The sequence below is a fragment of the Taudactylus pleione genome, unplaced genomic scaffold (genome assembly GCF_031769625.1).
Source record: "Taudactylus pleione unplaced genomic scaffold, aTauple2 ptg000391l, whole genome shotgun sequence".
Taxonomy (NCBI): domain Eukaryota; kingdom Metazoa; phylum Chordata; class Amphibia; order Anura; family Myobatrachidae; genus Taudactylus; species Taudactylus pleione.
Genome location: NW_028284792.1, coordinates 16111167 through 16254344, shown reverse-complemented (window position 1 = coordinate 16254344; position 143178 = coordinate 16111167). Strand labels below are relative to the sequence as shown.

Genomic DNA, 143178 nt, shown 5'->3' with positions numbered 1-143178 from the left:
TCCCACAACTTTGGACCTCTGCTTTCAGTACTCCAGTGGCAAGCATGACACTAAGTTTTCCATTGATGGCTTTTTCTTTACCAATGTAAAAGATTGCTTCTTTGATTTTAGATGCCCTGACTTAAGCCCTGTATGCTCTTGGGCCTCGGCTTTAGTAGATGACATAGACGGACAAGTATTGTCATGACTGGTGGCACTGGAAGTAGCTCCAGCACTAGTATGTGGGTCCTGCTCTCCTCTTAACTGATCATTCTCCATATCAACAAACATGACCATAGTGGTGTACAGCACACATGTCAATTTGTACAAATTTAAAATATGACACTACGGTATCAATGACCTACAGTGTCACAATATTTTTTATGAATACACTGCACTACCACTAACAGTGTGACAATATTTTTTTATGAATACACTGCGCTACCACTTACAGTGTCACAATATGTGTTGAAACACTGCACTTCCACTTACAGTGTCCCAATATGTGTCTGAATACACTGCGCTACCACTTACAGTGTCACATACGTGTTGAATATTACACTGCGTTTCCACTTACAGTGTCACAATATTTTTTATGAATACACTGCTACAACTTACAGTGTCACAATACATGTTGAATATTACACTGTGTTTCCACTTACAGTGTCATAATATTTTTTTATGAATACACTGCGCTACAACTTACAGTGTCACAATATTTTCATGAATACACAGCACTACCACTTACAGTATCACAATACATGTTGAATATTACACTGCGTTTCCACTTACAGTGTCACAATATTTTTATGAATACACTGTGCTACCAATTACAGTGTCACAATATGTGTTGAATATTACACTGCATTTCCACTTACAGTGTCACAATATTTTTTATGAATACACTGCGCTACCACTTACAGTGTCACAATATGTGTTGAACATAACATTTACATTTACATTGTCACAATATTTTTTATGAATACACTGCGCTACCACTTACAGTGTAACAATATTTTTCCACTTACAGTGTCACAATATTTTTTATGAATACACTGCGCTACCACTTATAGTGTCACAATATGTGTTGAATATTACACTGCGGTTCCACTTACAGTGTCACAATATTTTTTATGAATACACTGTGCTACCACTTATAGTGTCACAATATTTTTATGAATACACTGTGCTACCAATTACAGTGTCACAATATGTGAATATTACATGTGAATATTTTTTATGAATACACTGTGCTACCACTTATAGTGTCACAATATTTTTATGAATACACTGTGCTACCAATTACAGTGTCACAATATTTGAATATTACACTGCATTTCCACTTACATTGTCACAATATTTTTTATGAATACACTGCGCTACCACTGACAGTGTAACAATATTTTTCCACTTACAGTGTCACAATATTTTTTATGAATACACCGCACTACAACTTACAGTGTCACAATATTGTTTATGAATACACTGTGCTACCACTTACAGTGTCACAATATGTGTTGAACATAACACTGCATTTCCATTTACATTGTCACAATATTTTTTATGAATACACTGCGCTATCACTTACAGTGTAACAATATTTTTTATGAATACACTGTGCTACCACTTACAGTGTCACAATACGTGTGGATTATTACACTGCGTTTCCACTTACAGTGTCACAATCATTTTTATAAATATATTACACTGCGGTATTACTGACCAACAGTGTCACAATACTTGTATGAATAATACTACATTGCAGTATTACTGACCGACAGCGTCACTCACAATACTTTACGAATTATACACTGCAGTATGATAAACCTACAGCGCCACTCACACTATGGCCAGCAGCGTCACAGTGTTTTGGATACACTGTGGGCATACAGCGTTGCAGTGTGGGGTACAGCACAAAAAAGTATTTGTAACTTTTTTTTTAACTTATTTTATTTAGTTACATTTTCTTTTTTTACAGCCCATGGACGTACAGCACACTGGATGGACAGCACACTGGATGGACAGCACAATCCTGGTAAGCACACCCCTTGATGAACAGCACAGCACACTCCTGGAGTAACAAAGCAATTATAAATAACACCGCCCCCTAGACAGAGCACAGCACACCCTGCCTGGATTGGACAACACTGTCCAGCACAGCACACCCCTGTATTGGACAACACAGCCCAGCACAGCACACCCCTGTATTGGACAACACAGCCCAGCACAGCAACCCGTGTGTTGGACAACACAGTCCAGCACTGCACACCCCTGTATTGGATAACACAGCCCCCCTTGGACGAAGCACAGCCCTAACAGCTCAGGTATCAGCAAGCAAATGGCGCCGATCACCACGGGGAGGGACTTATATACAATCCAAAACCTGTGAGAACCCGAGGTTTTGCCTCGTTTTGGGAACCGGGTTAGGGGGGAAAACCCGAGCCGGCCCTGGATCCTGGCCTGGATCGCGATGTTCGAGTGGGTCCGGTTCTCAGAGAACCGGACCCCGTCACCTCTAAATAAAGCCCCTTACACTGTGTGTGTGTGTGTGTGTATACAAGCTGGGGTTGGACAATCCCGAGGATCACCCATCTCCACTGCTGCTATGCTTCTTTGCTGCCTGGCAGAGGGGGGAGGTGCGGCTATGCTGCAGAGTCTGGTGCTGTGGACTGTCACTGTCAGCGCTGATCAGTCTAGGTAGCTGTGGAGGGAGAGAGCTCAGGCTGCAGGAAAATTGCCTTCCTTTAGCCGCGGGTAGCCAGGCCGACTGAGGAGAGGTTGCCACGGCAACTGAGTGGCTTCACAGGTGGGCTAAGCCCAGGGCCGGCAACAGAAATCTTGAGGCCCGGCACACTGATATCTCTGGGGCCCCCTACCCCTCCTCCCCTCCCAACGCCCCCTCCTTCAGACACACTTGCCGGGTCCACATACACACAAATATATTATTAACTAGTAAGGGCCCTGTAAACGTATGCCCGGTGTTTGACTTGGGGGGGTGGGAAGGGCATCAGTCGGCGGGGCTTCTGCTGGATGGCTGCTGTAACAGGAAAAAAAAATACCTGTCAGCAGCATAGCAGTTTACTGTCGCTGATCCTCGGGGCTCCTCTGTCGCCGGGCCTGGCTATAATGATCACCTATGACCATGTCAGGGAAGCCCAGCCTGGCAAATTACCTATGTCCTGGGAGATCCACTAATGGGTATTCAATTATAGAGGTGAACCTCTGAATAGCATATAATGATCAATACCACAGGGAATTTAGCCATGGATGGTCAAACATAAGAGACTTCTCAATGCCACGGCAAAAAGAGACTCCAGATCAGCAGGAATCCTGAAGGAGGCATGTGGAGTAAAAAAGGAATAAAGAAAGGAACTGTGACAAAACAACAGGGGATGGGAAAAAACACATACAGGAAGATGGGAGCATGAGGGGAATGGGAGATGACAAAAAGGGATAGACACAAAAACTCAATGCTACTTTGGTTTGATGGTAGAATCAGGATTGGTTGAAATGCAGTAAATCGAGAACTTAATTGTTTTGTGCGCCTGTAGCTCCAGTCTAAAGTGTGGTTCTCCAGAAATCCGAATCCACCCGAATTTTGTCAATCACAATTCTGATCTTCCGAGGAGATCTGGATAAATCCGATTTGCGCTTCTGATCTTTATGTGGTTCGGAATTCGGATTTTAAATCTTGATTTCGGGTTGCATAAATTACATGATTTTAGCTGTTTTTAAAAACTTTTTAGCAATTTGTTTAAAAAACAAAACAAAAAACAGATCCAAAACCAAAATACTTGATAGTGGTGTAGCAAAACCAAAACACAAAGCTGAATCCTGAGCCAAAACCAAAACACTAGCTTCAGCACACATCTCTAGTCTAAAGTGACCGGGAACTATCCAATTGTTTATGGGCACCCATCACTTATCGTGAATTTCTGCTTGCACCCTCATGAAGTTCAAGCAGAAAATCCATCTAAAGAAGGGCTTTTGTGCACCTTAACGACCTTTTGGGCCCTAACTGCAGCATGCCTAGTAGTTTAAACGGTAAAAGACGCTTTATGCGACTAACCCGATGCATTTGCATGTGAGAATGCCGCACTTGCGACCAGTGCAAGCTGGGCGCCCAAACAATTGAATAGCTCCTGTCACTTTAGATGGAAGCCACGTGTGCGAGAAAACAATTGAATTCCCCCCTATAAGTCCACGTGCAGACCAGCATTTTCACGAAGGAATAATAGTAGATGGCTACCAGCAAACTATAATGGTGCACAGAAGGCTTGTAGGTAAGCTCAGACATTTTCTTGGGGTCTTGCAGTAGGATGAAAGATTAAATCCAAATTACTTTGGGTGTATATTGAAAAAGCTGGATCTCTATTAAGGTTATTTAAATAGCAGGATCCATTGTAAATCTATTGAATAAGACTGCCCTTGGTGGAGGAAGGGACCGGTACACAGGCTGTTCAGTGAGTCTAGCAATGCTGTCAAGAGCTGTCTGACTTATTTACCTAAAGCATCATAAATGTCATGACGCTGTCCATGGAGAGGAGCCCACAGGAAAGCAAGAGCACTTGAGAAGAAGAGAAGCACATTAGGAGCCTAAGGTTAGTACTGCAGGGGAAACATTGGGGCTGGCTGGAGAGAACTGGGCTACAGAGGTGTGTGGGCTTCTCTGTGCAAGGTTTCCATTCCAGCATAAAAACTGCAATATCTGGTGCTATTTGGGAAGTACTTAATAACTGGAAGCAGGAAAGTACAGTACTCTGTCAGGGGAACTCAAGGTGATCTATGAATACCCAAAAGTTAACTTTTAATAGGTATGCATTCAAACATAGAGATCAAACTTGCTGGTTCTAATCTGGCTACTATTTCATTAATGTGGTAGCCACAGCTATCGGGAAGTGATCGCAGTGAGCACGCAGAGTCTTTACACAGTGATTGACCATTTGAGGGGGGTGACGGGGGGGTGGTCAGAGAAACGCAGGCGTGCCTGGGCTTTTAAACGCTGTAACAGGGGAATACATAATTAAGCCCCTGCGATAGCATACACTGGCAGAAGTCTAGATGGCGACAGGAAGTTTAGCAGTTTCTGCGGTAGGGTCAGGACAACCACAACTGTGCGAATGGTTCAGATCTTACTCGATGGTACAGATGTTTTCGCTGACTTGCGGATGCATGTTATGGGAAGTGGTCAGTCTTTATACAGTGATGGGCGTCTTGGTATAGTGCTACGGTTGCTGTGCGATAACATCCATTAGCATATTTTTGCAGCGAGCGGGGTGCATGCGAACACAGCCATGTGAACCAACCTGAATCAGGCCCTAAGTGTAACTCGTGGGGACAGCGATAGCGAAAGCTACTGTGACTGTGACTTCCCGGCATATTAGAGGTATCTTTCACGTTAATGAACGAGTGCTCGGGGAAACCTGACACTTTGCATGCATACAGTTTCCAGAGCTGGCCGTAGGCTGCTGTAGAGGAATTGTAAGATCTCTTCCCTGCAAATAAGCCTCCATAGGCAAAGAGCGGTTTAAACAAGGGGTGGTCAGACTTTTGGAATCAGTGATCAACTTTTAAAGCTAAAAACCTTTTGTGTTCTACCGAGCCCGAAAAAGGGGCGTTTGTATGCAAAAAGGGGGGGGTGACCTCAGGGCCATCTCTACTTATAGGCTAAAAGGGCAGCTGCCCAAGGACCCCAGGATTCCAAGGGCCCGTGGCCGAAAGCACCCCTACCCCCCATTGCATAGTTGCCACCAGAGCCGGCCCTAGGCATTCAAGGCAAATGCCTAGGGCATTTGAAATGCCTTAGGGGCATTTCCGTGGCTCGGCGGCAGGGGTCGCGGAACTATCACCCATGACAATTAAGGGTAGTACTAATAATGAGTCAAACTGACTCATTATTACAAAGTCTGCGCTGTGGCTGGCTGGGGGCTGAAGAAGGAGGTGCCGAGTTTGTATGGCCGGAGGAGGAAGGGGGCCCTCCCTTTCTTATCTTCTCTCCGGCTCTACCTGAACAGGCTGTCACTCACCAGACTGCCTGAGGCCCAGTCCCTCCCCCCGAATCCCCGCCCCTTTCTCTGTCTATTTTACATACACACTTCTTTCCCTGCCCACGATTCACCCACCCCCTACCACCGGGTCTCTGTCCCTTTCTTTCCAGTCTCTTCTCTTGCCCTCTGTCATAGTCTCTCTTGAGTCCTGAGTCTCCTCTCCTTTCCTGTGCCATGGAGCCCAGCCCCAGCAGAGACCACACATCCTCTTCCAGGTAAGTGCTAGTGTCATCTAGGGGGTGGTATTTGTATGCAATGGGGAGGGGTGTATTTGTTTTTTTCTCTGGGAGGGGGGGAGGTGGGTTGGAGTGTGTTTTACTGCCTGTGGTGGGGTGGTGTATTAATGTAGTGTGTATATTGGGGAGGGGTGTATTCATTTTATGCATGGGTGTGAGGGGTGTGTTATAAGTTATGTATGGTCACTGATGTTCTCTGCGATATTTTTGGCGCTCACTGTGGTGCTCTCTGCATTAAATGGCACTCGGTGCTCTCTGCATTAAATGGCACTCATTGCAACACTCTCTATGATATGTGGCCCTCACTGCGACGCTATCTGCATTATATGGCGCCTCTGCATTATATGGCTCTCACTGCGATGCACTCTGCATTTTATGGCCTTTAGATGTGTATGTTTTATGGTATATTCTCATTATTCATTCACAGCAAGTGCTATGTTATCTGTGTTCTCAGTACATTTTTTTTAAAAATAGCTTTTTTTCCTGTCTTCCACTGGAAATTTATAATATAATGTATGCTCACAATTTGTTCGAAATTTGTTGTACTGTACATGTTCAGACAGTGACTTGTGTTTTTCCTGTAAATTACTTTTTTTCTGCCGACAGCCAGCACCCCCCCCCTCCCCCCTGCACAGCCTCCACCGACAGCATCCCATCCCTGGCAGAGGATTGTTTAATAGGGGCCCCAGTGCATTGCTTTGCCCAGGGGTGTCACGGCTTGGCGTGCACTTGGACCCGGAGTGGAGTCGGATGAGGAATGAGGACTTGTTTGCTGGTACTTGAAGGCAGCCGGCCTTAGGGGAGTATGACTCATGAAGCAGTGGCACGCGACGGGATCAGTACCAGGGTGCGAGACACTGGCGGAACTTAGAGACCCGGGGTAGGCTGGGTATAGCAGGTAGACGGGATCAGGAGACAGGTAGTAACAGGAGCAAACTGCACCAAGGCTGAGAGGGGAGTCTGCAGAAACACACTGGTACTGACACTTTAAATGAGCAAAGGAGCACAGAGAACTAGCTCACAGCATACGCTGTGATAGACGTTGCACTGGCAACTAAAGAGCCTCTGGACAGCCCTTTAGTACCCTCAGGTAGTGCAGGATTGGTTGCTAGCCTCCCCAGCCCAGACTGAACCTGATTGGCCAGAAACGACATGTGACCCAAATCCAAGATGGCCGTGCCCAGTGGTCACAGCATGGAAGCTCTGCCAGTCTCAGCCCCTCTCACCTGCCTCCAGATGGAAGCCCTTGGTCTGCGGAGACTCACAGCACCCAGCGCTATTCTCCAGGAACCTGCACCTCTGCTGGAAACACCATGCCACAGCGCCCGGAGCGGTAAGCGCCACGATCTCAGCAGCCTGTCACCCCTGGTCGTGACAGTACCCCCTCCTTTAGGAGTGGCCTCTGGACACTTCTTCGGTTTACCAGGATTCTCAGAGTGAAACTTAAGCACTAGGCGAGGAGCGTAGACATCCTCAGCTTTCACCCAGCAACGTTCTTCGGGACCGTAACCTTTCCAATCCAGTAGATATTGGAGTTGCCCATAACGAAAACGAGAGTCCAGGACCTGTTTGATCTCGAACTCTACACCCCTCTCAGTCAAGACTTTGGGGGAGCGTGGCAGAGTCTTGCGAAAGCGATTCAGGATGAGAGGTTTCAGCAGGGAAATATGAAAGGAATTTGGTATTTTGAGGTAGGACGGAAGTTTTAATTTATAGGCTACTGGATTGATCACTTGAACGATGGGAAAAGGACCGATGAAACGAGGAGCAAATTACATAGACGGCACTTTAAGGCAAAGATTACGAGTGGATAGCCATACTAAGTCACCTGTTTTTAGGTTGGGCACCGCTCTCCTTTTTTTGTCCGCTGTTAATTTATATCGAAGAGAGGCTTTTTGTAAGGAGGAATGGACCTGAGTCCAAATCTGAGAGAATTTCTGTAGGGTGGAGGTCACATCGAAGACTGGCAATTCTTGAAACTCTGGTACTCTGGGATACAGTCCAAAAACTATAAAGAATGGGGTTTGCCCGTAGATGAATGATAGGAGCTGTTATGGGCAAATTCGGCCCAGGGTAAGGTGTCCTCCCAGTTGTCTTGTGATGAAGACATGTGAATTCTTAAGAAAGTCTCAAGGTCTTGATTGACCCTCTCTGTAGACCCGTTAGACTGAGGATGGTAAGCTGTTGAAAAATTCAGTTTGATTTGAAAGATAGAACATATAGCTCTCCAAAATCTGGCTACAAACTGTACCCCTCTATCAGAAACAATCTCAGTTGGAGGTCCATGGAGACAGAAGATGTTGTCGACGAATAACTGAGCCAACTCTGGAGCAGACTGCAACTTCTTGAGGGGAACGAAATGAACCATTTTGGAGAAACGATCCACTACTACCCAGATGGTGGTAAACCCATTAGAAACAGGTAGATCCGTTACAAAGTCCATGGAAAGGTGTGTCCAAGGATGGGTTGGTACTGACAGAGGTAGGAGTGTGCTGGCAGGAACCTGTCTGGATGTTTTATGTTGAGCACACTGTGGACAGGAGGTGATAAAAGCTTCAATTTCCGACTTCATAGCAAGCCACCAGTATGATCGTTGCAGGAATTCCAAGGTCTTGCGTATGCCCGGGTGTCCGGCAAAACGAGAGGTATGAGCCCACTTCAAAAGCTGCTTGCGCATATCTGAGGCCACAAATGTCTTCCCGGGAGGAGGTTGAATGCAAGTGGTAGCGAATACTCTGGAGTCTAGAACTGGAGTTTCCTTATGACTTTCGGAAGATGTGTCGGAGGAGAGTGATCGAGAGAGGGCATCTGCTTTTTGATTTAGTGAGCCTGGGTGAAAAGTTGAAGTAAAATTGAAACGAGAAAAGAATATTGACCATCGATCCAGGCGGGAACTCAGACACTGAATATTTTTTAGGTATAGGAGATTCCGATGATCTGTATAAACGGTGATGGGATACATCGCGCCCTCAAGAAGATAACGCCACTCTTCAAAAGCTAGTTTCACAGCCAATAATTCCTGCTCTCCAATGGGATAATTCTTTTCTGCTTGGGAAAATTTCTTTGAGAAGAAGCCACAGGGATGAAACTTGCTATCCTCGAGTTTCTGGGATAGTACTGCCCCTACCGCTTCAGAAGAGGCGTCTACCTCAAGAAAGAATGGGTAGTTAATGTTGGGTTGTCTCAGCACGGGGGCGGAAATGAAGGCTTGCTTTAAGAGTTGAAAGGCAGTTTCAGCCTCTGGAGGCCATCGGGATTGATTTGCCCCCTTGCAAGTTAGGGCGGAAATGGGTGCCATGAGAGTGGAAAATCCTTTGATAAACCTTCGATAATAATTTGCGAAGCCCAAAAATCTTTGTACTGCCTTCAAAGAATTCGGACGAGACCAGTCCAATATTGCCTGAATTTTCTGGGGATCCATTTCAAGGCCGGCACCTGAAACGATGTAACCTAAAAAGGGAACTGAGGGAACTTCAAATACGCATTTTTCAGCTTTGCAGTACAGGTGGTTCTTTCGTAGGCGAGTTAACACCTCCTTGACTTGGGATCGATGTCTGACAATGTTGGAGGAGAATATCAGAATATCGTCAAGGTATACTACCACAGAGATATATAGTAAGTCCTGAAAGATCTCATTCACAAAGTTTTGGAACACAGCAGGAGCGTTACAGAGACCAAAAGGCATTACCAGGTATTCAAAATGCCCGTCTCGAGTATTGAATGCTGTTTTCCATTCATCCCCGGCTCGTATCCTAATGAGATTGTAGGCCCCTCTTAAATCCAGCTTGGTAAAAATAGTAGCACCTTTTACTCGATCGAAAAGTTCGGTAATGAGGGGTATCGGGTAGCGATTTTTGATGGTTATATCGTTTAAGCCCCTGTAATCGATGCAAGGACGCAGGCCTCCATCCTTCTTAGACACAAAAAAGAATCCTGCCCCTGCCGGTGAGGAGGATGGTCGAATGAACCCCTTTTGCAGGTTCTCCTGGATGTATGCTGACATGGCTTCAGTCTCGGGTAGGGAGAGTGGGTAAGTACGACCTCGCGGAGGAATTTTGCCAGGAATCAACTCAATAGGACAGTCCCACTCCCGATGAGGAGGCAGAATATCAGCTCCGGTCTTACAGAAGACATCGGAGAAGGAGCGACACTGGTAGGGAGTTGGAGTAGTGGTTGCAATGTAACTACCTTTGACGGGTTTGATTTGAGGAAGGCAGGATACTTGACAAGTTTCTCCCCAGGACAAGATCTGCATGGTGCCCCAATCAATATTGGGGGAGTGCTTGCGTAACCAGGGGTATCCAAGGATGACCTCATGGGAGGCTTTGGGAATTACTAGGAATCGGATAGTTTCAGTGTGGAGAGCTCCGATACGAACTGGCACAGGAAGGGTACGTTGAGAGACGATTCCGTTGGTAATCTGAGTGCCATCTACAGCAGATAGAGTGATGGTGTGGTCGAGAGAGAAGACAGGAAGCTGGAGCCTCTGGACAAGTTCAGCGGTGATAAAATTTTCAGCGGCCCCTGAATCGAGGAGAGAAAGAACAGTTTTAGAACCAGTGGAGATCTCAAAAGTAATGGAGAGGGTAGATTCATTTTTTGATGGAGACGGAGACATCACTCCTAACCTGGTGTCTCCGGCACAGATTAGGACCGGGAGTTTCCCGGACCACGTGGGCAGGCTGCAACCATATGACTGGTCTCCCCGCAGTACATGCATAGATTTTCTCGTCGGCGTCTTTGCCGTTCTTCTACCGTGAGGCGGGCCCGGTTAATCTGCATGGGTTCGTCACCCGCAGGTTCAGATGGAGGGAGGGTTGGAGTAGTGGTCGGCCGGAACCTAAAGCGATCTCCCCTAGTTTTTTCACTCTGGCGTTCTCTGTACCGCAAATCCACTTTATTGCAAAGGGAGATAAGATCATTGAGGGTAGCCGGCGGATCACGAGTGGCGAGGTCATCTTTTATGCGATCTGTCAATCCATTCCAAAAGGTGGAAGTCAGGGCTTCTTCATTCCATTTTAGTTCCGAAGCCAGCGTTTGAAATTGAATGATATACTGACTGACTGGTCGGTTCCCTTGGCGAAGTCGCAGGATTTCCGTCGCCGCGGAGGTTGTTCTGCTGGGCTCATCGAAAATCCTCCGGAAGGACGTGAGGAATCCAGAGTAGTTGTCTAGTAATGGGTCGGACCTCTCCCAGAGAGGCGAAACCCAGTCCAGGGCAGAACCGGTCTGTAGAGACACTATATATGCCACTTTGGATTTTGGAGATGGAAAGTTCACAGGCTGTAGTGTGAAGTGGACGTCACACTGGTTGAGAAACCCTCGGCACAACTTGGGGTTCCCGTCAAACTTATTGGGAGTCGGAAGGTGCAAATGAGATGGTGCAGGTGGAACAGGGACAGCTGGAGCTGCTGGCTGGTTGGTGGCGGCAGGCAAATTAACAGTAACCAGGGAAGCTTGCAGCGTATCCTGATGAAGAGACATTTCCTGCAGGAATTGAGCCATTTGGCGCTGAGACGCCTCTAGTCCCTCTAGGCGACTGGCGATACCCTGGAGCAAGTCGGCCCTCAGATCCTGTCCACTGGCCGAATCCATCTGGCTAGTGCAAACTGTCACGGCTTGGCGTGCGCTTGGACCCGGAGTGGAGTCGGATGAGGAATGAGGACTTGTTTGCTGGTACTTGAAGGCAGCCGGCCTTAGGGGAGTATGACTCATGAAGCAGTGGCACGTGACGGGATCAGAACCAGGCTGCGAGACACTGGCGGAACTTAGAGACCCGGGGTAGGCTGGGTATAGCAGGTAGACGGGATCAGGAGACAGGTAGTAACAGGAGCAAACTGCACCAAGGCTGAGAGGGGAGTCTGCAGAAACACACTGGTACTGACACTTTAAATGAGCAAAGGAGCACAGAGAACTAGCTCACAGCATACACTGTGATAGACGTTGCACTGGCAACTAAAGAGCCTCTGGACAGCCCTTTAGTACCCTCAGGTAGTGCAGGATTGGTTGCTAGCCTCCCCAGCCCAGACTGAACCTGATTGGCCAGAAACGACATGTGACCCAAATCCAAGATGGCCGTGCCCAGTGGTCACAGCATGGAAGCTCTGCCAGTCTCAGCCCCTCTCACCTGCCTCCAGATGGAAGCCCTTGGTCTGCGGAGACTCACAGCACCCAGCGCTATTCTCCAGGAACCTGCACCTCTGCTGGAAACACCATGCCACAGCGCCCGGAGCGGTAAGCGCCGCGATCTCAGCAGCCTGTCACCCCTGGTCATGACAAGGGGCCTGCACTGCTGTTAAGACTGCCTTGTGATATCACACATCGGGGCATATTCAATTAGCCGCGGGGTTTCCCCCTCGACTAATTGCTGGCCAAAATCCCCACGGTGCGGGGAAAAGCTATTGAATTAAATAGCTTTTTCCCATGCCGTAAAATCGGGACTCACTCGCGGAAACACACTGATTCCACGTAAACTGCGGAATGAATGGTTGTTTTCCCCACTCGCGAGGCCAATTTGGTTGTTTTTATCAGGATTGTACGCTAATTGAATATGCCCCATAGTGTCCCCAAATCAAATTACACCACAAAGCAGCACACTCTTATTCACATTACACCACATAATAGTGTCCCTTATTCACTATATATGACACACAGTAGTGCCCTTTATACATAATGCACACAGTAGTGCCCCTTATACAATGTCCACTGTAGTAGTGCTCCTTATACAATGTCACCAGTAGTAGTGCCCCTTATGCAATGCCCCTGTAGTAATGCCTGTTATGCAATGCCCCTTGTAGTAGTTCCCTATTATGCAATGCCCCCTGTAGTAGTGCCCCTTATGCAATATTCCCAGTAGCCATGCCCCTTATGCAATGCCCTCTGTAGTCGTGCTCATTATGCAGTTACCCCTGTAGTAGAGCCCCTTATGCAATGCCCCCTGTAGTTGTACCCATTATGCAGGTCCCACTGTATTAGTGCCCCTTATGCAATGCCCCCTGTAGTTGTACCCATTATGCAGTTCCCCCTGTAGTAGAGCCCCTTATGAAATGCCCCCTGTAGTAGTGCCCCTTATGCAATGCCCCCTGTAGTTGTGCCCATTAGGCAGTTCCCCCTCTAGTAGTGCCCCTTATGCAATACCCCCTGTAGTTGTGCCAATTATGCAGTGCCCCCTGTAGTAGAGCACTTATGCAATGCCCCCTGTAGTAGTTACCCTTATGCAATGTCCCCTGTAGTTATGCCCATTATGCAATGCCCCAGTAGTTGTGCCCCTTATACAATGTTTACAGTAGGAGTGCCCCTTATACAACACCCCCTGTAGTTGTGTCCATTATGCAGTTCCCCTGTAGTAGAGCCCCTTATGCAATGCCCCCTGTAGTTGTGCCCATTATGCAGTTCTCCCTGTAGTAGTATGACTTATGCAATGTCCCCTGTAGTTGTGCCCATTATGCGATGTCCCCAGTAGTTGTGCCCTTATGCAATGCCCCCTGTAGTTATGCCCCATATGCAGTGCCCACTGTAGTAGTGCCCCCTAAAGTAGTGCCCCTTTTGCAGTGTCCCCAGTACTAGCTCCCCCTCCCAGTGTAGAACAGCCCTCCCACCCCCCTGTGCAGTACTTACCTGTCTTCACGCAGGCACCTTCCACACCGTTAGGGCTCCTGCTGCCGCTGACTGGATCTAACTGGATCCAGCAGATGCGCAGGCTCCTCACATCATGGGTGACATCATGACTTCACCCGTGCACTGCATCACTGGGAACGCTGGACTCTGAAGCGATCATAGGCTTCTTTAGCCTCTGATCGCTTCAGAGGCCAGAGTTCCCAGTTGCTGTGATTAAGTTGGTCGCGATCTACCGGCTTGAGCTCCGTGAGTTACCGGTAGATCGCAATCAATGTTTTGGCCGGGCCTGGTGTAAACCAAAGTCCGAAATGGTACACAGGGGTCAGAACGTACTCCCCATTGATAATAATGTGGACTGTGATCTGCAGTGCTAATAAGCCTTCTACAGGAGATTTCTGTGAAATTTCCTGCATTAAGCTATTAGTACATACAGTAGCAACAATTTACAGGTAGGTGCAAGTGGATGCAATGGTGGACTGCCTGGAACTGCCGCCAATGCTACTGTGCACAGTCGTCCAGAAAGTGGGTTTCTCAGGCTTGCACATTCTGGCTCAGGTATCTGCAGTGGGGGAAGGCTGAAACTAACATTTGCATATTATTGCTGGCATGACTCCACATTCAAACGCAAGTGTGACACAGCAGCATCCACCCTGAATTAGGCTCAATATATTTTTTGCCCTTTTTTCCCCCCTTTTCTGAATTATACTACCACATCTGAAGGAAGAATCATTGAAACTGATACTTATTTAATATTCCCAGAAGTAAACAGTGGACTCTTACACCACAAGTGAACTATATATGTTGTAGAGATGTGTAGGTTCGGTTTTAGTCGGTTCTTTTCACCAAATGATCACAAGTTCAAATTAGTTTGGATTTCTCTTATTGGCTATCCAAAACATGTGACAGTCGGATAGCCAATATGATGCCGTTATTGAGATCAGAACATATCTGAGTAAATCTGAGTAAAACCGAACCACACATCTCTAATATGTTGTTTCTGGTGTTTTCAATGATCAAATCTAATATATTTACTGTGGAACCTATGCTTATGATGCTTATGATGTGAAATGACAATGTTTATCTATTTAAAAACACACAGTATATATATTGTAACAAGGCTAAAGAAAGCAGGACACATGACAGGCAGGTTCCCGGTGAAACAGTGTCTTTTAATGGCAGCAGACACTAGTTTAACATATACACACAAAGACCTGGATAAACAGGCACAGTGATTAGACATGTAGGTGGAAACAAATGATCCTGCGCCCAAAGTGCTAGTGTTCACTCTGCTGCATTAGCCTGCCAGCCACAGTCTGCTATGCTTCCTAGTACTGCCAAATCCGAAAGTCCCTGGCACTACGGAAACTCAGGCCTACTCGCTGTACGCTATTCGGCGTCAGTGCTCGGAGCACAGGTGAATGAGAGTTTTAAACTCTTCCTGTCTTCCAGTGATGACTTGCAGCTGGACCTGTGCAATCCTGAAAACCCAGAGTTCCAAACCTCAACTACTGCTGCAGACTGCACAGGTTTTACTTTAGTCTCCCTTGGAGGGAGCTGACCCTACAGGAATGTGGGTAATTCAGGTGAGTGGCAACCCCTCTTAGCACAATATCTATTATCTATCTATCTATCTATCTATCTATCTATCTATCTAGTACACACGCACGTAATAAAGTCTTTTTGGGTTAAGAACCACTAGGCCTCATTTTTTTTAAAATGATAAATATTTATTGTACTGAAGAACCCCATATAAGGATGGACTGTTACATATGGGCCAGTGCTATGGACTTATCTACCAGACTAAATGTTGCCAGCCAGCTCCCGCCGAGAGGTGTAGTCAATTTGTATGGTTTGCTCACGGCAGCAGGTTGGTAAGTTGCTTATTTCTTTGCCTGATACAAATAATATGTTTATTATAGATTGCTAGGACTGGGTGTGATGTCATTTCCCTCACTGAAATCTGTGCTAGTCCCTGGGTGTATAATACAGATTGCATGTGTTCATTGTTATGAGCAGGTAGTGCATAGTGCCTGACAGCACTGCTCATGGCCATAACTAAGGTGGTGTGACATGTGCCATGGCCCCCGTACGAAGGGGGTGCTGTTCGGGCCTGTCAATTTCTGTTTATAATCATTCTCACTTGTAGCTTCCGCTTCTTTTATCCCCGACATCTCCAGGCTGCCCCTATCTCCACCTGGCTGACTCCCACTCCATCTGGCCACCTCCCCAAGCACCTTCAGTCGCATCCTCTTTTACTTACACACATATTTCAAAATACTGTCATGCCCGGGACTCAAACCCATCACTTCTAACATGGCAGTCAGACACCTTACACATGGAGCTATCTGCCCCACAGTTTTCGATGGCGGCCCATGAGGTTGCCATCAGAAATTGTGGGATTTTGGGGGTTTTGCACCTTATGTCCCTATTTGAAAAACAGGGTTGAGGGGGGCACCAATGCTCATTTTTGCCCAGGGCACAAAAAAGTCTAGATATGGGTCTGGCCCTGCAGGACATACAGAAATCGGGACAGCTGTTGGTGTGAGCAGCTTACATACTGTCTGCCTCCCCGCTGATTGCACATCACATTTACTGCTCACTGTGTATTTTTTTGGGAGGAAAAGAATGAAAACGTATTTATTTTTTTTGTATAAGGCTGGAGAGTCACATGTTGATTACCCCTGGTTTAAGGAGTCATGTAGGAAACTGATTGCACCATGTGTATATTTAATATTGTGCTTCTATCTAGTACAGTATTTGTGTGTTTTGTGTATTTTAATGTATGAAGCATTACTATATGCATGCCTACCTCCAAACTGTCCCAAATGTGGCAGGTTCATGCATCCTGCTTGACTATCCTTTGCAACTGACCCCCCAAAATAAGTGTGCAGTACTCTTTCCATGGAGCTTGGAGAGATGTTGGTGCGCGGTTTATTATATACACGACCTCCGTGACGTGACCAGGCACCTTCTGGCAGATCACATTGGGACCCTTGGATGCACTTTCCCCCGGGGTAAAAGTACAGATTTATGCTACACTATTTATGCAACACAAAATCCACCAGTTACCTACTTCCTTTAGTCATCGTATAATCTAATTATTACTTCAGCATTATCAAGCAAAACATATGGTTACTTCGGACATTGTTTGATTCTTAGAATATGACTCACTTCACTTTTCAGAGAACTTCTAAAACTACTGTTGCCATAGTGCAGATTTCAAAGAAAAACATTTCCTCTTTATTATGATTTTCACTGTACATTTTAAGACTAATCACACTTTCAGTCAAACAGTTTGTAAAATCACGTTATTGTTGCTATAGTCCAGTGGTCTCCAACCGGTAGCTCGCGGTCTTGATTTTGGTAGCTCACCTAGCTGCAGTACTGCCAAGTAAACTAAGAGGAAGTGACCTCAGACGTGTGCTCCCCCGTGGCATTGACGCCATGGGTAGAGCCACAGGGAAGCACATCAGGTGATTGCTGCAGCCTTTACACGTAGTTCCGCCCACGGCGTCTACACTACGGCGTAGTGAGTGACTCCCGCCCTGCCCTGCCGGAAAATCACAAAGCAACCCTGCCTATAACTTTTGCTCCTCTATTGCACGTACCCCCTTGGAGCCGGTAATTAAAGTGAAATGCGTCTGTGCTTAAAAACTACAACAATATCACTGTAATAATTAAATCAATTTTTATTTTCTTTGACACATTTTTTACCCAGGCCCGAGTTTCCAGAGGAGCCCGGCGGGGGCCCGAGTCCCGCGCCCTGCGCCGCCCCCCCTCCCTTCCTCCCTCTTCCCTCCCTCTTCCCTCTCAGCAGCCCAGCACACGCCTCCTGCAATTAGGCCATGCCCCCTCTTAACCGGGGCCCGGCGGTGCTCTCTACGCCCCTGTTTGTAAGTGGATTTGTCTAGGGCTGACAGATCAGTTCGAATTACAAATACTTCTACTGGGCCAATTTCTACCATTGACAATGATATTGCTGGTTGTATAACTGTAGTTTCTGCTGTTCTTAAACAAAAGTATAAACAGGAGCAGGTCAATTAGACACCATGCATGTGCTATCCCATCTGGACTTTGATTCAGCCTTCTTAAACAGTGAACTAATAGAATAAATTTACATGGAGCCATCAGAATATTACAATGTTGATGCATTTCCAGAGGGAAAAGTATGTCTGTTAAATATATTATTGTATTGGACTAAAACAAAGTAGCAGCTGTTGGTACATCAAGCTTGATAGTGCATTGCTAGAAATTGACTCTGTACTAGGGGTGTGCACCGGCCACTTTTCGTGTTTTGTGTTTTGGTTTTGGATCTTGATCTTTCTTTGTGTTTTGGATCTGGATTGGTTTTGCCAAAACCACCCTTCCGTGTTTTGGGATTCTGGGTTTTGTGTTTTCGATCTGTATTTTTTTTAAAAAAAGCATAAAAACAGCTAAAATCACAGAATTTGTGGATTTTAATTTCCACTCATTTTCAGTCTATTCTGAACACCTCAAACCTCACAATATTGTTTTTAGTCCAAAGCTTGCATCGAGGTAGCTGGATGACTATGCTAAGTGACACGTGTGGGCGGCACAAACACGTGGCCCATCTAGGAGTGACACTGCAGTGGCAGACAGGATGGCAGTTTGAAAAAGTAGGCCCCAAACAGTACATAATGCAAAGAAAAAAAAGAGGTGCAAGATGGAATTGACCTTGGGCCCTCCCACCGACCCTTATGTAGTATAAACAGGACATGCACACTTTAACAAACCAATCATTTCAGCGCCAGGGTCTGCCACACGACTGTGGCTGAAATGATTGGCTCGTTTGGGCCCCCACAAAACAAGCTGGCAATTAATCTGTCCCTGCACAAACTGGCTCTACGGAGGCAAGATGTCGTCTTCATCCTCCTCATCCACCGATTCCTCACCCTCTTCAGTGTTGTGTACATCCTCATCCTCACAGAGTATTAATTCATCCCCGCTGGAATCCACCACCACAGGTCCCTCTGTACGTTCTGGAGGCTGGTCTCCCTGGAAGAGTTGATAATTAATTTTTATGAACATCATCTTCTCCACATTTTGTGGAAACAACCTCCTATGCCTTTCGATGACAAGGTTCCTGGCTGTACTAAACACTCTTTTGGAGTACACACTGGAGGGGGGGCAACTCAGGTAAAATAGAGCCAGTTTGTAAAGGGGCCTCCAAATTGCCTCTTTTTCCTGCCAGTACAGGTACGGACTGTCTGACATGCCTACTTGGATGCTGTCACCGATGTAATCCTCCACCATTCTGTCAATGGTGACAGTATCATATGCAGTGACAGTAGTCATGTCAGAAATTGTTGCCAGGTCCTTCAGTCTGGACCAGATGTCCAAACTTGGTCCTGCCTGCCCTGCATCACCGCCAGCGGGTTGCTTACGATACCTAAGTTGTTTCCTAGCAGCCCTAGTTGCGGGAGAAAACGAAGAAGGAGCTGTTGACGTGTCACGTTCCGCTTCAGCTGACAGTGTTTTCACCAGCAGGTCTTTGCACCTCTGCAGGCTTGTGTCGGCCGGAAAGAGAGACACCACATAGGCTTTAAACCTAGGATTGAGCACGGTGGCCAAAATGTAGTGGTCTGATTTCAACAGATTGACCACCCTGGAATCCTGGCAAAGCGAATGAAGGGCTTCATCCACAAGTCCCACATGCTGAGCGGAATCGCTCCATTTTAGCTCCTCCTTCACTTTCTCCAGCTGCTTCTGCAAAAGCCTGATGAGGGGAATGACAAGACTCAAGCTGGCAGTGTCTGAACTGACTTCACGTGTGGCAAGTTCGAAGGGCTGGAGAACCTTGCACAACACGGAAATCATTCTCCACTGTGCTTGAGTCAGGTGCATACCCCCTCCTTTGCCTATGTCATAGGTGGATGTATAGGCTTGAATGGCCTTTTGCTTCTCCTCCATCCTCTGAAGCATATAAAGGGTTGAGTTCCACCACGTCACAACCTCTTGCTTCAGGTGATGGCGGGGCAGGTTCAAGAGTGTTTGCTGGCGCTCCAGTCTTCGGCACGCAGTCGCTGAATGGCGAAAGTGGCCAGAAATTTTTCGGGCCACCCAAAGCGTCTCCTGCACACCCCTGTCGCTTTTCAGAAAATTCTGCACCACCAAATTTATTGGGTGAACAAAACATGGGACGTGCTGGAATTTGCCCAGATGTAATGCCCGCACAATATGGGTGGCGGTGTGCCTCTTACTGAAACCGGTGAGACATAACGTAGCCTGCCTTGGAACGAGCTGGCATTTCTGAGTTGCTGCTACAGGTGACGCTGCTGTTGTTGCTGCGTAAGGTGATACATCTACCCAATGGGCTGTCACAGTCATATTGTCCTTAGTCTGCCCTGTTCCACTTGTCCACATGTCCGTGGTTAAGTGGACATTGGGTACAATCGCATTTTTCAGGACACTGAGGACGTTTCTGTACAGTCTCGGCATCGCCTGCCTAGTGAAGTGGAAACTAGACGGATTTGGAACCGGAGACACACTACCTCCATCAATTGTCTAAATCCCACTGCACTAATGGCGGATACCGGACGCACGTCTAACACCAACATAGCAGTCAAGGCCTCAGTTATCCGTTTTGCTTCTGGATGACTGCTGTCGTACTTCATCCTCCTCGCTAAGGACTGTTGGAGGGTCAATTGTTTAGTAAAAGTAGTGGTGTTCCTACTTCCTCTCTGGGATGATGAATGACTCCCAGTAGCAACAGCAGCAGTGGCAGCAGTAGGTGTAGCAATGCAGGATCCCCTGGAGGAATCCCGGATAGGAGAGTCAGTCATGCCAGTGACATGGCCTGCAGGACTACTTCCGATCCTAAGGAGGAAATTGACGAGGTGGAAGTTGACGGTGTGGTTTGCAGGCGCTTGGATACAACAGGACAAAGGGATTTAGGTGTCCCTGGACTGTTTTAGCCAAAGTTTCTGAACTTGACAGTAACTTTTTATGAACGCGCTGCAGGTGACGTATAAGGGAGGACGTTCCTAGGTGGTTAACGTCCCTACCCCTACTTATTTCACCTTTACATATGGTACATATGGCTAGACAGTTGTTGTCCAGATTTGGATAGAAATATTGCCAGACCAAAGAGGTGGAATATAAATAAATGTAAGGTTTTGCGCTAATGAGTAGTAGCTGCTGAACACCTGGGAGGTATCCCCACCTTCCTAAATAGTAGGATTAAATCTATATAGTTGGTGTCCGTGCTCTGAAGTCTGATGTTGTCCTATAATATATAGTCCTCGTGTATAAGTTTAGGTGTAGGGACCTAAGTGAATAAAGGTATAATAGGTTCTAATGTATATATTATATTATATTAGTGGACCAAACGTCCGTGTTTTGCTTATGCAGTCCTGGTGTAATCCACCTATGTAGTACTGTAGGATGGATGTTCTTAGAATATTAGTCCCAGTAACATAAACTGCTTGGCTATAACTTTAGGCAGTGTGTTCATCTGTATATGCATCAAAAATCAAAATTATGGTATTTTACAGTTAACGGTACACTGTTCGTATTGCAGATGTATTGTAGATGTATTCTCCCCTCTCCAATGATCTCTGTACCAGGGAACTGCCACTCCACCTCAAGGGATCACAAAACAAACAAACCACAGTATCAGATGCTGATAGATACTTCAGTGCGGAAGATAGGTGGCATATAGGACTTACCAGCTCTAGGCTTGATCCCGCGGGTCCACCAATGGCACTTCCTTGTGTGGCTGTTGAGTGTGGGTGTAAGGGGCAGGGGACACAAGGTCCAATTAGGCTGGACAGAATACTATAGATATGGAGGGGTTAAACACATTTATTACTCTGTGCCCATGCCTGGTAATGGCCACTCGGGTTTCAGAGTGAAAATTAAAGGTACAGAAGCAGATCAATATGACATGCAATCTGAAGGTTAAAATAAAGTCAAGTTACTATGAAAATGTAGTCCCAACGTGTTTCATCCCATGTGGGGACTTTTTCAAGGGTAGGTGAATTGTTGTTCCCAAATCGGGGTTTAAATACCTTATGAATAGCGTTTATTCCATCATTTGTCCATTACTTCCGGGTTTCCGGTGTAGCTCCACCCCCCCGCGTCACACGCAGGAGCACGATCTGTCCTGCGATGCTGCATAACCACATGGTGTTCATAGGGACTGCGCATGCTCCTTCATCTATGCGCAGACATACTGTGACCTGATATTCTGTTGCTATCTTCTCCTACAGCTCCTCTGTTGTTCTGTAATCCACTGTTATAACGGTGGAGATAATGTCTCCAACACGCGGGCGGCCATCTTTGGTGTGATTCTTGTCCATATCCTTAAACACTGTCTTCTGCTATACTAGTGGTGCCTTTGTCACTCGTTTTTTGCAGTTAGATTTTTACACAGTTGTTAATAAAGACCTTGGGATAATAGGAACTAGTACATCTTCCAAAATTGTATTTGCTGTATTTGGACAGTGTGTTTAAAATGATGTATACATAATCTTGATTATAAATGCAATTATGATGTGACTGAGATTAGGTATCTATTGGCTATAACGATAATTACCAGGTACTTCTTATTTTTAACTGTTTAAGTTATAATTGTATGTTCTCTCATTAGTTATCTATTTTATCGTATTTTTAATCTTTTAATATTTTTTAATATAAGCACCTGCAATATGATCATCTTGTTATACCAACATATATATTAGATGGTATAAATTGCCTTTTCTAGGTAATGTCCATAATCTTGACATTAATCATGACATTACGGTCCCATCGCCCGCAGACCCTGGCGATGGCAACACTTGTATTTGTCTTATGGGAAACAGAAACCACAACCCATTCTTACGGGTCTATGTTAAGGCCTTCCGGTTGGAGGGTCTTCATCTCAAAGATCCAACGACTTTCTATTCTATCGATCCTACTTGCGTGATCCCCCCCTCTCCAGTTGGGTTCTACTGATTCTACCCCTATAAATTTAAGGCCGTCTGGTTTTTCATTATGTATGTTTCTGAAATGGTCCGATACACTATGCCCAACAAATGCTTTCTTAATGTTGTTGATATGCTCGTTTATCCTTACTTTTAGGGGTCTAGTTGTTCTCCCTACATATTGTAGTTTACAAGGGCATTGTAGGACATAGATGATATTACGACTTTCACATGTAATCATGCTCCTAATTTTATATACTTTCCCAGTGTTTAGAGCGATCAGTTGTTCTGTTGGTGTGGTGCTTCTGTATCGCAATTGTTTGCAGGCCTTGCATCGCCCGCAGTGGTAAAAACCTGCTTTCACTACTTGTCTATCTAAGGTGGATTGTTTGTGCAGTTGTTTACTGTTTATATGGTTCACCACTAATTTTCTTCCCAGGTCTGGAGCCTTCTTAAATACCAAATCTGGTCGTGTCGTTAGGATAGTGTGCAGCCTCTCATCCATGTGAAGTAAATGCCAGTGTTTATTTAAAATCTTCCTAACTTGACAGGCCGATTTTGTGTAGTTAGTTACAAAAAATATTTTGTCTGTCTTCTTTTGTGATTTTTTATCCTTATATTCTAAGAGGAGAGCTCGGGGATTTTCGAGTGATTGACCAAATGCTTTCTCTACCCTGTCCATATCATAGTTTTTTCCTTTGAAGAGTTTTTTTAGGTCATTCCCTTGCTCAGCAAAGTCCTCTACATTTGAGCAATTTCTCCTAACTCGTGTAAACTGGCTGAGGGGTACACTATTCAGCCAGCTTGGGTGGTGGTTGCTGTCAGCTCTAATGTAACTATTTATGTCTACTTTTTTGTGGTGTGTTTTCGTGTGTATCTGTTTGTTCTGAATAAAAATGTCAAGATCTAAGAATTGCACTCGTTCTTTACTATACTGTGTAGTGAACACCAAGTTACAGTCATTGGCATTTATGTGTTCCAGAAAAGTTTGTAATGATGCTTCGTTGCCTTGCCATATAAAAAGCACGTCATCTATGTAACGTCTCCAAAGGACCAAGTTTGCCCCAAGCTCTTGAGAGGACCAGATGTTATTGTCCTCCCATTGACTCATAAAGAGATTAGCGTAGCTTGGGGAAACTTGGTCCCCATGGCTGTGCCGCACTGTTGTAAATAATAATCACCTTGAAACCACATATAATTGTGGGTAAGGATGAACTGTATTCCTTGAGGTATGAATCTCGACTGTGTCTCTCCTATTTCTGGATCTTGATCCAAAAAATACTTGATACTAGAAAGACCTTTGTTGTGATCTATTATGGTATAAAGCGATGTTACATTGCTTGTTGCCAGCCAGCAATCACAGTTCCAGTTTGTGTTCTGTAGTATGTTCAGTACTTGGGTAGTGTCCCTCAGATATGATCTCTGTTTTTTTACATGAATTTGCAAGTAGTGATCTATATATTGAGAAAGTGCTGATGTTAATGAATTTATCCCAGATGTAATGGGCCTACCTAGTGGTTGTATTGGATTTTTATGTAATTTCGGGAGATAGTAAAATACCAGGATTACAGGATGTGCTGTGTTAAGGAAATCAAATTCGTGTTTCTTGAGAATCCCTTTGCTAAGACCTTCTTGTAATAATTTTTGCAATTCTGCATGATATTGTTTAGTTGGGTCTCCCCTCAATTTGATGTATGTACTGGTATCCCCCAGGATTCTGGCTGCCTCCTTTATGTAGTCATCCTTGTCGAGCACCACAATCCCTCCCCCCTTATCCGTGGGTTTGGTGACTAGACTGGTGTCTTCTTTTGAACTGTTCAATGCTGTTCTTTCTGCTTTAGTCAGATTGGTCTTAAAGTTTGTCTGATCTGTTTTAATTTTGTCTATGTCATTCATCACAGCCTTTTCAAAGGTGTGTATGTAATGCCCTTTTAAATATGTGGGATTAAATTGGGATGGTGGTTTCAGTGTTGTGTTTATATTCATCCATATTATTATGGGATAGTGTCTCTGGTTTCTTGTCCATAAAATACTTCTTAAGGCTGAGCTTTCTCGTGAAGTTCTTGAGATCTTTGTATACCGAAAATGTATCCAATTTGTTATCTGGCGCAAATTTAAGGCCCTTGTTAAGTACTGAGATTTGGGGTTGCGACAATGTCTTACTACTTAAATTGAATATTCCTATCGGTTGTTGTTTTTCTGGACTGACTCCTGATCTTTCTTGTTTTTGTTGTTGTTTCCTTTGTCCTCCTCTACATCCTCTTCTACCGTAATTAGTTTTCTTTTTTGTGCTGTTTGTATTCTGTTTTTTGATATTGGTATCTGGGTACCCAATTCTAAAAATTTGCCCCCCCAGTTTTTTGCTGATGTTAAGTCCTCTTGTACTGCGGTGATTCGGGATTCTGTAATGTCAATACTGCTTGGAGAGGGCACTTTGTGGCTGGGGTCTTCCGTGGGTATGTTTCTACTATCTAGGGAGTCCCTCCAACCTCTCTCGAATGATTGTCTCACAATATTAGTGTAGTGGTCTGTAGGGGGGCTCAGATCCTGGATAGAATAGATTGAAAATTCGTCTACTTCCTCATCATTATATGTACTAAGATCCAACAAGCCTGTTGTTCCCTCATTACATGTTGGTTTAGTATGCACACGGGTCATAAATTGTTGATAGGTGAGGTTTAGTTTTTGGAATATCGGTATCTGTTTGGAAGTGGTCGATACTCTTAACTGTACTAGCTGTGTTTGTACCTTCTCATTATTTTGTTTATCTTTCTTTATATTGATTTTACGGGTTTTGTTTATTTTATTTCCCACTCTATCCTTATTAGGGCATTTAATGCCAAACTTGTCCCTTAGAATTTTGGATTTCTTAGTTTTAATGATGGACTCTTCCTCTCTATCCAATTTTTGTTTTATCAATTGTTCCAAGGTCTTGTATTCTATATCAGCCTTGTGGGCTTCTAGGATGGCGTCAAGAGTGCAAATTTCACTAGCTAACCCTTCTAACTCAGACTCTCTTTCTTTAACAATAAGTTTCATCAGTTGTATGGAACAGTCGTGTAGTGTATTGTCCCATTGTTTGATGAAATTGATGTTATGTTTATTATGTGTGGGTTTCTTTTTAATCTTCAAACCCAAAGAGGTGGAATGTTTGGTCTTCTGCCTAGGCATGACCGTGATGGGCTTTTTCATCCCACGGACAACAACAACTGTGTCCCCCGGAGCCTGATTTAACCAAACCACATCACCATCAGAATCCTCCTCGCCAACTGCCTCCTCAGCGCCAGCTACACCAGTATCCTCATCCTGTTGTACTTCAACAGTGACATCTTCAATTGCATATCAGCAAGTGGACTGTGGGTGCTCCTTTCAGCACTTGCAGAGGGCGTGCAAATGGTGGAAAGAGCCACCTCTTCCCGTCCAGTTCTGGGAAGGTCAGGCATCGCAACCGCCACCACACTTGGACTCTCCTTGGGGATTTGTGATATCTTCTTAGAACGCACAGTTCTTCGCTGTGCTTTTGCCAGCTTAACGCGTTTGATTTTTTTAACGGGAGGAGGGCTTCCATCATCATGTGAAGCTGAACCACTAGTCATGAACATAGGGAAAGACCTTAGCCGTTCCTTGCCACTCCGTGTCGTAAATGGCATATTGGCAAGTTTACGTTTCTCCTCAGATGATTTAAATGTTTTTTTTAAGGTCATTTTCCTGAACTTTGTCATTTGGGATTTAATATGTCCTCTACTATGACATTGGGCATCGACCTTGGCAGACGACGTTGATGGCATTTTATAATCTATGTCATGACTAGTGGCAGCAGCTTCAGCACTAGGAGGCAGTGGTTCTTGATCTTTCCCTATTTTATTTTTAGGGGACAAAGTTTGGTCCTCCATTTATGTTATATTGATATATACGTGCGTCTAAGGCGCACACAAACACAGAAAAGAAGATTTTTTTTTTTTTGGAGTGCACTTTGGGGGTTACACCACCCTTTAAGAGATGAGCCAGCCGGCCCTTTACGTATGGGACACAGGCGCATGCTTGGCGCTGCTCCTTTGTTGATGCACGTGCAACCACATGCACACAGGGCCTGATTCAGAGCCGCTCGTAAGCGGCCGCTCGTTCGTTCCTACCGATGTTCGCACAACTGCGCATGCGTACGGATTTTAATGCGCATGCGTGAACCAGTCAGTGCGGCCAAAAATCGTGTGCTCGCTAAATAGCGAATGCCTGCTATTTTGAGTGACAGCATGAGGCGTTTGTGGGTGGTAACAGGGGAAGGTGCTTGAAAACGGGGAGTGGAGATCCGAACGCAGGCGTGCTTAAAGGTCAAAATGGGCATTTTAAGGGTGTGTATAATTAACAAAGCAGCGTCATTGACCATGTCACTTGGTTGTTTTATAGTCAGAACTGCTCGCATGATTGTGGTAGGAAAAACCAACCACAAGAATAGCGAGCAGTTCAGACGCCTTTCGATGTACTCGATTAATCTAGCTAATTATAGCGGACATGACGTATGATGCGAGCGGCCAGGGGGCGTTTTTTTCAAAATTACGTTCGCATGTTTGGTTCGCTCGTTCAGATATAGAGGCGTCAACAGACCGCAAAGAGCGAACGGTTCATTTAAATAGCCAGCCCCTTTTTCTGAACGAGCGAGCGCAAATAGCATCCGGCTCTGAATCAGGCCCACAATTCACAAACACAGAAAATAATTTAACATTTTTGTTGGAGTGCACTTTGGGGGATACACCACCCTTTAAGAGATGAGCCAGCCGGCCCTTTACTTATGGGACAGAGGCACATTCTTGGCGCTGCTCCTTTGTTGATGCACGTGCAACTACAGTGCATACAATACAGAAACACAGAAAATAATTTTTTATTTTGTTTGGAGTGCACTTTGGGGGTTACAGCACCCTTTAACGGTCAAGCCAGCCGGCCCTTTATTTATGACACAGGCGCATGCACTTTGGGGGTTACACCACCCTTTAACAGACTTATGACACAGGCGCACGCTTGACGCTGCTCCTTTGTTGATGGGCGTGCGGCTACAGCACACACAATTTACAACACAGAAAAGAAGATTTTTTTTATTTTTGTTGCAGTGCACTTTGAGGGTTACACCACCCTTTAAGAGATGACCCAGCCGGCCCTTTACTTATAGGACACAGGTGCAGGCTTGGCGCTGCTCCTTTGTTGATGCACGTACAACCACAGTGCACACAATTCACAAACACAGAAAATATTTTTTTATTTTTGTTGGAGTGCACTTTGGGGGTTACACCACCCTTTAAGAGATGAGCCAGCTGGCCCTTTACTTATGGGACACAGGCGCACGCTTGGCGCTGCTCCTTTGTTGATGCACGTGCAACCACAGGGCACACAATTTACAAACACAGAAAATAATTTTTTATTTTTGTTGGAGTGGCAGACGACGTTGATGGCATTTTATAATCTATGTCATGACTAGTGGCAGCAGCTTCAGCACTAGGAGGCAGTGGTTCTTGATCTTTCCCTATTTTATTTTTAGGGGACAAAGTTTGGTCCTCCATTTATATTATATTGATATATACATGCGGCTAAGGTGCACACAAACACAGAAAAGAATAATTTTTTTTTTGGAGTGCACTTTGGGGGTTACACCACCCTTTAAGAGATGAGCCAGCCGGCCCTTTACTTATGGGACACAGGCGCACGCTTGGCGCTGCTCCTTTGTTGATGCACGTGCAACCACAGTGCACACAATTCACAAACACAGAAAATAATTTAAAATTTTTGTTGGAGTGCAGTTTGGGGGTTACACCACCCTTTAAGAGATGAGCCAGCCAGCCCTTTTCTTATGGGACAGAGGCACATTCTTGGCGCTGCTCCTTTGTTGATGCACGTGCAACTACAGTGCATACAATACAGAAACACAGAAAATATTTTTTTATTTTGTTTGGAGTGCACTTTGGGGTTTACACCACCCTTTAACGGACAAGCCAGCCGGCCCTTCATTTATGACACAGGCGCACGTTTGGCGCTACTTTATTGATGCACGTTCGGCTACAGCGCACACAATTCACAAACACAGAAAAAAAATTTTTATTATTTGTTTGGAGTGCCCTTTGGGGGTTACAGCACCCTTTAACAAATGAGCCAGCTGGCCCTTTACTTATGACACAGGCGCACGCTTGGCGCTACTTTGTTGATGCACGTGCGGCTACTGCGCACACAATTCACAAACACAGAAAAAAAAATGTTATTATTTTTTTATGAGTGCACTTTGGGGGTTACAGCACCCTTTAACGGACAAGCCAGCTGGCCCTTGATTTATGACACAGGTGCACGCTTGGCGCTACTTTGTTGATGCATGTGCGGCTACTGCGCACACAATTCACAAACACAGAAAAAAATTTTTGGAGTACACTTTGGGGGAGCACCCCTGATGGACAGATCACCCCCTGGACAACACTACAGCACCCCTTTAGGACTACAGCCTTCATGGTACACTGCACAACGCTGTCCAGCCAGCCCCTATAGACTTTGGAGTGGACACAGCCCCTATGGACAACTGACTGCACAACACAGCCAGCCAGCCCCTATGACAGCAGCACAACACAGCCCTGCCAGCCCCTATGGACAACAGCAGCACAACACAGCCCAGTCAGCCCCTATGGACTGAGTGGACACAGCCCCTATGGACAACAGCAGCACAACACAGCCCAGCCAGCCCTAGCTCACACCCTCCCTTTTCACTGACCACAGCAGGAGTGAAAAACGTCGCCGACGCGGGGACCTTTTATAGAATCCAAAACCCGCCAGATCGGAAGGTGTGATGATGACGTTTTGCCTCGATTTCAGTTCCGAGTCAGGCGGGAAAACCCGAGCCGGACTCTGTTCCCGGCTCGGATCGGGGGGACTCGGCTTTCAGAAATCCGAACCCTCTCATCCCTACTCTGTACATTTTAAAAGTGATTCCTGCTTGTACTACAAGTGGAAAAATAAAAGCTTGTTTATTGTAAAGGTGTATGTTTAAAGCTTGCAGGCCAAGAAAGCCAAATAGCCCAAATTAAATTGTTGCTACATGACAGGACCTTGGCCGGCACATCAACTGCTGCGTCTGAGGAATACGTAAAATTTGAATGCCGGGACTGTTACTATAGACCAATAAGGATACATTGAGTCAATGCTCATCAAATTTGAAAAGTCGGTTGCCAAAACAATCAGCACACAAATTGACAAGAATACAAAAATCCAATACAAAAAAGGTTCCACATATTGCACAAAGTTACTTCCCCTTTTTAGAAGATCGTCAACGTAGATCAGTCTTTGGATCATCCGAACCTTCCAATAAACAAAAAACATAGTGTAGTAATTTAAATTTAAACACCCTTGTGATTCTTAATGGTAGCGTCTCAATCCAAATTACACCAAAAGATGTGCGTCAAAAGATTTAATACAACGTTCCACTTAGTGAAAATTGACACACCTTTGATGGATGAGGGAATACCCTGTGTTGATTGCCCTTACAAGAAAGCAGCTTATATAGGGTCATGAAATGTTTTTTTTTTTTTTTTTTTATTGTCAATATGAGCCTTCTGTTACAATCCTCTCCCCCAAAATTATAGCATACATGTAGGGAGGAAACACGTCCAGGGATGAAGGAAGATCTCCTGTAACCTCGCTTTCAATAATTATTGTTCACCCACATTAGAAAAAGGGGGTACTCTCTTCTAAAAAATGGGCCTACTTAGTGCATACTGTCTGGTGATCATCAGACAATGTTACACTGAGATACAGAAAGCATACGTGCCCTTTCATGCCCATAATTGCAACTGTGCATGTAAGAGCACCCAAATATGAAAAAGAGGTGCCACCTCTGTCAAGTTAGGGGCCCCCTTAATATAGGCATAACTATCATAAGTGGAGGGGATGTGACTGCTACGGGGCCTGGGTAATATCCAGGGCCCAGCCTTGCTTCTGCACCCAGAAGGATTACAGCTAGCTGCTGCTTGGCCTGCTGGGATGTCCCCAGTTCATGGCTATGCCTCCTACCAGTGTCAGAGAGGAAAGATAGAGCCCTCCAATACTGGAGTCTGCAGCACCTGCACACTGCTATGAAGAAAAAAGAAGCTGCGGGTGCCTACTAGCCCACGGCCAGGACTCAGGAGGTGAGCGCCTGCCCCACATTAAGTAGTGACTCAGTGTGGCAGATGCCAGGCAGGGGAGCACAATGTGGCACGTAGCCCTCACTTGTATGTAGCAGGGCAGGGGCCGTGATGCAGAGCCAGGTTAAGATGGGGGTGCAGGGGGCACATGCCCCAGTGCCCCCTCTCAGGATTCTCAGCTGGACAGGGGACTCATTGGGATATCAGGAGAGGTCCACCGATGCTTCAGCTCAGCTGCGCATCTCAACCTCCCCTGCTAATGGCTGCACAGTGGATGAGGGAGGCTTCTCAATTTTGCTATGGGGCCCACAAAGTTCTAGTTGCATGCACCAGAAAATATCACCCAACCGTATGGAAAAATGTTGGTTTCCATATATGGGGGAGGTCGCATTGTTTGCAGGCACATCTCCCCCATACTGGTCAGCGAGGGCACTCTTGTTTTAAAGAAGGGAGACTTCTCAGTACACAAGAGATTTAATTTTATGCAGATTGGGGGAGATTTAAATCCCATCTCTCCCCCATTTTGTGTCAAATAAAAAAAGTATATCCTCATTTATTGTGGAAGGTTTTCTAGTTTAAATAATGGTAGGCCTTGTTAAGCTACCATATTATATGATTTATTAGCATTTAAATCAAGATGGTGACATTTATTTTTATTATTTTCAAGTGCAGAAACTTTTATGAAAACCTACATGTAGAATCTTGTTTTTTTTTTTAAATATATTTTGGAAAGGTGGATTAATACCAGAGCAAAAACCACACAGTATTTGTTTGTGTCGTTTATTTAAAAAAACAAAAAAACTATTATTAATAATAATAGTAATAATAATAATAATGTTTGCTTCAATAATTAAACCTTTTTGCTGCTTTGGTTACATTTTATTTGACATGTTAGAATGAGCAAAATTACTAATTATAATTTCTGAATTTATAGAGTCTGAAAAATTAAACAAGATATAATTTGTGTGGCTACTGTGAAATTGATGTTGGAATATTATGATTGTATATGTCAGAAAATGGTCTCAGCACAGGGGTAAGAAAATACTCAGCAGCGAAAGGGTTATTATTTCAATATTTTTAATAATAAACAGGAAGAGCCAAACATTTTTTACATGGTTTGAGTGCATTTCACTTTGTTGGAAGTTGAATTAGGATTAGACAATACACGTTTTGATCCATAACTTTATCATTTTAATCATATTGTTACTTGTTAGAAGCATGTTAAAGCATACATTTTTCATGCGTAACTCTGCCATGTATTTGTTAACATATTTTTTTGCTTGGATTTAATGTTGAAAATTGGAATTGGGGAAGTGTAAGCATGTTAACCACATACAAGATTGCTTCAGGCATATCATTTACAAATAGTAGATGGAACAAGAAGTTGCAACATTGCCATTTTCTGGCAACCTAATTGCCATAATTGCAATAAAAGGAAGGTGTTTTCACATGTATGCAATGCATCTGCTGTATCAGCAATAGATTTATATTGAACTGTGCATCGTTTTTGGGCCATCTTAAACAGATGCTACTACCTGTATTAACAGCACGGATGATAATTACACTGGTTGTAAATAGTCTCTGTCTGTCGGAGGACAGTATTCTGCTGAATGCTGTAGTCAGTGTAGCCATTGTCAGTTCTCATGAATCATTTGTTTCAGTGCTAGAGATAATTGGCCTGATTCTGAGTTGCATGCAATTTCGAATGTGACCACATTTTGCAATTTTAGCAAACTGCATCTATGAGTGAGTCCTACACGTCTTCTTAACAATGGCTAAATGGGTTATGCTGGATGGCAAGTGGGCAACAAATGGGAGTTTGCAGAGCTATGTATATATATAAACGGCGGCACTTGTTGCTGCTTCTGAATTTGATCGACGCGGAGGGCACCTGAGTTGCTGAACACCATCATACATATATATATATATATAGGCAGTATCACCAAAGATGGCACTGGTGAGCAGCTGTTTCTGTGTAGGGCTAGAGGGATCCGCCCACACTTGGTAAAAAAGTCAGGTCTTAGCTGACATAATTGCTGCCCTTTGCAGAGAGCCCAGGTGGGGCTGGAGCAGTCAGACAGTCCAGGTGGGTCTGCAATCAGAGACCAGTGTGTGCTGGGAAGCCACTGATGGCTAGGAAGCTGGGGTTCAGACCTACAGGAGGTAGGGAGAACCCTAAACCTCTAAAAGACTGAGTTGAGACTGCAACTGTGAGGCTGTGGCAGCTAGCCAGCTAAAGACCAGGCCGAAGCCTGTGTTAGGACAGCTGACAATTGAGAAGCCAGAGGCTAAGTCAGGCCAGGCTAATTATCCCAGTGTTACTCTGCAGGAAGCAGATTGTGAGTCTTTGGACTTTATTTGCAGACTAGCTGCCCAAAAGAAGTCAGGGGCAAAGAAGTGAGTCAGTGCCATGAATGGGGGCTAGGCGTTTGTTTCCTGATTATGCTGACATTAAAGCACTTTTCATTTATTTTACCTGGAAAAGCTGTGTGGGCCCCCATTCCAGCACTAAACACTGCACTACTGACACCCATCTACTGAGTTAATTACCGAAAATAGGGCGGCACTCAGAATCTTCTTTATAGGTGAACAAACTTCAGTGTTTAATCATCATGAAGTTTGTTCACCATTGTAATAATAACCTAATGGAGCTTGTTCGATCTAGTCCTTAAGTAAACAAGGCACCAAGCAGAAAAATATACAAACAAAAGCAAATAATAATGTAACATAATGTCAATATCATCCTTATTTTTCATAAGGATCATATGCTCTATAATACAGTATAAGCAAATGTTTGAAAATGAGACACTATTTGTACATAAAATTCCATAGAGATTCTATAATCACCTGGGAGGAACAATAATCCCCTTTAGATCTGCATCCAGTGCATGATCCTCGAGATTTGCTTCCAGTTTAAAGAGATTTTTCCATTTTGGATTCTGTGTAAACCAATTTATTCTACAAAGACACATTTATTACTTGTTGCTTGCTTTTGTTTTGTATGCTGTATTTCATTCTATTTGTGAAACTGTATTGAGAAGACTAGATACAATCCTGCAGACAACTGTCACAAAATCTGATAAACAAATAATCTGACAACAAAATGTAATTCATATGGGAAAATAATACAAAGCACCAGTGAATATTACACATAAACAGTGTAACCTTTCAACAGAGCAACACATTAAACATTCAATTGGCCACCACAATCGTTTAAAGTCAATTGATGATATAACATACACTGAGTGTACAATTTATATTTGCATATGTATATGGTAGCATTTAACATAACCTTATAATACAGTTGTAATTTAAAGTAGAAATATACACTTAGATGCAAAACTAAACTAGAAGTTTTCTTTGTTGAAGATGAAGTGTACCCCTCTAGGATCACCGCTGGAGTTATCAATGCACAGTGTACTGAGGGTCTCAGCAAGGTTTTCAGGACCACACAGGAAGACACCCACTCTTGAGCTTAAAGAAAGATGGAAAAACAAGGAAGGTTTAAAACAGGTGCAGAACTTTATTGCAATAAATATGTGAGTTGATCTAGCTAAATACACTAGGACTTGATTGAATATCTACCTTTTTTATATATATAAATTTTTGTCCTTAATTTTTTTAATTCCTAAACATATTACTTTATATTTCACTACAACTCTGCTAAGGTGTAAGATATCATGCACAGATCAATAAAGTGTTTAAAAGTAATGTATCGCACCTGGGGCTCGATCCAATTAGGTGTGAAGGGGGGCATAGAAACACAGCATGGCAGTTCACCCCCTTCGCGGCCCAATCTCACTCCAGACTCACATAAAAATGTATGAATACAGAGGTACCGTAAGTCCGGTGTACGGCCGCACGTCCTCTCGGGTGCAAGTAATTCGCACATAATTGGATTAAGCATTCAGTTGGAATAATCCACATTTATATAGTTGTAGTATGTGCAAATCCTATATACTGTACAGCAGGAGGAAAGCAAGCCCCCGTACTGACACTGACAGTTGACCACTATGGATGATTAAGTGTATGTATCAATACAATTAGGGATCTATTTACTAAGCCTTGGATGAAGATAAAGTGGACGGAGATAAAGTACCAGCCAACAAGCTCCTAACTGTCATTTTTCAAACACAGCCTGTGACATTGCAGTTAGGAGCTGATTGTCTGGGACTTTATCTCTATTCACTTTATCACCTCCATGGCTTAGTAAATAGTTTCTTTAGGAGAGAAAAACTTCTTCCTCAGCACTTAAGGTAACAATTGGGACATTGGGCCCGATTCTTAGTGGTACGCGGCTCTGTATGCGGCTGCATCTAATAAATCAAAGCAAACGGTGCATGTCCTGTAGGGAACATACACATCTTTTTGTATCTTTCCATATCTCCTGACGTTTCTCTGCAGTTTCTGAGTGGCAACAATGCAAATGTACCCAAATAAACTTCCTTGTGGGTGTGTTATGGGAGTGTAGCCAGAGTTACATCCTTTTCTGAGTCGTGCGCATGCTGAGGAGACACCTGCTTCAGTATAGGGTATATGTCTCAATACCCATCATGAAGCTGGCGTTGTCAAATGGAAATAGTTGGGGGATGCAATTTGTAAGCATGAAGAAGTGCGTATATTAGCATTCCATTACAAAATATTGCCTTTCGTATGCAGGGCCGTAGAGAGCCTGGCCAGGCCCGGGTAAAGGAGGGAGCGTGACCTAGTCACGGGAGGTGTGGCCATGCCCCCTTGAAAAAAAAAAGAAAGAAAAAATTATCACTTTTGCAGCGACGCTGCGCGTCGTGGAGGGGGACGCTGTAAGCCCCCCAGCCCGGCGCTAAGCAGGGGGGGGGCGCGATCCCCCCACAGCCATAGGAGACTGGTCCGGCTGCTACAGCAGCCGTGAGCAGTCTCACACAGCAGCCCAGCACAAGCTGTGTGCTGAGCTGTTGTAAGGTAGGGGGGGCAACGCCGGACTTGGGCCCCGCCGGGCCCCTCTAGCAAGCCCGGGCCTGGGTAAACTGTACCCGCTTCCCCCACCCTCTCGGCACCCACGTTCGTATGTGCCGACATTCAGGTGGTGCAAGGTTTCAGGATGCCCTAGACAACAATTCACCCACTGCCTCTGCTCCCTCCAATTCATAATATGTGATGCATTAGTGTCCCCAAATAATATGTTACACAGCAGTGTCCCAAATACATAATATACTATGTAGAAATCCCCAAACTAATATGCCACACGTCAGAGCCCCAAATCATAATGTACCTCATAACACTGCCACCAATTCATAATATGCAACAAATTCATTATATACCACACAGCTGTATCCCCAATTCATAATTCTACACATCAATGCCTCCAATACATAATATGCCACACATTTGTGCCCCCAATATATAATATGCCCCACATTTGTGCCCCAATACATAATATGCCACACATCAGTGTCTCAATACATATTTATGTCACATCTGTGTGCCAATATGTCATCACCCATTCGTCCCACGTACACTCACACTGCTAACACTCATTACCACACACTCAATCTGCCAGCACTCATTAACCCCCTCGCAATCATCCTGCCAGACTCATTAATCCACACACCCATTGCCAGCACTCGTTAACCCCCACACACTCATCCTGCCAGACTCACTAACCCACACACCCATTGCCAGCACTCGTTAACCCTCCCCACACACACCTCCTGCCAGCACTCTTTAACCCAAACATACTAACCCTGTCAGCACTCATTAACACACACACACCTATTAATCCTTTCACCCTCACCAATAGGTAATAACAGTTATGCCTTACCATGCTCAATTCAGCAGCAGCTGCTTGTGTTGTATAGGGGGCAGAGCTTCTTATGTGAGTGACATGCTGGCACCTGGGGGAAGGAGAGGACTGGAGGAGAGGGAAGGGGCAGCTACCACTGCTGCTGACTCTACTGCACTGATTTTCTTTTGGTGAACTCAGGGGTGGAACCCTTAGGCAGCTGCCTAAAGCTGCCCATGCTAGCATTGGCCCAGCCCACATTTGTAGCTGCATGTGACTCAGAATCAGGCCCATAATTAGTAATTCAGTGTTATGTTTTTGTTCCTTTATTAACGCACAAAGTAGAATAATAAACAATCCCTGCAGAACTTTTTTAATACTGCTAAATAAATTATTATTGCACTATAGCTTACAGTACATAAGTCCTGCATACACTAAAATTCCCAAAAACATGGGATATCAGCAGGGGCTGGCTGGCAACTTTTAGCCTGGGGGGCGAATGCGTGCAGGCGCCCTGGCAGAGGAGTAGCGTGTAGCCAGGGTGCCCGAAGAACGTGCGTGCTACGGCGCCACCCCCCCTCCAGTGTTTAAGGGAGGAGGCGGGTCCATATGGGATTAATGTAAGGTAAAAATAAAGATATGGGGCAGCCCCCTGTCGTAGTGCCCATATGCAGTGCCCCCGTGTGCCACAAGAGATAACACCCTTATGCAGGCCTCCAGTAGTGCCCCCAGTAGTGATCCCCCCCTATGCAGTGCCCCTTGTGCCCCCAGTAGTGGTCCCCCCTGTTCAGTGCCCCCAGTAGCAGTCCACCCCCCATGCAGTGCCCCCAATAGTGGTAACCCTTATGCAATGTCCCTTAAATAGTGGCCCTAGTTGTAGTCTCCACCCTATGCAGTACCCCCAGTATTGCCCATTATATAGAGCCCCCAGCAGTGGTACCTCGCAGTGCCCCCAGTGGTAGTCCCCTCCCCCTATGTAGTGCCCTAGTAGTAGTCCCCTCCCCCCTATGCAGTGACCCTAGTAGTAGTCCCCTCCCCTTGTAGTTCCCCCAGTAGTAGTAGTCCACCCTTGTAGTGCCCCCAGTAGTAGTAGTCCCCCCCCTTGTAGTGCCCCTAGTAGTAATCCACCCCCCTGGTAGTGCCCCCAGTAGTAATCCCTCCCTGGTAGTGCCACCATAGAAATCCCCCCCTTGTAGTGCCCCCATAGTAATCCCCCCCTGGTAGTGTCCCCATAGTAATCCCCCCTCTTGATAGTGCCCCCAGTAGCGAGAGACTTAATAAAAAATAAAAAAACACTTACCTGAAACTCCCGCTCCTGGTCCCGACGCTTCCACCGGCTCCTCTGGCCGCTTTGCATTATGGGAGAGACGTCGTCATGACGACGGCTCTCCCATTACCCACTGCGGGAGCCGGAAGATGGCTCCCGCAGTGGGAGCAGCGGCAGCCGATGAGAGTCTGACAGACTCTCAGCGGCTGCTGATTACAGCAAACACACAGCTGCCGGCTCCGGCGGCTGTGTGTTTGTGCTGTGTAGCGCTGACCGGTTATGGTAGGCAGCATCACCATACTGTGATGTCTTGGAAATACCAAGACCGGCATCAGTGCTAATCTGACATCTCGTGAGTCAGTTTGAACACTGGCTAATCTGCTCATGGCAAGACGACGTAAATTATCGGAGTTCGAACGGTGCAAGATAGTGGATTTCTGACTGATGGGGCATTCCATTTCCAAAGTTGTGCGGACATTCAACATTCCTTGATCTACGGTGTCACGTGTGTACCAGGAATACCTCATGGAATTCATTACCACCACCGTGGACAACGCAGTGGCAGACCATGGATGCTTAATGATCGTGGCCAGCGGCATCTGGCAAGAATTGTCCATAGTAACAGACAAATAACACGGCTCAAATCACATGACATTCCTAATTGGACCATGGAGGACTTGAAACATGGCATGATTGTGGTTCCATAATGGTGTGTGTTCACGTGGCATGGGTTGGGTCCTGCTGGTCTGCCTGAACATGTCATTGACCAGTAACTACTACATTGATTGCTTGATGACCATTTGCAGCCCTTCATGGACTTCATGTACCCCCACAGCGATGGAATATTCCTGCATAGATGCCATGTTGGCCTTTACCTGCCATCTAATCTGAATTAATAAGTTGCTCTGTGTTCAGTACTATTACAGTTAGCCTCACATGGTATAAGAATGGGACTTACCTTGCATGTGCACTTTTAATGGTTTTAAACTCATTTTCCCAGTTTGGTCTTCCATACAAGGTCTTCTGCTTCAGGCCAGTGATCACATCCTTCTCTTGGTCATGGTGTAAGGAGAATGCTGTGGCCTAGGAGAAATGAACAGTCAATACAAATAGTATATATAATTATATAACTATATATATTATATATATATATATATATATATATATATAAAACTATATTTGGCACCATCATGGCCTCTAATGAACACATAATGGAGCTGGGAGTAGATGAAAGAAAAAAAAAAAAGACTTCTGGCTGCTGTGTCCACATTTTTATATGCTGTCAGAGAGTATCCGATATGTAAATACTGGAGAGGGAGAAGTGAGGGAGGTGGGAGTGGGGTGAACCAGGAGGAAGAAAGAATTGAGGTGCATTAATTGAATTCGGGGGTGGGGGCGCCATGGCTCCTTGCTTCATCCCTGCCTGTGATGGATATATGTGTCCTCTCACATTACTGTTCTCCTCACTCTATTATTCTAGTCAATGAGATCAATACAATTATTACGAAGCCCATATAGCCTAGTGCTGTGAAAACATCACAACCCTGTATATTCTGTTGCCCAACATTGTTATCTGCCAGGGCCAGCTATATTATTTTAAAATATTTTGTAGGTGCTTCCAGGCCCGGCGACAGTGGGTTACAAATGAGGCGTTTGTACCAGGCTCCAAGATTCTAAGAAGCCCGGACAGCCAGAAAGTCCAGTTCATGTGCCCTGGGATCAGCCTGATAAAGAGGAGCAGGTAAAAGATAGAGAAGGTAAGTGTGGACTGGAGAAACCTGGGGGTATAGGGCCAGAGTAACCCTGGGAGATGAGGCTGGAGATAACTAAAGGAGAATAGGGGTGGAGAGACACAGGGGGATGAAGCTGGAGAGACACAGTGGGGATAAGGCTGGAGGTAAATGGGGGAGGAGGCTGGGTGGAAGGGATTTGAGATTATTCACAATTGGCAGGATTACAAGAAAAAAAAATAGGGGACAGTAAATAAATCATATTACTAATACAAATGGTACCAAATGAGCAAATACATTTAATAATATAAATTTGTTTGATCAGGGAAGTTCACATTTTGCCCTGTCACAAAATTTCTGTCACTATGTATTATCTGGTTAAACCTCTGTTGTAAGATGATGAAGTATTCCATACTATAGGTAAGAAAAGACTCTCAAGCACAGAGGATACATAGGGGTTGCAACCCCCCCAAAAAAAAAAAACAACCATGGGGCAGCCGAGGGACAAAGGGCCTGATTCAGAGCCGTTCGCTATTTGTGGTCGTTCGTTCAAAAACAAGGGGTGGCTATTCAAATGATCCGTTCGCAAATTGTAGTTTGTTCACGCCTCTAAGTCTGAACGAGCGAGCAAAACATACGCTCGTTTATTTGTTAAAAACGCCCCCTGGCCACTCGCATCCTACGTCATGTCCGCTATTTATTAGATTAATCGAGTACATCGACCAGCGTATGAACTGCTCGCTATTCTTGTGGTTGGTGTTTGCTACCACAAATTTGCGAGCAGTTCTGGCTATAAAATAACCCAGTGACGTGGTCAATGACGCTGCTGTATTAATTATGCACACCCATAATACGCCCGTTTTGACCTTTAAGCACGCCTGCGTTCGGATCTCCACTCCCCGTTTTCAAGCACCTTCCCCTGTTACCACCCACATACGCCTCCTCCTGTCACTCAAAATAGCAGGCACTCGCTATATAGCGTACAAACGATTTTTGGCCGCACTGACTGGTTCGCGCATGCGTACTAAAAACCGTACGCATGCGCAGATGTGCAAACATCGCTCGGAACGAGCGTACTGCCGCTAACGAGCGGCTCTGAATGAGGGCCAAAGACTTGTTTCAAGGACCCCATAAGAAATAACTCTGTGGAGTGGCAAACATATAACTAAGAGTGCCACTGGCATAAAACACATTTTTCTTTTTTAGTGGCCTAATATTTGAGTCTAAAATGTATTGCACACTAAGGGATATATTTACTAAAAGGTCAATTTTGATCGATTTTAAATCGATCTAAGGTTTAAATCAATGTTGTGTTTCTGGGGCTAAATCACACATTTTCTAACACAAAGAACCAAATAAAAAATTGTCTATTAGTAATTATGTGATATTGACCCAGAAACACAAAGTTGATTTAGATCTGTTTAGAACAATTTAAAATTGCTCAAAATCGACCTTTTGTAAATATACCCCTAACCATCTAAATATTACATACTATTAAAGTCAGTGTGTGTTTGCAATGATATTTATCCCTGTAATATTGATGTTTTGCCTTGCTCTTACACTTCCATGATTTGTGTTTCCATTGTGTGTTTGAGTGCTTGGTAGAATATAGCAGCACATTTTCAGAGGTAATATTGTTGCAAAAACACAGCTCCATAAAATATGATTTTGTAATACTTTTATATTTTGCTTTTAATTTTTAATGTAAAAGTTAGGTTTTAGCTATATAGTTATAAAGATGCATTTATTTGATAAATCAATTTGGTATAACTTACTGTTCTATATATAAGTTGTTTGTCAAGGGTGTAGCTAAAACTTTGTGGACCCCATGGCAAAATTTTGAAGGAATTCCTCCCTCACTGGGCATACTTGGTATACCTTCACCCCTTACTGGGCAAACTTAGCACTCCCCTCCCTTACTGGGAACACTTAGAACCCCCCCTTACTGGGCAAACATAGCACCCCCTCCCTTACTGGGCACACTTAGCACCGCCCACCCATACTAGGCAAACTTAGCACCCCCTTCCCGTACTGGGCACACTTAGCACCTCTTCCACCCCTGTGTGGGGATGCTGGGAGAAGGCATGACATCATTGGCAGGCTGAAAGAACAATGTGCGGGCGGCATTGAATGCAGGGAGAGTTGGCCGGGTGCAAGGATGCTGGGAGGAGTCGTAACATCATCGTCCCTCTCAGCAGGCTGGCATAACTCTCACTCAATGTGGGCACCACTGAATGCAGGCAGAAACGGCTGGGCGTGGGGCAGTGGTGTAATTAGGGTATTTGGAGCCCAGGGTAAAGGGTGCACGCGGTGAAAAGTGGCCGTGCCCACAATGGGAGTGGCCACTTAAAAATGGGGTGTGTCAACATGATACACACCCCTTTCTCGTCACTCTGAACATTCCTTTCCATTCCATATGCTCCTTAATACAGTTCCCCCTATGCAGTGCCCCCAGTAGTGGTCCCCCTTATGCAGGCCCCCAGTAGTGATTCCCCTTATGCAGTGCCCCATGCAGTGGTTCCCCCTATGCAGTGCCCCTTATACAGTGCCCCAGTAGTGGTCCCACTTATGCAGTGCCACATGTAGTGGTCCCTCCTATGCAGCGCCCCTTATACAGTGCCCCCTGTAGTGGTCCCCCGATGCAGTGCCCCCAGTAGTAGTCCCCAGTAGAGTCCCCCCCATGCAGTGCCCCCAGTAGTGGTCCCCCAATGCAGTGCCCCCAGTAGTAGTCCCCTCCCCAGTAGTGGTGTGCCCCGCCCGATGCAGTGCCCCAGTAGTGCAGACAAACACACACAAGTAAAAAAAGAAGAAAAAAAACGCTTACCTGAATCCCCGCCCCAGCTTCGGCTTCTGCTCCCGCTGCCGCCAGCACTTCAGTCCTCCCGGGCTGGTGCACTCTGCATTATGGGAGAGACATCATGATGTCTCTCCCATTACTCACTGCAGGAGCCGGAAGGTGGCTCCTGCCCGGCTCTTGCAGTGGGCGCAGCAGCAGCTAATGAGAGTCTGTCTGACTCTCATTGGCTGCTGAAGCACACACATCGCCGCCGCTCTCACTGCGGTCTGCACTACACTGGTTAACTAGGACGGGCCTGTACTGTGGCCAGCGGTGCCCCCCCCCCCGCGCACTGCCGGTCCCACGGCGCCCAAGCAGGCACAAGCCCCGGCGGCCTGCCCTGGTTACGCCACTGGCATGGGGATACTGGGAGGAAGCATGATGTTATCACCTCACCAGCAGGCTAGGATATCTTTCAATAGGGGCGGCGGTGAATGCAGGGTGAGACGGCTGGATGCAGGGCAGCTGGGAGGTATAACATGACAGTCCCTCCCAGCAGTCTGGAAACACTGCTCTATGATGGGAGGTGAGCATTTTGGTTCAGGGGAGGCAGGCCCGGGGAACACAACTGACCCTGGGGAATGTAAATCAAATCTTAGGGGTCTATGTACTAAGCCTTGGAGAGAGAAAAAGTGGATGGAGATAAAGTACCAACCAATCAGCTCCTAACTGTCAATGTACAGACTGTAGACCTGATTCAGCAAGGATCACAGTTGTTAATACACACGCATTCGGACAATTATTTCACACTGCGCATGCATCGAAGTGCGTGAAGTACACAATGTGATCGGATACTGCGCAGTGGTAACGCAGACCTATCGCAGAGTGATTGATAGGAAGTGCAGTTTGTGGGTGATGATGGGGAGGGCAAATTCAGGCGTGCCAGTGCATTCCAATGGCATTGCATGGGCGTGCATAAATTAGCAACTGCAATACCAGACGCAGCCTCATAGCTTCCGCTGAAGTTAGCAGTTCCTGAGTGAGGTCTGACCTGCGTTAATTGTGCATGTGGGTTCGATGTTACTTGATGTTACCGATTATTTCGATATGTTGCCAAAGTATACGGATGTGAGTAAGGGGGATTGGGCGCCCTTATGTTAGGTTGCGATTGCAATGCGAATGCAAACATTTGCATATCACCGCTGATATTAGCTACGCCCCAGGTGGATTTGCTTTTTACAGGAAGGTCTTCCCCTTTATTTGTGAAATAATATAACCATATTTGCCACTACATAACAATGACTAAAGGGGAGACAGAGGTATATATTTAACATGAGCACATTCATATATGTATAGTGAAGTCCAAAGTGTTCTTGCCTGGGTTTCATCCCATCCGGTGAGATAGATGTTGTAGCTGAGGAAATCTGCATTATCCCGCTCTTGCATCTGAGTCTCCAGCGATTGCAGCAAATCTGCAAACCATTCAAATGCCTGTGTGTCTCGGCACAACCAGTAGAAATAGATCTGAAATACATAGAATAGCCAAAGATTCAAAATGCATGAAAAGTAAAAGAAAGTTCAAATATAGACGTAAAGCTGATTAATTCGTAAAGTTGCAGAACTAGACAGTTTGTAGTTTGTATCCAGCAAAAGGGGTTCTGTGTTGTGATGTTACTTTTATGTAGTGCTTATTATTATTAACATCATTTACTTAAACACTGTGTTATAATAACTTATAATAATGTTTTTATCACAAGCACTTAAGCATAAAATACTGAACAGAACATTTCACTTGGTTTTTTTTTTTGTATTGCAAACGCAGGCATTGTATTGCAGCACATACATATTATATTATATTTTACATATTATGCCATGTCACTAATTATTTATACTAGTCCACTAATGGTCAGTAAGGAACAGTGAATTGCCTACATACAATATACAGTACCAACTTATAGTTCTTTTTATTAAGACTTGCTATAACATAGATAATATCTATTGTTGCACCAAACAAATAACAGCTTAATCTTGTAAATCCTGCCAGAGACAGGTAAATGAAAAGAAGTAAAACACATGTATGACCTCATTCGAAGTTGGACATAAATGCAAGTTACAGCTTTCTTCCCCTGCAACTTACTTTTTTTTATTGCACATGTGTCTTTTTGTGATTACCTCTTATTTTGTGTTTAACAATGTTTTGATGACTGGTACAACATTTATTATTCTATGATGTGGACACCATATATATAGCCATAAAGTAATAAATGTTGCCACAGTCATGAAAACTTTTTCAAACACCAATTATGTACTGTAATATTAGAGATAAGTGATAGACATACACACCCGAACTTTGGGGTTCCAAGCTGAATCGAGTCCCAGCTTGGGTCACTTTTGGGGTACTGAGTAGAACTGAGTCCTGGCTAGGAACTGCTGTAAGTTCATAACTTGGATTTAAAAACCGAATCTCGGATTTTGGATTGCATGTAAACCATTCCAAATTACATGATTTTAGCTGATTTTATAAATTTTAAAGAAATCCAGATCTGAACCAAAACACATGAGGGTGGTTTTGCTAAAACCAAAACCATAACATTTGAGGGTTGGCAATAAGATTCGGTTTTCAGATTTGAATTTAACCGAACCAAAACTGAACCGCTCGTCTCTACTTTTAACATAATTAAAAAATAATATTTCTTTGTTAATAAAATTAAAGAATAATTTCCCCCCTATTACAATATGATATTCACCTCCTAATTCAATATATACAGTGATGATTGCCCCCTTCCGCCGCCCCCTGTATACTAGAGACTGGTTGAACAGCCATCTTTACCCAATGATTCTTTTATGTCCTAATATAAGCTATACACAGGGGCGCCGGGTATTAAATACCCGTGTTTGTTGTTCGTTGGGCTGCAGTAGGATCAAGGACTGGGAGACTGGCAGTCTCCTCTCCTCTGCCTGTTCGGGGGTAGTGGAAAGCGATCACACTGATCGCACCCCCTCCCCCCAGATTTGCCCCTGGCTGAGGGGATCACAGCACCCCCACCCACCTCAGCACTTTTTTTTTCTACAGTCCCGGGTAAACAAATACTTATAGTTTTTCCCAGAATAAATACAATTTTGGTGGCAAACTAAATAGATAAAATGACTAAATAATTTAGAATTCTTCCAAATGTTAAAGGTTGAAACCAAGATTTTGGTTTTGCTGAATCCTTATGCACAGGACAGAGAGGTATCAGTACTGTGACCTAAAAAAACCCCACCCAGTGCAGTAACATGTGGCTTGATGCATTGCAATAAAGTTTGAGATATGTTTACTATTAACACCGAGAAGCTGGTTACTGGTAACCATATGTCCTACTTTTTTTAGTGAACGATGGACTAGCTGTTAAGTACATTTTTCTTATAGACAGTTTGTGGTGAAAGCAAATGCAGATTTATTTAAACAGGTCCCACCATAATATTGTGAGCACCGATGTGGACCATGCACAGTGAGAAAGCAAAGACAATATGAATATAATTAGTCATGTTGGGATCTGAGGGAACATTTTAATTAAAAAAAAAAAGTATCCAAAACACAAATGTGTAAAAGGTGAAAGTAACATTATTCTTCATACCTTGCTGTAATGCATTTTTAACTTTCGGAGTGCTTTTACCCTTTAGACCATGGGCAATAATCATCAGTGTCAGCTTCCAGGGGTGGCATGTGAGGGGAGAGGGTTAACTGGAGGTAGAAGATGGGAGGGAGAGAGGGGAGAGAGGAGAGGGGCAGTAGAGAATTGGGGGGGGGGTGGCAGACACAGGAATGTACTATACTCACAATGTTGTATTTCCCTCTTGAACTGTGCAGTAACTGTAGCAGGTCCCGCCGGCGAGGAGAGAGGTTAAGTGGCGAGGACTTACATAGTTTGACTCTGCGCTGCCTCTTCAAGGCAAAGGCATCATGATGACCACAATTACCAGCCCTAAGGGGAGATGGGTGGGGGGGGGGGTTGCAGCATACTCCCTGACACTCTCAGCATACTACGTAAATGCAGGGGAAGGGAAAAGGAAGAGAAGGAAAGGGCAGATCTGGGGGACAGGAAAATGCAGCTTGTTGGTGGGTGGTCCTAGAGGAGGGGCCAGCTGTCAACACCTGATGGACAGAGTTAGTATGTAATAATATTAAAATCCAAGCAGTGGCTGGTAGGCAGTTCTGGCTTGCAGTAATCCGTCCCTGCACGGCCCTGACTGTCCTCCCCAACACCTCTGAGCACCCACATGACACAGAGTCCCCCTCCCTAAATGTGTCCCTGGACTAACTGACAGGCAGGCAGTAAGCAGAGAATGCTGCCCGAACGCTCTGGGACCAGGAGCACTCTCATGTTTACGGCCCTGTTGTCAGAATTGTGTTGGTAGTGCACGCTGGCAGCCCTCAGTGCAGCAGTATGCCAAGCCCGCCCCTGCTTTCTCACACAGAACACAGCTGCCTGTTGTCAAAGTGCGAGGGTAGTGATTGTCACCGTTCCCTCCCCCCCCCGTCACTATGAATCCGCGCACCCTCATCCCTGCCTCCATGTCTCTCATTCACGAGAGACACAGCAGGTGAGCACTGTAGCAGAGACCCGGCAGCTGTCTAAGCACTGACAGCCTGTCAGGAGGGAGTATTCCCCCAGCCCAGCACACGGGCACTTTGGTGGAACTCGCAGCTATCCCACTATTATTGTCAGCAGCGCGTGCAGGGGGAGGGGTGCGGGCATGAGTGTGCAACTTTTGGTGTCACCCTCTTGGAGGGTGACACCCTCCTTGTGATGCCACTGGTTATCCGATATTTTCACAGCAGTACAAATGGACACACATTTGTCTTGGAGGATAGTAACTAGTGCATGAGGTTTAGACTAGTAGGCTTAAGGTGAATACACACGTAACGATTTTTTGAACGATTTAACTAAGACATCATTATCGTTCAAAAAATCGTTCAGTTTCTGAGTTGTAACGATGAACGATTGTCGCTCATGCGCATTCCTGTTTGTAGTTCATTCTGACTAACCAACTGAACGATTTTCATTAAGGGAAGTTACAAAAATCGTTTGTAGTTCAAAAAATCGTTCATTACACTTTACAAAATCTGACAGATAATCTGACAGAAAATCGTTCATAAAATCATTCATAAAATCGTTGGTAACAAAATCGTTGTGTGTATATGCAGCTTAAGTCTTCAGGTGTGGTATGACTGGTTGACACTCAGAATGTCAACAGGTTCTCAATGTCTAAACGAGTTTTAGAAGAGATGCTGCCCATAGCAAACAATCAGATTCTAGCTATTATTTTCTAGAAGGTGCTAGTTAAATGTTAAGTGGAATCTGGTTGCTATGGGCAACATCTCTTCTAAAACTCATTCTAAAAACTCTCACTTTAGTAAATTTACCCCTAAATGTCTAAATGAATGTCGACAAGTCGACCGGATAGTGCCTGCAGAGAGTTCCAGAGCTGCATATATAACTAACTACAGATTTTTATTATTATTATTTATTTGTTTGGTAACACCAATTTATGCAATGCTGTAAAGAGAATATTTGTCATACATATCAGTGCCTGTCCAATTGGAGCTTACAGTCTAAAGGCCTGATTCTGACCCGCTCGCAAGCGGGTCGATGGTGCCGTAGTGCGCATGCGCGAGACCCAAATAACGACGGGGTAGCCGTCGTTATGGGTCTCGCACCAAAGGGGGCGTGCTGTCGATGGTGAGTGACAGCACGCAACCTTTGGTGGGCGTGCCGGGGGCGTGGCTGCCAGACAGAGGCGTTCCCATGGGAACGCCTACTGTCTGGGTCCGGCCCCACTGACATCAGTAGTGATGTCAGTGGGAGTGATTTTGCCTCTGATAGAGCCAAAATCACTCCAGGGCTTGCGGTCACCGAGACCCTACCGCAGGGTCTCGTCGCAAGCCCGATGGTCACGATGGTCTTGACCATCGCGACCATCAGCATGGACGCTCGCATAAGCTGTGGGTGGCCCTGGTCAGAATTGAACTCAAGACCACACTGCTGTGAGACATTAATGCTAACAACTACCACGCCATGTTGCTCTGAATGTGGACAAGTGTAAAAATGGGAGTGAATGAGGAGTGTACAAGAGAACATATATCCTCAAACAATGCAATACTTCTAAGTTGCCATTAGCCAAATTTGCAACTCACAAATGCACACGTTTATTTTGCGCATACCTACTGTCTGTAACAATAAGTAAGGAAAATACATGTAAAAGAATGAAATAGAAAACCTTACACTGTTAGGGGACTATTCTATTAGCAGCGATGTACGGCTTGGTACTCCACCGCTTATCATGGTGCTCCAACATCTCCAATTTCCTGCACACCTTTATGTGGTGCAAAGAAAATTCTGCAATTTTGTTGACCATGAGGTGCCTGAGAAATGATTGGAAAGCAGTCACCTCTCGGCCATTGCTTCTAATTCAATTGCATCCTCAGTATAAAATAGTGTACTTATAAGAAAAGTTAGCTCTACATCATCTGTTTAATGTACATACCTTTTTTAGACGTAGGGTTGATGCATTATTACAATATTTATACCAGACAGATTTCAGGACAGAAGCGAATGGGGTGACTCCAATGCCAGCTCCAACAAGCATAGCTACTTCATAACTGAACACATCCTCACTTGCTGTTCCAAAAGGACCATCTACTGAAAGCCTTGTGTACAGAGATAAGAAATAACTGTTATATGTTCTCATTCAACATTAAAACTTTGTGAATAGTAAAACAAACAATAGTAATTAAAATAAAATTAGAGCACCAAGTAGAAAATATAATTGCTATAAACCAAAATGCTGTTTAGTAGTATAAATACAGATGTCATATTAATTACCAGAAAAGTTTCTTATTTTGAGTCATATTACATTGACATGAGTTTGTAAAAGGTACAGTACACTTTTGAATCTTCTTGTTGTAAATTATATTTAACATGTTGTTGTGGCCTGTGTTAAACACCGTTAAGTTTAGATTTTATATTATTTACTCAACTGATGAGCAATATTGTTTGCAATTTGAGTGTAGTAATTACATTTGGGTGTATATTCTGAGTGATTAGCAAGTCTATAGCTGATAGAATAAACTCATCAACGCTCGTGGAATGTACAGGAGAGTAACAAATTTTGGGTGGCTCTGCCAGACTGTCAACATAGTTGGCCCACTTCCCGAGTACAGTTGGTAGCCTGGGGGTTTGATGACGTAATTTGCATTGAATCACATCATCGTGGCTCGATCCCTCGATGTTTAAGTACAATGCCACAAATCATGGCTCTGAACAGCATGGAACTGGGCCACATTAATGCAATTGTTGTGATTGGTTTGTTAATAGTAGATAAGGAATACATAAGCTATTTGAGGGAGCAAAGAAATCAGAGGTGACATGATGACAAAAATAAGTAGTTTTGAGACAGGATAGAGTGGTGATACAACTCCTATTGCTGAGAGTAGCCCTGCCAGGTGATACGTTTTGCTGGGTTTCTCTAACAATAACTTAAGCTACAGGAGTGTGTATGTACTAAAATAAAATATACATAAGACATTTAGGGGCATATGTATCAAAATTAATATGTGGCCAATTATGCGGCCATTTTCCCGGCGTTCTGCGCAGTACACTCCGGGCACACTCTAGTACACATAATGGGGATGTAGTTAGGAAGCCGGCGGTCGGCATTTCGACCACCGGCTTCCTGACTATATCCCCATTATGTGTACTGGAAGACATACCAATTCCCATATAATGACATATAATGTAAGCGATATAATTTTTCGTCAGGGCTGTTACAGTCTGAGTCTTCCAGTACATATAATGACAATACAACCCTGTACACAGAATTTGACACTATGTTGCTACAGAAATTACTTTGGTAGTTTCCATGCATCCTGGAATTCAGTCTTGTCACACCCACAAGCTTTGAACAAACCCTCTGTCCAGTCTCCAACTATCCGAATGTGAATGCTTAAAAAATCCTCCTCTGGGGCAGAAGTCAGGGTGAATGGATGCCACTCTAAGCTGGATACTGCAGGGCACTGGACAAATATATACTGTCCAACTTCCATTTTAAAACCCTTCATCTTCATTTGCAACTCTATTGTTTTAAATGGATGTGTAACAACCTAAAAACAGGAAGAATCAAAAAGGTAAGTAAGGTCCAACTCTTTGAGGAGAGAGAGTATATATCTGCACCCAAAGGAAATGTACAGTTTGCCCTCGATTGTCCAAAGACAAGTATTATCATATTTAATCATTAAGAGCTCTACTATACATCATTAATTTAGATGTTTGTAAAAAAACAAAACAGGAAATTGACAGTTTTTATGAAATTAATTTATCTTGCTGCTTCGTACAAAAGCTTGCTGTTTAGGCATCTACCTCTCACTGCTGTATTATAGGAACACCACTGCCATAGGCGTGCACCAGCACACCCCTTAGATGGCCACAACCATTGCATTGATTGTTAGTAAGCAATGTGGTTGAGGTGAGCAGTCTGTTTCGTTGTGTGTGTGTGGTTTCCTGTACAACCCTTATCAAGGCTCTGTGCATTCCTATGCCCGCTGGGGAAAGGCAAATAATCACTTTTCCAGGCGACCTATCGCATCACCAATGTCCTGACAAATGGGAGATGCTCCTTCATTTATTCAATGTCCCCGCCCACTCTGGAGATCTGCGGGGGGTCCGGGACTTACCTGTCCAGGCGCTCTGGCGGACTCCGTCTGGTGGGGTGCAGGCTGCTGCCAGTTAGCGCAGTGTGCGGGCAGGTCCCTGAGAGGCAGCGCTGGATCTCTGCCAGCCATCCCCTCCCCCCTTCTCTGCTACCTCTCTCCTTCTGCCTGCTCCCATCTTGCCCAATTCCTTAAACTCTTCCTCTCTTCTGGCACTGTCCCTTCTGCATTCAAGCATGCCATTGTCTCCCCCATTCTTAATAAACCTACCCTTGATCTTAACATTCTCTCTAACTACCGACCCATCTCTCTCCTCCCTTCTGCCTCCAAACTCCTTGAGCGTATTGTTTACAACCGCCTCACTACATTTCTTTCCTCCCGCTCCCTCCTTGACCCTTTTCAGTCTGGCTTCCATTCTCTCCACTCCACTGAAACTGCCCTCACGAAAGTCAGCAACCACCTCCTTGTTGCCAAATCCAAGGGCCACTACTCCATGCTCATTCTCCTTGACCTCTCTGCTGCTTTTAACACTGTGGACCATTCTCTACTGCTGCATATCCTTCATTCCCTTGGTCTACATGACACTGCTCTCTCCTGGCTGTCCTCCTACCTATCTGACCGTTCCTTCTCTGTTTTCTCTCACGACTCCTCCTCCCCCTAACAACCTCTTACAATATGTGTTCCCCAAGGTTCTGTTCTTGGACCTCTCCTATGAACTCTCTATACGTCATCTCTAGGTAAACTCATCCGCTCTTTTGACCTCCATTATCATCTCTATGCTGATGAAATTCAGATCGATCCTTTCCTCACATGATCTTTCCCTATGTCTACTGACTCATCTCCAACTGCCTCCTTGCTATCTCTTCCAGGATGTCCCAATGATTTCTCAAACTTAATATGTCTAAGACTGAGCTGATCATCTTCCCACCCTCCCATATAACCTAATTTCTCACTATTTCTTTATCAATAGATGGCATAACTATCTCATCTAGTCCCAAAGTTCGTTGTCTTGGAGCCATCCTTGACTCTTCACTCTCCTTCAAACCACATATTCTGAACCTCTCACAGTCCTGTCATTTCCATCTCAGGAATATTTCCAAGATCAGACCCTTTTTTACCCAGGATGCCACCAAAACCCTCATACATTCACTGGCCATCTCCAGATTAGACTACTGTAACCTCCTCCTATCTGACCTCCCCAAATCCCATCTCTCTCCTCTCCAGTCTGTGCTCAATGCTGCTGCTCGGCTCATCTTCCTCTCCAAATGCTCTACATCTGCCTTTCCTCTCCTACAAGCCCTCCACTGGCTCCCCTTTCCTTTCAGAACCCAATTCAAGGTTCTCACACTCACTTACAAAGCCCTCACCCACTCCTCTCCCATTTACATCTCTGATCTAATCTCCCTTCACTTTCTGTCCACCGTCTTCGTGCACTTAAAACACTCCACCTTTCATGCCAATTGATTACTTCCTCCCACTCCCGCCTCCAAGATTTTTCCCATGCTGCCCCCTACCTTTGGAACTCCCTCCCTCTCCCCATCAGACTCTCTCTACAATCATTCAAACAAGCTCTTAAGACCCACTACTTCATTAAAACCTTCCAGCTCTCATCCTAACTTGCTGCTACATCTTCCTTCCTCCCTGCCTACCAATCTGTGTCACTCCTGTTTGTCTGCCCCTTCCTTAAAGAATGAAAGCTCTTTCAAGCAGGGCCCTCTACCCTCTTGTGCTTCTCCCTACTCCCTAATTTCATTTACCTCTTACTCCCCACTAGGGCAACTAACACTTGGCTGCTGTGGGTGTAAAGGTTGCTAATATAACAATATTTATTATCCTTTACTTATTTGTATATGTACTTTGTAAGGCACTGCGGAACACTTGTGGTGCCATATAAATAAATGATCATGATAATAATAATAATAATAATAATATTAATCTTGGAGCTGCTGTGGCTGGGAGTCTGTGCTAATGCTGCCGGGTGTTGGGCATTGCCATCTTGGATTTGATCACGTCAGGAAGGAGCCAATCCAGTCTGAATGATTCACATGGGCTCTGACAGCCAATCCAGCTCCAGCCTTGGGTACTTAAGGGCTTCCTGGGAGTTCTCCGGGTGCTGGCCCCTGTAGTTCCAGAACCAGGACCGGATCAGAGCCTGGTGCTGCTTGTGGTAAGTACAAGGGAACCCTATGCAATTATTTCCCTGTACTTACACAACCAAGACTGGCTATGAAAAGTCTAAGGCTGGTTCTGTTTTAAGGGGGGACCCCACATCATTTTTTTTTAAACATTAACTCTTTAATGTGAGAACACAATCCATAGGGCTTTTTACAGTATGATACATGCATGCATCTCACTGATGTATGCATATATTTGTGTGAAATCGAACTGATCATGCTGAAAAAAAATGCATGAAGTTCTTCTAATCATTTGGGGATTTGTAGTTTGACCTTGAGTTCATTTTTTATTCGATTTACAAATCGAATGTTAGTAAATAAAGGGATCCCATTGTCCTCTATGTGAAAATATCGATGTTTTTCAGAAATTCGATTTAATTTCAAATTCCTTTTTTTGTTCGATTTGACATTTGATTTGGCCTTTAGTAAATCCCTTTATAAATAATCGAACCAAAATCGAAAGCAAAATTGAACAGAAAACAAAATCGATCCATAGTAAATATACCCCCAGGTTTAGCCGTCGAAAATGGCTAAACCCGTCTAAAGTTCTGGTTAGGGCACCCAAACTGCTGTTGTTTGTGTGCTATAACCACATATTAATGGCACATTTTGCTCGCATCCTCCTGAGGGAAAGCATTAGTAAGCTGAACTTTGATGTTTCAGTCTCTTTATCTTGCGTATATTCAGATGTATAAGCAAAGTCTATACAGCTAGGCACAGTTTGTCTTTTTGAGGGACGTTCCAAGACCACAAAGAGAACTAGACCTTGAAATCCTCTAGGAAAACAATAATGTACTATTATGCACCTAAACAGTAAGCACACCCACACCTTTCGTGGTTCATAAGAGACCCTTAATGTTAAAGGTAATGACTTTTTGTTCCCTTTTCCATCATTTGATTAACCTTTAGCTGTTGCAGTCTACTACTATTTGCAACTTTTGTCTCATGAACTATGGACCTGTATAGGTACTTCTTACTGTTTCGTATTTTGCATTGCTATTATTAACTTTTAAAACTTGTGTATTTTATTAATTATGTCCTTGCCATCCTCTTTCCCAATCACTTTTCTTTTGGTAGGTAGGATTAAAGTTTATTTTTAAGTGTATCTCTTACTTTTCTTGTGACTATTGTTTGAATCTTAGTGTACCCAAATGAAATGTCCCCATAAACTAACTTAATTGTATACTGAACTTTAGCACTGATTCTGAGTCAGATGCGCAGTGGCTGTTTTTGCCTGATGCCACAGAAGCCAGATTTACTACCTTATACTAATGCGAGGACCCAATCCATAGGGCTAATGTGTGAACCCAATCCATAGGGCTAATGTGTGAACCCAATCCATAGGGCTAATGCTAGAACCCAATCCATAGGGCTAATGCGAGAACCCAATCCATAGGGCTAATGCGACAATCCAATCCATAGGGCTAATGCGAGGACCCAATCCATAGGGCTAATGCAAGGACCCAATCCACAGGGCTTATGCGAGAACCCAATCCATAGGGCTAATGCGAGAACCCAATCCATAGGGCTAATGCTAGAACCCAATCCATAGGGCTAATGTGAGAACCCAATCCATAGGGCTAATGCGAGAACCCAATCCATAGGGCTAATGCAAGAACCCAAACGGAAAGCCGCCCTGTTTTTCACTGTTTTTCTGTCCACAGCCGCAACCATCATCATTAGTATAGGCACATACACCTGCCCTGTGCTGGGTGCAAGAGATCTGTCTGAAGCAGGCTTCTCTTCTCCGTATGCAGGACTCAGAATAGCACGGAACTCAAGCTACACGCCCATGACACACACACACAAGACAGAGCAGTTCTGTGTGATCGCATTGTTGTCGCTCAGTTCCCTCCCGAAATGCTCATTTCATGGAAAGATAGATCCGACAAAGATCCATCCAATTCACAATAGAACAGAGATTGGCAAAAATGTATAAATTCACACCTGCGCATACGCTGTATGCTAAATGTGCAATGTGCAAATATTATGGTATGTCTCAGAATCAGCCCTCTTGTCATTACCTGTACTTGATAATACAATTGTTTTGAATTAATTTGTAATATTTGTAATTAGACTTACTGCAGAAAGTGACATAATGAAGCATTTTGAGGATATTGCACAAAGCAATAAACTTACATCAGGGGACCTGCTAACACTCAAACTTTACAAATTAATAATATTATCTTTTATTTATATGGCACCACAAGGGTTCCGCAGCACCTAAGAAAGTACATAAACAAGTGAGCAAAACAAGAGAACAGCGACTTACAGTACAAGACAATACAGGACAAGTACATAGTATATAAACATTGCTGCAACAGCGATCATAACACAAATAAATAGCAGATTGGCAGAAGTCAGGGTTAGGTGCTGTTGTAAGGAGTAATGGTATAAGTAAAGTAAGGGAAAGCACATGGGGAAGAGGGTCCTGCTTGTGAGAGCTTACAATCTAAATGAATTCAGCAATTTAACACCACTGAGAAGCAAGCATATACAGTACATCCAAATACATTACACAGTGTATATTCAAATGAATGTCACTACCTTTGTGATGACAACTTTTTGCTGTGATCTCCAAAACCGGATAATCCTTTCAATTACATATAGGGCCATAGGTGCTACCACCCACTTCCATGTCTACATGAGAAACAAGAAAAATCAATTCATCATGCTCATTTAAATAATTATATAACAATATAATGTCATTTTGTTATGCTGATGTGTATAAATGTCTTATATACTTGTATTCAACTTGTGTAATAAAGGTTATGAAAGTTGATATCCTATGTATGGTGGTAATCATGATACAAATCAATGCTGTAAAAATCTGTAAAAACTATATATAATCACCAAGCAGCTATAACTTGCATTAATTATATAGTTGCCAATTGTAGACCCTCTGTGGCCTATTCATCATCCTATTCACCTTGCCGCGAGGGATACTTAACACTGGAGTAATTAATCATTGCTCCGGTGCGGGGACAACTGCTCCGAAAAGCAGCTGTCCCCGTGATTACCTGTCCCCATGGCCAGGCTCTGCGCATGCATGACCTCAGGTCCCTCAGGTCACGCATGTGCAAAGTTGCCAGGGGGTCAGTGAGGAGGTGGCAGAAGGATCCACTTGGATCCCTCTTCGCATTACCTGGAACTCCTTCCCATGGGAAGCAATGTGGCTACGAGAACGATCGCCATCTGAAGATGACGCTTGTTCTCGCAGACAAACTCCAAAAACTTTCAGTTTTCGGAGTTTGATAAATATCAGGAGGTCCTATTCGGATACCTGATGAAGAAGGGCCCAGTAACTTAAATATGCGGAAACTTGCATTTCCGCATGGTTTACGGGCCATTTTTCATATGATGAATAGGCCCCTCTGTCTTATGAATTTATATTTGTAACAATATAGGGGAGTGTGCATTTTCAAAGTAATAAGTGTGTATGTGTGGGATATAGTCATAATGTTGACATTTACAATGTTGATACTCATAATGTTGACACCACAATGTCGACAGCTATGATGTTAACATGTGGCTTAACATAGGTTTAGGATTAGGGGGAGAATTAGGATCAGGGTTAGTCATATTGCTGGAAGCATTGGATAATCCTGACATCATCACCGGACCAGGAAGACACTGCTGGAGCCACTGGACAAGGTATGTTACCACTATACCAGGAGCTTTTTGGCAACATTTTAATCATGTCAACATTTCATCAGCTCATATTACTTTCGTCTAATCTTTTCCTGCTATAAATCAAGTTAAAGTTCTGCCCAGCATCGATGGGTCAAAGTTCTGCCCAGCGAACACCAACGGGAGGTCCAACTGGGACCTCAATGACCTATTACGTCTTCTGGAATCCAATGTTACCACTCTATGAAGTTTTTGCCGAAATCCATCCAGCGAAGGCTTAGAACAGGCTCCACGGGTCAAAGTTCTGCTCAGCATCCCCAGGTCAAAGTTCTGCCCAGCGTACACCAATGGGAGGTTCAATCGGGACCTCAACCCCCTAGTATGTCTTCTGGGATCCAATGTTACCACTCTGAAGTTTTCATCCAAATCCATCCAGTGGAAGGCTCAGAACAGGCTCCCCGGGTCAAAGTCCTGCCCAGCATACACCAACGGGAGGTCCGACCGGGACCCTAACCCCCCTAAAACCTGGCCAGGATCCAACTGGACCACATTGTGTTGGTTTTATCCTAATTGCAGGGGTGTCTGAATGCATAACCAGACAAACAAACAAACAGACCAATTAATTTTATATATAAGATTTGTCGCTCTGTCGCATTGTCACTATGCGGCCTAATAGCTAGATTTGGTAGCTTTAAGGGGCACATCCACTAGGCGACAATGAAAAGACTGAACGATAATGATATATCGTTCAGTGTAGGCACCCTCAATCATCCCTGAACATGGCCAATCTGTCATTATCGTCAGATTGTTCGGCCGATGATTGATGTCGGAAATGACCAGCTGGAGCGCACATCACTGGTCGTTTCCGACATTTGCATGCCCGATTTGCGCTTGATTAACGAGCAAATGAATGATAACGATGTCGTTATCGTTCAATCGCTCTGTTGTGAGCTGTGAAAGATATTTGGCAACAAACAAAGAAACAAACTTCTTATTTTTATGGAGGTTTTGTGTATTGTTGCACAATGTGAAGTTATATATTTATATATTTTCTATAAACTCTAGAGAATAAATTATTTAGATGCAGTAGAAGAAAGATTTTGTACCATTGGCGGATTTCCTGCAAACTCTGGAATTGGACACGGAGCTGGACCCCATTCAGTAATATTATGTATACACAATACTGGGTTATGAACTGCTCGACTTGCCGCAGTCTGTCCTCGTACTATGCGCCTAAAAATACAAATATGGTTTAACATATAGTTGCATAATTAAAACTTGTAAAAAAAATTATATATAGCAGCAAATATAATGGTTTACATGGTCACAGGTTCATTGCAAAAGTAAAAAAAAGGTAACTATAAGCTCCAACTATATGACCAATGACTAAGGGCTAAATGTAATAAAGTGCGAGCCAGCGCCGCTGTGGGAATACAGCTTGGTTTTGCCTTTAACATGCTTGCTGCTTTAAAAAAATGGGAATACTCGCATGTATTCCAGCAGCGGCGCCAGCTCGCACTCTATTACATTTAGCCCTTCATATGTTATGTCTCAAATACTGGAGAAAGTAGCAGTTCATAAGTTCATAAGAAGAATGCAGTCGTTTCCATAAAACCAAATGAAAAATGCATTTCACAGGTTGATGTACTTTGAAAAGGTAAATTCTGGCACATATCAACCCAGAGTAGTCTGTGGTCTATGACATACGTATCACAAGTTTGGTATTATGATTGTGTCTATACATTATGTCTATAGTATAATTTATCTACATTTTCTCTATTGCTATTTCATTATAATCTACACAGTGAAAGAACTAGTACTTAGTGTTATTTCAACATTTAGTGGTCTATTTATCAAGAAAATTATGGCTTTCTATCGCAAGATCTTCATTCTGACAATTTACCAATAAAAGAGTCACCAGTTAAGCTGAGCGATGCATATGCCTTTAGGCACTTAGAGGGGGGTTAGGGTTAGGCACTTGGGGGGGGAGGTTAGGGTTAGAGGGTTAGAGGATTAGGGTTGGGGGGGGAGGTGAGGTTAGTACATACAAAAAATACTTATCTGCCAGGATGTTCACTGCCGATCTTCCGCTGTCGGGATTTGAAAGTTGTAATTTTTTTTTCCAGTCGGCACCCCCAGCTCGTTTTATCCTGAGATGGGGTTAGCAATCAGCAATCAGCAGACAACAGCAGTCCAGCTGCTATCTATAATTACTAGGCTTTTGCAAAGTTATATTTGGTGAAAGAAATCACCAGGATGGAATTTTGATGAAAAGGCTGAAGCCCAAATTCCTTTTAGGGCTTTTGTGCCTTTGATAAGTAGACCCTTAATAGGAATTATAGGGCTCTTGCTGAGTTGGTTCTATACCCTGTTTGCCTGCTAAAACAGATATTACTACTCCTATAGTGATACATTTAATGTTTAGAGCGCATTATATGAACTTCTTTGTAAGTTGTTTTTCATTTCTGCTTATTGTCAAAGATTTTATGGTTCACACTCCATAATGCTGTCTCTGATTTTATGACATTCTTTAATGATGATTTGTGTATCTTATGTGTTTAACTATGCCGAAGTTGGTAGTTTATATTCTAGACATCTTGAAACAGACAGTATTAAACACAACAGTAGTAGCAATTGTATACTCAACAAATGAATACAAACCCTGCTCCATGGATGACAAGGCCAATGAAGAAGATGACAAAAAGATGATGTGTGTACCAAAAAACTTCAAAGTATGATCTACGAATGGTTTTCATAGATGAAGTGATTATTAGGATTAGTGCCAGTGTTATCACTACGCCAGTGAGCCCAGCAAGAAAAGTGAAAGCCACGTTTATTCCTCCTATTGGATTCTGTTGGAAAGTAACATCAAACACAGGACAGTGACAATATTATAAGTAGAACATTCCTTACAGTAAACAAAATTCACTAAATGTATATGTATATTCTCAAACAATTCTCTTATTATTAACAAATAGTTTAATAATATACACCAAACATACAAATACTATTAATTAATCAGGACATGGTCCCGAAAATTATAATTCCTTATCACCACTTAATGTGAAAATAAGAAATGAAGATTTGCCTGAATGTATTAAAAATCACATACAGGGACAGCATACCCACAGGTGCCTCAAATACCATACTACAGAGGTGACATTTATTTTTAATTGTTTAATCTTTATTGAGATTTTGAAACAGAAAGACAAACATTATATTTAAAAACACAACAGAAAAAGAAAAACAGCAAAACAAAGTGCTGCTTAAGGAACAGGTTTCAGGTAGGAGATCCATATAGACAGGGCAATATAATAACACAAGAGCCTCTTATGAATTAGAAATAGTACTCTACAAAAAAAGAATAAAAATTATAAAAAATTAAAATTAAAGGGTACACCATACCACATTCCAATGCATATTTTGAGTGTTGCCATGAAGACCAAACCTGATCAAATTTAATAGGGCACTGTCCTCTTCTATAGAGGAAACATTCAATGGCAACTGTGGAATTATCCAAGGCATCCAACTTTATATTGTCGGGGCTTAGCAAGGTACCATTAACATATAATTGACCAAAATCTGTCACCCCCTTACGTATCCAAAGTTATACACCCTCCAGTGATCATAATTAAGGGAATTACCTATTATCCCACAAAAAGAAGAAGAGGAATCTAACCCAGATTCTACTAAAAATAATTTCACATAGTACCAGACTTTATGGGCCTGGAAGGGATTAGAAGGAACCCCTCTAGATGGCAAGTCTGCCAATAACAAATGCAGTCATAATGGAATACAGAGCCCCCTGTTTTGGGGTAGATATCCACTCCACAAGATGGACAAGCTGAGCAGCTAGATAATATCTTGCAATGCTAGACCTCCCCCTGCCCGAGACTGACAGAAGGTGTGGAAGCTAATATGGGCATGCCTATTACCCTAGACAAAGATACAGTATATACCTATTAAGTTTTAAAAAAAACAGACAGTACACATAGCAATTTTGGTTAGATAACAATCTTAATTAGGTTTACTTGCCAGTGACAGACGGAGGTTGTTTCTGACACATCCAAGTAGGTGGGCAGACCATTCCCTATGCACAATTAACCTTTCCACTTGGTCAGCCATGGAACAACTAATAATATATTTAACCTCCAACAGGCAACACTTGTTGGGTTGTGCTCCAGTTTGCCTTCCATACATTTTTAACTGAGCAATTCTAGATATTAAAGTGGCATTTAAAAAGATATTAAAGGAATCCAGTATTGTCACCAAAATAACCCTCCTAGGCGGCAAGAAGTTCTGAGACTTCACCGATCTTACATAACCAAAATGGATTAAATTTTCAAAAGGTTTCACCACTGAGTAATTTCAAATTAAGCACAAGTAGCAGAAGGGAGTGGTCGAAAACCCTACGAAGGAGATAGCATAGATGATTCAGTACAGAGCGTAGGAGCTGGGATATTGGTGCAAAATCAATGCAAGAAAATCTATTGCCAGAGGAGGAGAAACAGGAGTAGCAATTAACCCCAGGATTATAGAGCCTCCATGCATCTTTCAATCCCATATCAGTGACCAGTCTAGGAAGCGGAACCTCCTATATTGGCGTGAGCCCCCTCCCATCACCGATCTAGGACTCCATAAAAAAAAGCATTAAAATCTTCCAAACAGACAACCGGAGCCCCAGGAAATTGAAGCTGAAATTCACACCCCAGAGCACTGTTGAATTTACAGATTTATGAATTAACAGGGACACTCCCCTAGAGTTAGACGAAAAGGTGAGTGAAAAGACCAACCCACCCGTGTTTTTTTAAGTGTCTCTAACAGGCATGCTATGCTTATTTTGTATAACTTCAACTGATGCTTGACAAGTTACCTCGTAATATTATCTTTTAAACCCCGCACATTCTATAATAGAACCCTCAGCCTCTGTATCAAAATGATCATATGAAAACCAGTCTAGTGGTTCCTGCATTGTCCGCCACTCTGGTGAACTTTGGGCCTTCGACCAGCTCCAAGTTCTCGGTTCAGGCTCAATCTTCTGCTGCCTTCAATGCTAAGGTAATGCCCATGTTCTCTTCAAATAGAGTTACAGATGTAATTTTCTGAGGGTTCAGTTGTGTTCTCCAGCCTAGAGTAAATTTAGGCGATAATCCTCCCCAAGGTGTTTAGTCCACCTAATATGCCTAAAAAGACAGTTTGTGCTGATCTTTTTGAGTTTAAGACTCTCGTATCTGTGATTTCAGTCTCTGACAAATATGCTGAATTTAGTCTTCCTTCTGAGTGTGTCCAATTTGAGTTTGCCTGATCAAAGTTTCCTTTTGAGTGTGGCCGACCCCAGCTGTCTGGCAAGTTGTGTGGCCAACCCCAGCTGTCTAGCAATTGTGTGACCAGTCCGGGCTCTCTGGCAAGTAGTGTGGCCAATCCAGGCCTTTTGGCAAGTCGTGTGGCCAATCCAGGCTGTCTGACAAGTCGTGTGGCCAATCTGGTCCTTCTGATAAGCCGTGAGACCTCTGCCCATCCTGATCATACAAGTGCTCTGGCCAGTCTGGGCTGCCTTTCAAACATGCTGTGTACAGTTCTGAGGGCCCTGTTGCAGGCTCTAGTTCTGTGAGCCATGGCCATGCCTTATAGTGGAGGTCACAGATAATGCCTTCTGAACTGAAGTTATTTGTGTCGAGGTGCAAGTCCATCTTCCCACAGTCAAGGCTGCTGTCCAGTCTCTTTTCATAAAGTTTAATTCTGCCAATGCATATTGCTCAGTCCAAACTAGCAATTATTGGCCTCCTGAGTGCCCAGCTGCTGATATACCCCCACAGCCCACTGTCATAATTTCCAAAAACTGCTACCCAGTCTAGGGTCTCTGTGATGACTTCTTCCCAGTTTGGTGTTCCAGAAAAGACTACAGGCCAGTCTGGGGTATTTGAGTCCTCTTTTTTCACTTTGTAAGATAAAGAGGAATTTTCTATCCAGACCTCCAGATCTCTGGACAATCTGTCTCTTCTTCCATATTTGCTTCTAAAAGTCCTGTATCTAAGACCCCAACATCCACAAGAACACTGTTCTATCATCAGAACTCTACAGCTGATTCACCACCAAAGATTCCAGAAACTCCTGTGTCTGTACCCTTAGATCAGTGGTGGCGAACCCTGGCACGCCAGCTGCTGTGGGACTACATATCCCAGCATGCACTGCCACAGTTTTAGCATTCCCTAATAGCTGGCAGTGCATGCTGGGATATGTAGTCCCACAGCAGCTGGAGTGCAAGGGTTCACCACCACTGCCTTAGACTGTCCACCACTCTAACAACTCCATGCTCTGCTTGAGCAACATATTATTTATTGCAGTCCTGCATCAGACATTCCTGCAATCCATGCTACTTTTGTGCATTGACGTGCACCTTTTCTGTGTCACAAACTGCACAATCTGCTGCAACTTCTTCTCACTCACTGCAGTCTCCCCGGCTTCTACATGCAGTATTCTCTCCAGTGCTGGCTGCTGGGTGCATGACAGTCTGGATCAGGTGACCATATCTCCACCAACAGGAGACCAGTATGCAGTCACATGACGCCTGCAGCCAATCCCTGACAAGCCAGAGGTATATAAGGATTCTCCAGGCACATAGCACTGGCCAGTGCAATGTTGTCTACAGCCTAACTGTTTGCTTTCCAGTGCGCTCCTTCAGAGCCTTATTATTGCCCAGAGACTTCAAGTAGTCCTCCAAGAGGCTCTTGCAGTCCGGTCACATTCCAGTGTTCCAACAATCCAGTCCCATTCCAATTTTCCAACAATCCGGTCACATTCCAGAGTTCCAGCAATCTGGTCCCATTTCAGAGTACCAGTAATCTGGTCCCAGTCCTGTGTGTTAGCAATCCGGTCCCATTCTGGTGTTCCAGTAATCTGGTCCCATTAAAGTATTCAAGCAATCCGGTCCCTTTCAGGTTCTACAGCATTCCAGTTTTGTTCCTGTTATACAGCATCTGCTTCTACAGTATGCCGGTCCCATTCCGGTTCCAGTCCAGTTCAATGTATTCTGGTCCCAGACCGGTCCAGAGCTACTCCGGGTTCCACTTGATCAAGTTCCCATCTTACTCTAGCCTGGTTGAAGTTACCAAAGCTCTCCTTCATCTTGTCTACCTGCACCTGTGTGCATCAAGTATCTCCACTGTGGTTCCAGCCAAGATACCAGCTATTCCACCAGTGCCTCCAGTCACCAGCAGCCCGATCTCCCAGTTACACACATTGCACTCTTTCATTACATTCCACCATTCCTTAGTCCATGAACTACATTAGGTCAACCAGCTTTCAGCTGCTTGTCCCAGATCCCACTCCAGCCAGAGACTTTAGTCCAGGTTCACAAACAAACACAAACGTGACATTCTGCCTCATATAGAGAAGCATATGAGCCTGTTTTATGCCAGGAGAAAACAGTAGTAAATGAGATATGAGATATGGCTCAATAGTGTTAGTAGGAAATGCTATAGTTTCAGTACCCAATATATATATATAATATAGTACTTTAATGAAGTGTCATATACAATACTTCAGGGTCTATGTACTAAGCCTTGGAAAGAGATAAAGTGGATAGAGATAAAGTACCAACCAATCAGGTCCTAACTGTCATTTTTCAAACACTGTTGCAAAGTGACAGTTAAGAGCTGATTGGTTGGTACTCTCCATCCACTTTATCTCTCTCCAAGGCTTAGAACATAAACCCCTTAATCTGTATGTGTCTGGCCAATGTTCTTAATATTACCACACATTTAACATTTATATTATTAACTTGAAATCTGCATTCATGCCACTAAATGTTTGCAAATATCAAATAATGTGAATAAGTTGCAGCAGCCACATCAGAGATCATGGTGCATTCAGCCAATTATAAACGTATGCAGATTGTCATCATCTTCATCAGTACATATTTTGCACAGGGGATTCAGCAAGATATACGTCTACTGACGGGTACATATGCGCCTTTGTTGTGGTCTGCATAAAATGCATTTGTGTGAACCTGCCCTTAGTGGACTTAACCAACACTTCATGAGGGCTCAGGGGCAGTCTGAGCCAGAATTGAATATGTTCCTGGTCCATTCCTATAGTGGACGGAGGATAGAAGGGATACGTCTAAGGCTGGGTACCCACTTAGCTGACCGGCAATCGTGACGATGTTCAGGGCGATTTGCCTTCACCCTGGACATCGCATGATTGCCGGTACACACTGCACAATTTAATGAACGATGGAACGATTACTTGTTCCATCCTTCATTAATATGTATAGCGCCGCAGGCAATATCGTGTGATTGACTGTACAGCACAGGCAATCACACGATAATGCATGCGACCAGCGGGAGCGCGCAATTGTGCATACACACTAGGCGATATACACGATTTGTCGTGCCTATACGCCAAAGTGTGCCGATATCGTCCTTATGTGTATGCACCCTGAGATACCTGCGGATCAAGATGCCAGCGTTGGTACTGTATTTCAACCACCAGCATCTCATACACCTGCATATCATACCCAACCCGGATAGAACATGGACCTTGGGGCTGTATGGATAGATGCATGCAACTCTGAAAATAAGTGAATACATGCATTTATTTCTGTAACATCTGAGGCCATCCAAGTCTCATTCAGGTCCATGATGTATGCATGGGGCAAATATTACTGGTTTTCAGATGGATCCATCTTAGAACATATCTGACTCAAAATATCTACGTGAGAACACTTTTCTGCAAACTTCTTTTTCTAGGTACATTTGGAGAGCAAATACATGCATTTATTTCTGTAACATCTGAGGCCATCCAAGTCTCATTCAGGTCCATGATGTATGCATGGGGCAAATATTACTGGTTTTCAGATGGATCCATCTTAGAACATATCTGACTCAAAATATCTACGTGAGAACACTTTTCTGCAAACTTCTTTTTCTAGGTACATTTGGAGAGCAAATGTGTCCAACTCTAAACGTGCCCAAATATGCAGAAAGTACTGTTTTTATGTACATTTTTTATGTCAGGTACGCTATACTATTTCTATTTTAAACTGGCATCATTATTTTTCTGTTAATGTTAATAGTTTAATATTTAAACATAAAATCAAGCAAATCAACTACATCTTTTAGACCATCTAGTAAATGAGAAATGTGTTACTTACTGGTACTTTTGATCGAACAAAGTTGAGATATGTCTCATTTCCAGTGTCCCCAATGTCGGAGAGAATACCTTTAATTGTACCATTTTCCTCCACTCTTGCATCCACCAATCTTTCCACGTTAAACAAATGTGCCACAGTGTGAATAGCTGATGCAATTTATAAGATGTAAAAAAAATGGTTAAAAAACAGACACAGTCTTAAAGAGAACATATATGCAATCCTACTGTGCATCATTTTTAGACACTCTAAGCTTTCCTGTATTACACAGTGATAAGGGCCACTAGTGTCTTAAAATGACATGCTTCCATATATAAATCAAAAAAATTCTCAGAACATAACACAAGCAAATGAAGTCTGCAATGGATGACAATTACACTAGACATAAACAGACCACAAAGCACATTACAAAGGAGAAAGGGACACGAAATATAGAAAGTGGTAGACAATAGATATACAGTATATGACCTAATAAATAGCAACTACAGGAGTAAAGTTACCAGGGACCCATCAGGTAAATCTATTTACGGCATATATTAATAAATCATCTCTCATTCGTACAAAATTGTTCTTATGTTGATTTTATAGTAATGCAAATTGGGTATTCTTGTTATTGCAGAAGAAGATATACAAGTTATATTAAGGCAATGACATGTTGAGAACTTGATCAAGGTGTCTATGTGTGGCTATTGTACCAAGTGGAGTACTAGGATTAATGCTTGGGTTATGTTTAAAATTCAGCTAATATAGGTCTACAATTCTGAGTAAGAATTATGATTAAATGACAATATTAGGTAAAGGTTAAGGTTAGCATTAGTTATTTAATTTTTCCATTTTTTTTATTGAAGCAAGATGTTACATTGCATCATAAAAACTCCTACAAATATATCATAGTAATGACAAAAGAAAAACATCAAAGATTCCTTTGTCAATCTAAAATGTAAGTCCTTGTTTTAAAGTGAGCTCTTCAGATTACCTGGTGTAATGATCTGCTGGGCCGCCATGAGGCCCGGACACTTGGCAGAAAGGGGGGAGCCCACTCCTACCGCTCGCAGCTACTGCGCCCCCACCGCTTGTCGTTTCTGGCATTTATATTTTACGGAGAGCAGCAGCAGCACTGCTGCCCTCTCAACAGATTAGATTGAGCCGGTGGGCACTAGGACTCGCCACAGCTATAACAGCCCCTGTCCGTCTGGCAATATGACTGCACATATGCAGGCACATCAATGTCCCGGACTTTGCAGAGCAGATGTCAGTGACACACGAAGCCGGTAAGTTTAATCAAGCTTAGGGATGGGAATCATTTGATGTTTCATCGGAAACATCGGTTAAATGGTTTCGATGTTTAACCCTGCAATGTTTTTGATTCAATGTTTCATTACCATCACAAGATTTCTCCCCCGATGTTTTTCCCTGCTTTTCCAATGTTTTTTTTTTTTTTTGTAACACTGTGTGGTGCTGTCACTGCTTTGGGCTGCCAGCTGGCTCTCTCCTTGTTTTATAGTCAGTTACAACTAAAACTACAACTATTAAGAATAGAGTACAAAACACTGACTGGGCTATGGCTGCTGTGCATGCTGCTGCTGGGGGAGGTGGCTGACAGAGTGACAGACACTCTGGTCAGCCAATCAGCTGCAGCACATAGGACAATCCCAGCCCTGGCTCACTGTCACTGGTGCTGCTCTCAGTGAGCCCTGGTTGGCTGCTGGGGTGTGTGGCTGCTGTAGCTATTGGTAACTGAGCTGAAAGTCTCACAGTGTCACTGTCAGGCACTCACTGCATGTGTACTCTGCATGTGACAGACTCAGCGGTGCCTCAGTGTCTGGAGTGACATCATTGGTGAGGAGCTGAGAGGGTAACAGCTAGATCCCCTTCCGTAGATTGACCATGACATCATCAGCCAGTGTCCAACGTCATTCGCTACCATCCAAGTGGGCATAGAGGGGGAATATAACCATGTGGCGAGTGTAGCGAGTCACCATGTCCGAAGCATGGCGAGCGAAGCCAGCAGTAACACACAACACTTCTGCAATACTGTCTGTCACTAGTAGTGAGTACTGACAATACAAATAACATGGCACCACCCAAAAGTCATTTGTGGAAACATCTTGATAGGAAAGATAATGAGCCCAAAATAGCTATTTGCAGATACTACAGCAAGAAAATAAAAACATGTGCAAACACATCTAATTTAAAATGCCACCTTGAAATCAAATACCCTCTTGTGCTGCTTTGTGTGTGTGTGTATATATATATATATATATATATATATATATATACAATATACTGTTTGCCTCCATGAAGATAGCCATAGTATAAGTTTATTAGTCTATTAAATCTTTAAATACAGTTTGCTTAAAAAAAAAAAACCCATCAGTAAACATTGGTTTCAGAGAACCAATGTTTATATCTAAATAATGTTTTGCATTCAATGTTAAAAACATCGGTACTTCCAATGTTTTCTTTCGATGTCCCATCCCTAATCAAGCTGCCGGCGGGCAGTGCTGTGCCTGTGAAAGAAGGGGGGAGAGGCTTAACACACAAAAGAGGGCCTAGTTGGATACACATGAAGGGGGCTGGCTGGACACACATAAGGAGGGCTGGCTGGACACACATAAGGAGGGCTGGCTGGACACACATGAAGGGGGCTGGCTGGACACACATGAAGGGGGCTGGCTGGACACACATGAAGGGGGCTGGCTGGACACACATAAGGAGGGCTGGCTGGACACACATGAAGGGGGCTGGCTGGACACACATGAAGGGGGGCTGGCTGGACACACATAAGGAGGGCTGGCTGGACACACATAAGGAGGGCTGGCTGGACACACATGAAGGGGGCTGGCTGGACACACATGAAGGGGGCTGGCTGGACACACATGAAGGGGGCTGGCTGGACACACATGAAGAGGGCTGGCTGGACACACATAAGGAGGGCTGGCTGGACACACATAAGGAGGGCTGGCTGGACACACATAAAGGGGGCTGGCTGGACACACATAAAGGGGGCTGGCAGGACGCACATAAGAGGGGCCTGGCTGGACGGACGCACATAAGAGGGGCCTGGTTGGATGGACATAAGGAGGGGCTGGTGGATGCACATAAGAGGGGGATGCCTGGATGCACAGAAAGGGGGTCTGGCTGGCCACACGTAAGGGGGGTGGCTGGACACAGAAGAGGACAGGCTTGATATTTTTTGGCCAAAATTTCTTTTGTAGGAATAAGGTAGCGGGAGAAGGGTGGAGGTGGGGGCCCTGACGATTTTGTCATTCCCGGTCCCCAAAATTTCTGATGGAAGCCCTGATGATCTATGTAAATAGAAGCCTAGCAATTTTATTTCTGCTTATCCAAGCTGCAATGATTTTCTCCTGCAATGCTTAGAGGTCTGGCCTTCCTTCATTAATTTCGCTAAAAAGCCCAAGGTTCCTTGTTACTCAGTACTTTTGTTCACCTGTCACCAGCAGGTCCCATTACAGATGACCATGCTGGGTTGAGGTGAAGTGCTCGGAGTAAGCAGATCAGAGGCAGATGTAACAAGTGGCCTCTGGCCATTCTACCACTACAAAATGGCTCTTTTGAGAACATTCTCTTCTTGAGCTACATTACAATGAATTTGTATGGAAACCCTCTCTTCTTGTTAGCAATGTAAAAATGCCTTTAGTGGACACATGGTAGAAAACAAGCTTTGCTTTTCCAGAACATAAAATACAAACCATGTCTTACAATTTGCTCTGTAATACAGTTAAAAAATTAATAAAACTCCAGTAAAAGGGAAGTACATTACCAGAAAAATCCATATACAAGTCTGCAGACCATGAAATATAAACCAACAGTCTGATATATAATGGATTTCTGAGAGCTACAGTAAGTGCAGACAATAGTACTTGAAGGCCCTTTGCTGCTGAACCATCTTTCAACATCTGTGCTCGTCACATTCCAACACAAAAATCAATTGTTTTATGTAGTACCCACAGAAATTGTACTGTGAGTGTTTCAGAAGACTTTGCATTTTCAGAAAATAGCATTAAATAAGTAAATAACATATTAACAAAATAGATAAAAAAAACCTGAAAATGCAAAACAGTGAACTAAAAAGAAGTGTGATATTTTTTAAATAAACACCACCAAATAAACACTTTGTGGTTCTATCTTCAATATTTATCCACTTTTCCAAAATGCAAACAGCAGAATTCTACCTGGAGGTTCTCATAACAAACTCAAAACAAACTGCATTTTTCATGCTTATGACGACGGCACCTCCTGACTCCCTCAACGGCTGGCAGCAAGTGTCTAACAGTCATCTAGGTGGGAAGGTTATCTTTTTACTGTGTATGCAGATGATGAGTCCCATTCATGATCTGCTGCGTAGGGGTTAAAATAACTGAAATGACTGAGTATGTTGGAGAAATATAACATCTCTGCCTTAAAATAGGGAAATGTGTTTGAGTAATAAGGATTGCTACAGATCTGACCTTCCTGTTTAATTAATGCTGTACTGTAAGAGATAGTCAGAAATGCACTTTACGTCAACATTATAATCTTAATTTAATCAGTATGCCTAATGTTACGGGCGTGGTATAATTGGTCCACAGTTATCATGGCAACATGCATCAGTTCGACATGAGAATGCAACATGGCTGAGCTGTTGACATGCAGCCTGTTGACATGATTAGCATGTCGCCAGTGACCATGTTGGCATTCATCATGTATACATGGATGTTATGTCGACATGACGAACTGTCAACAAACCATTCCTGATGGTCTAATGGTGTTTTACCCCAAGCTAACCCTAACCTCATGCTGCAGCCTAACCCTTGGCATCCTCAGAATGTCAACATTTCTGTTGACATAGTGAACATGCTGACATTCTGAGGATGTTGACATGGTTCATGTTAACGTGTCAAACCATGTCGACATTTTAATGTCGATGTTGTGGTGCCAAAACGGTGAATGTCGACATGGTTACTGTTGATAATCTGACCGAATACCACATTTATAGTATATGCCAGATACAATATATGGACAAAAGTATTTAGCCTCACCTGTTAATTATTGAATTGAGGTGTTTCTATCAGACCCGTTGCCACAAGTGTATAAATCAAGCACCTAGCCATGCAGTCTCCATTTGCAAACATTTGTGATACAAAATGGGTCGTTCTGAGGAGCTCAGTGACTTCAAACATGGTACTGTGATAGATGCCACCTTTGCAATAAGACTGTTCATCTCTGCCTGGATTCCACAATCAACTGTTATGGTGCTGTGACACAGTTAGGTTAGGGGGTCCCTCTCCTGGGTAGAGGACTCCTTCCTTACACACACACACACAGCAGCAGGGAAGCAGCACACCAGTCTGGATGCAAGTACAAGCTGGTCGGCGCCAGTCTTTATTGTACAATGACAGAAATATAAAGAAATCATAAATATAAATCCTAGCCCTGTCGGGGCACTAACTTCACAGGTAGTTCCCTCACTACCGGAACCTGGCAGGGCCTAATGCCCTCGCCAGCAACAAAGCACAGCACAGTACTCACAGATAGATAGGTTTTTCAAGTGTCTCTGAGCAAACTCCCTGCCTGCTCTCCCAGGTGAGACAATCAGCCCTCAACACACTAGGCTTATATTGGCCACTCTCAGGTGGAAACCTTAACAAGCCTGTTACCAGGCTGCAAGATCCAAAACCTGGAGTGGCCATGGGTGGAGCCCTCCCTCTCCTCTCACCCACAACCCCCAGGTCCCAAACCGGCTTTTCAAAAAGCCGAAACTCAAGCCTGCTACACTGCAGACTTTCTCCTGGGGGTTTAAAACACAAAAGACAGGAATCTGGGACAAATGTACCTGCCACAGACCACTTTACCAGTGATCCTATCACATATCCCCCCCCTTTGTTTCGACCTGTGGGGCGGAACAACTGAAGCCCCCAAACAATGAACGCGTGACAACGCGTCAGCATTGGCCAGCTGGCTTCCTGGCCTGTGTTCCACTGAAAATATAAAAGTTTGTAACGCCAAGAACCATCTTGTAATTCTCGCATTACTGTCCTTATTTTCAGACATCCACTTCAGAGGGGCATGGTCAGTGATCAATTTGAACGTTCTTCCGACCAAGTAGTACCTGAGAGCCTCTAACGCCCACTTTATGGCCAACGCATCCTTCTCCACTGTGGCATAGTTTCTCTCATGTACATTCAACTTTCTGCTAAGATAGAAAATAGGGTGTTCCTCACCCTCCTTGTTCTGGGACAGGACCGCTCCTATACCTACTTCTGATGCATCGGTTTGTACTATGAATTCCCTTTCAAAATTAGGAGTCATCAGGACTGGTTGGGAACACAACGCTACTTTCAACTCCTGAAAAGCTTTCTCTGCCTCAGGACTCCATTCTACCATGACTTTTTGTTTGCCTTTGGTCAGGTCAGTCAGTGGGACTGCCATGGTGGCAAAGTTGGGTATAAACCTCCTGTAGTACCCCGTAATTCCCAAGAAGGCTCTCACCTGCTTCTTATTCAGAGGCCGTGGCCAGTTTTGTATGGCATCAACTTTATTGAGCTGAGGCTTTATCAGGCCTCTGCCAATGGTGTATCCCAGATATTTTACTTCCTCCATGCCTAGACAACACTTTTTTGGGTGGGCTGTCAAACTTGCCTTATAGATGGAGTCCAACACTGCTTGTACCCTGGGTAAGTGAGACTGCCAATCAGCACTATGAACGACCACGTCATCCAGATAAGCAGCCGCATACCGTCTATGGGGCCTTAGAATCCTGTCCATCATTCTTTGGAAGGTAGCAGGTGCCCCATGTAGCCCGAAGAGCAACATCTTGTACTGAAACAAGCCCTCTGGCGCTGAAAAAGCTGTCTTTTGTTTGGCGCTCTCGGTTAACGGTACTTGCCAATACCCTTTGGTTAGGTCAAGAGTGGTTAAATACTTTGCCGTCCCTAGTCTCTCAATCAGTTCATCCACTCTTGGCATCGGGTAGGCATCGAATTTTGAAACACTGTTCAACTTTCGGAAGTCATTGCAGAAACGCACACTCCCGTCGGGCTTTGGAATCAACACAATGGAACTTGACCATTCACTATGTGATTCTTCAATAACCCCTAACTCTAGCATATTTTTAATTTCTTTCGACACCGATTCTCTTTGTGCTTCTGCTAACCTATAGGACTTTAGATTAACTTTAACCCCTGGGTCAGTGATGATGTCATGTTTAATGACCGAGGTTTTCCCAGGTACGTCAGAGAACAGCACCCTATTTCTAATCAGAAACTCCTTGACCTCTTGTTGTTGAATTGCCGACAGGGTTTTTGCCACTGTCACTTCGGGAACTAAGGGCCCTGGACTTACTGGAGGGTCTCGGACGGCCGACAGTACCGTTCTATCTTTCCAGGGCTTTAACAGATTTATATGGTATATCTGTTCCGGCTTTCTTTTCCCCGGCTGGTAAACTTTGTAATTGACCTGCCCCACTCTTTCTAAGATTTCAAAGGGCCCTTGCCATTTAGCCAAAAGTTTATTTTCCACAGTGGGAACCAATACTAACACTCTGTCCCCAGGAGCAAAACTGCGTAACCGAGCATTGCGGTTGTATACCCTCTGCTGTGCCTGTTGAGCCTGTTCCAGGTGCTCTCTCACTATCGGCACTACCGCAGCAATTCTCTCCTGCATTTGAGAAACATACTCAATCACCATTTTGTAAGGACTAGACTGCTTCTCCCATGTCTCTTTGGCAATGTCTAGTAACCCCGTTGGGTGTCTCCCATACAACAAGTCGAAGGGTGAAAACCCGGTGGAGGACTGGGGAACTTCTCTTATGGCCAACAATAAATACGGCAATAAGTAGTCCCAATCCCTACCATCCTTGTCGACCACTTTCCTAAGCATGTGTTTTAACGTCTTGTTAAACCTCTCGACCAGCCCATAGGTTTGGGGGTGATAAACCGAAGTTCTTAACTGTTCGATTTTGAACAGGCGGCATAACTCTTTCGTGACTTTGGACATAAACAGTGTACCCTGGTCAGTTAGTATCTCCTTAGGTATACCCAGCCTGCTAAAGACATGAACTAGCTCTCTGCAATGGTCTTGGCTGACGTATTGCGCAACGGGATCGCTTCCGGGTACCTGGTAGCGTAATCCATTATGACCAGAATATACTGGTGTCCCCTGGCAGACTTCATTAAGGGTCCAACCAAATCCATCGCTATTCTTTCAAACGGCACCTCTATGATAGGCAATGGAACTAGTGGACCCTTAAAATGTGGCCTGGGAGCATGATACTGACACTCAGGGCAGGATGCACAAAAGTCAGATACCTCTTTATGAAGCCCGGGCCAGAAAAACCTCTGCATTATTCGCTCAGTGGTTTTCTCTACCCCTAGATGGCCTGCCGTTATATGACCATGGGCCAGATCCAACACTGTTCTTCTGTAGGCTTTGGGAACTATTAGTTGTTCCACAACATCTTCCCCCTTCTTAGTCACCTGATATAACAAATCCTGCCACATTGCCATGTGGGGATAGGACAAAGGACTATCAGGGTCTACGGGTTTACCATCAACTACTTTTACATTCTCCCTGGCTTTTTCCAAAGTAGGGTCATTCAAGTGCTCCACGGCAAAGACCTCTCTTCTGACCTCTAAATCAGGCAGACGATCACCTGGCCCAACAACACTTCCCACCTCAATGGGAGGCACATCAGTTGGCGGGCCACCGTCACGCTCCGCATTCTCTAGTTCGCCAATCATAGTAGAAAAAGGGAATAACTCTGACTCAGAAGAAACTCCCTCCTCCACTACATTGACAACCTTCTCAAATGGATCGGGGTTGTTCACCTCTGGAACAAAACGGCTTTCCCACAACTTCCAGAAGTGAGCAAAGTCTCTCCCCAATATTGCATCGTACATCAGACCACGTACCAAACCTACAGAAACTATAGCAGAACCACATGGTGTCTCGATGTTCACCTCGGCAGTAACATAATATCGAGTATCCCCATGTATGCAGGTCACACCAACAGTTTTCCCCTCACGCCGCAAGGGGTTCACCAGCTCAGCTTTTATAAGTGTCACCAAGCTACCAGAGTCTAACAGTGCCTCTACTCGGTTGCCATCTACAGTGAGTACACACATGTGCTTATCAGTCACAGCCTGCTGGTCAGCCGTACAGGCTATCTGTGCAAAGAAAGACCCCCTGTGGTAGACATGAGCAGTATCACATTGCATAGGTTCAGTTGTAAGTGCACAATTAGCGGCAATATGGCCGAAGCCACCACATCGGAAACACTGAGTCATATTAATGTCTAGTCGTTTACGGGGCAAGAACCTTCCTGGCCTGGCAGGCCTGTCTCCAGGTTCTACACCCTCAGTCTTAGGTACATTCCACCGCCCAGCACCCTTCTCCCCTGGAACAGTCTTACCAGTGTCTGTGGGAGTTCGCCGGTGCACCATCGGGGCTCGGTGGGGCATACTCATCAGCTCCTCAGCCGCCACGTTCCTCTCCACCAGCTCGACCAACTGGTCCGCGGACTTAGGGTCTGCATGGCTCACCCACTTGCGCAGAGTCGCAGGTAATGATCACAGGTACCAGTCCATCACGACCCTTTCCACGATCTGTGGTCCCGTCAGTGTCTCGGGCTGTAGCCATTTTGAGGACAGATGGACGAGGTCATGCATCTGTGAAAATGGAGGCTTGTCCATATGGAACTCCCAGCGGTGGACCCGTTGGGCACGAACAAAGGTGGTGACTCCCAAGCGAGTTAGGATCTCCTGTTTTAGTTTTTTATAGTCCTTGGCATCAGCCAGGCATAAGTCGAAATAGGCCTTTTGTGGCTCCCCAGACAAAAAAGGTGCCACCAGACTTGCCCACTGCTCCTTGGGCCAACTCTCCCTTTCGGCCGTTCTTTCAAATGCGGTGAGATAGGCCTCCACATCATCGCCCGAAGTCATCTTCTGGAGGAAGTGACTGGCTCGTACGGAGTGAGTGGTGGTGGGAGGACCAGTACGAACATCTCTGGGCCGGGCGATCAGGTGCTGTACCACATCTTTTATGGCCTGGCTGTTTTCCGCTAAGGCCCGGCGGGTTTCCTCGATGGCAACCTGTTGTTGCCCCTGGGCTGTCTCCAAGGCCGACAGTTGCACCCTGGTGGATTCCTGCAGAGCCCTGGTAGATTCCTGCTGAGCTCTGGTAGATACCTGCTGAGCTGCTGTAGCTTGGAGCAGGGCTTTAATAATGTCCTCCATTTTGTCCTGGGGTGTAGGTTGGAAGCTGGACCTTGCCTCTCTGAGCATGGGCTGACGCCTCCTCTATGGGACTCCAAGGACACAGCGCTATTTCCACACTCACAAATTGGGTGTCTGTCCCTTTAATTTTTAAACGGAAAGTTTTCCTCTTGCTGCAACTTCAGTGTGTGTGGGTGCCCGCATTCTCCACCATATTGTGACACAGTTAGGTTAGGGGGTCCCTCTCCTGGGTAGAGGACTCCTTCCTTACACACACACACAGCAGCAGGGAAGCAGCACACCAGTCTGGATGCAAGTACAAGCTGGTCGGCGCCAGTCTTTATTGTACAATGACAGAAGTATAAAGAAAACATAAATATAAATCCTAGCCCTGTCGGGGCACTAACTTCACAGGTAGTTCCCTCACTACCGGAACCTGGCAGGGCCTAATGCCCTCGCCAGCAACAAAGCACAGCACAGTACTCACAGATAGATAGGTTTTTCAAGTGTCTCTGAGCAAACTCCCTGCCTGCTCTCCCAGGTGAGACAATCAGCCCTCAACACACTAGGCTTATATTGGCCACTCTCAGGTGGAAACCTTAACAAGCCTGTTACCAGGCTGCAAGATCCAAAACCTGGAGTGGCCGTGGGTGGAGCCCTCCCTCTCCTCTCACCCACAACCCCCAGGTCCCAAACCGGCTTTTCAAAAAGCCGAAACTCAAGCCTGCTACACTGCAGACTTTCTCCTGGGGGTTTAAAACACAAAAGACAGGAATCTGGGACAAATGTACCTGCCACAGACCACTTTACCAGTGATCCTATCACAGTGCGTACACATGTAGCGATCTGCCAGCGATACGATATCGCTGGCAGATCGTTATGCACCCTCCTTGGTATGCTGGATAATCAATATCGATCATCCAGCACACCATCAACTTACTGATGACTATAGAGACCCGCGATCGTTGATCGTCGGGGTCAACGACTGCAAAGGTGCATGGTGCGTAAAACTTGCCAACGCTCTGCTGATTCCATAGCTGAAAAGTTCCAAACTTCCACTGGCATTAATATAAGCACAAAAACTGTGCGACAGGAGCTTGATGGAATGGGTTTCCATGGCCGAGCAGATACATGCAAGCCTCACATCACCCAGTCCAATGCCAAGCGTCGGATGGAGGGGTGTAAAGCACACCGACTCTGGACTGTGGAGCAGTGGAAACGTGTTCTGTGGAGTGACTTACTGTTTAGCAGTCAGTCTGGGTTTGGCGGATGCCAGGAGAACGTTACCTGCATGACTGCATTGTGCCAACTGTGAAGTTTGGTGGAGGAGGGATAATGGTATGTGGCTGTTTTTCAGGGTTTGGGCTAAGGGGGTCATTCAGACCCGCTCGCGAGCGCAGGACGCTCGCAAGCGGGTCGATGTTCCCCCACTGCGCATGCGCACGATGGAGGGAGCTCCGTCGTGCGCATGCGCAAGACCTGGCGAGCGACGGGGTCTCCATCGCTCCGGGTCTCGCACCAAAGGAGGCGTGCTGTCGATGTTGATTGACAGCACACCCCCTTTGGTGGGCGTGCCTGCCAAACGGAGGCGTTCCCATGGGAACGCCTACCGTCTGAAGCCGGCCCCACTGACATCACTAGTGATGTCAGTGGGAGTGATTTTGGCTCTGATAGAGCCAAAATCACTCCAGGGCTTGCGGCAGCGAGACCCTACCGCAGGGTCTCCGTCGCAAGCCCGATGGTCGCGATGGTCAAGACCATCGCGACCATCATCATGGACGCTCGCATATGCTGTGGGTGATCACCCACAGCTATGCGAGCGGCCAGGAGGCCGCTCCATTTTCATGGAGGAGGGCCCTGATTCAGAGCGAGCGCTCTGGTCAAAGTGTTCGGCTCTGAATCAGGCCCTAAGCCCCTTATCTTCAGTGAAGGGCAATCTTAATGCTTCAACAAGGCATTTTGGACATTGCTATGCTTCCAACTTTGTGGCAACAGTTTGGGAAAGGGCCCTTTTCTGTTGAAACATGACTGTGCCCCAGTGCACAAAGCACCAGGGACAGCAGTACTGCGCATGTGCAGAGTCACCAGGAAAATGCCGCCGCCATTTTCTCAGTGATTATTGCATCCCTGCACCACCGACCTGGCGCTGCGGTGCAGCACGTTGGTGACTTCGGACAGGTACGTATGAAACTATATGGGTGCAGGGTGTGCGGTGTGGGCCCCCCTGGATATCCAGGGGCCCGTATGCACCGCACACCTTGCATACATTATAGATACGCCCCTGCCACAACCCCATCGAGCACCTTTGGGATGAACTGGAACGGAGATTGCGAGCCAGGCCTTCTAGTCCAACATCAGTGCCTGACCTCATAAATGCTCTACAGAATGAATGGGCACAAATTCCCACAGAAACACTCCAAAATCTTGTGGAAGGCCTTCCAAGAAGACTGGAAGCTGTTATAGCTGCAAAAGGGGGACCAACTCCATATTAAAGTATATGTATTTTTTTAATACAATGTCATTACAGCCCCTGTTGGTGTAATGGTCAGGTGTCCGAATTCTTTTGTCCATATAGTGTATATAAATGCATTGTGAGAATACAGTATTTTCACAGAGCCTGATTTTTACTCTGTAAAGTGTATGTGGCTCAATTTGTGCTTCAATACAATACATTCCTTTGTTTGTGGGTGGCAGAGGGTAGCAGGGAGAGACAGTAAGAAACAAAGGATGACAGGGGAGGCAGTGGGTGGCAGGGAGAGGCAGAGAGTGTTTAATTAACGTGTGCCACCTGTCGCTTTTTCTGTTTAATTAGTATGTGCTTTAATGAATTTAGGCCACATGCCCCTTACATGTTTAAGTTGTGCCAAGTTTTGCCACCTGCCCTCCTTTTTACATATTTAATTACGTTCTGCCACCTGCCACCCCCTTATTTATATATTTAAGTTGTTCTACCTGTCCCCCCATATAAAATATATTTAACTTTTGCTCCCTGTGCCCCCTTATATAATAATATTGTAGATTCCCCCCCCCCCTTCCTTAACTTACCTGCTCTTCCGCTGTTCTGTTCCATTCACTCGGGTTGCGAGTGGAGGCTCCAGGATGTCCATGATGGAGAGGAAGCAAAAGGAAGCAGTTCCTCTTTTTTCGCATCCTCTTTTCCAGCTTGTCTCATGGGCTGCTGGCACAATGGGTGCTGGAGGAGACCATGTAGGGTAGAGGGGGTCACCACCAAAGTGGTGGGCACCTGGCAATTTTTTAAATGTAAAAAAAACATACTCCAAATGGGTTTTCAGGAGTTTTAGCGCATACGCAGTTGCAAATAATCGCTGAACTACGTGAACATCAGCAACGCGCTTGAATTGCGTGCACCTCTTGATCAGGCCCTCAGTGTTTTCATTGACACTGTCCCCACACTGATAGAATGCCATTGAGATGAGGAGGCTGCAGTTGGTAACTTATCTGCGGAGACACCAATGTGACATGCGCCAAGGGCATAGCATGAGGCCAATTATTTCATTTTTATGCGCACGCTGAAGGCTTTTGCATGTACCCCATAAGCTTGACAGCATTATTTTTACACTGTAATTTATAGTTCAGCTTGGCAATGCACCTCCCAACACTGCACTTTTTAAATCTGGATTTGCTAAGTTGCAAGTTTGCTATTCTTTTTGTTTTGCTCCCAACTCTGAATCAGCCTTGCATCATACCAGAGACTGCACGCAAAATATCTGATGGTGCTTGAGATGCATACCTGCTGGAGCTTTATAACTGGCTGAAATCAGTTCCTCTCACTTGCCCACAAGGCTCTGTCACCACTACAACCTACTGGTAAGTCATTTTACTTTTTCAATACAACGGGAAGCCGTAATAGAGTACTTAAGGTGCATCATTCCTGCTAGCAGCCAGGTCCGACTGGAATATATATTGCATTTATCACCACCTCTAGGTGAAATTGAGACACATAATACTTGAGTGCTACATACTGCTATCTGCATAAGCTTATGCTCTTTGTATTTGGGGGATGTGGTCATAATACCGTTGGTTGGGATGCCAGGGCTTAGAATGCCGGCGCTGGAATCCCAACACCTGTCAGAATCCCGGTGCCGGCATCCCGACCACCGGCATCCCAACGTTAAGTATTGGGGTTAGGGGGGAAGGTTACGGTTAGGGGTTAGGCACTAGGGGGAGGGTTAGGGTTAGACACTAAGGGGGGAGGGTTAGGTTTAGGGCGTGGGGGGAAAGTTAGGTTTAGGCACTAGGGGGGAGGTTAGGATTAGGCAGCGAGGAGGGAGGGTTAGGGGTAGGGAGAGGGGGAAGGTTAGGATGCTGACCGATGGTTGTCGACATCCTTACCGTGTTGGGATGCCAGATCGCCGGCAACCCGTACCCAACCCATATTTGGATACCACCAGATTTGATTTATCACTTCCAGCTATGGCAATACTGTAACATAACTATACTGGATATTTCCACTGAATCCAATACTGACTTTTCTGATTTACCTACAATTGATTAACTGCTGATGTCATTGCACTATTGAAGTAAAAGAAGTTATACCTCATTGTTTTGGCCCTTGTTCTTTACCACATAAAAATATATATATGTGCATATCACATATCTACTTATCTAGATCACTATACACTATTACCAAACTAGGTGTAATGCTGGTACACCAAACAGGATTTCATAAAGGGTGCTACACCCAAAGAATAAATCTTCATTTCCCAAGATCCTTTTGGCTCACCTATAATATTATAATTAATGTTTACTTATAGTATGAATGAATACAGCTTTGACCAATTGGTATTAGACCACTTTATATAGCCCAGTTCATTGCTCCCACCCTGTAGGGAAGACATTTCACAGATCTGCAGACCAGCTTTGTCATGATGCTTCTCTGGCATCATGCAATCTTTTTTATTTGATAGAACATTATTTTGCTAGGTGTCACCATAGTGTGCTGTCAAATCAGTTAAGGTCAGGTGGGGCAGTTGCCCGGGGGCCCCCACACATAGCTACAACACCAGTATGGGGGGCATTGTTTGATAATGTGAATTGGTGGCTCTGGATGGCGTAATATAAGCAGGGGTCATTACATTGTGTTTAACACATTTGCGGTGCTGGAAATATTTACATATTATACTTTTTAATAACATTATCATTATGACAATTTTATTAGTATGAAGTATGAACCCACACAAATTAAATGACCTACAGCCGCCACAAACCTTAATCCGGCCCTGTGTTAAATATAGTAAATTACATTGTAAGAGACGGAAAGCTGATGGACTGAGGACCTCATTCAGACCCGCTCGATAGATGCGTTCACTTGCTCTAGCGTATGCAAATTTGGGAAGGTAGACGATCGCACGGCAAGGCATTAGCACGCCCACTATGTCTTAGCGTGCGATCGCATTGTGTATGCTGATGCCCACCAGCTTTTCCTAACACGCCCATCGGTACCATCGAGTACCATCAGATGTGATTGCAGCGCTTGTGGCTGACCATAACCTACCGCAAGCACTGCGAGCACTTCAGTGTTAAATCCAGCCAGGTGACGTGTACTATGATGCTGACTCTGAAATGGCGGTGAGACGCTCAGGCATAACTGCGTTCGCATCTCCACTCCCCCGTTTCTAGCAGCCAGCCCCTGTCACCACCCACAAACGGCTTCTCCTGTCACTCACTCTGCTGGGCAGTCTATGCGCAGCGAGCGAACGCTTCCCGATCTCTCGCACTGGTTTGCGCATGCGCACTGCGACGTGTACACATGCGCACAATGTGAAAAATGGCTGGCTACAAGCGAACACGTCCTAGCGAGCGGGTTTAAATCAGGTCCTGAGAACAAGCAACTGTCCATTGTACTTTAAGCGCACTGATTGGTCAATCCTGAAAACACTGGATAGGAAAGTGTAATTAAAATAATAGTCACTATATGCTGGCTATAAACATTTGGGATGGGGATATAATCATTTGATTTGGAAGCTCCTTTAAATTTATTTTATTAGCATTAAAATGTTATTGTCTGATTGAATTATCATGAGACTGTGGGTTCTATTTACTAAGCAGTATAAGGAGACAGAGTGAAAAGTGATAAGGTGCCAGCCAATAAGCTCCTAACTGCCATCTCACAGGCTGTGTTTGAAAAATGACAGTTGGCACCTTATTACTTGTCACTCTGTCTCCTAACACTGCTTAGTAAATAGACCCTTGTGTCATAAAAATATTTGCTGTTCACCAACCTGTATGTAATGCAATCATCCATGCCACCATTTTGTGAAAAGTGAGGTTTCTATCCAGCTGTCTTCTGATGCTTCTCCCACAGCACTGAATAAATGATTTGAGAAACATAATATGAAGCTCTCATTCATTCAGGATATTATTTTGTCATATAAAAGATAGAAATACTTCAAAATTTAATAATTCATTATTATAAGATTTATATATATTTCAGATTTATCTCTGTCTATAATTACTCACTGAGGGCCTGATTATGAGGGATGCTAATGTATGTGCTGCTTTCTTTTGAATTTGCTGCTGCAATAATATGCAAATTATAGTCTCAGCCTTCCTCTTCTGCAATTGGGAGCGCCGGAGATTGCAAGCCTGAGACACTGGATAGTGGAAATCTGCCAGCGTACTGGAACACTCCACCATCGAGGCACCATTGCAGCAACCATTGACACTTGCTATGCCCTATAATTCCACTAATCATGGCCTCTGTAGCTGCAGCTCTGAATTAGGAACGTAGCAGCATTCACTGACACTCCCTGGACACTCCCATTACACGTACATGAGACGCCCTTTTTTTGCATTCACTTCAGGTCACCTCACAGTCACCTACCGGGAATGCCCATGGTTGTCTTGTGCCAGCTCTATTTCAAGTGACTTTGTTTGCAACAGCGGCCTTTGCGTACACTCAGTGGCACACATACATGGTAGGGCTTTCTCTGACTTTTCGCCCATGCGCAGTAGCAAAATATTGCTCAACTACGCAAACATTGACGCCGCGTCCACCTCTAAATCAGGCCCTAACTTCAGTTATTGGAAATTCTTAATTTTTTGTGTGGAAATCCTAAGCAGCGAAAAATACTGAGGGGTCTATGCAAGTCTTGGAGATAAATTGGATAGAGATAAAATACCAACCAATCAGCTCCTGTCAGTTTTCAAGCACAGCTTATAAAGTCATAGTTAGAAGCTGATTGGTTGGTACTTTATCTCCACCCACTTTATCTCTCTCCAAGGCTTAGACCCCTGAGTACTCTAAAAAGATAACAGTCTCCTTATTACTGCATCGTTACATCTAACAGTTGTGTTTGTTCTGAATTGTATACAGTATTTGATTATTGTTTTCAATACAGCAATATAAAGGAGGTAGCAAACAAGAAAATATAAGTGTTGGTGTTGGGGTACTTCTATCATCTGGTCACTCCCACCTACTCTTACCTTCTAAACTCTCCACTTCATTATTTACATTCAATGCTCATATCAGTTGCCTTTTCCAACTTCCTCGTGTAGCTGGCTTTCTTTGTCCCCCTGGCCTTAACTCAAAATTCCATGATAACTTTGGTTCTTGGCTCGTAACCTTGAAATGGGCTCTCAAGACCCCTTTCTTCCTCAAAGCTTTCCAGCTCTCATCCTAACCCACTACTCCATGTTCCTTCCTCACAATCCAGCCCATCTGTGTCACCCCTGTTTGTCTGCCCCCTCCTCTTTAAAATGTAAGCTCTCACGAGCAGGGCCCTCTTCCCTCATGTGCTTTTCCCTCACTTACTCCTGCTTTAATTTACAACAGCACCTAACCCTTGGTTGCTGACACCATGCTGCTTATTTAAGTGTTATGCAGCAATGTATAAATCGTGTATTTGTCCTGCACTGTTTGTACTGTTAATAACTGGTTTCCCTGTGATATCATTGGTCTATGTACTTGTGTAGTGTGCTCATTTGTTTATGTACTTTGTAAGGTGCTGCGGAACCCTTGTGGCACCATATAAATAAAGGATAATAATAATAATAATAATAATAATAATAATAATAATATATTAAGGATTGGATCAACAACAATACCGGGGTGGGGGGTGTAAACAGTAACTGTGAAAACAATTCCTTCTTCTTATCTCAGCTTGTCTACTCTAAATAATCTCCATCTATGTTCACACTCAACCACAAAACCACTTTCATGTGAAACCATATATATTGAAGTTCTGGTATGCTTCTCTTTGCTTAGTGGACTTTACAGTTGAGCAGCTTCAAGTTGTTCACTTCTGCTCACATTGGCCCTCATTCAGACCCACTCGCAAGCGGGCGCACGTACGTTAGGCGTACGTACAAAAATATTTAAATTCAAGGGCTCGCTCGTATTTTCGATCGCATCTAAAAATCCTCCCCAAACTCAGACGACCCCTCCTCTAACTAACGAGCGTGCGAAATAGCGAGCGTACATCCCCGAAATGGCTTGAAGGGAACGCACGCACAAGTATAAACCGGAAGTGGCCATGTCAGATGTCGATTACCTGCTCCTTTATTCTGCCTACCTCCATCAATCGTATCATGCCAATCAATGTATCAATTAGCTTAATTGTTTTTTTTTTTCAACACAATGCAAGAAACTTTACTCTTGTCCGTGTTTGTGTTTACCCGCAGAATACGTACGGCTTAAACATTCGCTTTTATTGCTCAAAAAACATGTTAGCCACAATGAAACAATTGTTCTATTGCTGTGGATCCCCGCATATTTCCCGGGGTTCATTTCTTTATTTAAATTTGCTTACGCATGTCACTGCATCAAGCCTATCATAACTCTCCAGAGATTTCTGGCCCTGTCGAACACATGACTCATACACTAACCAATAAAATTGCTCCTGTTACTTTCCAAGATACATTAGCCAATCAGAAATTTTTGGCACACTTTATCAAAAATGAATTTTAAGAAAAACACCATTGCCATCATGAGAGCCTCCGCATTCACCAGGCGCGAGCTGCTGGTGCTAATGGAGGTGATGGATCGGCGTATCACCAGCCAGCCTCCACCCATCACCAACCGGCAGAAGCGTTCCGCGTATGCGGAGGCACAGGCCCGCCTGCGCTCCTTCGGCTCACGCCGCAACATCGGCCAGCTGGAGCGCAGGTGGTCTGACCTGCAACGGCGAATGCCCCGCTTGCTGGCATGCTTTCGCATGCAGATAGTGGAAAGTAAGTGTTATGTATTGTGGTTTTCATGTTTGTCTTTGTGGGGCAAACTGCGTGTGCATGTTTTCATGTCTGTCCTATTTTTTCATTCTCATCATATCTGCGTGTGCATGTTTTCATGTCTGTCCTATTTATTCATTCTCCTCATATCTGCATGGCCATGTTTTCCCTCTATTTCTGATATATTCATTCTACTCATATTTGCATGTTTTTTGTTGGTGGTGGGTGATTTTAAAATGTTATTTGGCCAGGATTTGGCCAGAAACTAACCACAATTTGTTTGACATCTTTTAGGGGGACAGGCAAGACTACGCCGTCACCGTCCGGCCAGACGGCGGTCCCGCCCACTCTCACCCACCCCCAGCCAACACTCCACCCCAAATAATTCCCCTATTCCCCCCTCCTCCCAAGCCTTCCAAGACCCTCTCCCGGAACTGTCGGGCCTCCTTCCCCTCCGTCCCCCTTCCCCCTCTCCTCCAACCACCCCTCTTCCAATTACCCCCTCCCCGGAGTCCGTGATAACCCCGCCCCGTTCTTTGGGGAATGAAGGCTCCTCCGAGGATGAAGATGGAGGGACTTCGGGATCTGGCATTTTGGCTACCGGTATGTTTTTCTTTCGCGTTTTTTTTTAACCACAAACTGTTTGTATGTAATCATGTGTCATTCCTTTATTCGTGATTTTTGGGTTGTTTTTTGGTGATTTAGCAGTTTGCCTTTACCTCTTCCTGCTGATTTCAACATACACATATCACACCTGTGGGTATTTCTACATAGGCCTTGTAATTTTTGCAGCACCCCTTTTTTTTTAATTTTGGTTTTGGAGTGATTTCGTTGTGTTTTTGTTTTTTTAATGTGGATTCCCTATTGTTTGATTAATCCACACACTTTTCTCACCCACAGAGGAACAGAGGCGTCGGCAAGAGGTGGAAGATTGTGTGGCACACATGCGCCAAAATTTAATTGGGGTGCTTGTGGCCCTTGACCGGCTGTCTGGCATCCTTCGGCAGTAGTTTTTTTTTTTTTTTATCTTTTTCAAAATAAATTGTTTATTTCTAATATACGTTCTGCCTCATTCGTTTTTTCAAAACCAAAGATAGTAAACCCTGACATAAGTAGACTGTTCCTGCAAGGTTTTACATTTTTTAAAAATTAGATTGGGTTTTGTATTTGTATGTAAAACACCCTCAAGAAACACATAACAGTAACAATGTCATTTCCCTTTTTGTGTGTAGTGTCAATTAGATATTTCTACATTTTACAGGTTCCTAGTTGGTGGGCAAGCTGCTTAGGCAAATCTTACAAAGCCAAATGATTGGCCAGGCTTCCTTTTGGTGTGGGTTGGGAACCTGAAAACATATTTCATTTTTGCTCAACTGGCGTCAGTACTGGATTACCCCTTAGTCAAATGTAAGGTGTGTTAACCTGGTTAAACTTGCTGGTAACGTCCAAAAAAAGGAAGAACATTTAACTCTCCAAACATTTATTCACAACATAACTGAGAAATCAAAGTGGTCACTCACAAAAAAAACACACAGTGATAATCTCAAATACAACACATACCAATAAAAAAACAAAAAAAACAAAACAAATCAAGAACTGGTTGAGGAAGGACCATGCCAAAATGATTCCACAAACATGGCGTTGCGATATGGGTTCCAGAATATATTCCCAAAATGACCAGATCCAGGTTTGGTAAGGGTAGCATGAAGTAGTGAGCGTTGTAGTGCCAAAGATTATGTGAACAAACCGAAGATGGTGAAAAAAAGAAAACAAAATTAGATGTTCGCAAACAAACACAAACACATTAGGTATAAACACTGTTTTGTTAAAACTTACCTAAAAAATCTGGCCACCACATCATCGCGTATGGCCCCCCCACATACTGACCTCCGACCAACCTCGGGGGGGCCATCCTCAGGTAAGGCATCCTCTGGCTGCATTGGGACACCACTCCTTATGGCGATGTTGTGAAATATCCCACACAGGACCACAATTTTCGACACCATATCCAGCAAATACATGAGCTCGCCACCAGAGCGGTGGAGGCATCTGAATCGGCCTTTTAAAAGGCCGATACAGCGCTCCACCACTTGCCTGGTGGCTGTAAGTGCGGAATTAAACGCACTTTGTGGGCCTGGTGTGGGAGCCAAATAAGGAGTGAGCAGCCAGGACATGCAACGATATCCACTGTCTCCTATGGAAAAGAATTGACAACATCAGGAACACTGTGTATCAAGCTTAACATTGTTATGTACTAAAGCTCTCCACTTACCCAGAAGCTACGCATCACCAGCTTGTAGGTTGGTTAATTTGTGCCATATCCCTGATTGCCGGATGACGAAGGAGTCATGTGCACTTCCGGGTAATTTAGCATTCAGGGACAGGATCTGGAGGGAGGTATCACATACCACCATTACATTCAGGGAGTGATAGTGTTTCCTGTTTCGAAATATGGCCTCCAGCCGTGCTGGAGGCTGAAGTGGTATGTGAGTACCATCCACAACCCCTATGATGTGTGGGAAGGCAGCTATTTGGTAAAAATTGGCCTTGGCCACACTAAGGGCACCATATCCAAAGGCATTTGAATAAAATGATGGAGGTGCTTGAAAAGTGCCTCCATCACTGCCCTCAGGATCCGGGAAAAGGAGGATTGGGAGATGCCCGCCACTATTCCCACCGTTGTTTGAAACGATCCTGAGGCACAGAAATGTAACACTGCCATAAATTGCGTAAGTGGTGGTATTGCTGTTGGACTGTCAATTTGCCGCTCAAGATCACTTTCTATTAATGAGAGAGTGTCTATGATGATTTTGGGAGGTAGACGGTAGCGTCTTAAAACCTCATCATCGGGCATTCCAAAAAGGGTGACACGTGTTCGAAATATCTGGGGCCTTGCATGCCTACGATGCCTACGCCTGGGACGAGATTGAGGTTGGTCGGCTTCCGGGAGCATGGCCAGAACAATCCGCCCCAGATCAACCTGAAATTCAAAGATTTCAAAGTAAGGCTTTTGACCCACCCCAAAACTATATTAAAACAACTTAGCTTGATGATACCATCCATTGCTGCTTACATGCCGGGGTATTGTCATGATACGTCCAAACTGAAAATAAACACCAAAATTACTTGACACATTTCACTCTGTGCATTTTTGTTTATAAATTTTGTGCTAGACCAAAGTTAAAATATGCCAAACACCCATTTAGCAAAACAGCAAAGCGACATTTAACACAGTACATCAAAATGGGTCGAAATGTTGGCACAAAAAGCGAAAGAGAAACCACCAAAAAGTTAGAATGATTATTAAACTGTTAAAAATGCGCAAATTAGTTCGCTAATACAAGTCACAAGAGTAACTACTAAAAATGCGCTAATTAGTTTGCTAATACAAGTCACAAGAGTAACTACTAAAAATGCGCTAATTAGTTCGCTAATACAAGTCACAAGAGTAACTACTAAAAATGCGCTAATTAGTTCGCTAATACAAGAAAAAAATGGACTTACCAAGAGCAAATATATAAGAGTCAAAATCAAAAGGTCTTTTGGGTCGAAAATAAACAAAATCTAAAATAGAAGAAATTATGGATCCAAAAATTACAAAAAATAAGAAACACAATGAAATAACAATTGAACAAAAGTTAGACTTCACAAAACTTACCAAATCAAGAAACGAGGTCCCAAAAATATAAACCAACAAAGATAACGGAAAAAAAAAACGCAAATCTAACCAACAAACGAATCTCCAACCGCCAACTCCTTTCTACGCAATCAATAAACTCCAGCCAAGATAACCTCCAACAATCCAAAAACGCCACCTCGACTTGAGACACACCAAGCCATAAATAGTGTTTCGTTTCCCGCACAAATTAAGGAGGGATCATAGGGCCGCACAATCAATGATGCGGCCGCAAAATAAGGACGCATGTATAAATACGTCACGAAAACACATTCAAATTCTGGTGTATTTCTTGTTTGGACCTCAGACATGGTGACAGACCAAGGAAAAAATGCCCAAGAGTCAGGCGGTAAGTCTTTCATGCATTTTCTATCAATGATTAATTTGAAACATAAGATTAGGCAAGTTGTGATTTTGTGAATTCTGTAAATTTACACAAATAGGTGAGGAGGATGACATGGAAGAGGCTGCTGGGCCCAGTATTCTGGCCAAAGCGGCCAAAAAAAAAAGGCAGCCACATTTCACAAGAAAGGAGATGGAGGTTTTGATCCAGAAGTGTGTGGACATCCTGCCACAGGCAGACAGGAATATGAGTCTAAGCCAGAAGTGGAGAATGTGGGAAGAGGTAGCCGTTGCTGTCAATAGGGTGGGTGATTATGTCCGTCTAGCCCGGGATGTCAAACGGCGGTAAGTAAACCCTTGCCCCCCTAAAAACAAACCCCATTTTAAACCAAAGGATAATGGCTTCCATTTTTCCCCACAGATGGGCGACTTCAAATATCGCCTAAAGCGAAAACTCGCGGACAGGGCTAGGCATGCAAGGGGGACAGGTGGGGGTCCCACCCCTGTGTCATTGGAGTTGACGGATTTAGAAGAGCTGGCACAGGGGTGTGTGCAGCCTGTGGAGGTGTTTGGCGTGTCCAACATGGATACGGACATGCCAGACTTTGCGGCTCCTCATGTTGTCCCCGGTAAATCTTTGGATGTCATCAACTCTGAAATGTTATTGTGCCAATATGTAGATTGTAATGTGAGGCTTTTCTCTTTTTTCCTAACAGAGACACAGGCGGATGAGTCTGCTCCAGAGGGGAGCCTTGGCCGCCGAATTTCTGCTGGCTCTGCAGGGGAGGAACCAGTACATCCGGCTGAGGACCCTGCAGAAGCCAGTCCAGGACAATCCCCCTCGCTGGCAGTGGCCCTCCTCACAGAACTCAATTTCAAATCGGACTCCCATACGGAGATTCTGCAGAGGATGGACGCCAGTCTGCTACGGGTGGCTGAGGCCCTGGAGCAAAATGCTGCGGCCAACGTGACCATTGGTCAGGCCCTGGCGGAAAATACCAGGGCCAACATCCGCATCGCCAATGCCGTGGAGCAGCTCGTTCGCCAGCACATGGTGGAGCCGACCTCCCTTCCTGCCGGAACATCAGGATCCTCCACCTCTGGCACAACATCAGCCAATCCTCCAAATGTGCCTAGCCCTGTGCCTAGTCCAGAGGCCACAACATCTGCCTCTGGACAGGCCAGCCCGATGACATCCCGGACCCGGTCTGGCGCCCTCCCTCCCCCATCCAAACGGGTGAAAAAACGGTGACAGCAATGGTGACTTTTCCCACAATCCTTCTGTGCTTGGCTCATATTCCTTTCTGGTCAAAACTTCCCTCTCCTTTCTTGTGAAATGTTTTTATTTTTTTGTTGTATGTTTATGTCAACAGTTATGTTGGGCCAATTTGTTTGATTTTGGAACATATCTTTGGGCAAAAAAGATGTCCCCAAAATTTAAAAAAAAAGTTTTTTTGTTTGAGCAATAAAATGGAAATTAAACAATGACATTGGATTGTGAAATTATTGTACAAATGGGTTACATTTAATCCTGGGCCAAAAAGCAAAAACTCGGCCAAAACAAAAAAAAAAAAAAAGGTCTCTTTAAGGAACATTTACAAATTCATATAATTAGGCAAATTCAAGAGGCACAAATAAAATGGTGCGAAACTGAAAACATGATAACATTATTGTTACAATAGGCCCTAACCAACAAATTGCTGCCCAAATAAACCCCCACACATGTACGCAAATTGATTGTGTCATCCTGTCATTAGCAGCTCTGAGTTCCACCTGCGTACAGTTTTGTGCTATCCCAAAAAACTGATTTCAAAACACATACCAAGCCGGTTCTCAATCCAACACTAATTGCTTTTCTGCCCTCCCGCGATTAATCGCAACAACATCGTGGAGTCCCGGGACGGAGGAGAAGGCCATCGCCAATGTGGTCGAGTAATCCAGACCCTAAGCTGTGCGAGCATTTGGAAGGGAAAGAGGATCATCCAGTGACGTAGGAGTCGGTCCGTACACATTTTACGCTCGCATCTGCTAATGTATGTACGCCCCAAAAACGCCTCGCCACGCCTGCGTTTTTCCATCTCCACCCTCGTCAACACCCTAAAACGCCCTGTTCTGTCAATCACATTTGACATGTCACTTCCTGTACGCTATTTTAGGAATGAGTCCAAAAAAACTCGCAATCTGCAGTACGCACATGCGCAGTGTTACACCGACGCATGCGCGGTTATTCAACATCGGAACGCAACGAGCGTACTGCTGTTAACGAGCGGCTCTGAATGAGGGCCATTGTTTCCTGTGTGCAACTATGGGCGGCCTCTATTGTTGCTCGCAATCAGGAGGCTCAGGGGTCTATTCAGCATTGATTTTTTTACATAAAAAATTTGGAAACTATGATTTCCGTATTTTTTATGTAAATCCCCTATTCAGCAATGGGATAATGGAGAAGATAACGCAATTATCTTCTCCATTGATTCCCGTCTCGCTGAATACCGCACTGTAGGGATCAGCCATTGATTTCTACAGTGCTTTAACACTTTTTGCTATTCAGCAAAGCAAAAGGTGTTAAATCACTCGATAAATATTTCCTTTATATAATGCCATTTCAGAATGGCGTTACATGAAGAACATACTTATATTTCCCGAAAACTGCAGGGACAGAGGGACATTTTCCCATAAGTCTCTGCAGCATCTTGCTAGCCCGCCCAGCCTCCGTTCCAGGTTCCCGGTGATCGGCGGCAGGTAAGTCACTCTAGAGACTTTTAAACCCCCTGAAATTGATTGATATGTGTATACAGGCTTATACTAGCCTGTATACATGTATATTTATGTGCGATTATATTTAACATTTATATATAAATGTTAAATATAAAAGCACATAAATATACATGTATACAGGCTAGTGTAAAGCCTGTCTACACATATCAATCAATATCAGGAGGCTGGAACTGTACTTATCCCTCCGCGGTCACCGGGAAGCCAGAACGGAGACTGTTCCCGAGCGCATGACTGAGCATGCGCAGGGAACAAACAGAAGGGATTGTTTTCGGAATCCCGAAAACAATGCCTTCTGTGGCATCTTAGGGACAGCGTGTTACCGCAAACGCAGTCCCTGCAGAAGATAATGCTGAATAGCTTACATATTTTATCATAATTGATAAAATATCGTGACGATGTTGCCCGATAATATTCTGGGCAACATCGACACTGTTGCTGAATAGACCCCTCAGGCACATACCTGTGAAGTATAATGGGCCTCAAATTCAAACACAGTAAGATTTGCTGTTTGAATTGAAAAAAACTTTAAAAATAGTTGGACAGGCAGAAAACATTTGATAGCTTAATTCATTAGGCAAAATTTACTAAGTGGCGGTTTGACGGCGGTTTGGTGTCGGTTTTTTCAGTGGTTTATAAATGACAGCCCTGTTCTATTCTATTCTATTCTAAAATGTGTTTTGATGGCAGTTTTGCAGCGGTTTTGGCCTTAGTAAATCTGCAGAAAGCAAAACCGCCGCCACACCACAGTCAGAACACATTTTAGAATAGAATAGAACAGGGCTGTCATTTAGAAACCACTGCAAAACCACAACCAAACCCCCGGGGTTTAGAATAGAATAGAAATCGCCACCAAACCGCCGGGGTTTAGAATAGAATAGAAACCACCGTCAAACTGCCGCTTAGTAAATTTTGCCCATTGTCTTTAAACTGCAAAATTTTTATTTGATCTTTAATCTCAAACTTGACACAGATTTTGCAGTTTTCAAATACACACCTCAGTAGTCAAACTAAAGTTAATTTTGATATTTGATAGGTTGTGTTTGAGGTCAAGGAACAATGGCGCTAATTCAGCATTGCACGCAATGGTGATCCCAGCCTGTGACCTCAGTCACATTGCTGGGATGGCAAATGCAGCAGGGGGTGTCAGACACCTCCCGCTGCATTTGCATATTAGCAAGGATGGAATTGCAAACCTGTCTGCGTGCAGCTTTGCAATTCCATTCTAAGCTGAATCTCCCACTGTGGGACCTATTCATCATTGATAAATGGCCCGTAACCATGCGGAAATGCTAGTTTCCGCATATTTCAGTTACCAGGCTATTCATCATCAGGGGTCCCAAATGGACCACCTGATATTCAGCAAACTCCGAAAACTTTCAGTTTGCTTGCGAGAACAAGCGCCATCATGGGAAGGAGGTCCGGGGATGCGAAGAGGGATCCGAGCGGATCTCTCCACTGCCTCCTTACTACCTCCAGGTCTGGCGACAGGGGGGGACTAAGGGGACACCCGTACCGGGCCCCGAGGTCCAGAGGGGCCCCGAGGATCAGACGGGCATAAAATGGGGCCACGGCCACCGGGACCCATAGCCGCCACCCAGACCCAGCTCCACCTTCCTTGTAGCGCTGGGCTCTTCCAGGTGGATCAGCTGCAGCCTGGGCCAGGCATGACCTTTAGTGAGCAACGCGGCAGCCTGATGTCATAGGTCATGTGACCGCATGTCTTCCTTGCCCATTAAGCAGACTGCGCTGGAGACTTGGATCTAGCAACAAGGTAGAGCTTAGTTCCCCTTCGTGATAGGGACTTGGAAGTGACATGACTACCCTAGCAACAACATAGAGGAATAGGGGCTGGGGGCAAAGGAAGATAATAGGTGCTGGGGACAGAAAAAGGTGAAAGGGGATGGTGATAAGGGCTGGGGGCAGGGGAAGGTGATAGGACTTGGGGATAGATGAAGGTGATAGGGACTGGGGATGGAGGAAGGTGAACAGGGCAGAGGAAGCTGATAGGGGCTGGGGTAGAGGAAGGTGAAATGGACTGGGGACAGAAGAAGGTGATAGGGGATGGAGGAAGGTGAAGAGGACAGAGGAAGATGAGGGGGGCTGGGGCAGAGGAAGTTGATGGGGGCTGGGGGTAGGGGAAGGTGACAGAGGCAGGGGATAGAGGATGGGGCAGAGGAAGGTGATAGGGGCTGGGGGCAGAGGAAGGTGATAGGGGGTTCTGCGCTGAAGATGGTGATGAGAGGCTGAATTTGAGGACAGTGATGAGGGGCTGATGACTGAGGATGGCTGGCTGCAAACACCATCCTTCCTACCCCTGACAGCACTGTCATCAAGAAGACCTTGCAAGAGAGGGCAGACAAGTACTACAGACTGCATCATCAGTGACAGAGAGAAAGTGTGTTAAGCCATAGTGTATTTTCACTTTATTTAAAGGCTGGCATATATTTCAGTTAACATATCATGCTTCACATATTACACATGCAGGGATGGGATATGCGGGATCGGGGGTGGTGGTGAGAAGGTGGGGTCCCCAGAGACATCACTGTACTGGGCCCCGAGATTTCTGTTGCCGGCCCTGACTACCTCCCCGGCGGCTTTGCCGGGACGATGGGGAGGAGGTAAGTAATGCAGCTACTTTTGTAGCTGTGATACTAACCAAGGGGACAGCTGCTTTTAGGAGCAGCTGTCCCCGCATAGGCGCAATGATGAATTGCTCCGGTGTAAAGTTTCCCCCGCTGTGAGTTGGATACTAAAGTATTCCTCGCAGCAAGATCAATACCTAATCATTGGGGGCCATACGGCCTCCGATGATGAATAGGCCTTTAAGTCTTGAATAGTTTGATTAGCTTCTTTACCTATGACCCTGACCTTTGCACATCTTAGTCATTTAGAATCTGTGCTACTGGCGCCAATGCTTGAATTGCATTTGATTTTACAGTAAGCAATAATTTTACAGTCTTTCATCAGTCACCTAGTGAGACTAAACTAGGGACAGAAACAGTGGCGTAGCCAGCTTTTGACATGAGGGGGAGCGAACAAGGCACAAGTTTACCCCACGTACCCCTTGTAAGGTACATCAGATCCCCTACATGTTGCCCCATCTGTATATCTCGTTTTGTGGCCTCCCTCATCTGTATATGCAATATTGTGCTTCTCCATCTTTATATACTGCGTTTTACTCTCCCCCTATACCAGTCTGATCTATGTTATGTTCTTTGTCCTCTATTATACATTTCACCCATTTATGTTTTTGTATTGTGCCCCCACACCCGCATATGTATGTCCTATATACTCTGTAATATCCTGAAGATATATGTGGTATACCGTATATACTGCAATTAATAAAAGTCTATATATGTTTGACATCTGGCACCAAGATGTTAGCAGCAGATCCTTTATGTCCTGTAAGTAGCGAGGTAAGGTCTCATTGGCTCAGACTTATTTCTCCAGCAAATTCCACAGATGCTTGATTGGATTGAGATTTGGAGAATTTGGAGGCCAGGACAACACCTTCAACTCTTTTTCCTCAAACAATGGTCCTCAAACAATTCCTGACACTTTTGCAGTGTGGTAGGACGTAATATAGTGCTGAAAGAGGCCACAAACATCAGCGAATACCGTTGCCATGAAGGGGTGTACTTGCTCTCCAACAATGTTTAGGTAGGTGATTTGTGTCACTGTAACAGCCTCATGAATGTACGGACCCAAGGTTTCCTAGCAGAACATTGCCCAGAGCATCACACACATTTTTTTGCCCAGTAAACGACACACATACACCAGACGGGCCACAAGATGTAAAAGTAAACATGATTCATCAGACCAGGCTACCTTTTTCCATTGTTCCATGGTCAAGTTCTGATGCTCACATGCCCATTATAGGCGCTTTCATCGGTGGACAGGTGCATGGGCACTCTGACCAGTCTTTAGCTACGCAGTCCAATATGCAGCAAGCTGTGATGCACTGTCTGCTCTGACACCTTTCTATCACAGCCAGAATAGTTTTTCAGCAATTTGCGCTATTGTAGTTCTAATTTGGGATTGGACCAGACGGGCTAGCCTTTATTCTCCGTGCAATTCAGCCCCTGTTGCCAGTTCACTGGTTGTCCTTCCTTGGACTACTTTTGGCAGGTACTAACCACTGCAGACTGGGAAAACCTCACATGACCTGCCATTTTGGAGATGCTCTGACCCAGTCATCTAGCCATCAGAAATGGGCACTTGCCAAAGATGCTCAGATACTCACGCTTGCCCATTTTTCCTGCTTCCAACATATCAGCAAGAATTGGGTGTTCAATTGATGCCTAATAGATCCCGCCCCTATAGGTGCCATTGTAACAAGATAATCAATGTTATTTACTGGCAGATTTGAATGAATATAATATATATTATAATCTATATAAAATTTCCCGACCATCCTGACTTCCTGGGGTGTGCCACTTTTTAACCACATTCCCTGCCTCCTATTCCTGGCTTGCAACTCCCCCGCTTGTGATTGGACCTCCACTATTGGGTGACTAATAAAGGGAAAAAAATGCAGACAGGGGTGGAGAGCAGGTACTAATTACCCGAATGGGCTTGTTGAAGTGCCCAACCTCCCCCCGTAAGACTTCTTATCTGTCAGTGACTGATGCGTGCTGGACTGTGGAGGGTCCAGAGAGACTGCAGTGACAGTATCTCTATGCCTGCTGTGCTGAAGGAGCGATTGCACTGACTACCCCCACTCCTGGATCAGCCCCTGGCTGAGGGGTGCTCAGCGCCCCACCTGTGCAATATGCGGTGCCTCACATATATAGCTTTTGTAAGGGGTGTGGTCATGTCTCCATGTGGTCATGCCCCCTCCAGTACCCTGGCTCTCCTCCACTCTCTATGGCCCATGTGATGCCTTGTCTGTAATCCAGTTCTGACTGACATATGCCCCCTCCAGTACCCTGGCTCTCCTCCAATCTCTATGGCCTATGTGATGCCTTGTCTGTAATCCAGTTCTGACTGACATATGCCCCCTCCAGTACCCTGGCCCGCCCCCACTCTTTATGGCCCTTATGGTGCCTTGTCTGTAATCTGGCTCTGACTGACATATGCCCCCTCCAGTACCCTGGCCCGCCCCCGCTCTTTATGGCCCTTATGGTGCCTTGTCTGTAATCTGGCTCTGACTGACATATGCCCCCTCCAGTACCCTGGCCCTCCACCGGCTCTTTATGGCCCGTGTGACGCCTTGTCTGTAATCTGGCTCTGACTGACATATGCCCCCTCCAGTACCCTGGCCCATCCCTGCTCCCTATGGCCCTTGTGACGCCTTGTCTGTAATCCAGCTCTGACTGACATATGTCCCCTCCAGTACCCTGGCCCTCCCCCTGCTCTCTATGGCCCGTGTGACGCCTTGTCTGTAATCCAGCTCAGACTGACATATGCCCCCTCCAGTACCCTGGTCCGTCCCCGCTCTCTATGGCCCGTGTGACGCCTTGTCTGTAATCTGGCTCTGACTGACATATGCCCCCTCCAGTACCCTGGCCCTTCCCTGCTCTCTACGGCCTTTGTGACGCCTTGTCTGTAATCTGGCTCTGACTGACATATGCCCCCTCCAGTACCCTGGCCCTCCACCGGCTCTTTATGGCCCGTGTGACGCCTTGTCTGTAATCTGGCTCTGACTGACATATGCCCCCTCCAGTACCCTGGCCCATCCCTGCTCCCTATGGCCCTTGTGACGCCTTGTCTGTAATCCAGCTCTGACTGACATATGTCCCCTCCAGTACCCTGGCCCTCCCCCTGCTCTCTATGGCCCGTGTGACGCCTTGTCTGTAATCCAGCTCAGACTGACATATGCCCCCTCCAGTACCCTGGTCCGTCCCCGCTCTCTATGGCCCGTGTGACGCCTTGTCTGTAATCTGGCTCTGACTGACATATGCCCCCTCCAGTACCCTGGCCCTTCCCTGCTCTCTACGGCCTTTGTGACGCCTTGTCTGTAATCTGGCTCTGACTGACATATGCCCCCTCCAGTACCCTGGCCCATCCCTGCTCTCTACGGCCCTTGTGACGCCTTGTCTATAATCCGGTTCTGACTGACACGATTGGCAAAGTCAAGAAGTCTGAATATGTAGAACATTTTTAGTCTTATTTAAATAAGTTAAACATCTCTTGGAAGACATTGAAAAAATGCCAATGTGTCATCATTATTGATCCAGATAATATAGTAGTAGGGATGGCCAAGTTGTAACATCTCGTGTATTGTAATTACTCGGAAACAGTAACAGTCAGAGCAAACTGTTTTCTTGACTTAGGAAACCATTATTGCTATATTCTTACCGCACTGGATCCACGTAGAAAGGAAAGTAGGTTTCGACATACGGGCAGTAGGATGAGCAAGCAGTTAAAGTTCAGACAGGCTGCTGGAGCTCTGGCCCAAGCTAGGGCTGACTGCAATACAACATTATAATACATAAGTAACGTTAATAGTGTAAGCTTGCAAACAGGACCCTCAAACCTCTTTGTTTGTCTGTTATTACCCAGTCCTGTTTTTTTACTGTTCTATTATTGCTTTATTCCCAATTGTAAGGCAAAACAGAATATGATTGTCCTATATAAGTAAATGTTAATAAATATATTTGTATTCCTATTAAAAAATATAATTTTGATTTATAATATCTCTAGTATCAATGATGCTCCTTAGATTATATCTCTCATCGTGAATGTTTAGCTATTACATTCATCCACCCTCATGCCCTTTTCAGTAGTGTTCCTACAATCTTTCAGCAATGAAAACCAGATGAAAATGCATAAAATCTAAAAAATTAGGGGCCCAGTTCATCAAGGATGCATAACCCCTTGAGTGCTCGCTAAAGGGGTTATGTCATCCTTTCTGTATTCAACAAACAGTGGTAATCTAAGATTACCGCTATTTGTCACAGCATCGTTCTCGCCATCTTTAGATGGTGAGAGCGATGCAGTTCCAATTGATAGTGGTGACACAGCACTGCCTTTCCGGCTTCAGCGAAGCCTTCCAGGCACTACCGGGTCCCCGCCAGGTTGAAGTGCAATGCACATGTGCAGACGGACCGTTGCGCATGCGCATTACACAGAAGCCCGTCGCTGGCAACGTTAGGCTGCCAGCAGCTGAGCGGAGGACATCTGGACCCCGCCGGAGGGGTAAGTATTGATAAATACCAGTGGCATCTTCGTTTGTATCACTGCGATACTAAATGAACAATGCTGCTGGTGTTTAGCTTTGTTAATAAATGGGGCCCTAAATCTACTAAGCAATACCTGGAAAGGACAGAGGGCCTGATTCAGAGCCGCTCGTAAGCGGCCGCTCGTTCGCTCCGAGCGATGTTTGCCCAACTGTGCATGCGTACGGATCGTTATACACATGCGCGAACCAGTCAGTGCGGCCGAAATTCATGTGCTCGCAAAATAGCGAATGCCTGATAATTTGAGTGACAGGAGGAGGCGTATGTGGGTGGTAACAGGGGAAGGTGCCTGAAAACGGGGAGTGGAGATCCGAACGCAGGCGTGCTTAAAGGTCAAAACTGGCGTTTTATGTGTGTGCATAATTAATACAGCAGCGTCATTGACCACATCACTGGGTTATTTTATAGCCAGAACTGCTCACAAAATTGTGGTAGCAAAAACCAACCACAAGAATAGCGAGCAGTTCATACCCTGGTTGAAGTACTCGATTAATCTAATAAATAGTGGACATGTAGGATGCGAGCGGCCAGGGGGCGTATTTTTTCAAAAAACGACCGCAAGTTTTGTTCGCTCGTTCAGACATAGAGGCGTGAACAGACCGCAAAGAGCGAACGGTTCATTTGGATAGCCACCCCTATTTTCTGGACGAACGACCGCAAATAGCGTCCGGCTCTGAATCAGGCCCAGATTGAATACTATATTGATTTCTATTGAAAATTTAGGATGAAGACCGCTTCTAGGTACAGCATTAGTGGATGACCCCCCCCCCCCTCCTAATTTTATTATTTTCATTATTAGGTTATTAGCCCTAATTTGTAGACTACCAGTATAATATAATTTAATGGGGCTGTGGGGCACTTTGATGCTTGTTTTGAATTTAATGAGGCAGGGTGGTACTTTGACGCTTGTACCTGGCAGTAATAAAACAAATTGATACCTGGAAACAGTTTTTGAAATTTCCCAGTAACTACAAAATATTGACACTGTACCATACTGTATGCCATCTGGAGAGTAGTGTGTACTGGTAACATATCTTGCTGCATCTTTAACCCAGTCAGAGAGATGCCTCTGATAATGGCCAGGTACCTACCAGGCCCATCTGCTGACTTGCCAGCTCCGAGGCCCGCACAGTCTATGTATGTCCTACTCATCCATACTCTATTCAAGATGCCGTACAGTACAGTGGAAATAGTTACAGGGAAATTTCAGACTAAATATAATAAAACAAGTGGCCAAGTGCTGCCCTCAGCAAGTGGTGACCCTAGGCATGTGCCTCAAGTGCCTATGCATTGTCATGTCCTAATTTAGCGGTTACACTGAACATGTTCATGTACTCTACCTCTGTGCCCCACATGTTCTTTTACTCATGGTAACAATAAGCTAGCAAACCGACCTGTGCAAGAAGGTAGGTGAGTATTTTTTTTTTTTTAAGGATAACCGAGGATTGCTACTGGAGAAGGGGATAGATCACTGGGGACAAGGTAAGTATGTATGTGTATGTTTTGTATGTAATAAAATTATACTTTCTATGGTGTGTGTACTGTCATTGTTTTACAATTTTTTTTCCGGTGGTGGTACTGGTGCCGGCCGCCTGCTGGCACTTGTAGTTCCCAAAGTGCCAAAGGGCAGGCACGCTGGCACCTGTAGTCCCACTGTAAAAAATAATAGTACACATCTATTATTAACACTATTACCCCTGCACCCACCGACCAGGGGTGCAGGGAAAAACCCAGGCCTGGGGTATCCAGGAGAGGGGGACCCCTTTATTGGGGTGGTCCCCACCTCTCCTGGGATCCCCGGCTGGGCTGACTAGTTTGGGGTGTTAATGCTTTGGCCGGTGGTGACCCGGTGAAATGATCCCCTGGCTGTGGCATTACAATCCTGCTAGTTGGAGCACAGTGCTGGTTTTAAAAATCTGGGGAACCCCACGCCATTTTGCCCCATATTTTTAAAACCAGGACTGGCTCTCAGACCCAGTGCTGGTACATAAAATACGGGGAACTCCTACATATTTTGTCCCTTGTATATTTAGAACCAGGCCTGGCTCAGGAGCCCCGGGCTTGTTATGCTTTTAGGTGGGAATCACACATCATTTTTTTATCTATATTTTACAGTTTTTATGCAGCAAATACACACATGCAGCCTGCACGTATCTCACTGATATGTGCAAGCTGCATGTTCGGGTGAGTTTGGCTATGGTCAGACACAGGGAACTGTAGGAGAAACATGATCACATCCACCATCTAAAAACCTATACGTAACACATACCTTGGCATGCCAGTCTGATACAGACATTGCTATGGCATGATTCCTAATCAATCTCAATGTGTAGAGATAAAAGCAAGTGGACAAGCACTAGCACAGATACTTACCCCGTATATCTCTCTAGAGTAAAAGTATTGTATGCCATCATCGTAGACAAGGTAGAAATTCCAGAAAAGAAATGCATTCAGCCCCAGCCATGCCAGCTGCAAGATAATAACAATGAATTATTAATTGGAATGTAATTGTTAACATCACTCATTTACAAAATGTTGCAATATATGCTGTGTATCTTTTATTGCGCAGTATAAATACATCACATAATTCTGATAAACAATGATGTTTTCAGAAAATAACATAGTAATATATTTAGCAAGATTGCAAGACCTTTTAGAAACAAAAATTGTAGAAAAAGGTAAAACTAAACCCTCAGTGTGACTATTGCGTCACAAAGGAAGAATAATGTTCCGGAGCCTAACAATCATAATCATGCCATGGTTCAATGACCTCCATACTGGTCTTCAGTAATTACAGCTACAGATACCATTCATTGTAAACAAACAAAAAAAAGTAATCCAATCAGCTTTTACATAGTGTTAGTAGGTTTGCCTTGGGCATCTCATTGGGTAAGGAATTCCCCAGCTGAAGCCCCCTTACAGTAAAGAACCATTTCCAATGCTCATTGTGGTCCATCATATGAAGGGCCAAATGTAATAGGGTGCGAGTTTCGAAAATGTGAGAGTTTAGCAGTAACCTCACATTATTATATTCGTCGCGTTGTATCTTCAAAATGGGAAAACATCTGGAAGAAAGTTTAAATCGTGAGAGTTTTTTAAGTCTTAAAACATGCGAGTTTGCATGTTCTCGGACTCTATTACACTGGCCGAGTTTAAAAAGTGCGAGAGGTTACTCACATTTACTCACATTTTCTAAAATTACATTGACATAGTTTAATAATGTTCATAAGATCACATTTAGGGCCATATGTATCAAAGCTTGATGTGAGATAAAATTGTGAAATATATAATCACCAACCAATCAGCTCCAAACTATCATTTCTTAAACACAGCCTGCAAAATGTAAGTTAGAAGCTGATAGGTTGGTAATATATTTCACAATTTTATCTCACATCAAGCTTTGATACATATGCCCCTTAAGGTGTCATGTTTGCAAAACAAACAAAGTACAATAGCTTTTCTAAAATAATAATCCTTCAATTCCTTTTATTTATGAGGCCTGTCTCTCTCTCTGGTTCTCCTATGTCCTACTTACAGGTAACAAAAACTGTACACCTTATTCAAGATGTGCCTTACTCAGTGGTAACACTAGGCTTGCATCATGTGCACTTCTCCCACTTTATGTTTATCTCAGGACAGTTATTGCCTCTGCAGCTGCTGCCTTGCATTGCATACTGTTACTTAGCTTTTTGTCAACTAAAATAATCTGTAGTCCTATTCTACAGCAATTTACCTCATTTGCATTCCATCTAATGTGCAATTAGCCTAGTTATTACCATGGCCGAGTTGTATAAACCTAGATTTATTGACATTAAATTGCACCTGCCATTTCATTACCCACTTTGTGATTTTTTTTACAGAAAGCTACATTCCATGGTCTATGTTATATTTATATGTAGCTTAGTATTCTTGGCAAACATGGGCACCTTACTGTCCAGGCCATTTATTAAGTCATTAATAAAATGTGCAGGGCCCTAATACCAATCTCCTGTGTACCCTCTAATAGCCTAAAGCTGGCCACACATCTAAAGATTTTCTGTCCAACTAGTTGATTGGTTGGAATGTACTGTCTGAATATGTAGCATTTGTAACTACCTTCTGTTTTCTACCCAGTCCCCACCAGTGTACATGCTTTTAATTCTAGATATCCCTCTTATGTTATTAGACTGTAATGTAGAGCAAGTACTAAACACGCTTAGTAAAATTCCAAAATAACAACTTAAGCAATTCTTATATATTATGTATGACCATTTTTCATACTGACTATTATAAAATATTTATTTTTTTACAACATGTCTCTAAATCACATCCCTCATAATCTCTCCAAATAATTTACTCATAACTGGTAAGACACAGATCTATAATTTGCTGGTTCTGATTCTGATTTCTTTATAAAGACTGGTATCACCTCTGCTTTCCATCAATATAAGAAATGGTGGTCCATCAATTACTGAACCTACTTTCCTTTAGTACACATGGGTCTATGTCATCTTGGCCAGGTGCATTAACTGCCTTAATATTGTTGTTAGGACATTACTAAGAGGCATATGTATCAAGCTGATTTTTACATCAAATTATGCAGAAAGTGCAGAGTCTGCATACTTTTATGTATTGTACCTATGTACTAATAGCACAATGCAGGATATTTCACAGAAATCTCTGGCAAAGTGCTATTTATCCATTCAGATCGCAGTCCCCATTATTGTCAATAGGGGACTATGATGTGATCTCTATGTACTTAACTCCAAAAATCTGAAGGTGCAGGAGATAGATCTTTCTCCCTGCAGGAGAGTCTCCGGAAGCTGATACTGTGCGCATGCTGACTCTGGCCAGCCGGCCTGGGCTGGAGGCTGACACTACTGTGACAGACCTCTCCTAAATGCCAGGGCTATAACTCGCAGGGACATCGGTTACAGCTACCGTTGTCCCTGCGAGTTCCCCTTGGTACATAGAAGGGATATTTTCATTAAAAATTTAAATATTCCCGGCGAGATGGATACATAATTGTGGCAGTACTGCGATTATTAGTTCATAGACCCCTAAACTACGCCTCATCTTGTGTTAGATATGTAACATTTAATGATGTGTATATATTTCCTGTTACTTTTTACTTCTTAGTGTATATAGATAAAAAAAAATCTAAAAGATCTGCACTATCTTCTACAGTAATTGTTAACATATAGTGGCCTGATATTTTTTTCTTGTTGTTTGAATCTTGGAAAACATTTTGGATTTAAACTTTGTTATCTCTTTTGATAAATTTTTCATATTATTATTATTATTATTATTATTATTAATTCTTTTTTTTTTTTTTTTACATGAAGGTACCACAAAAAAATCTGCAGCCCCCTGCAGTGGGGAAGTAAAGCATATTACAAAGAAGTAGAGGAATAACAGGAAAAGCAATGGACATTCATAAAGTGTAATATAGTACATACAAAAATAGTAGGCAATGTATATATCAAGTGTTGTAAAGATTTTGCGAGGGGCAAAATACATTGGGGGAGATGTATGAAGTCCAGAAGCGGTATCAGCGCACGTTATGTGCGCTGATACCGCTTCTCCCCGATGTATGATAGGGGGTCTGGGCGGTAAATGACAGAGGCGCTGTGCGCCCCTGTCATTATCGGCGCTGCTATCTACAAGATAGCAGCGTCGATAGTCTGGGCCATATACGAACGGACAGATCGCCTGACCGTTCGGCCCGCTGTAGCTGTCGTTATCGACAGCTACAGCCCGGCGATGCCCTATCCCCACAGCAGGGACAGCGCTGTCCCTGCTGGGGCTGCTGCCGGCTCCAGGCTGCACGCGGGGATCTCGCAATACTTGCGAGATCCCGCGCATGCTCAGTGGAGCCGGCCAGGACAGAGACACAGGGCATCAGCACTAGGCTGATGCACCGTGGTCTCTAGCGGGTAGCGCCGGAGGGGGGAGTTAACGCTCCCCCTCTCCGGCCGATGAGATGTTCTTACATCTCATCGGTAGTGCTTCCTGCTTCGCCTCGGTAAAGAGGAAAAGCGGGAAGCGTTATAGCGGCATGTTAAGTGACGCTATCATACATCTACTCCATTGTGGCGTGTTGTCAAAAACTCTAAAAAATACTTTTTGCTCGTACAGCATTCACTATTTTCATAAAACGGTAAATAACAAGTTTCAAAGGTTTAGCAAAAAAAATAAAAATACAAAAGTTGCAAACCATGATTAAAAGGGATCCTCATATTAGAACCAATCCCTTTCATTAAGTGCTGATCTCTGATGCCTTTGCCACACCCTGTAACCTGAAGCTGCTCTGTATCAATTCACTTATATTTGGCTCTGCTCCTGGACTTTCCATGACAGCTGTGATTGCAGTCACCTGTGGTAAAAACTCCCTTCTGATCAATTATATTCAACAAAAGCGACTGCAATCATAAATTAAATGGGAATTCCAGGAAAAGAGCATTTTGTACCTGGTGGAAGAGGTCATGTTGGAGGGTCTTCATAAATTAATCTAATACTCCTTTTACACCAGAGCTAAAACCCAGGTTATTGCAGAGCTAACCCGGGTGTAAAAGGGGACAGGGTTGGATACCTGGGTCGAGTGACCCGGCAATCCAACCCAGGTACCTTGCAGGGTTTAACACGGGAATGACCCGTGAAACCCTGCAGTGTAAAGGTCATGATCCCGGTCACGATGACTTGGAGCGCGCCACATGCCGGCTTCAGTGGCGCTTGGTACTTCATCTCCAAGCGCCAATTCCACACCTGAAAAGCCGGGTCACTGCAGACCCGGCTCAGGTGTGAACGGCGCCGACTCGGGAATATCCCGGGTTGGTGGCGGCTAAATTCCAGGTCTGATCTGGTTTGGAACCCTGTTCCAACCTCTGGGTCAGACCCGGAATTTAGGTATAAAAGCGGTATAAATAATGCAGAATAGGAGAAAAAACATAAAAGTTTATGTGTTTAACAGAAGTGTAAATAAAGGGGTAGGAGGTTGAACTTCCCACCTCTCCACATATTGGTACACACTCCAAGTTTACAGAGGTGGCTGCTGAGAACGGAGAGTAGGCACTGGGCTACCCCTTGTAGCAGAAGGATGTAAAACCAGAGCAGTTTGCAGTGTACTTTGTAAATTACCCCCCCAGCGACTGATTTATTTAAATAAATTATTTAATCTAAAATTAAATCCTGGTGTATTAATTAGCTCAGTCTAATTATTGCAAAATGTGTATAATACTACAGAATAATGGTACTATTTTGTAGTAATAATAAGCTATTTACAGATAAAAAATGATACAGTATTTTATATTAGATTATGGGCCTGATTCAGCTTTGGGAATAGAGTGAGAAAGAGCATATAACTGTGACCCAGGACAAACCATGTTCCAATGCAAGGGGTGCAAATACATACATTTTATTTTGCATGTAGGGTAAATACTGGCTGCTTTTGCATGTAGCCCACAAATACTGCACAGCTTTATTTTTACACTGCAATTTAGATGTCAGTTTGGACACACCCCTCCCAAATCTAACTCTCTGCACATTTTACATCTGCCCCACCTGCAGTGCAACATGGTTTCACTAAGATGATCAGTTACGTGCTATATCTCACTATTCCCAAAGCTGAATCAGGCCCTATATACAATCACAGATAGGGTTCCAACATTGTTGAGAACCATACAAAAGAATAAAAATAAGGATGTTAACATAAATCCTGCTATTCTAATTCATTGAGTTAAACTATACACATCAGAATAAAGTACAGTGGCTTTTCAGATAGTTGCCAGGAAATGTAAAAACGTCACCGAGTTTGCATTAGGTATGTGGCCTCAGCTGAAAAGCCCGATTCAACCACAGCTGAAATTTTAATCCAGTTGCTAGAACAATAATAAGCCTTGCAAAGATCAGGACCTTCATTTTATTTGCACTAAAGATTTTGTTATATTAGTAGAGGATTAAAAAAAAATAATTAAGAATGACTTGCAAAATAGCATGTAATAAAGTTAATTAAAATAAGAATAAGCTAACTTAAGGTCTAGGAGACACAATGCCAAAACTACCAAACATGAGCCATTAGGGGGCATACTGTATGTATTACAAATTGCAGAAGTGCTGCAATTTTTTTTCAGTGTACAACTCAGCGGGGATAATAATTTTTTACATGATTATCCCTGTTATGTACTAAATATAACTTGCAAGTGGTTTAAGCCATCTGGGGATGGCGTAAACCAGTGGGATTAAACTTGAAAAACTTTGCTTTTTGGAGTTTGGTACGTAGGAGTGAGACCATAGACCCCATTAAAAATAATGGGACTGCATTCTGCAGTGGTACTTAGCCTTTTGCAAGACATTTCTGTGAATTCTCCTGCATTAGACTGTTGTTACTTAGTGGTGATACATAAAATTATGCAGAAACTGCAGTCTGAATAATTTAATGAAAGACCGGCTTTGATAAATAGGCCCTTTTTGTCAGAGTTGGAAGTTAATTAGAAATATGTTAATGCTGTATTTTGCTACAGCAGCCGATTTCTAGCAAGAATCACATCCCAAATGAATGCTACTTTCTTCTATTGAGAAACAATTTGCCCATGAAGCAGCTGTGGAGCAGTAAGGTGAAGCCATCTAGTAGATGACTCTGGGGTTGATGTACGGTACATTAAGCAGTGAGATGAGTGGAGAAGTGGACTAGTAAAAAAGATGCCCATAGCGACCAATTAGCTTCGAGGTAGCATTTATCAAGTACATTCTATAAAATGATAGGCAGAGACTGGTTGCTATGGGCAACTTCTCCACTGGCACCATTCTCCACTCTTTTTATTGCATGATACATTAACCCCATCCTTTGTCACATTCTGTATGTAGCAACAGCTATTTGCATTCAGGTTAAATTACATGTATTGTATAATAATTACTAGATTTATAGATTTAATACCCATTTAAGTATTTTTGTCTTTAGCAGAGGCATCATCCTCTTAGCTAAATAAAATACATTACAGTTAATCGGCATCATTTTGTCACAGTTAAGAGCAAGGAGATCAGTCATTTCCAATATACAGATGATGATGATGGTGGCAAACACTATTAAGTGACATTTTTTCATATTTTTCATTAACAAATTTTAGTTCTGTAATAATTTCACTGCTGACATTAAACACATTTAATACTTTTCCAAGGTAAGAAAGAAATAGTGTGGTTATCAATAATCTATACATTTATTTAAAATAAGTCAATTTAATTATTTTTGTTATGACAGAGTTTGACCTCCAACTTTGCTTGATTACAAAGACAGTTTTCCTGATGTTGCAGGTACAAATTTGTGTCAAAACAGTTTCTTTTTTATCTTGTGTAAGTTGGCATATTGAGCTGTACTCTGTATATATACACAGATTTGATTTAAAATGTAATACCTAGTGAAAGCTACAACTTTAAGACGTGTCAGGGTTTGCTTCTACTTACAACAACGATGATGGAAAGTCCTTCGTTTACCACCCAGTTGCTCATCGCTATACAGTGTCTGACCACCAAGACTGATGCACAGGACTTCTGCTCTGAAGATACCGAAGAGCACAGCTGCAATGCAATATATCTATGAGGAAGTGAAAACGAGAAGCTGTTTCCCTTTTTTCATACATGACCTGTCTCTGTGATCACAAAAAGTACAACTCATTAACAAGAGGATAAAAATAAATATTCATACAGTCCAATGACTGTATAACCATTATGTTGTTTTGCTACTGTTCACTAAACATCATCTAGTGTACACAGAAGTATAAGTTGGCAGTTTGGATTTTAGAGATGTCCATGGTTGAGCACAGGTAGTTAAAACAAATTTACTGATGTACTAATTAAGTCACCTGTGCTCAACCATGGATATCTCTAAAACATGAACTGTTGGGGAGACTTAAGGACCGCGTTTGGGAACCTCTGCCCTATACACCAGTCCTCAGTGTGTAAGTTTGTATGCCCAATTGTATGAACTTGTTTTCTATAAAAAAATATTAATGATAACTAATCTAAAAATGTCACATCAAATATACACCTGATGACACATTTAGACCTCCCCTTAATTAATTACAATGTCACCTTCATTTACTCTTTAATATGCTGTTCATTGGAGAACCATTTATGTACTAAATACCCCATAACAATAAAGGGAGATTGTGTGATCTTACTCTCAATGACCCCAACTTTATAGTTTGATTTTTATGTACACTGGTTTACAAGTGTAATCTACAGTGCTTCTGCTATGAAATGAATGGTTTAGATGTGATAACTGCCTTCTGTGATGTGGTATAGAAAATCTATTGTCACCTTTAAATTGCAATGTCTCCAAACACATCCACTGCCACCAATAACTTAGAGTTAATGTTAATATCTCATGCAAACCCAAACCTCATGTTTACGTTTGCACTCGGAGGCCCACACATTGTAGCTATCCTGCCCTCACCATGGAATCCTAGGGAGAAAACATTTGCTCAACCCTAGTTCTAATGTTCATACAAAAAGGTCTAGCTTTGCATAAATAAACACACAATCCTACAAGTATTATTGGCTTTGACACTGACAAACAGCAACAGGACCTGGCAGGTGCTTACTCAATCTAAAGGGGGTATCCACTTAGCAATTTAGCCAAGCGATTGCACGATAACGACATAGTTATCGTGCAATCGCTTGCAAATCACGCATGCATCGTGCATGCATCGGGTATGTTTTGGTCGGAAGCGACCAGCGATGCGCGGCACGCTGGTCAGTTCTGACATCCGACATCGCCTGTACATGCTGGTCAACCTGACGATCTCGTCAGGTTCAGCATGTGCGGGGATGAGGGCTGTACCGGGACTGAACAAGTGAACGTTCAGTCTAGGCACATCACTAGCTATACAAACGAGAGCACGATTGCAATGTCGTAATCCTGCTGCCGTTTGTATATCTACAAGTGGATACCTATACTAACTCCATGCTCAGCACCCGAGGCCAGACCATGTGGCCCGCATTATCATCTATAAAGACCTGGACCTCATCGCATCACCTGTCTAGTGTGGTGAGACTTATTTCTTACAACTATACCACTGCCCATTATTATTATTATTATTATATTAAATCTTATATTTCATTTAGTCGTCATTGAAAGATTGCTCCAATGTTTGGTGCAAATTTGTTAATAGTCCTCTTATTTTTCCAGCAATCTTGACCCATAAGACTTTCAATTATATATGGATTTTTTATGTTGGCCGCCATGAGCACAGTTTTTGTTGATTCAAATTAAAAAAATATCAGTGCCAATCACCATCTTATTGGCTAATTTCTAATTAGATAAACAATTTAGTGTATTTGTTCTCTGTGAGTTATACGTTCATCTAATCAACATTCAGAATGTCGACACCAGAATGATGACACAATGTCCACACAGAATGTTAACATTGTCAAAATGTCAAAATTGTGAATGTCGACAGCCAATTTTAGGGTAAAGGTAAAGGTTAGGTTTAGGGTCAGGGTTAGGTTTTGTTGAAAAGACTATTAAAAATGAATTGTTGACATTCACAATGTTGACATTCTGGCGATGTCGACTTTATGTCAGTGTCCATGTTGACATTCACAATGTTGACATTCAGGTCATGTCGACATTCTGGGAGTGACTCTGCCCAATTGTTATATGAATGGGAAACTAAACACCTGAGGTACTGTTCCAAGGATTGATTAAACTTTCAGTCTGACAACTTGTTTGGGGAGGATATGCAGATGAAAAGCTAAAGCCAATCCCCAATAAATTACAAAATGACTTCTTTAATTGTACAATAAACTGAGATCCTGTCAGTCACTATATTTAGATGGCACATTGAGCAGTGTAAAAATGTGTTGTACAATCAATGAGGCCAGCTCTTTGGCATTGGTAAGTTCTGGCAAGAGGATAAAAAGAGCCAACTTACTGAATCTGTATTACCCCGACCTACATGTAATTGATGCCTTTAGACCTGTGGTTCTCAACCTCAACCCCTAAGTTTTCCCAACAGGTCATGTTTTTAAGAATTCTGCCTGTGGAAGCAGTTACTGACCCAGTACAATAGATTAACTCACCTGTGCATGATTAAAGAAATCTGCAAACCATGACTTGTTGGTGTTACTTGAGGACTGGAGTTGAGAACCACTGCTTTAGACAATGTCAACTCCACAATAAAATCTATTGTAATATGAGACCTGGGTTGGTTCTGTGGTATAGGTAATGGCATTGGAGGACTAAAAGGATGGCCTCTGCGGCGTCTACTTTGAACATGTATCTGACATACTGTACTATAACAAATTCTTTATCATCTTTAGCATAGGATGGCTACCACACAGAACAAGACAACATCTTTATCCACTGGTGTTTCTAAAGGAGACTGTCTGTGAGCATACTTCAACATCATGTATGAATCATGAGGAAGAGCAACTACTATTATTTCTGCTGCAATACTAGAAATGCAATGGGCTGGATCAGAGTACTGTTGCAAAAAACCTCTGGACAATGTATCAGCCTTGAAATCATTTGACCCTGACCTGCATGTTATCAAAAAATAACCAGGAGAAAAACAGCACCTAAAGTACTGAGCCTGTCTATGGTTAAGCATCTTGGAAGTTTCTATGTACAATACATTTTGTGATCAGTAAATGCTGTGATACCCTTCAACTAAAAAGTCACCATTCTTCAAAGGCCTTTTTAATATCCAGTAATTCCCTGTTCCCTATATCATACTTCATGCTTAGCTCCATGGTGACTCCATCCAGTGGAGGAAAGAGCAGTTTTACAGCTTCACCAGTTAGATGTCAAGGAGTGCATGCGTGAAACGGTTTATTGGTACTAACAAGAAGGGGTTTTGCATGGGCGGTGCAGGTGTTCCTTATGCGCAGGATGCCACCCATCCGGGATTCCCCTGGACAGTCCGTAAATCACAAGATGTGTCCGGAGGTTCAGTGGGCTGTTGATCCCGGATGGGCAGTATCCGGAAATGTCATGAGGAGCAGCGCTGGCAACAACATTGACCGATGCAGTCAGAGTAGCTCGCCTCCCTCTCCCTCCTCTGCTGGTGATCTAATGTGAAAATTGATCCCTCCTCCAGGACCAGCCACCCAGGGGCTGCACTGCCGTGACACATGACATCCAAAGTACTCCCTCCTCGGACCAGGCCTACCCCTTCTTTTTCCGCTAACTAGCTTAACTCCATCCTACTCTGGAGCTGTGCTGGTTTGCATGCAGGGTCTAGGGGAACTGAGAGATCTTCCAGCAATGTAAACGTTGGGGAAGGTGGTATGTGTGTGTGGGGGAGGGGGGAGTAATTAAAGTAATATCAGTGTGTCTAAAATGCTTTTTAAAAAGTTTCATTATTGGTAAACCATTAACTTAACTACATGGATAAAGGAATGAATGACAAATCTAGCACGTATACTCCTACCAAGACAGTTGTCCTAATGTTGGCTGACTAATTCTGCTTAACCCTTTGTAGAAATATATATATATAGTCAGACTAGTGGGATAAAGAGAGTGAGTGTTTTCTCCCTGTTAGGGAATAGTAATTATACTGACATCACCCACCATTTCTGCTGTTATTTATTTTACAATTCACTACTTAATACTTACAACATTGTATGCATTTGTGATAATCAAACAAAACACAAGAGTGCACTGAAAAGATTTTCATAATTAATTTGTAAAATTACAATCTTGAGGAACAAAATTGAATTTATGCACTCAAGCTCAAAAAGCTTAATTGAATAACCAAACAAAATTTATGTTTACAATATATAGGCAGTGCCAGATTAAAATCCACATGGGCCTGGAGCTGAAATTTACCAAGGGCCTATTGCATGCCACTAAAGGGAGTGTCACTAGTGACGTGAGGAAAGTGACCAGTACTAGGCAGTGCAGGGAGTGCTTGTGAAGCCTTCCACTCAGGGCCCTGGACAAATTAGTGCCCTAGGTAAAAATTTAGCTTGTGAAGAAATAGGTGCCACCTTAAAGAAGCAGCATTGCATCCCACACAGTGTGCTTTCCTGTTTCCCCTCCACACCACGTGCTTCCCTGCTGCCCCTCCACACCACGTGCTTCCCTGTTCCCCCTCCACACCCCACACAGTGTGCTTCCCTGTTCCCCCTCCACACCCACACAGTGTGCTTCCCTGTTCCTCCTCCACACCCCACACAGTGTGCTTCCCTGTTCCCCCTCCACACCCCACACAGTGTGCTTCCCTGTTCCCCCTCCACACCCCACACAGTGTGCTTCCCTGTTCCCCCTCCACACCCCACACAGTGTGCTTCCCTGTTCCCCCTCCACACCCCACACAGTGTGCTTCCCTGTTCCCCCTCCACACCCCACACAGTGTGCTTCCCTGTTCCTCCTCCACACCCCACACAGTGTGCTTCCCTGTTCCCCCTCCACACTCCACACAGTGTGCTTCCCTGTTCCTCCTCCACACCCCACACAGTGTGCTTCCCTGTTCCCCCTTCACACCCCACACAGTGTGCTTCCCTGTTCCTCCTCCACACCCCACACAGTGTGCTTCTCTGTTCCCTCTCCACACCGCACACGGTGTGCTTCCCTGTTCCCCCTCCACACCCCACACAGTGTGCTTCCCTGTTCCTCCTCCACACCCCACACAGTGTGCTTCCCTGTTCCCCCTCCACACCCCACACCACGTGCTTCCCTGTTCCTCCTCCACACCCCACACAGTGTGCTTCCCTGTTCCCTCTCCGCACCACACACGGTGTGCTTCCCTGTTCCTCCTCCACACCCCACACAGTGTGCTTCCCTGTTCCCCCTCCACACCCCACACAGTGTGCTTCCCTGTTCCCCCTCCACACCCCACACCACGTGATTCCCTGTTCCTCCTCCACAACCCACACAGTGTGCTTCCCTGTTCCCTCTCCACACCCCACACAGTGTGCTTCCCTGTTCCCCCTCCACACCCCACACAGTGTGCTTCCCTGTTCCCCCTCCACACCGGACACAGTGTGCTTCCCTGTTCCTCCTCCACACCCCACACAGTGTGCTTCCCTGTTCCTCCTCCACACCCCACACAGTGTGCTTCCCTGTTCCTCCTCCACACCCCACACAGTGTGCTTCCCTGTTCCCTCTCCACACCGCACACGGTGTGCTTCCCTGTTCCCCCTCCACACCCCACACGGTGTGCTTCCCTGTTCCTCCTCCACACCCCACACAGTGTGCTTCCCTGTTCCCCCTCCACACCCCACACCACGTGCTTCCCTGTTCCTCCTCCACACCCCACACAGTGTGCTTCCCTGTTTCCTCTCCACACCACACACGATGTGCTTCCCTGTTCCTCCTCCACACAGTGTGCTTCCCTGTTCCCTCTCCACACCCCACACTGTGTGCTCCCTTGTTCCCCCTCATCCCCTGCTGTGTGCTCTTTTGTTCCCCCTCCACATCCTACAGTGTGTGCTCCCCTATTCCCCCACATCACACACTATGTGCTCTCCTGTTCCTCCACTTCTCACGCTGTGTGTTCCCCGTTCCCACACATCCCACACTGTGTGTTCCCCATTCCCACACATCCTACACTGTGTGTTCCCCATTCCCAGACATCCTAAACTGTGTGTTCCCCGTTCCCACACATCCTACACTGTGTGTTCCCTGTTCCCAGACATCCTACACTGTGTGTTCCCCTGTTCTCTCTCCACATCCCACACTGTGTGCTCACATTCTCCCCCCACATCCCACACTGTGTGCTTCTGCTCTCCCCCCACATCCCACACTGTGTGCTCACATTGTCCCCCCACATCCCACACTGTGTGTTTCTGCTCTCCCCCACATCCCACACTGTGTGCTCAAATTCTCCCCCCACATCCTACACTGTGTGCTCCCCAATCCCCCACATCCCACACTGTGTGCTTCTGCTCTCCCCCCATATCCCACACTGTGTGCTCACATCCTCCCCCCACATCCCACACTGTGTGCTTCTGCTCTCCCCCCATATTCCACACTGTGTGCTCACATTCTCCCCCCACATCCCACACTGTGTGCTTCTGCTCTCCCCCCATATCCCACACTGTGTGCTCACATTCTCCCCCCATATCCTACACTGTGTGTTTCTGCTCTCCCCCCATATCCCATACTGTGTGCTCACATTCTCCCCCCACATCCCACACTGTGTGCTTCTGCTCTCCCCCCATATCCCATACTGTGTGCTCACATTCTCCCCCCATATCCTACACTGTGTGCTCCCCGTTCCCACACATCCTACACTGTGTGTTCCCCTGTTCTCTCTCCACATCCCACACTGTGTACTTTCCTGTTCCCCCACATCCAACACTGTGTCCTGTCCCCCCACATCTTATACTGTGTGTAACCCTTTGGATGATGATATAGGTTATACTATTCTGCTATAAATGTGCCTCCACCCAGATGATTATAGGTTGTCTGGGAAACCTATTTAACTAAGTGAGCTGTACACTTATTAATATGCAACATATTGTGTGAATGCATTAATTCAGTAACATGAGTTAGATACAACTATATCACTTTTTTACCACCAAACTCTGCTCTTCTTCCGACAGGTGTTACTTTCCAGCGACTTCTCTGACAAAACTGCTAGGTAAATATTACTCAACAATGACAGTAACTTTTTATGTATTTATATATGTAGTTAAACAGATAACTTTCAGTGTAAGCAAACATGTACAATATAATATCGTAGGGTATACAGTATTTCGACTATCAACAAGCGCATATAATATATATATGTAGAGTCCTTTACTCTTTCCTCATATAATAATGTGAAGTATATATATATAGTCTTTCCTTTAAAATGTCCCTCAATATCTTGCAATAGGAATTAATTAAATATATATATAGTCTTGGTTTTGCTTCAATTGTCGATAAGAAAGTCTCGAATGTCTAAATGTATATTTCAAGCAAAACTTGTTCAAGAACCGGTAGGTCCTATTATAGATTCTTCTCCTGTAACAGAATATTCCCTCCTGTGGTTTGTGGTGTAGAGCCAAAGTAGCAGGCTATGTGCTATTTAAGTACCTCAATATTTACTGGCTGCTAAGGTATTATGCTGAATACTGGTATAGGCATTCCCTTGATGCTTGGTTAAAAGGTTCTGTATCTATTCAAATAGCTGCTGTAGCAGGGATTGTTATTTGGAACAGCTATTCACACACTTATATTTCCTTCCTTGTGTAGCCTTTATCAAGCTTATATCAGTTAGCAATCGTCAGTACGCTATATAATTGCTTCTTCCCAAAAGAATATGCCTTCCATGTAGTACACTAATTGGAAAGCCTATTAAATGTGCCTTGCATCTGTAAATCCTCAAGGCTAATAGTCCCACTTTACTGCTGGTGTATAGTTGAGTGAGTGTGCAACACTATTCTAGTCACTCAGGGCCTGATTCAGAGCTGAACGCTCTGATCAGAGCGCTCGCTCTGAATCAGGGCCCTCCTCCATGAAAATGGAGCGGCCTCCTGGCCACTCGTATAGCTGTGGGTGACCACCCACAGCATATGCGAGCGGCCAAAAAGATGGTCGCGATGGTCTTGACCATCGCGACCATCGGGCTTGCGACGGAGACCCTGCGGTAGGGTCTCCCTGCCACAAGCCCTGGAGTGATTTTGGCTCTATCAGAGCCAAAATCACTCCCACTGACATCACTAGTGATGTCAGTGGGGCCGGCTTCAGACGGTAGGTGTTCCCATGGGAACGCCTCCGTCTGGCAGGCATGCCCCCGGCACGCCCACCAAAGGGGGCGTGCTGTCAATCAACATCAACAGCTCGCCCCCTTTGGTGCGAGACCCGGAGCGATGGAAAGCCCGTCGCTCCCCGGGCCTCGCGCATGCGCACGACAGAGCTCCCTCCGTCGTGCGCATGCGCAGTGGGGAACATCAATCCGCTTGCGTGCATCCTGACACTCACGAGCGGGTCTTAAATGACCCCCTCAGTCTGTTCAGTGCTGCTGTTATCAAAGAATCTCCTGCACAGCGATGGCTAGAGATGATGCTGCTGCTGCTCACTGACTCACCAGAGCCCCGCCCCTGGCTCTGATTGGTTGCCGGATGAGCTCTCACTACTGGCTTGTGAGACGTTCTGATGATTTCCTCCTGCCGCTGCGTTGTGCGGCCATCAACGGTGGGAGGTCCTCTTAACCCCCCCATCTTCCAGCACCAGACTTCACCTGCCCACAATAGCGGCGGTAATGGCGGTCCTCAGCTATGCCACAAGCGCCCCTCACTGGCCCTGCTAACCGCTGACCCGAGCACTGGCTCATACAGTTCAGTGCGATGCGGTCACTGGAGGGGGGATCAGCAGTCACAGCGCGAGCCTATGGCGCTTCTGCTGCTTCTGGCAGCTTCTACCCCTCGCGCTCCCTGTCTCTCCTCAGCCAGCACAACTAAACAATCCTACACTGTCCCTGCTTTGGCTTTACCCAGCCCCTCACAATCTAGGCAATATTTATACAACCATAATAATTAAATATCATTTTCACTGTATAACTATTACATATGCTGTCTTATGTATAAATAAATATTGGGGTTATATGCATCAATGTGCCATAAGTCCTCACATGTGTTAGCCCGAGTAAATAGGGCTACACTGCGTGCTGTCCTGTCCCCCCCACATACTACATTGTGTGCTCCCATCTCTCCCCCCACATCCCACCTTGTGTGATACCCTATTCTCCTTCCACATCCCACCCTGTATACTACCCTGTCCCCTCCCGCATACTACAATGTGCGCTATGCTGTTCCCACTACACATGCCACCCTGTGTGCTCCCCTATACCTCATCCACATCCCACTATGTGTGCTCTCCTGTCCCCTCCCACATACTACACTGTGTGCACTCCTGTCCCCTCCACATCCCACACTGTGTACTTCCCTGTCCCCTCCCACATACTACAATGTGTGCTCTGCTGTTCCCCCTCCACATCCCACACTGTGTACTTCCCTGTCCCCTCCCACATACTACAATGCTTGCTCCCATCTCTCCCCCCACATCCCACCTTGTGTGATACCCTATTCTCCTTCCACATCCCACCCTGTATACTACCCTGTCCCCTCCCGCATACTACAATGTGCGCTCTGCTGTTCCCCCTACACATCCCACCCTGTGTGCTCCCCTATTCCACTTCCACATCCCACTATGTGTGCTCTCCTGTCCCCTCCCACATACTACACTGTGTGCTCTCCTGTCCCCTCCCACATACTACACTGTGTGCTCTCCTGTCCCCTCCACATCCCACACTGTGTACTTCCCTGTCCCCTCCCACATACTACAATGCGTGCTCTGCTGTTCCCCCTACATATCCCACCCTGTGTGCTCCCCAATTCCTCATCCACATCCCACTATCAGGGGTATTCAATATGGGTGCGATTACATCGTTTTTGCGTTAATATCGGAGGTATGACATCATTATCGCAGGTTTGACTTTTACACCGTATTCAATTTCAAAGACTTATCGCAGGTTCGAAAAGTCTTTGATAAAAATCGGGGATAACTTTTCACCATTGAATAGGTGTCGAAAAAAAGTGCAGAATTGGGGTTTAGGGGTGCAGGCTTAAAAAAAATAGCCTGCATCCCTGGGAATGACATTTAAAAATGAACTGTGTCATAAAAAGTTTAAAAAAAAAATAGGGACACCCCAAAAAATTAATTTAAAAATTGGGGTGAAAAAAAAAAATGGGAAAAAATTGTTTAACAATAGGGAAATAGGTTCAGGGCTATTCTGCAAGTATGCGGCAGGTGTTTTCTAGAATAGATTTATAGCGGCAGGTGCACTATTGCAGAATTTTAAAAAACTTACTTTAGGGACATCAAAATATGCTAGTACCCATTTTCATGTACCCCAAATTTGATGGGTCCACTTAAAAAAAACGAAAAAAATAACCTAAGTGCTCTTCTGCATCACTTCTTCAATGTCGGGAAAAAAACACCTGCTGCGGCTATTTAAATCCCCGACATTCAATTAAAGGCTAAAACGTGGGTACCCATAGTGTTCCCCCATGTTTTTACTACTTTAGGGGGGTCTTACAATTATTTTAAGGAAAAATTTGTAACTTTACGCAAATCCAACTTCGGAGTTTCCCGTTTTCGTTAATTTTATATTGAATATGGGGATAGGCGGGAGCGCGCCCGATACTTTAACGCAGGTAAAAACTCCGATATGAAACGTTAACTTCGACAGTGAAGTTAACGTTTCATATTGAATACCCTTCTATGTGTGCTCTCCTGTCCCCTCCCACATTCCACCCTGTGTGCTCCCCTGTTCTACTCCACATACCACCCTATGTGTTTCCCTGTTCCCCCACATCCCACGTTGTGTGCTCCCCTGTTCCCCATCCATAGACACATCCCACACTGTGTGCTCTCCTCCTTTCCACTGCTGCTACTTCTTCCCCCTCCACCACATTGATCATCCCGCATGCCCCGCCCCTCCCCCTCTCCCAATGGCCACAAAATCCTCAGGCTGCGGTGCACTTACTTTCCTTCTTCACTGACTCAGAATCCTCACTAGCAGCTGGCTCCTCTGAGTCTGACTGCAGTGCTGCTGGCTGCTTCTTTCTCAGCTTCTGCAGCTGCTGGATAGGCTGGGCACTGGGGTGGGGACAGGGCTACCTAATGACTTCTCATGTCCGTGGAGTCATCGATTATGCCCGGGAGTAGAACCCCAGGCAGGTGAGCAGGGAGGTGATGTCGGCGGGATGAGGAATGAATGGCAGTACCTCAGACAGCTGCTTGAAGTCTGTGACAGGAATATTGTTTTTTCTGTCTCCAGTAGATCCAGGATCCTGAGGGTCTACTCACATGGGGGGGTGGGGGAGTTGTTGGATGGGCTGGAGCTGCAGCTCCTTCCGTCCCATTGTTAATCCGGCCCTGTATACAGATGTATATATTATATTTTATTGCATTTGTAGTTTTATCTCTACTTTCCGTCTATGTACATCCTGCAAAATGCTTGACAAGACTATTTAGAGTTGCCGTGTTTAGTTCTTCTCTGAAAAGAGCACATGCTTGAGGCTTATGGCAATAATAAAGTGCAGCAATATAATGTACACAGGTAGTGCTGGGTGTAGAAGGGTCATTGATTTATTGCAGGGTGTAGAAGGGTCAGTATTGTAGTCCAGTGATGTAATGTAGGGAGTTAGTGCAGAGTACAGAGGGGTCAGTAATGAAGTCCAGGTTATAGAGATGTCCACGTGGTAGTGTAGAGCTGTAGTGTGGAGATGTAATGCAGAGTATGAAGGGTTTAGGGATGTAGTGCAGTGTATAGAGAGGGCAGGGATGTATTGCATAATATTGAGTATTCAAAGATATAGATGAACCATTGGGCTGTCACCTGTCCGGCAATGAAATCTGGGATTTAAATGGTTGTAACCCTAATGGCCATGCCCCCTGTCCAGGAATCATAAACTGCAAAGTTGGTAACCCTACATGTTGGTGTGTACGAAGGTGGGGGCATGTTGGTGTGCAAGGGGGTGGTGCATGTTGTTGTGCAAAAGGGGGCATGTTGATTTGCATTAAGGGGCATATTATTGTGCAGGCGGGGGCATGCTGGTGTGTAGGAGGGGCCATGTTGGTGTGTATGAAAGGGTAAAGTAGTGCAGGAGGGGTGTGAGTGCAGGGCGCTTAAAACCCAAAAAGTCAGCAGGACCCAGCTTTCACAGTTTGTAATTGTATGCATACCGAGAATCAAGATTAAGCAAGTTCTGCATTATGGTTTGACAGGTGTATTATCAAGTATGTTAATAATGTTGGTACATAAATAAAAATGTAAAAAACAAAAAGACATTTTAAAAAATATTGTAAAGCAAAAAAAAAGAAAAAGAAAATGTGTTATATTAATAAAGCATAATTTCCACTGGTCACTCGCAGTTAATGTTATCATGAGATGGCAATAGCTACCAGGGGACAGCAGTCAACTATGAAAAATAAGCTGATGAAGCACAATAGAAGGCCCCTGGCGAAGGCTATTATTTGCGATAGCCGGTGATAGTCTTCACTTGGAGAGGGGCCTTAATAAATAAGCAAAATCCCTAAATCGTATCAAAATGTCTAATTTTCCCTGTCTTTGATACACAGGCCCCATAGAGAGCCTACTAAATATTACTAATTATGATTAATACATTTAAAGTTGTTGCAAATATGCAGCACACTAATGCCAAACCACAAATCATCTATCAGGTAAGGTTAAGTAAAGTTTAATTGCTAAATTAGAAACTGTTGTAATTATTTTGTAAACTTCCTTTTCAGTAACTAGATAACATGATACACCAACACAGAGTTTCCTAACATTGCCATTTCAGTTAAGTCAATCTTTACTTCTCCTATCCACTGTGCAATAATAATTTTGCAATCTTCCTCTGTACGTGATTAAAGCATTATTTTAAGTGTTTTTAGCTTCTAGTTTTCCGAGTTCAAGCCGCATAGTCCCCAAATGGCAATGTTTAAGCTGTTTAACCATCAGTGTATTTATGTTGATGTCTTCCAGCTGCCAGAGAGTGCCCAGGTACCTACTGTGTGTGGAGCCACTCTGTGCCAAAAGATCTTGTCAAGTAGTGTCACATATGTGGCTCAGGGGGCGAATTTACTAATTAGTGGGTTTCAAGCTCGGCAATAACAAAGTATACATCTCCCGAATGTTCTATTCATAACATGCAGGGACTAGGGCTCTGAAAGGAGCCTGACCCTATGATGTGTAACAAGTGAAATGATCGCAAAAGCTGGGTTCTGCTCATGCGTGTTCTGCTGACCACCCATGCAATCTATTGCACATAGGATATAGCTGAAGATTATGGGCCTGATTCAGAGCTGGACGCTATTTGCGCTCGCTCGTTCAGAAAAAGGGGCCGGCTATTTAAATTGAGCGCTCGCTCTTTGCGGTCTGTTGATGCCTCTATGTCTGAGCGAGCGAACGAAACATGCGCTCGCTATTTTGTAAAGACGCCCCCTGGCCGCTCGCATTCTATGTCATCTCCGCTATTTATTTGATTAATCTAGTACATCGAAAGGCGTCTGAACTGCTCGTAGTGCTTGTGGTTGGATTTTCCTACCGCAATCATGCGAACAGTTCAGGCTAAGAAACAACCATATATACAAACACATACATATGTCACGCATACCTTATACACACACACCTACTGTATGTCAAACATACATTACACACACACTTACCTTACAGCAGCTGTGGGTTGTAGACCCGATAAGGATGGGACCTGGGAGGCTGGCACCGTGTCATTACACCCCTCCCCCTAGCAACAAGATGCTGTGATTCACGGGTCAAGCAGGAGGAGTGGAGCCAAATGATGCGATTCTAATAGAATCATGTCATATTGGCTCCTCCTCCCGATTAACCCGCGAATTGTGGCATTTTGCTAAGAGAGGTGGGGCTTACAAAGATGGTTCCTGCTATCTGTCAGGGGGGTACTCAGAACCCCCCCTGTGTGCGCTAGTGCTGCAAACACTCATTAACCCTCGCTCACACACACACTAACCCTGTCAGCACTCATTAACCACCCCACACGCACTAGCCCTGTTAGCACTCATTAACACAGATACACAAGCTCATCCACCAGTAATCCTTTCCCTTCACCAAAAAGTAACTAATAACAGATATGCCTTACCAGGCTCCATTAAACAGCAGCAGCTCCTTGTGTTTTCTGGGGGGGTGGAGCTTCTTATGTGACTGGCAGGCTGGCACCCGGAGGAAGGAGAGGGCTGAAGGAGAGGGAAGAGGTGGCCACTACTGCTGCTGACTCTACCACACTAACAGGTGACAGTGCAGTGCCGGGGCTGGGGGAGTTCTGGAGGCCTGCCACCACAGCAGCATCAGACCTGGTCATCAGTAGTCCTGGCCGGGACTGAAGGAGACAGCCTTAATTTTTTTGGAGTGAACCCAGTGGCGACCTCCAGTGGCCGGCGCCCTTAGACAGCTGGCTAATGGTAGCACTGGCTCGATGTATAACCATTTATCTCTGCTAACTCTGCAACATGCATGCCACACTCTGCCATCAGCAGCTGAGCCAGGCTGTCATTGAAAACATTCAGGTCATGTTCCTTAGCCATTCCTAGTTGATAGATAACCTTTGCACATTGTCCTTTAAAAGCCAGCTACACTTTTATGTCACAAGGGAAAATCACACTGATATCTCTGTTTTATGAATGGAGGGCCTGATTCAAAGCTGAACGCTCTGACCAGAGCGCTCGCTCTGAATCAGGGCCGTCCCAGCAAAATTTGGAGCGGCCTCCTGCCTTATGCGAGCGGCCAAAAAGATGGTCGCGATGGTCAAAGACCATCGCGACGATCGGGCTTGCGATGAGACCCTGCGGTAGGGTCTCGCTTCCGCAAGCCCTGGAGTGATTTGGGCTCTATCAGAGCCAAAATCACTCCCACTGACTCATTACTGATGTCAGTGGGGCCGGACTCAGACGGTAGGCATTCCCATGGGAACGCCTCCGTCTGGCAGTCACGCCCACCAAAGGGGGCGTGCTGTCAATCAACATCGACAGCACGCCCCCTTTGGTGCGAGACCCGGAGCGACGGAGAGCTCGTCGCTATCCGGGTCTCGCGCATGCGCACAACGGAGCTCCCTCCGTCGTGCGCATGCGCAGTGGGGCAACATCGACCCGTTTGCGAGCGTCCTTTGCTCGCAAACAGGTCTGAATGACCCCCGGTGTGTTGTGATGGGTGGCTCATTTGACAGGAAGAAAAATAACTTAAAATAACAAATAAAATTAAAAAGAGCATTTACCACAAAAACAGTGCTTGAGAGATTGTTCTTTATCTCCCTATGTGTACTGAATCAATAACTGAACTTTAAGCTTCTATTTGCATGTATAATGCATCAAATACCAACATTTGTGCACAAAGCACAGCAATTATGGGTCTATGTATTAAGCCTTGGAGAGAGATAAAGTGGATGGAGATAAAGTACCAACCAATCAGCACCTAACTGTAATTTTTTCAAACACAGACAGTAAACTGACAGGTAGGAGCCGATTAGTTGGTACTTTATCTTCATCCACTTTATCTCTATCCAAGGGGAATATTTATCAAAGTTAAATTTTGATTTTTGTGTGATTTTCCATTTGATTTGCATTTGTTTTGCATTTGGAGATTTACTAAAAGACAATGTTATCGGCCCAGGCCTGGGGTGCCCTGGAGTGGGGGAACCCCTTTATTGGTGGAGTCCCACCTCCCGAGGGATCCTTGCCCAGGGTTCACTAGCAGTCAGGTATAATGCACTGGCCAGGGGACCCAGTGAAAGGGTACTCCGGCAGAGTCATTACACCACCGATAAAAAGAGTGCGGTGCTGGTCGTGCAAAATACGTGGGACCCATACATCTTTTGTCCCCCGTATGCTGGTTGTGCAAAATAAGGGTGTCCCCTACGTCTTTTTCCCCATGTATTTTCAAAACCAGGACTGGCACAGAAAAGCCTGGTGCTGGTTGTGCATTTAGGGGGGACCCCACATAGTTTTTTTTATTCTATTTTACTCTTTTTATAGGTTTGTTCACACAGAAACATGAACCCATAACACCGATCTGTGCATGTTTCTGTGAAACTGGCACCTACTCATGATAAAATTTCCAGCATGAAGCAGGTCTATTATTTTGGGGATTTTAAGTGCGATTTTATATTTGATTTGATGTTCGATTTGAACATGGGCATCCAAAATCGAACAATAGATCACTAGCCAAATTGAACCACATCTAATTTGATTTAGAAAAGGCTTACAAAATCTAATTTTTGTAAATGTGGGACAGTGATTTCTACTTTCGATTTGATTTAATCAGGTGAGCTAAATCGAATATAAAATCAAATGCAAAATCAAACTTTGATATTTATACTCCCAAGTCTTATTACACAGTCTCCTTAGTTTGGTACTTCCTGGAAGAGCAGGGCAGCACGTTGTGATAAGTCATTGCTATGTTTAAATTCACATTTCACATTTCCTTGTGATTTATTACTGATTGACATGACCCTCGCCTGGGGAAGCCACTTTACTGGATGCAGATTCCCCCAGCCCCTGCCCTTTGCGCGTATGAGACTAGAAAGATAGGAGAGACAAGATGTGTATATATATTTCTACGTTCAACTCATGAGTTTGGCTGCATCCCTAAAGTATTAGTGAAATATAAGCCAATATTATAATATTCTATAGAATATTAATAAAAAAATAACAAAGAAAACAAAATAGAACTAAAAATCTACCTTACAAATAAATCAGAACAATAATAACACAGATTGAGGAGGAGTTACCTAATACCAGGAATTAATAACTGAAACAAAATAATAGAAACTATTATTCTCTGCCAGGACTCTGACTTTCCCTGCTGCCTGCTTGTCATGTGCACTATTTGCAAGAAAAACCAGGGAAAAAGCTGCCTCTGAAATGACCAGGAAGATCTAGAAGAGGCAGGCCTCAGGACAGAGCAGCAGGTATAGCCAAGATTTTCAGGCACTACCCATTCAGGCATATCTCCTGATTTCTGGACTGTCTAGAGGAATCCCTGACTGATGGTAATCCTAGTTGCACTAGATCCAGATATCATACTGTAGGAGTTTTAAAAAATAAACCTTAGTGCATAGAAATTAATTTATACCCCAACAAAATCGTTATATGCAAACTCAGTCCTCGAGGCACCCAGGTTTTAAGAATATCCATGCATATGCACAGATGATATAATCAATCTGACTGAGGTACTAATTAAGTCACCTGTGCTTAACTATGGATATCCTTAAAACCTGAACTTTTAGGGTGATTAGAGGGCCGATTTTGGCGTACCAACGATTTAAGCAGTCTTTTTCCCTTGCGGTTGCATGTTTACAAATAGCTGGTGATGCTGGCTGATATACCCACTCCTTTGGGCCAAATGTAATAGGGTGAGAGTTTAGAAGATGTATTGGTTTAGCAGTAAACTCTTACACTTTTTAAAGGAATAGAGTCAGAGAACATGCAAACTCTCATGTTTGTAGACTCAGAAAAACTCCCACTATTTAAACTCTCATCCAGATGTTTTCCCTTTTTGAAGATAAAACTCGACCAATGTGAGCATTTACTGCTAAACTCTCACATTGTCTAAACTCTCACATTTGGCCCACCGTGTTTGTGGATTCAGCTGTCTATGATTTTATTACAATTTAGTACCACATTTCCTAGATGTGTGGGGGGTTTAGGTGAGGAATATCAAATTTATGCAGAGATCCCTTGATTTTTTTTTGGGGGGGGGATCTCAGGATGAATTTCAAAAACACCTTGATCACTTTGAATGGAACAAAAAAAACACTGATATATATGAGGATGTGGATTACTTCCCAAACCTCATAGCTCTTGTCTTGCTTGATACCAGGTTTGCTTATATGGTGAGATGTAATGTACACTATGAAGACAAAAGTGACTGAACACGGCCATGCAGGCGATATGCATATCATGTATACCACTGCACACGAGCTCCAAATGGCGTCTAATGTGGCGGTTCCAACAAGAACACTTCGTATGGAGGCCCATGCATTTGCTATTCAACGGAAACAAATGTTTTTATCGACAATTGGGCGACGCTGGACTGGTATACAGAAAATTCGGTAACCCAGATGGACTGACCAGCTCAGAGTCCAGATCTTAACCCAATTTAGATCCTCTGGGAACAAATAGAGCGATGGGTGTGCTCTAGGCTGACTCAACCTTCTGTCACAGTTGGTGACAATACTTGAATGGCAAAACATACTGCCTACTGTTGTCCAGGAACTTGTGGACAGTTTGTAATCACTTGAATACAGTGGCTGCAATAGGAGAGGAATAGAAGAGATTTCCAACAGATAAGTTAGAGCAGTGGTTCTGAAACTCGCTCCTCAGGATCCCACATGGGTCAGTTTTCCAGGTCACCCAGCAGGTGACTGCATTAATGTGGTCAATTAAGAGGAAGGTTTTTTTTTAATGATATGGAGGGAGGTAATTATGGAGTTAATGTACATAAATGGAATTTTTGATTATGTGGGGGCTAATTAATAATGGCTATTCATTAATGGAATGGGTATGAAATACCGCCGGCCGCCAGCATCAGCCCAACGAAAGCAAAGTTAGAAGCAGCGGAAGCCCGACAGCGCTGGAAACCCGATCGTGGACAGGTGAGTATATACTAACCTAACCCTCCTTAGGGGTGCCTAACCCTAACTTCCCCCCCCAAGTGCCTAACCCTAATCCCCCCTCTAAGTGCCTAACCCTAACCACCCCCTTCCCCGCTGCCTAAACCCCAGTCCCCCGGGGGGGTGCCTAACCCTAAGTCCCCCCCGGGGGTGCCTAACCCTCCCTTCCCCAAGCCTAACCCTAACCCTCCCAGGGGGGTGCCTAACCCTGAGTCCCCCCCGGGAGCCCTAAACCTAACCCTCCCCCCCGCGGCTGTCCGCTCGCGGCGCCCAGCATCACTACATTCGGGATGCCGGGTGCCGGTCTCCCAGCGTCGGGGAAATGCGGGCATCTACATCTAGACGCCCGGCATTTCACCCTTTCCAGGAAATGACAGTCGGGAAGCCAGCTGCCGGTATTTAGGCAGTCGGCTTCCTGATTGCTTCCCTCATTAATAGGTCATTATTGTAAAGGGCTTAATTATATTACTTACATTGAATGGGGTTGATGCTGAAGTAGTAAATACTTTTTGAGGAAGGGCTAATAATTGATCAGGGAATTATATTGTAAGACAATTAAAAATACTCTCTGGTAGTCACACTCCTCTGCAGCATATGCTGGTCAATCATGCTTTATATATCTTATGGCAGTCACTGATGTTCTTGGTATTATATGGCGATCACTGAAGCATTTTATATTATATGGCAGTTATTGTAATGTTCTCTCTATTATATGGCAGTCACTGTGATGTTCTCAGATTATTTGGCAGTCACTGATGCTCTCTACATTATATGGCAGTATTATACGGCAGTCACTGTGATGTACTCTGCATTATATGGTGGTCACTGTGATGTACTCTGCATTATATGGTGGTCACTGCTATGATTGGTCCGCTTGATCTTAATTGTTAGAAAACCTGCTTATTGCTTGTGCGCACTATTTATGAATACCTGTTGCCAGACCCGGATTGTTCCAAAAACCAAAGAAATAACTAAGGTGCTGATGCCAATAACGAAAAAAAAACACTCCATAGACACACAATGCACAATGACATTTCTAAATTTAAATGATCCATTACTAGTACTTTCTATCTAGGAAGCCTAGTGTGCTATAAATTCCCTCGGTGCAGTACTGTACAGGTGGACACATGGAAAGTGGTTACTTTTTTATCCAACCACATTCTGGTACCCGCATTCAAATACAGCATGTATTGGCCTGTACTAGTAAATACGTGGTTTATTACAAATGCTATCCTTGTGGTCTTTTCTATGTGGGGAAGACCACAATGCAGTTTAAAAAAAGAATGGCTCTCCATAGGTCACCCATTAGGTTAGCCTTGGAGAGTAGGGATCAGGAGCATCCTGTGGCCAGGCATTTTGGGACTTCTTCATAATGTGGTGGCTCCCCATTATACGATCATAGATCAGGTTCTTTGTGCAATAAGTAGGGGTGAGCAGGTTTGGATTTCTAAAATCCGAACCCCCCCGAGCCCCCCCGATCCGAGGCCGATCCGAGTCAGGCTCGACTTTTCCCGCCTGACTCAGATCTGAAATCGAGGCAAAACATCATCATCCCGCCTTCCGGGTCTCGCGGGTTTTGGATTCTATATAAGGTACCCACATCGGCGCCATTTTCTCACTCGGCTGTGGACAGTGAAGAGGGAGGGTGGGAGTTAGGGCTGGCTGGGCTGTGTAGTGTAGTATAGTGTTGTGCTGTGCTGCGCTGTGCTGCTGTTGTCCATAGGGGTTGTATCCACTCCTCCAAAGTCCATAGGGGCTGGCTGTGTTGTGCTGTGCTGCTGTTGTCCATAGGGGCTGTGTCCAATCCAAAGTCCTGTGCAGTGTCCCAGTCCTAAAGGGGTGCTGTAGTGTTGTCCAGGGGGTGCTCTGTCCATCAGGGGTGCTCCCCCCAAGGGCAAAAAAAAATAAATTTTTGTGTTTGTGAATTGTGTGCGCAGTAGCCGCACGTGCATCAACAAAGTAGCGCCAAGCGTGGGCCTGTGTCATAAGTAAAGGGCCGGCTGGCTCGTCCGTTAAAGGGTGCTGTAACCTCTAAAGTGCACTCCAAATAATATATATTTTTTTCTGTTTGTAAATTGTGTGCGCAGTAGCCGCACGTGCATCAACAAAGTAGCGCCAAGCGTGCACCTGTGTCATAAGTAAAGGGCCGGCTGGCTTGACCATTAAAGGGTGCTGTAACCCCCAAAGTGCACTCCAAACAAAATAAAAAATTATTTTCTGTGTTTGTGAATTGTGTGCACTGTGGCCGCACAGTTATCAACAAAGTAGCACCAAGCGTGCGCCTGTGTCACACATAAAGGGCCATCTGGCTTGACCGTTAAAGGGTGCTGTAACCCCCAAAGTGCACTCCAAAAATAATAAAAAATTCTTCTTTTTTTTCTGTCTTTGTGAATTGTGTGGGATGTAGCCGCACCTGCATCCTCAAAGCAGCAGCGACAAGCGTGCGTCTGTCTGTTAAAGGGTGGTGTAACCGTCAAAGTGCGCTCCACAAAAAATAAAAAATTATTTTTTTATTCTGTCTTTGTGAATTGTGTGGGCTGTAGCCGCACCTGCATCCTCAAAGCAACAGCGACAAGCATGCGTCTGTCTGTTAAAGGATTACATCGATGACAGCATCCAAGTAGGCATGTCAGACAGTCCGTACCTGTACTGGCAGGAAAAAGAGGCAATTTGGAGGGCCCTGTACAAACTGGCTCTATTTTACCCGAGTTGCCCCCCCTCCAGTGTGTACTCCGAAAGAGTGTTTAGTGCAGCCGGGAACCTTGTCAGCGAAAGGCGTAGGAGGTTGCTTCCACAAAATGTGGGGAAGATGATGTTCATAAAAATGAATTATCAACTCTTCCAGGGAGACCAGCCTCCAAAACGTACAGAGGGACCTGTGGTGGTGGATTCCAGTGGGGACGAATTAATACTCTGTGAAGATGAGGATGTACACAACACTGAAGAGGGTGAGGAATCGGTGAATAAGAAAGATGAGGACGACATCTTGCCTCCGTAGAGCCAGTTTGTGCAGGGACAGATTAATTGCCAGCTTGTTTTGTGGAGGCCCAAACGAACCAATCATTTCAGCCACAGTCGTGTGGCAGACCCTGGCGCTGAAATGATTGGTTTGTTAAAGTGTGCATGTCCTGTTTATACAACATAAGGGTGGTGCTGTTTATACAACATAAGACGGTGCACCTCTTTTTTTTCTTTGCATTATGTACTGTTTGGGGCCTAGTTTTTCAAACTGCCATCCTGTCTGCCACTGCAGTGTCACTCCTAGATGGGCCACGTGTTTGTGCTGCCCACTCGTGTCGCTTAGCATAGTCATCCAGCTACCTCGGTGCAACCTTTTGGACATAAAAACACTATTGTGAGGTGTTCAGAATAGACTGGAAATGGGTGAAAATTAAGGTTATTGAGGTTAATAATAGCATAGGAGCAGAAAATCCCACAAATTCTGTGATTTTAGCTGTTTTTATGCTTTTTTTGAAAAAAATACTGATCCAAAACACAAAACCCAGAACACAAAACACGGAAGGGTGGTTTTGGCAAAACCAATCCAGATCCAAAACATGAAGAAAGATCCAGATCCAAAACCAAAACACGAAAAGTGGCCGGTGCACACCCCTAGCAATAAGGGGGAGACCGTGCTAATACATTTTTCCAACTTGAGACCCGTTGGATTCATTGTTAAAATATGATTGTTCCATGAGGAGTTCAGTCTCATTTGTAATTTATAGCTTGCACTTTTCCTTTTATTCATTCTTTACCTGGAATTGGGCTTTACTGTATGTTTTGGGGTATAATATTCCCCTGCACAGTGTAAATGATGTCTCTGTGCAGTCTGGCTTAAGATGCCTTTAACAGTTGTATTTATCTATCCTGATACATTTAGATTTCAGTATGGATCTATTTTTCCCAGTAATATGTCAGTGGACGGGATACATGATGCGCGATGCATCCCACCACTCATCTCAAGCAGAACAAGAGTTTACTAATATCATAGGCTTGAAGAAAATTACAAAGGACAGCTCTCCCGGTGAGAGCTGTACTTTGTGATAGATGATTTCCAGGTTTAGGACCCAAGATTCCATCTGCGCATGCATTGAGTGATGCACGCACAACAAGGGGTGCTGGGAGTGATTGGATCCCTCTCAGGGGGAAGTGCGAATAGAAGCCGATAGGCTTCTATTGGGTAACACCATCCATGGCATTGCCAACCGTATTCAAGCTCCAAAAATGTATCGCATTCCTGAACTTGGTGCATATGTGCTAAGCGGTCAATCCTCAGAAAACTTAATTTTCTGAGGTTTGACTGCAAAATATGTATTGATGCATCCCTCCTAGTGCGTTTTTTTATTTTATTCTTATTTTTGCCCCCCAGAATGGCTAGTATAACTCTTGATGCTTTCAGCATTAGACATATACTGATACATGACGTTCTAGCTGTTATCTGCTGCCCTCTAGTGTCTGTTTTTTGTGTGTTGTAATTTTTTTTTCTCTTGTGGTGAAGGGGTTTGTCTATGCTGCCTAGCAAACGCCAGGCATGTTAGGAGCGCCAGCAAGCGCACGTCACTGAGCAGTGATGTCATGCATTTCAATCCACTAGGGTGGCTTCTTATAGAAATATAAGATATGTTTTTAAATTTAATTGTCCTGACAAAAGTTTATCATACTTACCTACTCTCTCGATTCGGCGGCCGGGAGCCTCCCAAAAATTGGGTGCCAACTCCCCGCAATTTCTAGACAAACCCCTGCAGTTGGGGGGGGGGCGATGACGTGATACATGCTGAATCGTGTCATTATGACCCCACCCCCTACTTCACAATGCCGATAATCTCTACATTGTGTAGCAGGGCGGGGCAAAAACGATGCGATTTTGTAGCAACACCCTCCACTCCGCTCCCATTACCGGTTAATATGCACAGTCATGCCCCCCTATGCAGCGACCCTCCCGCTGCTTGGCTGACCTGGCTTCCCCCTCCCAGAGAGGGCTGCCAGAATGTCGGCAAGCATGAAGTTTCTTATTACATTGATACGTTGACATTGGCTTAGAGTGTCATGGGTTATTTCTACACTATCTATAAGTCCTGAGTGTGCCGCTGTTAAAATCCAGCATACATGTGGGGAATGGCAACACTTACGAACAGTATCAGAAATGATAGATCAACAGACCGTGCTTCTTTGTTAACATTTCAGTATTTAAACTTTTGTCAGGAATACAAGAACAGTAAACCGAGTAGGCAAGTATGAACTAAGGTACTTAGCATAATTTTGACCAAAAATATGGGCCTGCCCACCACATCCAGGTGGCCTCATTAGGCAAGTCCCTAACATTCCTATGGTACAAGTTCAAGGCATGGGACCCCCCAGCTCAGCACAACCAAACTGCCCCAAAGCATCACACTGAGAGATAAATTATGTTATATCAGTTTTGCCATATTACTTGTACTTTGTATATGTGGATAGTCATGGTGATGAGCTACTTTCATTTATTTGGTTTCATTCACCATATCAACCAAGCCCGGCCACCAGCATCACAACCAGTGCAACGTGAGGCAGAGCTAGGAGGTAATGAGCACAGACACGATGTGATTTGCATACCTCACAACTGTCCCGCATTCAGTGGGACAGTCCTGTTTTTTTGGGACTGTCCCACTGTCCCATCCGTGGGCCGCAGTGTCCCGCGGTGGGGGGGGGGGGGAGTTGGGGGAAGCATACACAGCTGCTCTGCAGAGCAGCGTGTATGCAGAGCGAGAATAGATGCTGTGTGCATGCGCACAGCATCTATTCACAGTACGGGAGGAAGCCCGGGGGCAGCCCAGCATCTCAGAGATGCTGGGCACGCCCCTTAGTGATGTAAACGGGGTGTGCTGTTAGGCCATGCCCCTCTATATATATTGGCCACACACCCTATTTGGGAGTGTACGCATTCGGGCGCGCAAATGTCCCGAATGCCGTTCATCAAATGTTGGGAGATTTGGAATATATATATTTATATGTATCTCCAAGAAGTTACCATTCATATGAAGCATGCTGACTAACATTTTGCTACATGTCTGCAATTTTCTCTTTTATACACCAATAGATATACAACATAACAATATTCACTTATACTAATAATATTTAGTACCTATATGTATAAATCTCCACAATCTACTATGAGATCGTACCTATTAGACCAGATGTGAATATTATGAGACGGTACCTATTAGTCCAGATGTGAGTATTATGAGACCGTACCTATTAGTCCAGATGTGAATATTATGAGACCGTACCTATTAGTCCAGATGTGAATATTATGAGACCGTACCTATTAGTCCAGATGTGAATATTATGAGACCGTACCTATTAGTCCAGATGTGAATGCGTAAAGGAATAAGAACCATCAAAAATACAGTATCTAATGCAACCTTTTATTTCAATCAGATTTAAGACAACACTAAAGATGGCGGCCGCCACTAAGGAGACATATCTATTATCCATCTATTACATGGACTAAGAACACTGAGGAAGAAGGGCACATCCCTGACTGTGATTGGTTATGATGTAATCTGCAGTACTTGTTTACACAGTGGGCTACGGCCCAAGGAGTCACATTACACTGCACATAGGGCCTGATTCAGACCCGCTCGCGAGCGGGTTGTTCGGTGGGGTGCCGTGCGCATGTACAAGCCCCGGAGCGAGAGAGAAATTCTCTCGCTCCGGTACTCACTACAAAAGGGGCGGCTGTCAATGTTGATCGGCAGCTCGCCCCGTTTTGTAGGTGGGGAGGGGGGGTGGCTACACAAACTGAGGCGTTCCCGAAGGAACGCCTGCCGTTTGTGGGAGGCACCACTGATATCACCAGTGACGTCAGTGGAGAGCTTCCTCCTCTGTTAGAGCAGGAAGCTCTCTGGGGCTTGCGACGAGCGAGACCCTACCACAAGGGTCTCGTCGCAAGCCCCGATGGTCGTGATGGTCACAACCATCGCGAACATCACCTGGCCGCTCGCAAAAGCTGTGGGTGGTCACCCACAGCTTAGCGAGCAGCCAGGAGGCCGCAACAACAACAAAAAAAACTCCCTGATTCAGAGCGAGCGCTCTTAAAGAGCGTCCGGCTCTGAATCAGGCCCATAGTGCCCGATTCATATTACAGCATAAAGTAGTGTCTCATTTTTGTTACGACACACAGTAGTGTCCATTTTACACAATGCCCACAGTAGTAATGGCCTTTATACAATGCCCACAGTAGTAGTGCCCCTTATACAATGCTCACAGCAATAGTGCCCCTTATACAATGCCCACAGCAATAGTGTCCTTTATACAAGGCCCCCAGCAGTGGTGCCCCATATGCAGTGCCCTCAGTAGTAGTGCCCCCTCTGCAATACCCCCAGTAGTAATACATCTTGTTGTAGTGCCCCCAATAGTAATGCCCCCAGTGATAGTGCTCTAGTAGTGCCCCCATTAGTAGTGCCCCCAGTAGTATGCCCCCATTAGTAGTGCCCCCAGTAGTATGCCCCCATTAGAACTTGAAGTGCCCCTAGTAGTATGCCCACAGGAGTAGTGTCCCTAGTAGCATGCCCCCATGTGTAGTGCCTCCAGTAGTATGCCCCCATTAAAACTTGAAGTGCCCCTAGTACTGTATGCCCCCATTAGCAGTGCCCCTTGTAGTATGCCCCCATGCATAGTGCACCCAATAGTATGCCCCCATTAAAACTTGAAGTGCCCCTAATTGTATGCCCCCAGTAGCATGCCCTCATTAGAAATGCCCCCAGTAGCACTGTATGCCCCCATTAGTAGTGCCCTCAGTAGCAACCACCATCCCCCCATCCCAAGCAGTTCCCCCAGTAGCGCCCCCTTACACAAACACACACAAAGAAGAAAAAAAAACTTACCTACTGCCATGACCGCGGCGTCCACTCCTCTCTGCACCCGCAGCGGGGGGAGCCGGAAGACGGAGCCCATGACTGAGCTCCTGCCTTCTCCCTCCTTTACGCAGCAGCCTTTGAGAGTCTGTCTGACGCGGCAGTGTGTTTGTTACAGTGTACGGCAAACCGCTCTAACTGCGTTCTGCCCTACACTTGTGGAGCCGTGACGTCAGATTCTCTTGCGGGGATCCGACGTCGGGAGGCTGCCGCTCAGCCTTGAAGGGAGATCCGAGTCAGGCGGGGACACCCGAACAGCGTTAGGGTGGACTCAGATCCCCTATGTTCGGAGCGGTTCGGATTCTGTGGAATCCGTACCGCTCATCCCTACTAGTAACCTCATTTTGGACACACTTTATTGCACAGGCACTTGATGCACTTTACATACTCTGCTTGTTTCTCACTTCAAGGCATTTATATCTTCATCAACATTTTCAGATTGTAGACAGCTAGCACTGACACTTTAAATATCTTGCACACAGTAGCGTAACTAGGGTATTTGGAGCCCAGGGCAAATTTGAAAAGGGAGCCCCCCCCCATGTGCGTGGCAAAAAAAAATGGGCGTGGTCACTTAAAAATGGGGCGTGTCAACATGACACACCCCTTTATTTTCAAACTGAACATTCCTGTCCATATGCACCTTAACCCCAGTAGTACCCCTTATACAGTACCCCCAGTATGCAGTTGTGGTCCCTCTCATGCAGGCCCATAGTAGTGCCCCTTATACAGTATCCCCAGTAGTGGTCCCTCTTATACAGCCCCCAATTAGTTCCCCTTACTCAGTACCCCCAGTAGTGGCCCCCCCAAATGCAGTGCCCTACGTAGTGTTCCCCCTTATGCAGTAACCCCAGTAGCAGTCCCCACAATGCAGTGCGCCCAGTAGCGGTATCCCCTTATGCAGTGCCCTTTTATATAGTGCCCCCAGCAGTAGTCCCCCCCATGCAGTTTTCCCAGTAGTGGTCCCCTTATGCAGGCACCCTGTAGTGATCCCCCCTATCTAGTGCCCCCTGTAGTGGTCCCCGCAGTGCCCCTAGCAGTAAGCCCCTTATATAGTGCCCCCAGCAGCAGTGCCCCCAGTAGTGGTCCCCCTGATGCAGGCTCCCAGTAGTGACCCCCCCTATCCAGTGGTCCCTGTAGTGACCCTTCCTATTATTGCCCCCAGTAGTGGTCCCCCGAGTGCAGTGCCTCTAGTAATAGGCCCCTTTTAGAATGCCCCCAGTGGTAGTCCCCCCCAAGTAGTAGTCCCCAGTAGAGTAGCCCCCCCCAATAGAGGTCCTCCCAATGGCACCCCCAGTAGTAGCCACCTCCCCCAGTAGTAGCCAACCCCTCCCCCGTTGTGCAGATAGGTTTAAAAATAAATATATATAAAAATATACTTACCTGATTCCACGCTGCTCCTGCTCCTGTCCGCGATGCCGCTCCCGCCCGGGCTGGCGCGCTCAGCATTATGGGACTGACGTCATGACGTCAGTCCCATTACCCACTGCAGGAGCCGGACGGAAGTCCGGCTCTTGCAGTGGGTGCTGCAGCAGTCAATGAGAGTCTATCTGACTCTCATTGGCTGCTGTTTAACACACTCATCGCCGCCAGCGCTGGCGGCGATGCATGTGTTATGCACAGCCTGAGCCCGCCTCCTGGCGCTATTGGGCAAGCGCTCAGGGGGAGGGAACGGGCTCAGGCGTGCAGCACAGGACCAGCGCTGGAAGCCTAGCGCCGGTCCTGTGCAAATGTGTAGCGCTGACCGCACTCATTGCGGTCGGCGCTACACTGGCTATCTAGGGCGGGCGGGCCGGTACCGTGGCCGGCGGCGCCCAGGGCACGAACCCCGCTCGCCCTGCCCTAGTTACGCCACTGCTTGCACATGACACCTTATTGAAATTAAGGTTTTCTTATATTATATTGATTTTAAGCACTGTTTGGTGCTGGTAATCAAGTCAACTGTTCACTATTCTTATGCAAATTGCAGATCAGCACTGCTTTAAATCTCTTCATTCAGCTGACACCCATAACCCCTGGGGTAGTGCACTTTTAAATCACTTAGCTACAACGTTATTATTGTAAAACAGAGGTATAACTTGACTCGTAATCCACTACTTGGTGCTCGTAATCCTCTACTTACCTTTATATTTATATGTATTATACAAACTGGGCACTCACCTACTTACAGTATATTCCAAACTGTAATTCATTTAAATTCAGAAAATGTTAGTTTCTTAATATTGCAATAATTTGTCAAAGCTGACCAACCACGTCATGGTCTCCCCTCCTGATCAGTCCCTACACTGACTCTGAAAAATATGAGCATTGCTCTGTCTCATTTGACTCCAGCTATCACAAAGATTTTAAATACAAATTATTAGGGGTGTACACCGGCCACTTTTCGTGTTTTGTGTTTTGGTTTTGGATCTGGATCTTTCTTCGTGTTTTGGATCTGGATTGGTTTTGCCAAAACCACCCTTCCGTGTTTTGGGTTCTGGGTTTTGTGTTTTGGATCTGTATTTTTTTTTTAAAAAGCATAAAAACAGCTAAAATCACAGAATGTGTTGTTTTTTCTGCTCCTATGCTATTATTAACCTCAATAACCTTAATTTACACTCATTTCCAGTCTATTCTGAACACTTCACAATAGTGTTTTTATGTCCAAAAGGTTGCACCGAGGTAGCTGGATGACTATGCTAAGCGACACGAGTGGGCGGCACAAACACGTGACCCATTAGTAGTGATACTGCAGTGGCAGACAGGATGGCAGTTTGAAAAACTAGGCCCCAAACTGTACATAATGCAAAGAAAAAAAAGAGGTGCAAGATGGAATTGTCCTTGGGCCCTCCCACCCCCCCTTATGTTGTATAAACAGGACATGCACACTTTAACAAACCAATCATTTCAGCGCCAGGGTCTGCCACACAACTGTGGCTGAAATGATTGGTTCAAATGGGCCCCCACAAAACAAGCTGGCAATTAATCTGTCCCTGCACAAACTGGCTCTACGGAGGTAAGATGTCGTCCTCATCCTCCTCATCCACCGATTCCTCACCCTCTTCAGTGTTGTGTACATCCTCATCCTCACAGAGCATTAACTCGTCCCCGCTGGAATCCACCACCACAGGTCCCTCTGTACGTTCTGGAGGCTGGTCTCCCTGGAAGAGTTGATAATTCATTTTTATGAACATCATCTTCTCCACATTTTGTGGAAGCAACCTCCTACGCCTTTCGCTGACAAGGTTCCCGGCTGCACTAAACACTCTTTCGGAGTACACACTGGAGGGGGGGCAACTCAGGTAAAATAGAGCCAATTTGTACAGGGGCCTCCAAATTGCCTCTTTTTCCTGCCAGTACAGGTATGGACTGTCTGACATGCCTACTTGGATGCTGTCACCGATGTAATCCTCCAAAATTCTGTCAATGGTGACAGTATCATATGTAGTTACAGTAGACAAGTCAGAAATTGTTGCCAGGTCCTTCAGTCCGGACCAGATGTCCAAACTTGGTCCTGCCTGCCCTGCATCACCGCCAGCTTAGGATACCTAAGTTTTTTCCTGGCAGCCCCAGTTGTGGGAGAAAATGAAGGAGCTGTTGACGTGTCACGTTCCGCTTCAGCTGACAGTGTTTTCACCAGCAGGTCTTTGCACCTCTGCAGGCTTGTGTCGGCCGGAAAGAGAGACACCACATAGGCTTTCAACCTAGGATCGAGCACGGTGGCCAAAATGTAGTGGTCTGATTTCAACAGATTGACGACCCTGGAATCCTGGCAAAGCGAATGAAGGGCTTCATCCACAAGTCCCACATGCCGAGCGGAATCGCTCTGTCAGCTCCTCCTTCACTTTCTCCAGCTGCTTCTGCAAAAGCCTGATGAGGGGAATGACCTGACTCAAGCTGGCAGTGTCTGAACTGACTTCACGTGTGGCAAGTTCGAAGGGCTGGAGAACCTTGCACAACACGGAAATCATTCTCTTCTGCGCTTGAGTCAGGTGCATACCCCCTCCTTTGCCTACGTCATAGGCGGATGTATAGGCTTGAATGGCCTTTTACTGCTCCTCCATCCTCTGAAGCATATAGAGGGTTGAGTTCCACCGCTTCACAACCTCTTGCTTCAGGTGATGGCGGGGCAGGTTCAAGAGTGTTTGCTGGTGCTCCAGTCTTCGGCACGCAGTCGCTGAATGGCGAAAGTGGCCAGAAATTTTTCGGGCCACCCAAAGCGTCTCCTGCATGCCCCTGTCGCTTTTCAGAAAATTCTGCACCACCAAGTTTATAGTGTGAGCAAAACATGGGACGTGCTGGAATTTGCCCAGATGTAATGCCCGCACAATATTGGTGGCGTTGTCAGATATCACAAATCCCCAGGAGAGTCTAAGTTGGGTAAGCCACTGGGCGATGATTTCCCTCGGTTTCTCTAAGAGGTTGTCGGTGGTGTGCCTCTTACTGAAACCGGTGATACACAGCGTAGCCTGCCTTGGAACGAGCTGGCATTTCTGAGATGCTGCTACTGGTGACGCTGCTGCTGTTGCTGCGTAAGGTGATACATCTACCCAGTGGGCTGTCACAATCATATAGTCCTTAGTCTGCCCTGTTCCACTTGTCCATGGTTAAGTGAACATTGGGTACAACAGCATTTTTCAGGACACTGAGGACACTTTTTCTGATGTTTCTGTACAGTCTCGGTATCGCCTGCCTAGTGAAGTGGAATCTAGATGGGATTTGGAACCGGGGACACACTACCTCCATCAATTGTCTAAATCCCACTGCACTAATGGCGGATACAGGATGCACGTCTAACACCAACATAGCAGTCAAGGCCTCAGTTATACGTTTTGCTTCAGGATGACTGCTGTCGTACTTCATCCTCCTCGCTAAGGACTGTTGGAGGGTCAATTGTTTAGTAAAAGTAGTGGTGTTCCTACTTCCTCTCTGGGATGATGAACGACTCCCAGCAGCAGTAACAGCAGCAGCGGCAGCAGGAGGCGTAGCAATACAGGATCCTCCGGAGGAATCCCGGATAGGAGAGTCAGTCATGCCAGTGACATGGCCTGCAGGACTACTTCCGATCCTGACTAAGGAGGAAATTGATGAGGAGGGAGTTGACGATGTGGTTTGCAGGTGCTTGGATACAACAGGACAACAAGATTTAGGTGTCCCTGGACTGCTTACGGTCTTAGCCAAAGTTTCTGAACTTGATAGTAACTTTTTATGAACGCGCTGCAGGTGCCGTATAAGGGAGGATGTTCCTAGGTGGTTAACATCCCTACCCCTACTTATTTCACCTTTACATATGGTACATATGGCAAGACAGTTGTTGTCCGGATTTGGATAGAAATATTGCCAGACCAAAGAGGTGGAATGTTTGATCTTCTGCCCAGGCATGACCGTGATGGGCTTTTTCATCCCACGGACAACAACTGTCTCCCCCGGAGCCTGATTTAAACAAACCACATCACCATCAGAATCCTCCTCGCCAACTTCCTCCTCAGCGCCAGCTACACCAGTATCCTCATCCTGTTGTACTTCAACAGTGACATCTTCAATTTGCATATCAGCAAGTGGACTGTGGGTGCTCCTTTCAGCACTTGCAGGGGACGTGCAAATGGTGGAAAGAGCCACCTCTTCCCGTCCAGTGCTGGGAAGGTCAGGCATCGCAACCGCCACCACACTTGGACTCTCCTTGGGGATTTGTGATATCTCCTTAGAACGCACAGTTCTTTGCTGTGCTTTTGCCAGCTTAACTCGTTTGATTTTTTTAGTGGGATTAGGGCTTCCATCGTCATGTGAAGCTGAACCACTAGTCATGAACATAGGGAAAGACCTTAGCCATTCCTTGCCACTCCGTGTCGTAAATGGTATATTGGCAAGTTTACGTTTCTCTTCAGATGATTTAAATGTTTTTTTCAAGGTCATTTTCCTGAACTTTGTCATTTGGGATTGTATGTGCCCTCTACTATGACATTGGGCATCGGCCTTGGCAGACGACGTTGATGGCATGTTATCGTCTATGTCATGACTAGTGGCAGCAGCTTCAGCACTAGGAGGAAGTGGTTCTTGATCTTTCCCTATTTTATTTTTATCGGAGAAAGTTTGGTCCTCCATTTAAGTTATATTGATATATACGTGCGGCTAAGGCGCACATAAACACAGAAAATATTTTTTTATTTTGTTTGGAGTGTACTTTGGGGGTTACAGCACCCTTTAACGGTCAAGCCAGCCCGCCCTTTACTTATGACACAGGCGCACGCTTGGCACTACTTTGTTGATGCACGTGCGGCTACTGCGCACACAATTCACATACACAGAAAATATTTTTTTATTTTGTTTGGAGTGTACTTTGGGGGTTACAGCACCCTTTAACGGTCAAGCCAGCCCGCCCTTTACTTATGACACAGGCGCACGCTTGGTACTACTTTGTTGATGCACGTGCGGCTACTGCGCACACAATTCACAAACACAGAAAATATTTTTTTATTTTGTTTGGAGTGTACTTTGGGGGTTACAGCACCCTTTAACGGTCAAGCCAGCCGGCCCTTTACTTATGACACAGGCGCAAGCTTGGCACTACTTTGTTGATGCACGTGCGGCTACTGAGCACACAATTCACAAACACAGAAAATATTATTTTTTTTTTGCACTTGGGGGGAGCACCCCTGATGGCCAGAGCACCCCCTGGACAACACTACAGCGTCCCTTTAGGACTGGGACTCTGCACAGGACTTTGGAGTGGACACAGCCCCTATGGACAACTGACTGCACAACACAGTCCAGCCAGCCCCTATGGACTTTGGAGGAGTGGACACAGCCCCTATGGACAACAGCACCACAGCACAACACAGCCAGCCCCTATGGACTTTGGAGGAGTGGACACAGCCCCTATGGACAACAGCAGCACAGCACAACACAGCCAGCCCCTATGGACTTTGGAGGAGTGGACACAGCCCCTATGGACAACAGCAGCACAGCACAACACAGCCAGCCCCTATGGACTTTGGAGGAGTGGACACAGCCCCTATGGACAACAGCAGCACAGCACAACACTACACTGCTCTACACTAGACATCCCAGCCAGCCCTAACTCCCACCCTCCCTCTTCACTGTCCACAGCCGAGTGAGAAAATGGCGCCGACGCGGGTACCTTATATAGGATCCAAAACCCGCGAGACCTGGAAGGCAGGATGATGACGTTTTGCCTCGATTTCAGATCAGAGTCAGGCGGGAAAAGTCGAGCCTGTCTCAGATCGACCTCGGATCGGGAGGCTCGGGGGGGGTTTGGATTTCAGAAATCCGAACCCGCTCACCCCTACAAATTATTATTTGAGACAGAACCACACACAGGCATATTGGGTAATGAGCACCTGGGGAAAAAGCTATATATATATAAAATTATTTTTCTAGGTAATTAAAAAAGCATTTGTGTTTCTGCGTACCACAATTTGTTTAATGCAGATACACAAATGTTTTTCTAATTACCTAGAAAATATACTATTTATAATGCACTAGGTGTCGCCCCTTGTTAAGCATTTTTTCTTTGGCTGATCATTTTCAAGACAGATCATATTGCACATGTCTTTGCAAAACACTTGGCAATGTCACATTAAATAGATCTATATGGTGTGTTCGGCTTTAGGTTACATTCCCTAAAATTGATATTAAACTTTGTGGCTTAATACCTCTTGGTAATAGCAC

The 143178-nt window shown here is 44.8% G+C and overlaps 1 protein-coding gene across 1 annotated transcript; it reads right to left on the bottom strand.

Annotated features, from left to right (window-relative positions):
- Nucleotides 1-31973: 31973 nt before the first annotated feature.
- On the bottom strand, nucleotides 31974-109022 carry CYBB (cytochrome b-245 beta chain). Its single transcript, XM_088445876.1, has 13 exons — nucleotides 108941-109022; nucleotides 101879-101974; nucleotides 98625-98735; nucleotides 82585-82669; nucleotides 66132-66277; nucleotides 59639-59829; nucleotides 58084-58210; nucleotides 55895-55987; nucleotides 50374-50627; nucleotides 49013-49175; nucleotides 43862-44008; nucleotides 38937-39061; nucleotides 31974-34424 (listed from the first exon to the last, which is right to left on the bottom strand). The coding sequence occupies exons 1-13, from the start codon at nucleotides 108983-108985 to the stop codon at nucleotides 34298-34300; spliced, it is 1710 nt and encodes a 569-aa protein (XP_088302002.1). The 5' UTR covers nucleotides 108986-109022; the 3' UTR covers nucleotides 31974-34297.
- Between the last annotated feature and the right edge of the window lie 34156 nt (nucleotides 109023-143178).

What these genes read in the sequence shown, in the direction of transcription:
- CYBB (XM_088445876.1), bottom strand. Translation starts at nt 108,985, where the DNA reads ATGAGCAACTGGGTGGTAAACGAAGGACTTTCCATCATCGTTGTT. An exon ending in AAAAAGTTGTCATCACAAAG is followed by an intron (nt 50,628 to 55,894) that starts GTAGTGACATTC and finishes TCCTGTTTTTAG; the next exon opens with GTTGTTACACATCCATTTAA. An exon ending in ATTAAAAGTGCACATGCAAG is followed by an intron (nt 34,425 to 38,936) that starts GTAAGTCCCATT and finishes TCTTTCTTTAAG; the next exon opens with CTCAAGAGTGGGTGTCTTCC.